The sequence below is a fragment of the Amblyomma americanum genome, chromosome 2 (assembly GCF_052857255.1).
Source record: "Amblyomma americanum isolate KBUSLIRL-KWMA chromosome 2, ASM5285725v1, whole genome shotgun sequence".
Taxonomy (NCBI): domain Eukaryota; kingdom Metazoa; phylum Arthropoda; class Arachnida; order Ixodida; family Ixodidae; genus Amblyomma; species Amblyomma americanum.
In genome coordinates this window covers 98,104,356-98,242,350 of record NC_135498.1, presented here as the reverse complement: position 1 = coordinate 98,242,350, position 137,995 = coordinate 98,104,356, and the positions used below count along the sequence as shown (strand labels likewise).

The 137,995-nt window shown below is 45.8% G+C and overlaps 3 protein-coding genes across 5 annotated transcripts; all 3 read left to right on the top strand.

Annotated features, from left to right (window-relative positions):
- Positions 1-1,502: 1,502 nt before the first annotated feature.
- LOC144121656 (monocarboxylate transporter 9-like) lies at positions 1,503-24,162 on the top strand. Its single transcript, XM_077654984.1, has 5 exons — positions 1,503-1,630; positions 8,124-8,404; positions 13,943-14,086; positions 14,641-15,726; positions 24,011-24,162. Exons 2-5 carry the CDS (start codon positions 8,191-8,193, stop codon positions 24,145-24,147), a joined length of 1,581 nt encoding a protein of 526 aa, XP_077511110.1. The 5' UTR covers positions 1,503-1,630; positions 8,124-8,190; the 3' UTR covers positions 24,148-24,162.
- Positions 24,163-30,759: 6,597 nt separating this feature from the next.
- On the top strand, positions 30,760-48,057 carry LOC144118852 (monocarboxylate transporter 9-like). Its single transcript, XM_077651642.1, has 5 exons — positions 30,760-30,906; positions 35,755-36,022; positions 40,013-40,156; positions 40,736-41,824; positions 47,900-48,057. Exons 2-5 carry the CDS (start codon positions 35,758-35,760, stop codon positions 48,055-48,057), a joined length of 1,656 nt encoding a protein of 551 aa, XP_077507768.1. The 5' UTR covers positions 30,760-30,906; positions 35,755-35,757.
- Positions 48,058-58,117: 10,060 nt separating this feature from the next.
- Positions 58,118-129,195, top strand: LOC144121657 (monocarboxylate transporter 10-like). 3 transcript variants are annotated; one of them, XM_077654986.1, is made up of 5 exons: positions 58,118-58,228; positions 84,121-84,388; positions 87,562-87,705; positions 110,146-111,249; positions 128,984-129,195. In XM_077654986.1, exons 2-5 carry the CDS (start codon positions 84,199-84,201, stop codon positions 128,998-129,000), a joined length of 1,455 nt encoding a protein of 484 aa, XP_077511112.1. In that variant the 5' UTR covers positions 58,118-58,228; positions 84,121-84,198; the 3' UTR covers positions 129,001-129,195. The 3 variants fall into 3 exon arrangements, with proteins under 3 accessions (XP_077511112.1, XP_077511113.1, XP_077511111.1); XM_077654987.1 differs by lacking the exon at positions 128,984-129,195 and adding an exon at positions 114,197-114,360 and having other exon boundaries at positions 111,124-111,249; XM_077654985.1 differs by lacking the exon at positions 128,984-129,195 and adding an exon at positions 114,197-114,360.
- The last annotated feature ends 8,800 nt before the right edge of the window (positions 129,196-137,995 follow it).

Below are 137,995 nucleotides of genomic sequence, written 5' to 3'. Positions count from 1 at the left end.
CCTGGTACTCTGGACCATTCTTGCCCAACAAGCATGACTTTTACAACCTAAAGAATGAAGTCTAACGAATATCTTGCGACAGCCCACTGAAACTGTTCGGAAATCTATAGGATACGTCCTTAGGAAAGGAACTGCTTTTTTGTCGTGGCAAATGGCGCACGATAACTCTGACGAGTCTGCTTTACGGGTGCTGCAGAACACTTGCAGGCATTTATGCAGGATAATGTGTTTATTGCCATAATTATTGTCGTAACCATATTTTATTTTTCCTTTAAAAACCGCAATGGGGCACCATCACACTGGGTAGCGAGAAAAAAACGTGCATTAAAGGAGAAAACCACCCGATATTTAACTAACATTATCTCAAGTGCACAGCAGTCTTAGAGTAAGCATGTTCAGTGAAATGTCTTACTTAAATCTCTCTTTAAACTAGACGGTAATTTCATAAATTGGTAATTGAATAATTCTCCAATAGCGAGCTCATGGTGCTGGAGCCAGAGTGATATGAATGAACGATCTGTTATCCCGATGGCAGAAAGGTGCTTAACGCATACCATTCGTCAGATCGAAAAGACATTTGAGCTCTGCTGCGAGAGCCTTACTCAACTTGTCATGTTTCTACGTGAAGCGTGTCTCTTGACAGGGAATCCACGGAATGGAGATTAAAAGTCGCTGAAAAGAGCTAAAATCAGTGTTTCCGAAGATAGCGTTTAACTGTGATTACAGCAGATCTGAGCGCACGGCCAGCTGTAGCGCCTACACATCTCTTGTAAACAACAAATCGCTTTCTTCTCAGGGAAGTACGCTGCTACAACGGTCTGTGAAAAAAAAAAACAATGTTGACTCTACTGTCCAGTTTGAGATTATTGCTTTAAAAATTTTATGATGAGATGCGAAACTACTCAAAAAGAAAAATAGAGATCATCACAAGATTTCCTTAGCGTGTTTATTGTATAGCGGTGCTTGAGTTTTGAGTACACGTTTATGTTCTTAATTGGTGACAAAGTTTCCAGCTCGCCAGTACTTTCAAACGCTAGTACCTAACTGTGGTCCTAGTGTGAGCACAGTATTTTTCATTTTGGGACCAGTGCTATAAAATTAATTTAGGTAACCTGATTCCATACCAAGCTAGTACCCGAGAAACACACGCTCGGAATACTTGTGCAAGGAGCAATATGTACTCATGCAGTGGTGGTTGCCCCACCTGATAGGAACAAGTACGGGCACAGCGTTTTGCTAGTGGTTTTGCGTTTCTTCAGGCTCTCAGCGGAAATAGCCCTTGTTTATGAAGGTCGTATCTCTCTCTCGAGCGCATATGTGCCTAAACGCAGCTGTTCGTTGAGGCTGACTTATGCGGCCCTGCTGCGAATTGTGGCGACAGACGGGGCGGTCTAGTTGCTCACATACTCGAGAGAATAAGAGTGCATACATTCGATTCCCTATTTTGCTTATAAATTTGCTCATTTTTATCGGCGGCAGGTGCTGGCTCTAGATGGAAAAAGCAATGTTAGTTGAAAATGTTTCCGTATGCAGTGCAATGAAATCTAGCAGAGAGTAGGTGGCGACAGACTGGTACTGGTTAGCCACTCCTGGTCATCTCGGCCTAGGGCATATCGTCCGCCTATAGCAGGTAGTATTTTTGAGTTTCTTCACTTATTGGTTTGCATTTTTAGAGTCTCACGTCCCCAAGCAAGTACGGCTCTGAGGAACGCCGTAGTGAAGGGCTCCGGATAATTGAAACAACCTGGGGGTCTTGCACATTGCAGTGCATAGATTTCTAGCATTTCGCCTCCATCGAAATGCAACCGCCGCGGCCGGAATCGAACCCGTATCTTTCGGGCCAGCAGCCAAGCTCTGTAACAGCTGAGCCAGCGGAGTGGCTTTTTCTTCAATTATGGCATCCTAATTTCATGTATTCAAAACGTCCTAAATTCATAGTATAATGTTCTATGAGGTTGAGATCCAATGTGATCATACGTGATTGTGGCCTGCATTCGAAAAGTAGGAAAAGGTGATGCAGTGTTTGATGGGAAACATAAAGCAGCCTAAAGGGACAAAGGGAGCAACGCACACTAGATAATTGACCAGAGCAGAAAAAATGCCAACATGACTATTGTGGTGAGGTCAAGATGTATTTAGCATGTTCAGTGCGGCGATCTCGTTAAGAAATGACGACGGCATCTTACGATAGCTATTTGTTTATTAATCAGACGCGCGGGAAAACCCTCTACCGCCTTTTCTTGCAAACTCACCTCACAGCCGTGCTAAAGCGTAGTTGGATTTCGTACGTATCGCATATCTTGTATATACGCATAAGTGAATATTAGTTACTGGTAGACAATAGACAAGGAACTTTAAGTACAAGCATAAAGAGAAGCCAAGGAACATTACAATAGCGCTTCCACGAAATCGCCTACCATGCATATTAAGCAACTCGCCTAAGTTTCCGCCCTTATATACGTCACTGTTGGTCATGCGTAATCTGTGCAGACACACACAAGAAGCGGACAGCAATTGAAACCTACAAACCGAAACGAATTTACTTGATGAAACATTGTCTTCACGAGGAGACCGTTCCGTAAATGCATCAATACATTACATTGATGATTGGAATTCAAATTTACTACCAATGCATGAAGCGTGCAATACTACACAAAGTTTGGCTACAGCGGCCACTCATATTTTCGTTTGAAATGAACTTGCATTACAGCGCTAACATTGCAGCAACAACATTACTGGCTGTCTACTGTTAAGGCATTCACCAGAGCTAGTAGCGACCAGAGTTGCTGGCGAACGGGGACACGGTACCTCTACGAGTATATGTCACAAATAATAAATAAGTGTCTAATTTTTCTCTGTAAATATTTAAAACATGCAAAATATAGGTAATAATCTTATGGTAGATTCGCTCTAAACCGACGATCTGGACCATACTAAATACCAATTCTAGAGTTTTAAGAACAAATTGGTTGCCTCAATTGATTTCAGAATGCTCTGCAATATTTAAACACATAAGAATGAAAATTGGTAGCGAATTAACGCACTGTGCTTGACGTGTACTTGATATCCTTGACGGGTTCCGCACGAAGGTGGTACACCGTACAGCACCCTGAGTTGACAGTTTGAAAAATGCACTTTTCATAGTTCTTACCACATAAGAAATGAAAACTCTCATCACTGTTGAGACGCTGGTACAGAGCAATGAGATTATAGGGTGCATAAAAAACTACTTAGATGACGGCTCATCCTGCAGACTTCTAGATCCATTGTGGCAGCTTATCAATGTGTGATATAACTGCTGTTTTTGATCCGCGGGGATCAATCCGCCTTGCTTGCTTCGCATTCGTATTGCGCCAATCCGAAGAGGGTCTCTGCAGCAGCTAAGAATATAAAACAGGGGTAGCCTGTGGAAAGTCTAAGCACCTACTTCAGCACACTTGGAAGGATTTAATGCAGACAGGACCTTTATAACACAACCGCTTCACCTTTTGGACGTGTTACACATGTTTGCTACGGATAATACGTGCTGGAAGAATGCACCACACAAAAGGAAGTTTCCCCCTCTATTCGTCAGCATAATCCTAGCTTGTGAACCGTGGTACTGCAGTGGCAGCGCTCTGGAATTTGCTTGACAAGCCCGGTCCGGACGCATGAAATCCTTCCAAGTATGCAGTTGCGGGTACAGAGGCTTTCCGAAGGAGGTTATCCCATATTGTCTCAAGCACAGAAAGAGGCCCGCTCGTGAGATAGGCGCATTGTAAAGCAAGCACGATGCAGTGAGCTCCGCCCATCAGAAATTACATTTGTATCACATTCGACAAGCGGTCCCATTGAATCAAGAGAAACGTAGGATATCAGGGCATTGGAGTAGGTATTTTTGCACGGAAGAAGTTCAGGGCTTTGTGCCAGCGGCTGAACATCAAAGAGATTCTTTCCCTTCCAAATGGCAAGAACCATGAAAAGCGCCTGGAAGCTCTCAGCGTAAGATGATGTTCCGTGTGCCACTTTCATCTGGGGAATCCAATGTCAGGCAAATAAGGGGCTTTTTAGTAGAAAAGGCTGCGCGAACACGCCTGTTCTCTAAAACTGGGCAGGGACAGCAGTGCAGGCGTGCACTGGAACGCCGCCCCTTCGGAAAGCTGCTCGCGTGTCCTTCATAACACCCCCACTCTGAAGGAACACAAAAGAAAACGATGAAGGAAACATCTTCGAAGCGCTTGTTAGTCATCATTGAGGCTGAGATTGCGCACAAAAGTTGTCGCTAAGCCTTCTCGATAAAGAAACACAATATATGTCTGCATGAGTTCTCTAGAGCGCACTGTTTTCATTGCAATTTACTATGAAAACAATGCTAAAGTAGACATCTCTCCCCCCCCCCCCCCCCCACCACCCCGATAAATCTCCGATATGTTCAGGCAAAGCCTCCAGCAACAAACTGAGCATGCCCTCTCTCAGTTAGCTTACTGTATACTCATTTAAGTTACTGCATAAAATCTTGGGGCAGCACATACCCCACACTTCTTTAACCCATATTCCGATTACAAAATAGACCGCTAAGATTAATAACATATCCGATATACGCATATCTCAGCAATCCTCTTATTCAGACAGCCTATATTTCGACTTTAAACTATATTTATACGTTAAAAACAGGAGACACAAGACATAAAATACAGCATCCAATTAACCGTTTCATCATAGTATATTTATAACTCCTAAAAGAGACACTAGAGCTGCAAGTACAAACCATTTCAACTTACCAGTATGCCGAAATACTTACAGAAAAAAGCTGAATGAGTTCAACGCTGCACTATTAAGGAGTTGCATTCCTGTTGATGTTAAAATAAAAACCAATTTTTTTACAATCCCTGAAAATGTTCTTGCGGACTTTGTAATTTTGAGGACGGTGGAGTGCATAAATTTGCCTCCGAAATGGTTGTGTAGATTGCAGTCGCGTTAATAGTATGTACAAAGATTGTCCCTTTTAAAAACAAATGTATACACGAACATAATTTTAATGACATTCATGCGGAGAGTATCTTGTGATTTTGTTCTGAATTTATTTATGTGAGAAGTTTTTTCTACACCTGCTGCATTTGCAAGGTATTTTTTGGATGAACCCGACAATAACCTTGGCTATGGGCCCAGTACCACTGTACATATTTTCGTTGTACTTATTCCAGTGTTCAAATAAATAACCAAATAACGTAAAAATACTAGCAACATCCATCAGCCACCTCTCTACCACCCCTCTCCACATATCTAGGGGCTGCTCACCGGCTCCACCACAAACCCAATCCACCCCGTCCTCCTTAGCTCTCTAGTAGTGCCATCAACACCATGCTGGCCAATTATACACTCCAGGCCACCCACTCTCCACAATGTTCACTCACTAAAAGATCACACAGCAGCCGAATGAAACAGCAACCGCGAAATCGAGCTAAAGACGCCGAGGGAAAACCAGCTGCATTCGAGAATCACCAGCCTTCGGCCACCGAACTTCCCCAACATAGAATCTAAGGGTCTGCTCACGCATCCACCGCAACTTTCGACCCACCTAAGTCGTCCTGGATCCTTCAGAAAAAATTCTACAGTGCGTGGGAAGCGTCGGCTTAGAGAAAAAAGCATTCATTACAGTAAAAGTGGCAAATTATTCATCGAGGCTAAATATAACAGTGTTCTTAGGGTTCTCGCATCGGATCCGTGACCGTCTTTTTGCTTTTTACCGAGACATATGTTACCGTTTCGCTTCCTATGTGTTGTCTTTTTCGGCGCTACAACCCTCTTCTGGAAATAGTAGTAGTGAGTAAGGTGAGGGTGGCTGCCACGTCAACCGCTCGGAGGATGGAAGAGTGAAGAAGGAGTGCATGGCGGGAGTGCAGAATGCGTAAGAGGAGGATAGTTGCGACAAGATCCATCCGTAGGGTGCTTACCTTGGAAGGAGGAAGGGGAATGTTAGCGTGGAAGGAGAAGATTGTGGCGATCGAGAGCACTGGGACACGCAAACGCGGAGGGTGGCTGCCGTATAAAGAAGAGGATGTGGGGAGAGCGATGAATGTGCGTGTGGCGGTCGGTTGCCACGGAAACCACTCGAAGAGTGGTTACCGTAGAAGCAGGCGGAAGAGTATGGCAGGAGCGGAGGAATATAGGACGGCCCGTCTGCTGCGGCTGCTGCGAAACGTGATAGGATCAGCGGCGGTAAGCAACGTGCCCAGGACAATGAATAGCAAAGGGTCCTGGTAGAAGATGCAGTGTATGTTACATACTATAAAGATTGCCCTATCAGATTTTATACATACGCATGTCGCTCTCAAATGGTTTGCTCAATTTATTGTAAAATAAAGTGCCTGAATAGATTTCGCTGAATGTCGCCTTACAAAGTGGCAACTATCCTGTGAGCGTTTCACCATTTTCATGTCGCTTCTGGTTTGTCATGATATTTTGTTGTTCATCATGCCTTCGGTAATTTTCTGAATATATACCCTAGTGGAGGAATAAAAGCATGAGCTGATAGTCAGCGCATTGCCGTGTCTAATTGCTTCTTGAGATGTGGTTTGTGCTGTTTTCTTTTCCTAAGGCCGTACAAATTTGCTGAAGTTTGACGTGAACACACACAATTTATTGCAAAATAATTTGAACTATCTCAATAAATCTTGGTAACGAGACTATTCATTCAGACACTACCATAAGGTACAATTAGTGAAAGATATGGCTCGACTTGTCTTCGTATGACGCCGCTTAATCTCGATGCCAGTACTGCCTGTATGCACCGTCTTGGGCAGACATCCGGCTGATGTACTTGTCAACGACGTGATAGATTAACCAACGTGTGCAGAACTGCGATGCAGAAGGAAGTGTGGCTCTCGAGTTACTAATTGAGACCAGTGCACGTATTGGAAATGCCATTTATCATCTGCAAAATTAATGTAGACGATGCTAGGGATTCTCTGGACCAACTGCGCTCCACCACCATGGTTCTTTGGTGCGAATGTCTGTGGCTTTCCATATCCGAAACGAAGGAGCAACGTTCAAAACGGTCGTTCAGTGCACTAGCTTCGAGTGTTTAAATTTTCTCTCGTGGGCTAGAATAGATGCCCTGACTCTTCTAACTACAGCCCTCCTGTAAATACTCAAGCAAGGCCTTTATCACAGGCATGTATAGTACTCGACTCGTGCAAAAGCGGACTGTCAATTCTGTCTAAAAGAGAGGAATAATGAATTTCAGGATTTTTTTTAGCCACTGCGGTAACTATCTGTGTGTTCGCATCCAATATGAAATGAACGGAAATATGCTCGTTTATATTCATAGATAATTTGCGAAACAACTAATCTGCTTGTGATAAAGCATCGCTCGCAGCTCCGGAATTTTACACTTGAGTTTCCAAATGGCCACGAAAAGATACATCGAGGGCAGGCTGTCAGAGGAAATATGTCGGATTTCGCCTTATGGTTTATAGGGGTTTAACGTCCATAAGCGACTCACGTTACGAGGCACGCCGTAGTGAAGGGCTGCGAAAATTTCGACCGCCTGGGGTTCTCTAACGTGCACTCACATTGCGCAGTACACGTGCCTCTAGAGTTTCGCCTCCATTCAAATTCGGCCGTAGCAGCCGGGTTCGAACTCTGTCGGATTTTTTCACTTACCGGACAGACAGAGACATAAAAGGAAAAAACCCTGTAATGTAAAAGTAATTCACCATATTTTGCTTTCCTTGCTGGGAAAGATACTGCCGCAGAGCGGCATCTTTCACAAGCAATAGTTTAAGTCAATAAAAATGTATTATTTTGAACATTCAGTCATATATGCAGTTTGAGTGGCGTGATGGCCAACTTGGCGACTTTTTTCGCACAATGAAAAAAAAATTTTCATATGTCTTGCTACACAGGAACTTTGCAGCATCAAAGGGTGTAACAATAGGTGAAACAATTATTTTTATGACTGCCTTCTAATACAGTGCAGTTGCTTAAAGCAGGCCTTTTTATTGTTTTTTATGACTACCATGGTTAATCGCCCGCTGTAAGACAACTAAAGTTTTAGGCAAGGAATTATTACTTTTGAAATATTTATGAGTTTTTCTCCGCCGTTCTAAACAGCGTCTTTCTCATCTTTTCCTTTCTGACAGCGGCCAATGGAAATAACTAGCAGAACTTGGCATCTCCCCCAACAGCGAGTGCCTTCTTCCATAGCGCATGATCCCAGGAGAACTCGCCATCATGTCTCCAGTTATCGTTCAAGACCGTTGCTGGACCATACCCTTCGTGGCTGCCTGCTCAGCATTTTTCGCCATGCTTACTTCATCAAGCTACGGTCTTCTCTATGTCCTGTTCATGGAGGAGTTCGGCGTGAGCCACGAAGAGGCAGCTTGGCCGCAGTCTGTTTATATCGTTGCTGCGCATTCCGTAGGTGAGGAGGCTTCATTTTTGTGATGAAATATGCCTACAATAGATATCAAAAATTGGCCTACCACAAAATAATTGAGCAGTGCTGCATAGAAACGGTGCACAGATCGTGTTTAACGTAAGTCTGGTAGAAATTTTTCGAAGCAGGCTTTTTGAATTAGAAGTGCATTTTCTTCACTATTGTGTTACCACGGGTGGCGGAGCCCACAAACGATTTTAGTCGAGGGAAAAAGAAAGTTAACTAGCTGACGCCTAATAAATACCTGTCAAACTAAGATTGTTCTTAACTTGGCTTGATGATTTTATTTCTCCTTTACTGAGACCCATACTAGTTGAAATAAAACGAAAATTGGTTCTCGGGGAAAGGAAATTGCGAAGTATCTGGCTCAGGTCCCGGCGGACACCTGAACCGCGCCGTAATAGAAGGGATAAAGGAGAAACTAAGAGAAGAAAGGAAGAAAGGTGCAGTATTGGAGGGCTCGGGAATAATTTCGACCACCTGGCGATCTTTAACGTGCACTGACAACGCACAGTACTGGGGCGCCTTTGCGTTTCGCCATACCAGTTCTAAGATTATCGAAAATGCCATTGGGGTAGAGGCTACAGAGCAATGAATACTAACAGTTTCGACTAGTGGAAGCCCAACTCATGAAGAGAGCACCTTACGCTTCGGTGACCACACTGCTCCCGTTACATGGCAGCGGTGGTGTTACATGCTATTTTCCCTAGCAAGCGCCGACGCGTCATTCATTCACTCCAGCGGTGGCCTAGTAGTTAGAGGTGTGAGGTTAGATCACCAGTGCAGCCGGCTACTTAGCGCAGAGAAAATAGCGCAAGCAATTCACCGGCCTGCTGCTGCTATTCTCCGGTGTGAAACACTTCGGAGATGAGCATTTGACTCCACCTTGTGTACAGCGAAACACATTGTGCCATGTTTCTCTTTCGCCAAAGCTTCCCTGCGTCATAAAAATCTTCATCGTTATCTAGTTCAGTCATCAAATGTCAGCAGGGGAAGAGGGAGTGTCAAGGCCGCCGCCGCGTAATGCACGCTGGTAGGCGTGGATGTGTGCGCTGCTCAGATGCTGTTCTTGTTCTCCAAGAGAAGATGGCCCTCATTTTTTCTTTACAGTTCCAGAGAATATAGGTCCGGAAAATCTAAAAAAATGATTGAATAATAGAAATGGTGTATTACAAATTATGAAGAATAATGAGGGACCTCGTTGCAATGGTAACAAAGTTGTTTCTTAGATTTTAGCTAATGCATTTCGTTAAAACACATCTAAGCCGTTTTCTAGTGGTTACCACTGGTGGCCATAAGGAGTGGAAATATGCCATTTTAATCTAGAAAAGAACTTAAAATATTATTGACGGTATTTGCACAAACACCGAGATGAGACAAAAATAAATGACAGACACTCAGATGGGCTGATGCGAGAAAGCGCTTCTAGGATCTCATATGTTTTCATATCATGTTTGCCCTTTTGATGCTTTCTGTTTTGCCGTCTCTGTTTCCTGAGAGCGGCGCCAGTTATTTTAGTTGTACTTTGGCTGGCTTTTATGGCTCGCTTTCCTGTATCCGCCTCACCGCCTCCGCCGACGAGCATTTTGCCTCTCATCCGAGGCCTGCGTTTGCACTTGGCTCGCTGCAAGTGCTGAACAGTTCATTCGGCGGCGACGCAGCGACAAACGTCAGCATTTCCGCCTATTGGGAATCAGACAACTTATGAAGCAAACGCGGTTGGTTTAGCAAGAAAGGAGAAAACTACACGAGTATAAGCGATGAGTTCTCTCTTTTAGCTTCAATTTGCCCCATAAAAACCCAAAATTGAAGCAAGCGTCCGGATATCAGCCAGGGACACACGCTCAATATGTTCCTGTCATTCTATACAGCCCACCTCTCGTTAAAAGGATATTAGCTCTTGGACAGAAATATTGAACAATTTGGATAAAAGTAGGCCAGCCAAGCAGTCAGGTTAAGACCATTAATTATTTGCTTCACATAGCCTTGACTGCCATATGGGAATCATAGTGTATAATAAAATAGCTTTAGTTAATAGCGCACCGACGACAACCCATACGTACACTTCAAGTTTGCAAGTTATTGAATCGAGCGTTTTCGCAGTATTTCCAGGACATAATTTGCTTTTCATTGGTACACTACAACATTATAAAAAACACAGAGAAAGTGCTCCTGATAACTACGATTCAGGGATGCCCTACAACAAGAACTATTTCCCTCACCTACAAAGCAGTTGGCATACCCACGTAGGGATGTTTGTGCTGAGTGGCTTTTAGGCAGCTCGTAGTTTTGTCAAGCTGTTGAAATGCAGCTTGTTCTTCTGTCCTGCATTACCAAGTAGGACCTGAGGATCAAAAAAGAGTTTTGTGTGGTATACTATATTCTTATCGGGGTAGCCACCCCCGCTTATACCGAAGTAGATTTAGTTCTTTAAATGATTTATAGATTTTTGTTTTTTTGTTCATTTTTCACCACCTAGGCCATCACTTCAATTTCGCGCTTTGTTTTGAAGATGCTGTTAACCGTCAAAAATGATCCCGCGGAAGAAAAATCTTCCCTACAGGTTTGATATGATCCATAGCGCAGCAACAAAACAGGGGACGAACTCAGGCGCTAAACTTCCACTACGGCTTTATTTGGTGCACACAGAATTTATACATGAAGTTAAGAACAACACCTGTCCGATTAGACAAGATACTTTGTAAACAAAGCTTAAAAATCACATGCAACACATTTCACCGGTTGACATACTGCTCCGAGTATAAAAATGCCATATCTTTCTTTGTCAGCGACAATGACGGACTGCTGACGCAGCTTTCAGGTCCAGCTCTTTCGATTGCGGCAGCCTCGATAATTTCGCTTGTTAATCTATCCGCGTTTCTGCCATTCACATCGCATTCTTTAAAACCAGGCATGCATTTATGAGCACGACAGTGCCGTGCCAAATTGCTGGAACCGCCATCCCTAACTTCCCTATGGTGCCCGCTTAACCGCTCATTAAGGCACATGCCTGACTGCCCAATGTACGCCTTGCCGCATGAAAGCGGGATACTGTAGACTATTTCTTCAGTACACTGCACGAAAGGGTTTCTATGCCGAATCGTGCAACTATTCTGAAGCCTGCTGTCGGGACAGGTGGCCTTGCAAATGCGGGACAATTTTTCTGGTGCAGACATATACACCTTCACTCCCACTTTTTGTGCTACCTTCTTGAGGGAGTGTGACAGCTTGTGGATATATGGCACCACCACTATCTTGCTGCCTCCTTCGCCATCAGTTCCAGTCTTCTTGGCCTTTTCCTGCTGATGCAAGCTTGCATCAGCTGTTTGTTTTGTCTTTTTTAAATTCAAGAATGACATCAACATCATGACATAAATATGAATACAAGAAAATTAAATCCATTTGCAAATTGGCGATGCGCAAATTGATGCACCCATCTACTCATTTCTCTTGCTTGGAGAGGATGTAGTTAGAGCTGGTATTTTTCGTAGACTAGAACACGATGCTGGAGCGGCCGATGAGGCTCAGTGATTGTAGTGCTCGGCTGCTTACCTGAAAGGCGGGAGTTCAATTCCGGGTGCGGCGGCCACGTCTCAGTGAAGGAAAAATGCAAGAAGCCAGTGGACTATTGGATGTGAGTGCGCACTAAAGAACATGAATCGTTCGAAACTATCTGAAACCTTCCACATGGCGTCTGTCATAGATTGAGTCGCTTTGGAACGTTAATCTCCATGTACCACAGACCTAGTACTCTGATGGGTCTGCTTTTTGAAACGAACAACTGATAGAAACCGAAATCTAGAAGCGGCACAGTATGGCTACTATATTACGCGAAGCGATACAGAGGCTTCAATTAATTTCCTATCGAGTATCAGTAGGAAAAACTGGCAATAAAACTTACTTATTCTGAAATCACTCCGAAATTGCAAATTTCGTCTTATTCACTACCATTATTTCCCCCTGTAATCTCCGACACAAATTGGACTTGCCACTCCAATTTGTTGCAAGTGATTTGAAGTGTTTTCTTAGTTTTTCAAGATGAACATTTCTTCCTCGTTTTATACTTCTCATACATATCTCAATAATAAAAAAGAGCTCACCAATGGACTTCACGAAAAAAAATTTGAAACTTTGGAAAACCTTCGACTCCATTTGCAGTTTTGGCTAGAACCTATGCGCATCAAAGTTATGAGTAGCAACTTGTTGCATTCATTGAAGCGTATGGTTGTAGAAGTTTTCAAGACTCTGTGAAACGAGTTTTATATTGTAGGCATAACTTCGTGAATCATGCGGAGAGCAGTAAAATACAACGGCAAAGCAGTACGCTGTTCAGCTGGCCGGTTCATCGTCGAAGACAAAGCAGAACTGCCAAGATGCGAAGAGTACAAGTTAGGTTTCTTCATCCACGCCTGACAAGCTAGGGCGCCTGTGCAAACACGTCAGACTTGAAGGAAGAAAGCCGGGCCGCGGGACAAGAACCCCGAAGCCTTTATGCAGGTATTTTGAGGGGAATGTGCCATGCCCACAACAAATATGTTTTACAACGACTGTTCTACAGAAGACGAGTGATCTCTAAAACCCAGCTCCAGAAGCTATCTCTCTTAACATCGACTGTTGTGCATGTAAAATGTGGCTTTAATTTAAAAGTGTACACATTACAATGCAAGGGCCAGGACAGAAGTGAAACCACAGAATCACAACGTGTTGCTTTACTGGGAGTGGGGTACGGGTACTAAAGTTGACCATCATGCTAGCACTTCAAGAAATAATGTTTATGAGCTTTTTAGACTGCATTAATGTGCCGGGTTTTTTACTCTTAATGCCCAATGTTGTATCTTATGTGTAATGTAATAATTGTTTTATTCTTTTCGACTGCGCCTTTTCCTGTCAGCCACCTAGTTACTCCCATCGCGTTTTAGGAGCGCCCTCTTTTAGCCTGTAAGCACTAATCAGATTGGTACCAACCCCGAGCAAAGTCGTCCCTTGTCTGGTATTTTGTTTGTTTACAGCTGTTTCCGTGCAGTTCTCACTGCCCGTTTACTGTCGCCTTCTACGCGGCACTAATCCAGAGGTTCAGAACATAGCGAAATGATGTCTTGCGTGTTCGCACCCAATCTAGCACAAGCGGTTCGTCCCGCGGAACTGCCAACTCGTCGTAGTCTTCTACATAGCAAAAATCGTTCTTTTCGCAGTAATTCGATTGTAGTAATTAGCCTCTGTAGTTCTTTCTCCTCCTTCTTCAAAAGTGGTTCGTCTGCCCAGACATTTAGCTTACCGCAGGCATTTCACTTTAGTAGAATTTTTTAAAACTTCCACACTTTGTACGCAATATGTGTGTGCTTTTTTTCCGCAACCTCGGTATTTCCTTCAAAAACCTCGGTATTTCCTTCAGCCTACCACACAAAGTATCGTGCGTCGTGCGAAATATATCTTTAAGCAATGATAAAACTTTCCTGTCTTCACATAATATGTGTTTCTCTATGGTGCAGTTAAGCATCAATTCCAATTCTCTGCTTCGCGCAGGTCTGCTCGTGACAGTTCTCCAGCAAAAGATGGCCATTTATCACATGGGCCTTCTAGGCGCTCTCCTCGCTTGTGTCAGCCTGGTCGCATCGTCGTTTGCTCCAAATATGGCGTGGATGAGCGTACTTCTCGGCGGCGCATACGGTAAGTATAGATACACAATCCTTATCGCAGGTCTTCATTATATTCAAGCGCTTATTTTTTATTACCATGTCTGACAAGCCTAAAATATCGATGTACCATGATGCCAAGGATCCTGCGATAGAGGAAATTACAGGGTAGGGTATGTCTCATCTGAAGATCACCTAAAATCTGTGCACATTTTTCAGCGGTTAAGTGATCGTTACCCTTGCAATGAGCACTTATCCTTGAAAATTTATTGACTACAATTCGCTGATACTTCCCTTCGTAATGTAAAATACCCCGAAAACATGGGATCTCTTTCAGAGTAACAAAATGCTTTCGCTTGGCTCCACGAAAGACCCTAGTTTTTGAAGAAAACCTTATATTTCTAGGTCGCTGGCTGTTTCTGCCTCCAGACACTGCAGGGGGATAAACCTGCTTTAGTGTTGCATATGAGCATCATCAGATCCTTGCATGCAACGTACCCACTGTGCGGTATACGTGCGAATTGCTACAGAATGCTCTATTTTACTTTGCCGACAAATGTATTCTATTCCATTTCCCTCTTTCTTTAGGTGCAGGAGGAGGAATCGTCATCATGACTCTTTCTCTCTACACCCTGACGTACTTTGAGAAATACTGCGCAACAGCGACTGCTTTCAAGTACACCGGATGGGCTGCATCGGGGATCGTAGGACCAAGTTTATTAGCATATATGTCGGAAAATTATGGCTGCCTTTCTAGCCTCCTTCTTGTCGGCGCTATTTCAGCGCATGCAGTGCCTCTCATGATGTTACTCAAAAATCCGCGTCCAGTGAAGCTTCGTTTTACCAGGAGGAAAAATTTCTCGAATGCGGTGCCAGACCTCTCAACGCCTTCAAATAATCGTAATTGCTCTAATGAAGATTTGCCTTCCCGCAGCCTCTTGCTTAAAGGTCGAGAAGGCCAAAAATATAGTGAAGAATGGAAGGCAGTGCCATCTCAGCTTAGAAAAGGTGAACCTAACTCAGAAACTGCTGAGGTAGAGGATTTGTACAGCCAGCATAGTGAAAGGGCGCAAGGTGATGGCCAAGACGCACCGAAAGGGCATGAACAAAATAAAATTTCTTCTTCTTTTACTAAATCACAGGAATCGGGCAGTGGCAGTGGGCGATCTAAGCACCTGATGGTAAGCACACCTAACTTCCGGAAGCATTTTGCCGCACTCTTTCGCTCCACGAACCTCTATATGCTAGTTGGGTCCTTCGTGGCTATGGAATATTCCAGCTCTATGCTGGAGACCACCGTCGTGGCGTACGGGATAGACAAAAATGCGGGAACTCTAAACCAGTGCAATCTGCTTCAGACTTTCATCGCAGTGGGTCAGCTGGCAGGCCGCCTTGTAGTCCCACTTCTCTCCGACAAAATTCCGTTCAGCAGATGCCCCTTTACAGCTGGAAGCCTGGCTCTTTCAGCCGCTAGCCTCGTGCTAATGTCCTTTACCAACGACTACATAGTTCTTGCGGCGCTCACGACATTCCTGGGAGCGTGCCAAGGATTCTTGCTCTGCATCAAGGCCGTCCTATACGCCGACTACCTTGGCGTGGAAAGCCTGGGCCTCGCTTGCGGCTTGCAGGGCTTGGGCATGGTGCCGGTTCTTTTGAGCGCCCCCGCTGCGATAGGTGAGTTTACTCTGTGAACTGCGCAAGTAGCGATAATTGTGCGCTACTTTGAGCAAAATTTGCTCATTAGAACTGTATTACTATTACTTTGAGGATCCTATTGAGAGAGCATTCGTCCCCGGGCAAAACTGCTTGTCTGAAGGGAATGCTTAGTGTCTTTCAAAAATGCGGAGAATACTAGTGCAGTCATGCTCTTGAACGACTTCATTTATAGAAAGAGGCATCGTAGTACCAGAGTCGAAGATTGGCGGCTCTCAGGACATTTGTAAGATGCAGTGTCTTTGGAATAAAAGTGTAGGCTGTCCTTACCGTTTCTTTCACTATCGGGACACCTAATATCGTCCAGAGGAGGATAGCAATGCTGCCTCTTGAAATTAAGCCGAATATGCACGCAGCTGACGAATTCTGGCGGCCGCATGATCGCCACTACACTGGTATCCCACTTTTTACACATTTCTGGCAGCCTGGTTTCGTACCACATCCTATGCTGCTCGTGTTACGATACAAAAACGAAACCACCGCGCTCTTTCCTTGAACGCATTATCACAATCGAAACCAATGCAAGGACTAGTATAAATGCACTGTTACCGGTTCAATTTTTGTTGTACCTTCGAAAAGGTCAATTCACATTCCTTGCGTACACGAAAGCAAAACATTCTTGCAGGTTACTGAGTGTAGCTTGCCGTATTTGTAATTTTAGGCGTGTTGCCTGACTGGTTTCGGATAACATGCAGTGCTTAACCTGAACACTAGCCGTCCCCAAAATCATAAGCTATCATAATGTGTTTTGGAGAAGTTTTCATAGCGGCACAATATTTAGGTTTTTTTATCAACTCAGGAACTCATTGGTGCAACTCCAGATGTCGAAAAGCTTCACATACGTGTAAGATGGCACAACATAAATGCTTTCGAGGAGCAGTGCATGGCCAGTATTCGAACTGGCTTTAAAGACCAGTGATGTCTGCCTGTACACAATTATTAAAAGAAAGGTATTTCGAAAAAAGCTCTGTAGTATTAGCTGGCGTACCCAATTCCTGAATTCTCAAGGTGTTGCTTCTAGAAATTAGGGCTGCATTTAGTACATGGGTAATTACTGCAAACACTTTACCTAATCACGCCAAAACATAATGCGCAAATTGCCCCGAGGAAGAACATGTATGTGATAAAGAAGCACAAATGTAAAATTGGGCGCCAAAGAAGCTCACGTTGAGGCGGTGCCTGAACATGGTTTTTTACTAGCTATGGCAGTATACATGTTTCTACTGTGAAGACATGCACAAAAGTGAAATCGCAATACCGACGTCTCCAAAGGAGCAGAGGGCTGAAAGTGCAGATGAAACTCCAATATGCTCACTTTCTCAGCCAGCAAAAGAGAATGAACAGCGTTAATAAAAACGTGTGCTCGCAGTTTAGCCTGCATATGCAAGTTAGAAGACTGCGAAACTGCTTACACGAGAAGAGGTGACTGTGTAGCTGTCACACGCAACTACCTTCCAGCATCTCTTTTGTGACATTGTATTGGTCTCTGCTCCAAAAATTTAAAGCCTCAAAGCTTGAAAGAAACGCGGCCTCAAACTCTGCGACTGCGAGGAATGTTCCGTTAGAAGGTCCAGAGAGGAACGTTAACAATCGGAGTGATGAATGCGAAAATTTTAAAGTAATTATCCTGGAGTCCCACATCCGCAATCTCGAAGACAGTGATGTATGGGACCCATACCTAATCCACAGGTTGTAAACGTCCTCGTCGAAAATCTATTGAAAGTACTAGACATAACTCCCGGGCCTTCCTAAAAACTAAAACAATTATTTAGCGAGGCGAACGCCCCAGCGCGCTATAGATTCCTTTCCTTTTGTTATATAGAGAAACGTGAAGCACATTCGAGACTTTTTTTCAGTTGTCGTAACCTGTATATATTTATTCCAATTCCGCAACCGTAAATTTGTTTTTGCCTTTTTACGATTAGTTTTGTTCGTGTAATACCTCTTTCACATTTTCTTCTCTTTTACTATTCTTGTGTTCTCTAATTTTGCTACTTCTCGACATTGTTTCCTCGAAAGTGGAGCTGGACAGGTATGGACGCAAGGGTTCATAAAGCGCCCATTGCAAATTGCCATTCGGAAGGATGACCAAAAAGTGCAAAGAAAAGCTCTTGATGTAGTATGCTACAACTTGCAGCTCTTTCCTTCAACGCCACCACCCACGTATGTCCAAATATGGCCAGCGTCTATTTAAATCAAAATAAAACACACAATCATGTTTCTTTTTCGGTCAATCAGTGGAGTGCATGGACGGTAAGTAACCAATAAAGTCTGAAACATGAGTGAATTTTTCTTCATTAAAAACACTGCAGTGTCAAACCCCTGTCGGGGCAGCCGCAACCCTTCGCTCTCCCCTTTTCTACAGAGCGCGTAACGGAGGCAATTAGCGAGGCCCGCGTGACACCAAAACTAGTTCTCTGAAGCCATTACTCTACTGCGGATTTGTTATACATAGCTTTTATTGGCAGCAGTTCCCAGCAGCTACCAGCATGATTATTTTTTTTTTCTAGTCTCGATTGCCTTTAGCCAATTCCTTACCCGATTTATTTAGAAATGCATGCAAACGCATGGCAGGCATGATAACTAAGAAAATAGCCTGTTTTCTGTCAGAACGTCACTCTCGATGTCGGCTGTAGCCTGGACACTCCTCCACTTTTCGGGTGTCCAGTTTAAAGAATGATGTAGCACCTTTTTTTTAGCTGAAGAATACTGCCGTGTTAGACTCGCTGATAACTCTGATAAAGACTGGCACCCAGTCGAAACATCAATAAACCTAGGTAAATGATCTCGTACTTATCAGCGTGCGTTGGTCTTCTTTTTAAAATATATACTTATACGTGCTGCTTTAGGGAAGCCCACAACAGATATTATAAAAATGGCCTTTCTCAAATATAAAGGTGACTTCATGCGGCATGCTAATATCTGTGTTGGTGAGTACCATAAATAATGAAAATATAGCTAACTATATTCGGAGACAACTCTATTCTGCTGTGAAGATCCGCCTAAATTCAGAATTCAGAACAGAATTACTCTGCGACAAAGTGCTGACATTAGTTTCTTATTACTTAAAGAAGCTAATCAAGATACAAAAATTTTAGCTCATGATGTTTTATTCCTCCAGCTTGTTTGATAGAGTCAAACATTAAGAAGCTGATATTGCTCACTGTTGTAATTCTTGTAATACAGAACGTCCTAGATGTGGCAATAGTTACCAACTGCTCTTTCCTTAAGTTGTATCCTACATTGGTAAGCTTAATAACAAATTTTTAATTTTTAATTCTAAATTTCACAGCTATTGCAGTTATGCGCCTGTTTGCAATTAGAGATTTGAAGCGGAGCGTTATTAAGGAAGCGGCAGGAAGGAAGCGCCTGGTCTCGTCGTACGTCTTGTTCTTGTGCCTTGTCCTTAGTGCGCTATCAGCATGCATGACCCTTCAAAGGAGCCCCTCCAGTCAATGGCGTCGACCGGTTCTCCCCTTCTCCTCATTAGCCGATACATTTGGACCTGCTGGGGTGAAACTGCCAGGGCACGAAGATAAATGGGAAAAAACCACGGCTTATTTGCATAAACCGTGGCGTCCTGAAAATCACTCGACACCTCTTGCTGGAGGGTCTCACTTGGGGGCATCTGACGCTTCGTTCTTGAGTTGTATGCAACCACAGAGAAAAAGTTTCGGTTAAGGTTTAGGAGGTATAATGTCCCAGACTCAGGCTAGGAGAGATTGCATAGTGAAGGGCTCCGGAAATTTCGACCACCTGGGGATCTTAAACGTGCACTGACATCGCACAGTACTAGGGCTTCTAGAAATTCGCCGCCATTAAAATTCGACCGCCGCGACAGTAATTGAATCCGCGTCTTTCGGGTCAGCAGCCAAGCGCCATAAGCACTGAGCCACCGCGGCGGCCGAGAGAAAAAATGTGTTACAGAAACGAAACATATGCGTGCGTGGCGTGCGATGAGTCAGAGTGTAGAAGTATGTCCAGTGCACGCAGGGCACTGCAGAAAAGCCGCAACGCACACACGCACAGAAGAATTCACACAAACGCACCTGTCATTTGAGTAGAGTTTCCGATAGAGCTCATTCTCCGCTTTCGCACTTTCAGGTATGCTGGCTTTTATTGAAAGCAGGACACGTGTCCTAGAGATATTGCGAATTCGTTTCCAAGAATGTGGGTGTGGATGGCCAGTCTAGGTTTCCGCGAAGGAAATGTCAGCGCTGTAAAATTCTGAATTCTCAGAAAGCGGAAAAGGGATACTAGTCCACGAGCCATGAGTAATGTAGGGCTCTATCAATGGGGCCGCCTAAAATTTACCAAAGAGTGGTTTTTGTGAGGGTCTTAACTACAGGCTTGCGAATTTTTGGCCGAAGGGGTGAGGAGGTACGGAGGAAAGAAGAGGCAGAGTGACTAGGCTCTGCGCCTTGCGCTCTTTTATTTGCTGAGTTTATGGTGCGCATAATAAGCATCAGTGCGCAGCGCCTTTCCACAGCCAGTCTCTCCCCAAAGTTGAAATAAAAACGAAAATATATTAATTACCACAGATGTATCAGAGAAACCATATTGTAAAGGGAACAGTGGTAAGTAAGAGTGTGCAAGAAAGCTTGGGCAGAAAACCAGAAAAATTGAATTCAAATAAGGCAAAAAAACTTCAACAAAAAAGGAGGAATCCAAAGTCTTGGAGATGTTCTACTCTAGGCTCAATATAAAACAGCGGAAACAGCCCGTCCACTATGCTACATTCTTAATATGATTATGCATTTGTTCTTGACAAGAGCCAGGTGAGATTCCAAGGGTTCTCATTAGGTTTTGAGGAGGCTGCTTTGAGTTAACAGATGGGCTACAACTTTCGTACTTGTCTGCCGTGGTGTGTGCGAAAGTAGAATACCTGAATGGTTATTTTCAAGTTACTGAATTCGTGGCCAGGAATGTTAACTTGTCTTTAAAGCGGGATATTATGACTAGTTCTAGCGTGTGTGCGACCATTATTGAGCCGTATTTTGAAGCGGCTCTCATTTTGAGCGATATATTGAAGCCGATCCCTTAGCGAAAACTAATTCGTTTGGAATATACTTTGGGATATTTTGTTGTACTTTAAACATATTTTGTATTCATGAATGCGCTAAAAAAATTGCCGGCAAATAAGTTCTTGAAATTTTATGGTTGGTATTCGAAATATATTCTTAAAATATGCCAAAAATACGTCACTGAGAGCATGGTTCGAGCGGGTTCGAAATATGTGAAAAATAATGAATGCTGTTTTAGCATCTTGTCAATGTTTTAAAGGTGCAATTTCGTAAATAGGAAATTAATTCACTCGAAGTATACGTCACTTAAAGAATGTTTCGAGCTCGTTTAAAAAAACGTGAAAAAATATGAATGTGGTTTTAGCATCTGGTCAGTATATTAAAAGTGTACTTTCGTAAATATGAAATTAATGCGTTCGAAGCATACATCACTTAAAGCGTGTTTCGAGCACGTTTCAAAGACGTGAAAAAATATGTATGCGGTTTTAGCATCTTGTCAATGTATTAAAGGTGTACTTTCGTAAATATGAAATTAATTCGTCTCAAGTATATTTCAATTTTAACAAACGAGTAGTCCTATTAAATATATTTGAAGCACACTTTTAGCTGCCGTAGAACAATCTAGTGCTCGAAATCGCGTTTCGGGAAATGGCCTTTGTATGCTGGAAATGTATTGTAAGGATACGTTCACAAATACGACATTAATTCGTCCAAAGTACACTTCAATCGTAATCATTGAGGTGTCTGCGTAAATGTATTTGCAGGACACTTCAAGCTGCCGTTGAAAAGTTATTGCGCGAAATCGCGTTTCGGGAAGTCGCATGTTGGCAATGCATTTAAAGTGTACCTTCATAACTAGGAAATTAATAATGCGTAGTATACTTCAACTCTAACCAATGGGTAGTCCGCGTCAGCATATTTGCAGCACACTTCAAGCTGCCGTGGAACAAACTAGTGCTCGAAATCACGTTTCCGGGAACAGTGAAAACTCTCCGCTTTCATCCATTCATTTATTTTAACTCCTAGCAGAAAGGCAATCACCACTTATTTAAATTAAGTGTGTACAGCGTGATAGTATTATACCAGGAATGGCACCATGTGCACTTCCGGGCTCGAACATGCCAGCGAAATGGACCCCTACTGGCAGGGCCGACCGCCTCCCATAGCCGCCCATGTATTTGTTGGTTCACAGTTCGACTTTTGACCGATCTCTGACGCAAGTTGCGACTAACAGTTAAGTTCTAGATAGACCGCAGTTTCAAACGGGACCACTCGGACGCTTGTGCGACAATTTGCGGCCCACAGTCTTTGTGCAAAAAACGCCTCACCGGGCAAGATATTGTGTCCCCTCACGAAGGGTATATATGAGCCAAGCCAAGTATTAGGCTTGTCGGAGGAGTTCGTGTTTCCTGACGTCACTTTCTGTCGGCATTTGCTGCGCGCGACACCTTTCCCGTTCAGGTCCCGTCACGTGTCCTTGCATTGGCATAGACTTCTTAATGACAACCCGTTTTCTCTTGCATTGTCTCCCGTTGCTCCTAACCAGTTCAGTCATTACTTCTGCTGTTGAAATTTACTGCGCGCAGTAATATCCTGTGAATCCCCCTAGCACACTTTTTGTAAGCCGAATAGAACATCTTTTTAATTTATTGATTGTATATTTTTTGTGTACATTTAATGTAGTGTAATGTAAGTAATGTATATTTCAGTATACTGATAATATATTTAATGTAGATACTCAGCATATTTAAATGAATTGATTGTATTTTAGTGTAGTTTAATGTATAAAAAATATACTAAGCGAACAAAAAATGCATTTTTGATGCTTTTGTAAGAATGCTCAAAATAGTGCTCCAAGCCTACTTAGAAAGCATTCTTAGGGCAGTTTAAGCATAGGGCCAAGAGATGCAGAATTAATACGAAGTTATTATAATGTATTTGAAATGCATTTTCGACACAGCCTGTAAGGAATACATTGAAATTCCAAGAATATATACCACATGTGAGCTCTCAGACTTATTGTTCCCGTTGATATTGATGGAAATATCGGAGGTTATGTGTACGACCATGGTTAATGCGGACATTTCGGCGCGGACATGAAAACGACAGTGTCAGAAAGTTGCTAATTTTTGAAGAAATTAAAATGTTGCGATGATTTACGTTTCGCTGGTACACAAGCCGCAATGGATGCGTAAAGTCAGGTTGGCTGCGTTCACTTTCGGGATAACGTTTTAGGGTTTTGCAGAATGTGGAGACATTAGGAGCATATAGGATCAGGTTGTTACAACTTGGCTCTTGCGGCTAGATATTTCGGTAGCACTGCTGCTCATGAGAATGCCTTCGTGGTTGAGTATGCCCGCTCTCTCTATGGCATCGTATACAATTTGTGCGGGGTGTTTCTGTCGCATTAGCGCTGATTTCAGTACAGCTAAGTTGAAGCTGAAGTGATCCGTTCGTTTAGTTGTAACTCATGTGTGTTGTAGGTGCCGCTTTCCGACAGTTATAAATGCATGTCCGGAACGATCACTATACGGGGTAGATGCATGGAGCATGACCCCATGTGTAGCCGAAAATCTTTGAAGCCATGTATGACATGCATGCAAAGAAAATAAAACGTGTGTAAACTTACAATTCCGCTATCCAACATCAAACGAATTGAAGCTCTTATACCTAGCAACAGCACTGCACAATTGCTGCAAAGCCGGTAAGTTTTTGTCCCCCCAAAAAACAGCGGCCTGGCTAAGAAATGATCGAGAAAGTTGAACATCACAAAAGAGAACTGGCCTAATCATGAAATGTAAACCTCGCTGACTGCGCTCTCTTACACTTAACTTCACTATAGCCTCTCCAATGAGACCTTATAGTTGTACGAACGAGACCCAAAGAAAAAGTTGCTGAACTCCTGTCCAAGGGAGAAAGCATGTAATGGACTAAAATGCGGGATTGCTACTGCGGCGTTGCTAAAAATATTGTACTGATGTCCACATCCACTGCACGGAAATGTCCGTTTTTATGAAAATGGCCAATTGGCAATTTCACAAACCTTAACAGTGAGTCTATATTTGCATTGCGTTTGTCGCTTTTTTTACCTCTGATCTCGATCTCAGCAGATAACAAACCTTCGGACAGTTCAACTTACATTAGCCTGTGTCTATTCAGATTAAACGAGATCAGCTTATCTGCGATAACGTTTTTCCGTGCGTCTGTTGATTTTTTTACAGGTTTCTTCCGGGACCAGAGGGGTTCTTACGACCAGTTCTACTGGATGCTGGGAATCCTCAACCTTTTGGCATCGTCAGTTGTATGCTGTATAGTGGTCACCGACAAGCGACGGAGAAAACTATGGGCCTTAAATTAGGAAAAGAATAAATTGTGCAGACTCTTCTGTGTAATAGCTGTTCATGGCAAACAATTTTAATGGACATTAAGTCACTCGTGAGTGAGCATTGTGCATTGGATTCTGGTTCCTTCCTAAAAAGCATATTGCTTCTGGTAACACCTGCTTACCACCGCATAACAGTGCAGATTCCGTCCGAAAAATGTATATTGCTTTTGTGAACACGTACTTACCGCCGATCAACCGTGCAACTCAGAATGCGTGCTGCCGTCATGGTGTCCACATAACGAAAGTGCCTGTTGCCACCTCCAGATAACCGAAGGGTGTCCATGTTTCACCGACAACAATTACGTTTCAAGAAATTGGATCAGCTTTTTCGCTTCCATAAGTTTATTTTACCAGAACAAATTTCACCTTGAAAGAATTATTGTGTTTAGCCCACCCAAAGTCTTCGTACACATTTGATTCAGCTCGTACATTCGCTCAACCCACACAGCAAGCCCACGTTAGTAAGGAAGACTTTACGCTGCGCTGGCTCTGCGATGACCGGAAAAGAACCGATGGCAACTTTCTTTTTGAAATTTCTAATTACATTTGCAATACACTTCTGAACTTTAGGGCGCAGAACACGCTTGTTTATGCACAAAAAGGGAGCAATGCATTGCAATAGTAAATAACCGGTGTAGTTTTGTCAGATCACGTCAGAAACCGGAAGAGAAAAGAGTTGTTTATTGCGGTGTTCGATAAGAATGGACAAGCAAGCTTCGTTATTCAATAACGCCGTTTCCGTTTCCGCCTTTACAAGTTCTCATAGTCTGCCGCATAACAAAAAAGCGCTGCCAGTTATTTTCCTATGATGATGGAGAAGAAGACTTTCTGGCGTTCCCTAAAGCACTGTGAGTCGGCACTGTTCACTCGGAGGAAACGCCTCTACCAAGTCATTGACGCAAGCAGTTAGGGTGTCATGCTGTTCTCGGCCGCAGGCGAATATCAAGTTCAAAAATGATGAATTCCTTCAAGTCATGAGCTTGCCGGGTAAAATAAGACGGAGCCGAAGGGAAGGCTTCTGGCCGCTCTTGTTAACCCACGAATTTCCAACCCTTGAAAATCATCACGTAAAGTTATGAATTTCTAGGCCTTCATTGTCAATGCCTTCTTGATATAAAAATGTACAGAACTTAGAGCTTCATTTAAAAAAATTGAATAAATGGCAGCTGATTGCACCTAATTTCTGCGCTATCTGGGCGTCTAACGTCCGCAAAATTATTTGCTACCACGCAGGCGCATGCAGGAATAAAGGGCAAAATTCGAAACTGCGTATCATGCGCGAATGCAGCATTACGACAACAAATTTTAGGTTGTTGCGTGTTAGCGCTATGTTTTGCTCGAATTTATCTTGTCGTGGGCCTCCTGCGTCTTTGGCTTTGCGTTGATAAATATGTTGGAGAAACGCGCTACTTGAAGTGCGCTAGCAGTTAAAGCAGATATGTTGGCTAGAATTGAAAATATTCAGGTTTTTCTGCTCTATATCATACATGCAATTTTGGGCGTTAATGTGCTAATGATATTAATTTGGTATTTTACTTCCTCCGTTATTCCAATCTTATATTCTAAAGAAGCTTTCTTCAGAATTTTCAGTTCTTCCAGCAGAAGGGAGTTCATCAACCTTGCTTGTTGGTGCATGGGTGATATGGGGACTATAGCGCAGCAGAAGACGAAACACGAAGATGAACGTCACGATGGCTAACTTCCAGCAAATTTTATTCTTTTGAAGCAGCACATTCACATCCTTGAATGAGCTATCCGAAGAGGATCAGTATTTTGACGATCTGAGCTTCTACCACGCAAGAATACGGAGAGTCTGTGAGCAATATGTGTCATGATATGTATAACTTCTTGCTTTCAATTATTTCTCCTGCTATCAAATCTTCGCTTCTTCCTATCAGAGCGCATTTTCAACGAACGGATTGCAATTCTCTGACTCTCATGTAAGATCATGAAATGTGATCGACTTAATGACCATCCGTACCCGTTTCCAAAGTAATGTTCCAATAATCACTCGTTCTAAAATCCTCAATCGGACCTGTTTACTGGTTCTTCCAAGAAAAGGGTGTATGGTAAACGACACCATCATCGCGAATGGCATGAGAATCCTGATGTTTAACTGTGCAAAAGCGCTTCGTTGCTGCGGGGTTTCTGGTTTTCTAGTTTGCTTGCTCAACGTGAGAAGTTTTTTTCTCGGCAGAGAACACCACGCTTGCATTTGTCTGTTACCCAATTATTTTCAAATTGTGGGTAATTTTGTGCAGGTATGGTGGTACAAAAAGTGCTTTCTTTCACGGAACAAAGTGTGTGGATTATACTGTATTTTTTTCAGCTTCTTGAGAAGCTTTTTGTCTAAAGGTACCCGAACATTAGTGGGGGCCCTCAGCATTTTTCAGCCTCTTCGACTGCCGTTGAAATAAACTTCCGCTAATACTGTGCATGAATGTTCTTCAGATATAATTTTCAGATCGCATTTTAATAATAATAATAATAATAATAATAATAATAATAATAATAATAATAATAATAATAATAATAATATTAATAATAATAATAATAATAATAATAATAATAATAATAATAATAATAATAATAATAATAATAATAATAATAATAATAATAATAATAATAATAATTGTTTTTTTTGGAAAGGAAATGGCGCAGTATATGTCTCGTATATCGTTGGACACCTCAACCGCGCCGTATGGGAAGGGATAAAGGAGGGAGTGAAATAAGAAAGGAAGAAAGTGGTGCCGTAGTGGAGGGCTCCGGAATAATTGCGGCCACGTGGAGATGTTTAACGTCTACTGACATCAAACAGCACACGGGCGCCTAAGCGTATTTCCTCCATAAAAACGCAGCCGCCGCGGTCGGGTTCGAACCCGGGAACTCCGGATCAGTAGTCGAGCGCCCTAACCACTGACCGCCGCGGCTGGTTGCGATCGTATTTTACGAATTGCTTTCTCTACTAGTTTCTAGTATGCGTAGTGCAGCCCACAATTATTTATTCGCGGTTGTCGACTCAGCAGTTGCCGTTAGTGTGAAAGGTGAAATCGAGGTATAATAAGCCGGTGAAGTGATATAGGGGCAGTTCACATGTAAACACAGGCATAATAAAACAATATTTCTTGTCGGTTAAATTGCTTACGGCCTTTGACTCTATAAAGAGCACGAGTCGTTGCTAAAAAGGAATAAGAATCATCCGCAAATAAACAACTTTTGACTGCGTCCGAAAACTCTCGGTGAGTGGCAACAGCCTTGTCAAGCTTATAGCTAGAAGCATTTTGCTTAGAATTGGAAGCAATCACGACACGATGCTGATCCCTTTTTTTTCTTAATGCAGGGTTTTCCATTCCAGCGTAGCTATGTTGATTGCGAATAAGAAGAAGCTCTAGGAATCTCCTGGTTGATGCACTCGCCGAGTTTTGGAAAGCAACACACTTGATCTCATGTTCGCGCTGCACAGTATTTTGTCATTCGACAGAAAATTACGGCGCGGGTAGGCGCGGTTCGCGCCGCGCCGACTTCATCAATGTGCGCCATATTTTACGACATAGACCTTTCACGTATAATCCGAGGTTGAAGACAAACTTGTTCTCATCCTGGGATTACAGAACAGCATTCACAGAAACGTCGTAGTTGAAAGATTTCCATCTTGGTCTGGAGGAGGATACTCGGAAAAGGCGAATTTTCCTTTGTTTCTCTGCAATCCCGGTAGCTTTGTGTTGGAACGCTACGGCCGCACTTAATTGCGTTCAATTGAGTCATCACTCCTTCATTTATAATCGAGTTAAAGCGGCAAGAAATGTGTGCGAATGATTTTAAACCACTCATTCTGATGTAGAATTTTCGGCGGCCTTCGGAATTCACTCAGAAGGTATATTCCTGTAAACAAGTGATAAAAATAGGATGCAGCATACACGATGGGGATATAATTTTCACTCACTGCAACCAGGCCAGATTAGCGTCCCACTCGACAGCCTTGGCTGAATTTGTACACGCAGACTTGACATACTCTAAAAAAGTATACTTTTTATGCGATCGCTCGCGCTGGTCGCCGTTGTTTCATGAGCATTACGCTCGTGAATATCAATACGTAAACGAAGCGCCGGGCCTACTTCTCTCTTTGCTGCAATGTATTCCAATCGACGGTGAGATTACCTGATATGCACGAATTTTTTCCTATTCCTCTCCGGTTACCATACAGAAGCGCTTTCGCATGTGCATACAAGTTCAATGAATGCCTTATTTTCAGTTCTTTCAATGTAAAGGAACAAAACTCTTAGCTAAAAAGGATGCCAATACTCTAAACCACTAAACTCCTCTAAGCAATGAAAATTTCTATTGCGAGCCTCGAATTGAAGAAAGTTAGCTATTCGCGGATGATTTGCACAACAGGTACAAAGTCTTAGCTATGACTTTAGAGGAAGCCGGTACGCTATTGACCGATTTAAAGAGCGATTATTGATCGCAAGAAAACGTCCAATGAAAAAATATCCATTGGGCGCCCTACACGCGAAATATCATCTTTTGTTTACGCCGGTATTTACACTGGGATGTTTACAGCTTCAGTGCAGCCAAATGCTAAAAAGGTTTTACAAAGTTATATACCACAAAGCAAGTCCTAACGCCAACGCTTTTTATCACTGCTATTGTGCGTTAAAATACAGCAGCCTGCCTTCGGGACGAATGGGTAGCGCTCTGTTCATTTCGCCGAGATTTTTTATTTTTTTCTATCTCTGAACACACATAGGCGCAGTGCACGTGTAAGCAAACAACTGTAAGCGCATAGCGAGCGTTTTGTGAACTTTAAAAAACTAAACCAGATATTTTCGCAAATGTTTTTGCGCTGCCTGTTATTCTAATCCGGAGTGTGTAGGTAGCAGTGGTGCTCGAGCTCGCCCTTGTGGGCTTGTGAAACCATTCGCAGTTGTCGACTGACGCATAGAAATGCGCCTGTAATGAGGCACGAGCCTACAGCTGCTGCGCAGTTGCTGCCATCTTGCTCTGTAAAAGTATAGTGCCTACACTAGCAAGCCTATCATATTATGAGATATTTTGCCACCCCATTAAGGGAAGCGCAGGCCAGTTTCTCGTTTTTGTGGATACTGGAATAGCCTTCAAGCGCAAAGACTGCGGAGCGCAGCATTCTCAACGAAGCCTGCACAGTGGGTGGTGGTTAGTTTTTGTTTTCATGCCATGTCGACAATACATAGCACTGCGCGATTAGGAAAAAAGCAGAGTCGCCCGTGGTGTCTTTCTTGTTCCTGTGGCACAAACTTGCCCTAATCGCGCAGTCATTTTTTTGTCCAAGTGAACGAACTATCACGCATGAACGTTGAGTTAATGTCCTGTCAGCCAGAGGCAAGTCCATCACGCAAGTCAGGTATCGTGCCTTGAATTGCCGATATGTGATCAAACTTAAAACTTTAATTTTTATTGGTTACTTTTTACCTTAGCTCCGTCCTTTCTTTTCTTCGCATATCTACTCCTGCTAGACTCGTGGGTTAGTGTGTGCGAAGTGGGGGACTTTTTTACTGCTTTTTTTGCATCGCTGCTGAAGAGTAATGCTCTTAAGCTAGCCTTTGCCTAAATGCCGTCTTGCGAGGGCGTATGTTTTCACTGGTCACTACCCGGCCGTCGGATTTTGTCGCTTAGTGCAAATTATTAGGGTTGCAATAAGCCTTGAATAAGTGACACTACTGTTTTTTTTAAGCCTGAGGACCTGAGAGTCAGGGATATTACTGATGCGGAACTTCATTTGAAGCAAGCGAAATCTTGCGCCAGATGACCATCGGTCAGTCTGAAAAACAAAGTTTGAATTCAGCCTTTTCAAATATGAAGGCTATGTGCACGAAAGGGAAGCCGTTTCGAGTGTGCGTGTATTGACTGAGTTTTGAATGCATATCCCTTGCTAGAACAGCGGTCGTGTGTCGTCCAGATTTTTTGGTTTCTCCAGCTGGTGTCATTCGGTGTGTTATTTCATCTTGGACCAAAAAAAAAGCAAAACATGTGTGTTTTTGTGTGTGTGTTATCACCGACGAGGGCATTTTTACTGAAACAGGCCTGCATAAGCCTTTTGTTGGCTTGTGTGATCGTACCTCCTTGCTCCTGATACGCATCGTGATTAAAATGCTTTGCTTAAATAGTGATCCCTAAGCAAGAGGACAAGAAAAAGGACTTTCAATAAATAGAAGTGAAGAACAAAATAGGAGAGCATGTGCCGTCGAGTTGTATATTTGCTTTCTTCGCTTTTGCTATTACTTTAGATGTATTATACATTGCAAATTGGAGTCGGCACGAGGTGAGAGAAACAAGCCACAGAAATATTTTTGTTCAGTTAGCTGACACTCGGAGGCCCTAAAATAGCTGGCTGTCGATCTCGAGAGCAGAAGTGAGCGCGAAATGCACTGCACAGAAGGCGTATTGCATTCAAGGACATCTTTTAGACTGTGTTAACAACAATCGAGTCTTAAGAGAGCGCCATCAGGCGATGTTTTAATCTTGACAACGCGCTGGGTTCCCTGGGGCGCTTTTGGCGTGTGGCGACCCGCTCGATCTGAGCCATCTACTTTCCTATAGGAACAGGTGGCGCCCACACATGCCACACAGTCTACTGGACCATCTGCCTCGCACAGCTCTTCCACGGTGCCATTTTCCCCTTTCCTTCTTCCATTCCCTGCTCCCTCCCTCCCTTCTCAGTGTAGTGGCGCTGCCCAGTGAGAAGTCTGAAGTGTACGTATTATCCTTTTCATTTTTCATAATCAATTTTTTCTGGTTCAAAGCGCTGTGTAGAAAAATTTGGATGACTGTGTAACCAGGAAGCAGCACGAGAGACTAGCATTTAATTACGCAGCGCGAATGCCTGTGGTGATGGCGGAGTGGTCTAACCGATCCGACAGCCAAGATGCTTTGCTTTTGCAGGCGGTGGTTTTAGTCCCGGTTGGGGCTGATGATTACTTTTTGTTGGATGTCGTTCGCCAGAAAATTGTCGGATGCTTTCTGACAAGTTTCGCTTTATATTCGGATTTCGATTTGTTCACCAGCTCAGGTTGATATTCGGGCCGAGGGTCGCATCAACTTCCGGACGTTTTTCGCTTCAATTTCTCGAGAATGCGGGTTAAATGCATTTCAGGTTAATACTTAGGCGGCGGAAATACGGCGAACGTTACAGCAGTAGGAAACAACGGAACAAACGCTGCGTGTCTCCAGACCATTTCTATACAGTTATGCTGCGTTGTTCTACCACATGGTAGCGCCAGTTCCCGTACGCTATCCGCTGCGTTCCCGCCGCACGACCCGTAACGATAAACAGAAATGACGAGAGGCACGGCACTGAGACCAACACACGTGGTATTAAACCTTCTTTTTCCTCTTCAGTTAACGGCTGGCGTGCTTCAAGCAGTGTCGTTATGAGATTCATTTCTGGAAGATGTGTATCATCGGGGGCCTGTGGTATGGAAAAACGAAGGCGCCAAATATTCGTTGATAATGAGAAGTCGCTTTTCGTACTGAGGACAGCACATATTGGCGGAGATTTTACGAAGATCGAGGCGTCTATAGCGACAAAAATAATACAAATGACTAGATTTTTCACAGTGGTAGCAGCGGAGAAGTTTATCAGGTGGACGCCACCGGCTGCACTTTCTCGGACTGGAAGGCTGAGCCTTGTGACTCGAGTTTGGCGTCAGGACGGTGTGAAGAACAATCGCATCATGTGCCTTGAACTGTTTTTGTAGAGTACGTAGTGGCAGCTCTGATATCCCCTCTGCCTGATCTAGCTCTGCCGGAAGACGTCACTCACGCACGTACCTTGGGGCTCCGCTTCTGACGTAAAAATCTTTGAGTTCCTTCAGAACAATACCTTGGATGGCGTCTACTAGTGAGTGTGCGTGGTCGTATTGGAAAGGGGGCGTTGTTAGAGTTGGCAACCTTCCGCAGCATTTCATTACTGTGCAAGCAAAGCACAAGGCTTGTGTCCACTGAAAACCAGCGGGTAGCCGGCGGCACCGGGTATCGAACCCAGGACCACATGCACACGAGGCAGATGCTATGACCACTAAGCCACGCTAGGGACATTAGCGTGGGCTGCTCTTTGGGGCCTGCCGCAGAATTTGTGGTTTGCCCTCCACCTCCACCAGATATCAGGGGAGTGTTCCAACGATCGGAGGAACAAGGAATACAACGCGCTTGAAAAGCTGACTGGTGCTCACAAACGGTAAAATAAATCGTCGGCGCCATTGCAACCCACGCTGAATTAGTTGGCAAAAACAACCCCAATGCCGCGTGTCTCCACGCTATATATATCTCATAAAACTCCGCGTTACCGCGCGACACGGCAGGTGCTTTGCGCTCGGTGTACAATACATATGAAAAAATTTTGAAATCATATTATTGTTCATAAAAATCTTTATGCACGCATGCATAAACATAATAAAGTAGAGTATAAGCAAAAACAATTGAGGCTTGAGTTAGTGTGCAGGGCAGTTATTGGTACACGTTAAACACATCACCATAATTAAAAAAATATAGAAATCAAATTCCAAGGCCAAACAAAAATTGTAAGTAAAGTATAGTATGTAATCGATGCTACAGAATATATCGAGCAGGTAAGACCTCAACGCATATATCGTCTGTACAGAAAATAGAGGTTCAGACATTAATTAATGATAGTAGGAGCATAAAAATGGCTATGAAAATGGCCATAGCAGGTATACAACCTCGGTAGAGAAAATGATTTGATATGGGTTTTTGAAAGCACTGCTGCATGTGAAACAAAAAGTTGGTGGACCGGAAGAAGGACATTCCAACAGTTTGAGAAACTAAGTTCAAATGTACGCGTCTGAACTACAGAGAATCGACTAGTATATGGAGTAATAAGGGTGGTAGAGGCTTGATCTACTTGAAAACTGAGTTATCAGAACGCCTAGTCAGGAAACAGAGGTAGCAGACCGTAATTCTACATCTTCGTTTGCTGTGCGCAAAGGCATGCAAACAACTTTCCGTGCTGAACAAGATGCAGAAAAGGCGTTTTGTACATGCAGTTAGGTGATTAGAATGTTTTTTATATAAACAATTGAAGTGGCTATTTCGAGCCATACCCTGATGAAATATCACACCATATATTTACCCTTGGCTAAAAAAAGAATGGACAAAATTAGTAATAGTGGCAACCAGATGCCCGAAGAAGAAACGGTGGAAAAATGTCAAGTTATGCATACAGTCTTTAGTGCGCTAGCACTTATAGAGGCCATTCCCGGCATTTGGCGTTTGTGTGACTCTCTCTTTGTCTGTTTGACTGAAGACATTTTTGTGGCAGGCTGCTTAACTCGGGAAGAGCCAACTGATTCGCAACCCAAGTCCCACCTGTGGAAGCACGTGCCAAAGAAGGGAAGCTGCGCATCTCTTGAACGCTGCACCATTGCGGCAGCTGGGATAGAAGACTCCCAGGGATCAATGAATAGAGAGAGTGACCAATTCCGCATACATGGACATTAACATATGATCGCTACTGCCATCGTGAGCACTGGAGCTGAACTCCGGAACCGAAATAAACACCGAACGGCTAGCCCATCTAATTCACATTCGGCCTAGCTACGTAAATCGACTATCATTCTTATTTAGTTTTTGATAGCGTGCTGCAAACAGATTAGTCTAGTTTTTTTTGCTGACTGATAAAGATTAAGTTCTTGCAGTACCTGGTCCATCAAAGATGCAGCATCAGCTTGTAACGACTCCATGGCACTATTTCAAGAGGAATGAGTGGAGGGAAGAACTTTATTGTCTGCAAAGTAAAGGACCTCTGAAAGTGGCTGTCAATAAAGTTGCGTTGAGCCTAGCATGTTAAAGGATGCCGCTTCGCTTATCTCCTCCAGCAACAATTCTTTTAGATGCATTTTGTGGAAGCTGAGTAATCTGTAGTGAGATTTTGAATTTACCCGTATTTACGTCCTTCCCTCTCCTCTAGTCCCTTTTTCACGCTCAAATGTTGCCGCTCCTCCGCCGGCCCCACCCACTCGGTCCCTCCGCCAGCTGCAGACGGGCGCGAGAAATCCGTTGGGGGCAGATCTCCCTTACCCGCCTGAGTGGCCGCAGCCATGGTGATGTGTGACGTCTGAAGGAGTTGGCGCGGCAAAACATTGAGGGCCCTCCGGTGCTGATGTCACTGGCATATGGGAAAAATTTATGTGGAAAAAATTATGCGGGAAAAGTTTTATCGGTAAAGATAGTGGTTGCTGCCTCGGCGCTTTGCTTCCAATAATGTACATTTGTTGTCGCTACTTGCGCTCAGCTTCTCTGAAAAAAATTTGAGAACGGAAAAAAGAGCTCCTCTATCTTGCGTTGTCACTAGCGTAATATTGCACTTCTCCTTGCGCATGACTCGAAGGCAGCGTTGTAATCGGTGGCGCGTTTCTTTGGACGATGCTGGATATTCGACATAGAATGCGTTGAGCCGGTAACCTTTTTCGCATGTTGGGGGCTCAGAACCATCTCTTTCCAAAATTAGTGTGTGCGTCCACACAAGGAATCTTCCAGTTCAGGAATAAATACGATAGTAACGTAAACGGGACGCTAGCCTGAGTTGAAGATGTGACGTATGGAGTACGGGTTCACAAAAGCTCCTCGTGTTTCATTATTTTACTGTGCTTTCATTATATATTTAGAACATTATGAATGAGTAAAGCTTGACGTCTAGAATACGAGTTCACAAAAGCCACTCGTATTTAATTATTTCTGCATGTTTTCATTATTTAGGACATTTTGACCAAGTAAAGCTTAAAAGTGGATTCCTAAATTTTATTTTAAACCGTTGCCAATGATTCCGATAGGGCGTGAATTTTTTTTCACGGATCGCGCCGGCTTATAATACGCTGCGAAGGGAAAAACGAAAGCACTCTCACAACGCGTAGCATGCTTCAAAATTTGTAACTTGTCTTTAAGCGCACCAGAGGAAGAGCAGGTAGTGTTGAAAAGTGCTATGAAATAACGCTCGAAAAAATTCAAGAATCTTGCCAGACTGTTGTAGGAAAAACGTGCTCCAAATGTTAATTTCAAAAAACTATAAAGTAAATACTTTTGTTGCGGCTGCGAATAGCATTGAAAGTGATATTTAGGCTCGATTACATGACACTTCATAAAGAACACGTCCCACTCTCGGTAAAAGAACAAGGTATCGCCTGTCTTTTTGAGTGTTGTTGTCACAATTTGAATTCCTTCCTGTGAAATGAAGTACGACATGGCACCGAGTGGCGCAAGCTATATTTACGAGCTAATGAAAACATTTTACGGAGCATTCTGTTGCCATTCAATGGGAGCTGAGGGATTGTTTCTTCATGTACTGCTAGACTGTAATCCAAATAAATCTGGGGAATTTTGTGAAGGTTTGAACTTCGCTTCAAGAGTAAACGCGCTCCTAGGATAAAGCTGCGTGACAAAAGCTAGTTTTTCTTCACTCTAAGAGGGCGCCTATAGGGGTGAATGCCGGACTTCGAAAATGTTTACTAGCTTCTTTATTTGATTGTAGTGTACCAAGTATGTGGCTGCCATCTGTTGCGTTTTAGTGGCCCCAATTTTTTATGGCAGGCGATGGAATCGTGCGACCTGAAGGCGTCTCGGCTGGCCCTCAGAGCTCCCTCCAGTGATACTACTTCACAAACAAGCATGCCACCGGCTGTGGTGCAAGACGTTTGCTGGGCGATCCCAGTCGTGGCTGCATGCTCAGCGTTTTTCGCCATGCTCACCGCTTCCAGCAGTGGTGTCCTCTATGTCCTGTACATGAACGAGTTTGGTATCAGCCACGAACAGGCGGCTTGGCCACAGTCCGTGCTTACGGCTGCTCTGAATTGTGTGGGTGAGTTGTGATGTTCTCATAGGATGGGTCCTGTGCTGCTGGAGAAAATTTTTGATTAGCAGGACGGAACTTCAGGGGAATGTGGTAGTAGCTAGAGTTTTAGTTTACTGAACAATGCCTCTTTTGCGGAAGAATGTGCACCTCCCTCTATATTGCTATTTAACGATGTGAGGGTACCTAAATAACAGTTGCTGCATAATTACATGTGAGAGCCATATTTTTTTCACTTTACTAACTAGTTTCTCTGTTGGCACATATTAAAACTTGTTTTCAATTTGAGAACAAGAAATTTTAAGGGGACGCTCGCTGTATCGTTTGAATCGTTTGGCAGCCAAACGTTCCTTATATCTGAGGTAAATACATTAAAGGATGTTTTATCTAAAGTAAAAAAATTATTTTCGTGTTTAAGAAACACGAAATTTGTTATATTCGAGGTGGCATGCTAAGGTTCGTTATAAATGTTTGGCTGCATGGAGGACTGAGTGTTATAAATAGGCAACGGACTATATCGACTGAGACAACAGTAAACAGTGTTTTAGATGATGCTATACAACTTGATAAAGGGCTATAGTTTACTACTGAACTACCAGATGATGGCCTGCTTGAGTTCTTAGTTTTACATTAAAAGTTTTTAGTTGGGGACATTGGGTGGGCTTATTCCCCTCGTGCGCTATAGGGTCTGTTGCCATAAAATTCTGTCCACTCAAAGGTTGTGAGAAGAGGCACCGCAACCCTCTGCTTGGAGTCTTCGCTCTGGAATTCGTCGGTGCATGAGCTGCAAGCTAGCTTAAGTAATCAATTGAACAGACTTGCTAAAGCCGGCTTCCCGGAGTTGCTCTGGTTACCTGCGGTGGAAACGCTTCTGAAGATGGCGAAGGCCAAAGTAAGCACGAATGAACCGGCTGGAAATGAGAGCCCTGTAGTGGTACCTTATATCTGAAAAGTCACTCACGGCCTGAGCAAAGTGGCAGACCGGTTTAATGTACCGGTGGTTTTCTCTGCCCTTCGCAAGCTTTTCTAACTAAGCTGTAGCATAACTTCGCGAAAGCCAAAAGAGACATCGGCAGCGCTTCGTAAATTGCGCCACTAAAGACGTCTTTGAAATTCCGCTCTCCTGCGGAAAATCCTATATTGGAAAGGCGTGACGTTGGGTGAATGAGATACTTAGAGAACATGCAAAAAATATTGAAAATAATGAGAGTAGGAGACTTCACGAACACTAAGACCTTCATCAGTTGTACACCACGGTTCCGCGATGTGAGGATTTTGGCTAGAGGCAGAGAGAAAACGGAAAAATGAAAATTGTTTTTTTCGGGGAAGGAAATGGCGCAGTGCCTGTCTCACATATCGGCGGACACCTGAACCGCGCCGTAAGGAAAGGGATAAAGGAGGGAGTGAAAGAAGAAAGGAAGAGAGCGGCGCCGTAGTGAAGGGCTCCGGAATAACCTGGGGTTCTTTAACGTGCACTAAAATCGCAATGTACTCCGACGTCTTAGCGTTTCGCCTCTATCGAAATGCAGCCGCCGTGGTCGGGTTCGAACCCGGGAACTCTGGATCAATCAATCAAATCAAATCTTTATTTACATCATCCAGATGTTAGGGGCGCAGACAAAAAGCTCTCACTGGAGCTTGATTGCGCGCCTGCGCCCCCGTACAAGGTTACAAGGTTTGTTTGATTACATATATTGGCAGCAGCTAACATAACAATTGCGTTTGAGGAAAAATAAGCGAGACACAACTGACTCGGAAAAATAAAAAAAGAGATAAAAACAGACAAAAGCAGGAAAAGAAATAAGATGCAAAAATACTGGTTTGTTAGACTAACAGAAAGCATTTAGCAATAATGGTAAGAGGTAGCTGAGCATTTGACGTCCATAGTTAGTTCGTATTTGGGGAATGAACCATTTATCGCGATTTCTTATGGCATAAGTGTGTTCTCTAGGTGTTAGTTGAGACAAAGTTTCAAGAAAATTACGATAGGTATTACTTCTCCTATATCGTTTTATTAAGTTGACATTATATAGCTCGTGTATTGGAGTTATGTGGAAGGCATTAAAAAGGGGTTTTGTCGTAACGTCGCGGTGGATGCTTGCAATGCTTCTTATGGCTCGTTTTTGGATTACATTTAACCTGTTTAAGTTTGAGAGTGTAGTAGTTCCCCATACCATGAAACCGTGGTTTAAAACGGAAGCAAACATGGAATTATAAAGAATTAGTTTCACTTTTTGTGGCAAAAAATAGCGTAGTTTACTTAACACACCAGTTATTTTTCACAGCTTTTCCGCTGTTTTATCGACATGTGTTGACCACGATAAGTGCTTCTCAAAATATACTCCAAGGCTTTTTACGACGGAGACAACTTCTAAAGGCACAGACCCAATCCGAAGTGAAATGTCGCTATCGCACACTATTTTATTTCTTGGCCTAAAAAGCACGACTTTTGTTTTATTTATGTTTATAGATAGTGAGTTGACGATCGACCAATGATTTAAAAGATGTAAACACGTGTTTGCTTGTTCAGTCAGATTTTGTATATTGCTAGAGTTGAAAAATAAACTGGTATCATCAGCATATATTATAAATGTTGGGCGTGGGTCAATGAGAACGATGTCATTAATGTAGATGATAAAAAGTAGAGGCCCCAATATGCTTCCTTGCGGGACACCTGCTAAAACTGATTTCGGGTCGGATAATTTATTGTTAATTACTACTTGTTGTACTCGCGCAGATAAATAAGAGTTCAATATGTTATGAAAAACGCCACGGAAGCCATAGAACTCAAGTTTAGCAAGCATTGTCTGATGACTAATAGAATCAAATGCCTTTGAGTAATCTACAAATACACCGAGAGCCGAGCGCCCTAACCACTGGAAACCGCGGCGGGTGACAGCAAACGGCTTTTGCATCAAAAAAAGCGGGTTCGACCTGTCTCAGTGACACTTAAATTTTTCGTTCTGAGGCCGAGCGGAAACGTTTTTCACGGCCAGTCTGAAAGATTGGTGCTGGTTTTCTTGTTGCCTTGCACGCGTGCGCATCAGCAGGGATGGTTATATACGTCTACTGCGTTCACCTGTTTAAACTGTTGTAGTAAGTGCATAAATATTTCTAGTTTCACAGGAAGGATAAACAATTACCCTAAATTATATAACGTAAACGCAAGGGCTGCTTCCGCCAGTTTTTTTCATGGTTACTGCCGCTTTCTCATTAATTTTCATGCGCTATGCCACGTGTAGACATTAAGTTTTGGATAATGCGACGTGAACGAGGGGCTGATAGTTTGGGCTTTTACTTTCTTAATAAAGGCTGTTATATTCTGCCATTCGCTTAACATTCACTCGTATATTCAGCATAGTATCGTTCATGAAAATCAAGTAACCAATGTGACCCCAGTACAGATTCCTGTGATTTGCCAGACTGAACTGATGCACCACTTTGAGTTATGGCGCCTCCAAATGTACTCTATTGCTGATCAGACAGGTATGGCGCTATGTGACCAATCAATGTCCAGTTCTTTAAAATGACTAACTATTATGTAAGCAACTTGTGGGATACAAGGTCGGAAGCTTTTTCTAAACTATATTATATGATGTGAATCTGTCCTAGTTCATCTAACGCCGCGGTGATATCATGAATACTTTCTAGTGAGTGCATATTCGTGGATAATTGTATGCAGAAGCCGGGTTGTCTGTATTCACTTATGCTGTGTTTCTAAGAAAAAGAGATGAACTCTAATAACCTTAACTTTAAAGATGTCTCTCTGGAGGAAAAGCAACTCAACGCAGAAGGAAAAAGAGAAGAAGGTCAATACTGCAAAATCTGAAGCAAAGTAGAGAAAGCTAGATAATGCAGGCATGAAAGCAGCACAGCGTTAATGAATTCCTATTTTTTAATAGCATTCACAATTGTAAGGAGTCCTTACATGCTTAGGAGTGAATACTGGTTTTCACGAGGGTGGCGCTGTGAAGCCAAGAAGTCACTTTCTTTGCGCAGGCTTACTGGTGGCATTTCTTCAGCCTAAGATGTCCGTCTACCACATGGGTCTTCTAGGAGCTCTTCTCGCTTGTGTCGGCTTAGTCGCGTCGTCCTTTGCTCCAGACATCACGTGGATGGCAGTACTTTTAGGTGGCGTATACGGTAAGCGGCAGAGCAAATATATGGAAATAGATATCTCAAATATTATATCAAAGAGGCTTAAAAGCTACGAACACTGCCTCAGTTATTTTGTCTTTTAGCAAAAGTTACCATTCACTGTGTCATATAACACAACATCAAATGAGCGGCTGAAAGTCTGGAATAAATAAGCGCAGGATAAATGATGTGTCCGTCGTGCCCGTCGTTTTGGGAACATTTTACGTCTCTGAATTGCGTATTTATTTTTTCTGTGAAGTACCGAAGAGTGAATACCTCTCATAGCTTATGGAGCAGCCAGAGCGTTTTCATATAACGCATTTTTTATCTGAATCATTCTTTTGAAGCAGACATACATTTGTAAGCTATGCTTATCGTGAAGGGCAGATAAAAACACTTTAGCCGGTCGATCCATATGCACGCACTGTTCACACCACAAAGTTTCTAATAAAATACGCTCTTGATAGAAATGCCTAAGAAATATTGGATGATATATCCCGCAGAGCAAGTTCCCACTGAAGAGTAAATGAACCTGTAATATTCTTTTTCAGTAAACTCATGCAGGTTCATTTTTACTGTTCACAGGTGCAGGATCAGGGATGATTGTGATTTCCTTCACCATGTATACTCTGGTCTACTTTGACACATACTGCGCAACAGCAACCGCCTTCAAGTATGCCGGGTGGGCTGCTTCAGGCGTCGTCGGGCCGAACTTACATGCCTACGTGGCCGAACGCTACGGTTTCAAGCGTTCCCTGCTTCTGGTCGGTGCTGTAACGGCGCATGCTGTACCTCTCGCAATGTTACTTAACACACCGCGCCCAGTGAAACTTTGGTTTTCTTGGAGCAGGAAGTCCCCTACAGCAGTGGCAGACGATACAACGTTTTCAAAGGAAAGTAACTGCTTGAGTACCAGTCCGTCTTCTCCGTGTCCGTTGCGTAATCAGGCCACAGACGCAAAATGCGGCACGGATCGAAAACCAATGCCACACGCAGCGACATGCGGTAATCATAAAACCGTACCTCTTGAGTCGGATGAGTTCTGCAGAGTAAATACTTCGGGCTTAGAAGCTCATGAACAAAATGCGTCTGATACCCACGGGACAGAAATACCGCGTTCCTCTGACGGATACCCACAAGCGCCGTGCAGTGGCGATCATCGCTTACGGAAGCATCTCATGGTTAAGGCACCCAACTTCTTGAAGCATTGCTTTACTCTGCTTCGTTCCGCAAACTTCTATGCACTTTTCGTGAGCTTCTTAGCAATGGAATACGCAGTCACCATGCATGAGACGACAATTGTTGCATACGGGATCGACAAAAAGGCGGGCACAGTGAAGGAATGCAACCAGTTACAGACTTTCACCGCTATGGGCCAGCTGGTGGGTCGCCTGGTGGTGCCATTCATCTCCGACAAGATTCCTTTCAGCAGATGCCCCTTGACAGCCATAAGCCTCACTCTTTTAGCGGCCGGCCTTGTTGTCATTTCTTTTGCCAATCAGTTTGTCGTTCTCGCGGCACTCACTACAACGGTGGGTGTTTGTGAAGGATTCTTGCTCTGCATCAGGGGAGTGCTGTACGGCGACTACGTCGGCGTAGCAAGCTTTGGCCTCGCCTCAGGTTTGCAGGGACTGTGCGAGGTCCCAGCGTTCATGGGCATCCCTGCGGTTATCGGTAAGAGGCATCTCTATGAACTGCAGAACACGTTCACTTAAGAGGTTCTATGCCTTCATCAGCGAAATATACACAGATTGTATTAAGATTGTGGCGCTGACAATCGTTTTGCCTGAGTACCCACCTATCTAAAATAATTTTGGGCGAAAGCAATGCATGGTAGGTTTGTAAATTGCTAGTGTAGTTAGTAAACAATCATTCTTCCTGGATATGATTCCCAATTTGATTTACCCCCTGATTTTCGTGAAGATGGTAAGGAGTAAGCCGGTTGAGAAACGCCAGATATTATGACAATAATATTGGTAACTGCTATTATAATCTTAATATGGTAGTGTCATTTGGGGGCGAAGCATCTGTCCCTCATCCCATACTAAGAGCCCTTCGCAGATGTGTTGCATGCGTGCTCATCCTGCTTGTGCTCCTTCCACCCTTTCTAACGTGGCAGGTGCGCACCAACATCTGTCAAAAATAATTAGTTTTTGTGGAAAGGAAATTGCGCAGTATCTGTCTCATATATCGGCGGACACCCGAACCGCGCCGTGAGGGAGGGGATAAAGGAGGGAGCGAAAGAAGAAAGGAAGAAAGAGATGCCGTAGTGGAGGGCTCCGGAATAATTTCGACCACCTGGCGATCTTTAACGTGCACTGACATCGCACAGTACACGGGCGCCTTAGCGTTTTTCCTCCATAAAAACGCCGTCGCCACAGTCGGGTTCGAACCCGGCGGCGTTTATATGGAGGAAACGCCGCCGAGTTCGAACTCGATTGTGGCGGCGGTCTCGAACAGACGCAGTGGATGAAACCGAGTGCACCGCACTCACATTAGAGTTACACTGCGTGATATAGTATAAGAAACGCATTTAGAATAGACTATGCAGGCTTCCCAGCGATGGCGTAGAGGCAGAGTATCAACTTTGCGTGAGATAGGATAAGGGTTCGAATACCAGCGCTACAATGTTCTTCGGCAGATGAAAAAAAATCTCGGCGAGTCGATGGAAATGCATAACCAGACTAGATGTGCGGCTTGATCTCAGTGATCGAAACGGACAATGCCCTCCCTCCTCAGGACAGGATCCCTGGTGTAGTAGTGGGAACATTTCATTTCAGTTTCAATTTATTTGCGCCTATATTTCTGTGTACAGAAAGCAAAAGGGTGAGGGAAAACAGGTACTGTGTACCTGACTGGGTCCCTAAACCCTTAGATTGTTCGGAAACAGTGCAACTTTTCTGAACAAAAAACACAAACCTCGAACCTGAAGAATTCAAATGCAGCAACTAAAAATACAGCACTAAAAGAATATTGCATACAGAATTAATAAAGAAGCCTTACAACAAACACATAATACTTCAAAGAAAACAGTACTAGAACTAATCAACAAAGCAGACATAATTCACCATGTAAAACAACACAACAGGTATTTCACGAAAAGGGATCACGTATTAAAGAAATTACAAAGGCAGCAGTTTAACGTAGGCAGAAAGGTACCTTTTTGCTCTAACCATGTTTTAACAGGCAGTGTCTCGGTGTGCGGCTTCTTGTAAATGTCTTTGTACAGGGCGAGATGACCATTTTACTTACTCTATTGAGTACGTTCCGTCGTGTGTCACTGCCGCTCCCTCGCGCTTTAGATTGCATGACGTCATCTTCATCAAATTCCAACCGCGTGCAATGGATCAAGAACATACTGTTATCGCAGTGTGCGCTTAAGGTGCGTTAAGCAGTCCGAAAATAAAATTTTATTGCGTGCTACCACTAAAGTCCCCAATTACTGATTTCGCCGATCTTCGCCTGAAGCCTCCCCCTGGAACCCTAGCCGCTAACCGAAAGTGAAATAAAACGCGATGTGCTAACGCACATACTTATCATTTGGCCAAGTGAGCTACCTCGTCTGTAATTTTTTTTTGTTCTGGCTACTGCAAGCTTCCTTAGCGACGATTAATTGGGCTTTCAGTCCAAAGGGAAATGAGTGGTACAACGAGTAAGAATGAGTACGAGAAGGGCTGACACGTGTAACATTAATACAGCACACAGAAATTATTAAATTTAACTACAGTAAAATCAATGAACAAAAGAGCAAAAGTTTCATACATTGAAAAAACGTGCACATCAAGGCCTAACACGTACATCACGTACGAAAATGTGATAAAAACAATTTAACTTCAGAATGGGATTTAGATAATAGATTAAAGGATGCTTCGTCAAGCCGATTTAGTAAAGAAGAGAGGGTGTAGTATAAAGATTGCTTAAAATAGCTTGCCATTGGGCAGCGCACGTTCCATGTTTCACCGTATCGAGTATGACGAATGGACTCATTCTTTTTCAGCTTGACAAGTTGCACAAGGCAGTTATTATTAGATTTCACAAAAGACTTGTAGCACTGGAATAATCTATGATCATACCTTTCAAAAATAGGAGCAATGTCATAGCGCGAAAATAAGTATGAGAATAACGGTACGGAACATTGGCTATATATTGTAAGGCTCTTTTCTGGAGGAAGTGCAGATTTGTGAAACATGTGACACCGGTTGTGCACCAAACAAGGATAAAGTACTGCAGTAAAAAGACACTATTGAATTATGCAGCACTATTTTAAGTTTTTCCGGTAGAATACAATTTAATCTAGATATGACACCAACAGCTGATGCTGCTTTAGAACAAAGATACTCTGTGTTTATTCCATCTTAAGTGCATTGAGAAGGTAAAACCAAAGATTTTTGCCGAGTCAAGTATTTCCAAGATGTATTTGTCCAGGCATATATTCGGTAGCTGAGAAATGCTTTTTCTCTTAGGGAAATGTAATACTATCTTTATTTTATTTGCATTTATGTTCAGGGATTTAGCGTTAACCCAAGCCTTGCGTTATTATCGGCCAAAGCTTTGTTAGCGTCATATTCAATGTCAGTTTCGGAACTACCGGTGATGAAGACACACGTATCATCCACTTATAATAAAAAATATACGTTGGTGGTGTAGAATACAATGTCATTTATAATATATGGGGAAAAAAAGCAGCCGTAGTTTGCATCCTTGCGGGAGCTCAGAGCTAAGAGTTAGTATAGATGATTTAGATTGATTTAGTTGTGTGTACTGCGTCCAATGCTGCAGGTACGATTCAAGAAGAGCATACGCTATTCCGCCAAAACCGTATTTATGAAGTTTGCAAAGGAGAATATTGTGATTTACGGAATCAAATGTCTTGGAAAAGTCAATACATATACCCATTGCCAGAGTTTTGTTAGCAAAAGACTGAATGGTTATTTTTTTTCCGATAAGAGAGCTGTTTATGTAGACCGATGTCGTCTGAATCCGTGCTGAAAGCCATGTTATAATTTATGTTGATGTAGATAGGATGTCATCCTGAGATGTGTTAACTTCTGTATGCCTTTTGAGAATGCAGGTAGGATTGTAATTGGTCGGAAGTTCTGTAAGACATTTCTTTCACCATTTATGAATACTGGTATCACTCGGGCTTCCTTCATTGTTTTTTTGGAGACCACCACTAGAGAGTATTAGATTCTAGATATGTGCTAGAACAGGGCAAATTAGGTCGAGCACATCCTTCACAGGGACGATTTGTAATCGTTGGTGTCTTTGGATTTCCCGTTTTTAATGTCATTGATGCATGAGAAAACTTCTGCCCAGTCTGTTGGGGCAAGAAAAATTTAACTAGGAGTGCTGTTACAGAACATATATGCTTCCATGTATGAACTCATGTTGCTTGTGAGCACGGTGCTGTCGCAATTCTCGCGGGTTCGATCCCGGCCGCGGCGGTCGAATTTCGATGGAGGCGAAATTCTGGAGGCCCGTGTGCTGTGCGATGTCAGTGCACGTTAAAGATCCCCAGGTGATCGAAACTTCCGGAGCCCTTCACTACGGCGTCTCTCATAGCCTGAGTTGCTTTGGAACGTTAAACCCGTATAAACTAAACTAAACTGTCGCAATTCTGCTGAACAAAATGTCTGCTGAATGCATCCGCTAATGCTCAACCGGTGAGGTGTTCGCCAGCATGCTCTGTAACATCAGGAAATGATCCGTTCACATTAGGGTGCAAAAGCAAGTTTAGCTTCCTCCAGATTACATCTGACCTGCGCATATTTTCATTGCAAAAAAGTTTAGGTAGTACATATCTTCGATTTTTTTTACCATTGACGTAAGTTTTTTGCGCTATGATTTGAATTCGGTAAATACTGCTGAATCCTTCGTTTTTATGAACTGGGCGTATAGGGCATTTTTGTGGGGAATTATTTTAAGCATCTTATAAGTCAACCACGATTTGCGTGCCTTGCGTGGCTTCTTTACTAATTTGAAAGGAAAATTTAAGTGATATATGCGAATTAAAACTTCAATAAAATTGTTGTAGGCTACATCTGCGTGGCTAGACTGATAAACCATAGCCCATGTTTGTAGACTGAACCACCGCACAACGTTTCAAGATCTGGTGGTGTTATTATTTGAATATAATTTTTATGGCGAAGAAAGCGAAGAATGTTCGCTTAAGAAAGACGGTAGACGCTGACATATGTTGCCTTCAAAGCAAATTTTTCTTGTGGAATGGTGTTCAATAAACATTGCATTGGTTCTGACCTTTCATCCTCAATTTTCCAAATTTATTCCCTGCGCAGTAGTTATCGTTATATTTTTTGATCAATCAAGTGTCCTATAACTGACTTCACTTGTACATGTTGATGGTACCCACACTTGTCAGCGAACCGCCAACGGTACAACGCAGCAACTTGGTTGGCCACCTATCGGAATAGAGAATGTTTCTAAGAATGGGTAAATGCACACTTAATACCTCCGATTATGGTTTCTTTTAAACACACATATATGGCAGCTCAGCGGGATGGGTTTCCCATGCAATAAAAGAATAATAAAGCACATTCTGGTTGCCCATGGGGCGCAGTGCATTAAAGCACTGCTTTCGAAAGAAAAAGATAGCGGTTCAAATTATATTTTTACTTGGACACCTTTAATGGTATCTTTCTTTTCAATATTTACATCCCACAATCTATTTGTGAATATGGTTGGTAGATGTGTTGCGTTTTAAGTCGAATTCTGAGATGCGAGCGAAAATCGTTGTTTAAAGAACCTAATTCAAACCAATTTTGCTCATATTTTTTCTTATTTCAGCAAGCCGTTGCCGGACATAGGAAATAATTTACTATTTTGTCCTCCCGGTGTGTGTTATATTGAAGACATGCAGGTTGTACTGTTAGTGACTTTGGAGCAAACGTGGCCGTTTAAAAATCTTTCAGACCAGACAGGATACAAGACCAGGAGTTTGTTCGCAGTATTGTTAACGGAATGGAAAAAGAGGTGCTCAGTGCATATCATGATAGAAGCTTGCCATAAAAAACAATAAATGGGGAAGAAATGTCTATTTAATTTGTCATTTAACATATCAACGCATTCTCAACACAACGTTCCAAGCGCCTGGAGACAGTGGCAGATATTGTCAAAGAAGCACGAAGTACTAAAGATTTTATGCAACCATGTTTTAATAATTCTTTCATGAACGGCTTCCACAAATTATGATCTCAGGAGTTTGCTAGTGGTCATACCTACGCAGTCCCTTTTTACTTTACTCAGAATTTTCGCCATTGAGAGTAAGCCTTAAACTCAGACTGGGGGGTACTGGCTACTGGGGACATACTCTTATGAAATGGAGGGCACATGTCACATAAATGCGTGCAAGATTCGAATCGCAGGAACTAGAAGTGTCAAGGTGCCTTGGTAAAATGTTGTGAGTGAAAAAAAAAGCGCACGCAGTGATTTTAGGTGCTTGAATGTTACATTACGTCGGTAACTGGTCGTATGCTTTCTATATTTTTCTTGTAACGGAAGGTCTAATTCATAAAGGCTTATTCCATATTCCAGAACAGTGATACATACCAGTTTAGCCGAGTACCGCCTTCTTAACGCATTTATATGTGAATCCAAGCTTGGGCAGACAGTAGATTTGGTCCTATTTTATTTCGTGATGGTTACTGCTAAACGCAATTTCACATCGATACGCATGCGCAGTGAAAGTTCTTTTTCCATCGGCGTCAGTTTGCCAATACTTTCTTTTTACAGGTTTCTTCAGGGACAGATTGGGCACATACGATCAGTTTTACTGGATGTTGGGAGCGTTGAATCTTGTCGCCGCGTCCACAATGTGTTGTATCGCCGTCACCGACTGGAACAGACGAAAAGAGTGGGCCGTCACCAAAGAAAAGAAGAACAATCTGTAACCAAGCACATATAGAATTTTGAAAGATATTAAACAATTTTCGTGAAGATTAAGTCATTGTGTTCACGTTATGCTAGCCCTATTTTACGTGCGTTAAAGGCGGTATATTCGTTTGAGTGGTACTCTGACACCGTCTCGTTGAAGCGACATGTAGCTGGATTGCCTGTTTTCCATGGTTTTCGATTAACGCAAACACATTTCGTCTTCTGCAGGCGAACCATGGTTGCTCATGGTTCATCTAGTGATGTCTTATAAGAGTATTTGTTGCTATGCAGATGCGGAATAATATGAGAAATTCGCCTCTTCTGTAGGGTGTCAAACTGAAAACAGAGCAGCACCCGAAACCAGAAGGAACCCCTTTGTACCGGTTCCGGATCTAGTTCAGTCTCACCTTTAGTACCACATAGCACACTTTTTTTTTTAGAAAAATTTGCAGTTTTGCCATGAAGATTTAGCCACCAAGAGCAACTCTAGAGTGTGCGAAAATTGCACGTTGTACGTGATATAACAAAGGATAGTCTAGATAGGCGTCGAGGAAACAAAGTTCTATTAATTACTTCGTCTGAGCAGGTGGGCTCTTAGCTTGAAAAGAATGCTCGTGCGCAATAAGACAAAGGACAAAACACTTAAGATATTTACAGAACGCAACTTCCAACTGTTTATTTTCTTGTAAAACAGCTACATTTATATAATCCAGGTTTATAACAGACGGCCAGAAAACATCAGGTGCATGCACGAAACAGCAATCATCCACCGAGGGGAACCACAGCTTGGTATTACCGATCTACAGCTGATATCCCCCGAAGCAAATTCAAAACGTGTTTGAAAACAACTCAATGGAAGTCATGATTTTGAGTACATTCATATCTTCCAAGTAGGTCTTGATCCGGTTATCTATTGCAACAAGATGACCGAGAGCACAGGTACACAAATGCCATGTTTCTGCAAAGAGAATTTTAGTTTGAAGACTATCGCTTTAGATTTCAAATAGAATTTAAGGAGAGCGATAAAGTTGTCTGTGCTCAGCCCGGCGTAATCCTGGAAGTCAACTTCGTCTATGCTTATGTGCCGATGAATAAAGACGCCTGAGCATGGACGAAGTTGACTTGAAGCTTTCCCTGCAGGACTCTCATCACCTAAGACGCTTCCAAACGCTTACTTTCCTCAATCTCCGCCACCTACACCGCATTCGTCTAACATTATACGCAGATACAAGTCCTAGGTGGGGCGAAATTCCCTAATTCACACGCATTACACGGACATGCTCAGTTAAACTGAACTACTTAAAGCCGCACAACGTGGCGCTGGAGCAGTAGGAGGTGATGCTTGCAAGCGGCACCCTGGAAGACCAGGAGGCGCTAGTCGCCGTCGCCAAAGCGTCGCCGGAAACCACTGGAGTGTTGGACCGAGGACCCCACCCATAATGCGCTCCAGTCTCTTTTCTGCAAGTAAATGCGTATTCTCTCTCTGCCGTCTTTTTTGGCAATCTTTTCAAGGTTAGCTTCGTGCTGCCATTAATAACTGGAGCTAGATTTACCCGCAAGATACGAACGTACTGAAAATCACGACATCCACTGATCTCTCTTCTAACACGTTTTGAATTTGCTTCGCGGGATATGAGATGTAGATTGTTTATACCAAGCTGTGCTTTCTCTAGGTGGATGATTGAAGTTTAGATGCAGGCGGTTGGCTGTTTGCCAACCGTCTGTAACGAATCTGGATGGTCATTCAAGAAAAGCCGCTTTTCAAATAAAAAATCAACAGTTGGAAGTTGACCTCTGTACATATCGTTTGTGTTTGCTCCTTAGTTTCAATGTGCAAACACATACTTTTCAAATAAACTTCGCGTTTTTATACTGCGCATAATCAATTCGATACGATTTTACGCCCGCAAGATAGGAAACCTTCAGTTTAATAGAGACTCCAGCCTTGAACTATTCGCATAAATGTTTTCGCACTCTTAGAACAGTCATATGCCAAAAAGCATTGAGGAAGAATAGCTTTTTTTCTGTGTGCCATGGAGCAGACCACGAGAAAAAGAGGCGCAAGGACCCCGCCACGTTATGCAACATTATTTCATAGGCAATCAATTACTTTTACCACGCAGCACCAGCAAAGTAAAACATTAATGAATATGACCTGTTCTTTTCTTTTTTCGAGCAACTAGGGGGCCAGCACTTCTTTTGGTCCCGCTCTTGTTATGTTACGTCGATTCACAGTATTCTTCCGCCATGTTTTAAAGAATGCGAAGCAAATGGCCAAATTTAGTTACCGGCACATAAACGACGGCTCATTCTATATATATATATATATATATATATATATATATATATATATATATATATATATATATATATATATATATATATATATATATATATATATATATATATATATATATATGTTGATGCGCGTCCTATTGTTTTTTTCAGGTAGCACTCATCCTCTCGATGTACAAGCTGGCAGTTGTACTCTGGGCTCCACAATCAAGATACTCTAAGTAGCCAAGTAGCATCTTTACTTCCAAACACCTTGGCCCGAAAATTTGCTGTTGTTTTTTTGTTACTTTATGAAAAGTGTCAAGACCGACTGCCATACGATATTCGAGCAGAGAAAATTTTTACTGGGTGTTACGGGGAAGAGTAAATAATTTTCAAAAATAGGATTTTTAGGGTAAAAATATGGCTTTAGTGATATAGCAGTGCCAGGCTTGGCGGGCACAATCGGTGCATTATTTTAACTAAAAAGGCAGTTAACTAATTTTCAGAAATCAGCTTTTTAACTTTTCGAGTTAGGCGCCTGGTTGCAATTAGGGATTTGTATCTAGTCGTCAGTAAGCGTGATATGCTTTTTGAACCTTGAAAACGTGATTAACCTAGCCGCTCCGCCTCGACAAAATCTGACTGCACCGTGAGAGAATACGTGCGCTTTCGAAAGCCTGCACGCAAAGGAACCCATCCTGTGCATGTAAGTAGTCGCCATAGGCAAATTTTGTTAAACCACAGCGGCAATTCTAAAAACTGGCATGGCGGCTACTAAGACTAACGGCCTTCTGATGAAAGTCTTTCCATTGCCGAAACGTCAAATACAATGTTTCAAACGTTGGTCTCTGTGTAGCCACTATATATATAGGTGGTGGAAAAGAATCCCCCTTTTTCTCTTTTTTTCTTTTTTTTCCTTTTTTCATTTTTTTAATGTCCTATTTTCTATTCTTTCGTGTTGCCACCACCCTTCTCTGAATGCGTATTACCAAGCCTTGTACAATGGCTCTTCTTTCCTTTTTTTCTCTTTTTCGTCTTTTTTTCTTTAATAGAGGCCTTGTTTGCATTCCTCTTTACTCCCCCTCCTTCCCCCCCCCCCCCCCCTACCAGTTTCTCTGGAAGGTAGCTTCCTCCTTGTACAGGGGTGGAGCCCTTCACGCCTGTCACCAAAATCCTGAGAGGAGCGACACCTCGAGGGCCTCTCCAAGGCAGCCCTGAGGTGGTGGGAAAGAATCCCCGTTTTTTTATATTTTTATTATCTTAATCTTATTGTTCTTTTGTTAATAAAAAAAATCAGCCTCTCCGGAACATCTGCACTGATTCTCTCTCTCCCTTTGTTAAAAAAATGTCTCTTCCCTCCCCCCAAGTGTTCTGAACTCGTGCTTTGCTGTAAACTTGTAAACTTTGTATCTCGCGCATTCTCTATAAAAACTGCGTGTTTCAAACGCTGTACTACACTCGAAAAAGGCTGGTCCTCCAGCCGAAACGTCGTGAATTAAACCCTGTTATGTTTCTTCAATTTTTGGTGATTTTGTATTATATTGACCAAATCAGCTGGCAGAAATCACTTTTGGTATATATATATATATATATATATATATATATATATATATATATATATATATATATATATATATATATATATATATATATATATATATATATATATATATATATATATCGTGAGACAAACAACAAGAGACGCTGATGGCGTTAATAACATGAAAAATAAAGCAGCTGAATATAGCGGCAAGCAATGATTCAAAACGGACGAAAGAAATTGGACGACCTGTTCCGCCAAGTAAAGCACCCCATGTGCTAAGGCGCATTAGGTCGCAAAAGCAGGCATGGCGACTATGCGCGTTTTTCATCTTGAAAAAAAGCGAGCGGGCATGTCGAGCAGCCAAAAGGCCTGGGCTAGAGGCGCTACGGTTTATTTTTTTGCAATACATTTTATGGTTAAATTGTAACTTGACGAAGAGGTATTCAACAATATTTTCATAAACAGAGAGTAAAAAGCACTGGTTATAATTGTGGTACTGATTCGCTGAAGTCTGTTTCCATGACTCTCTTAGCGTATACGTTTTCACAGATCTTGTTACGAAGATTCTTTCATATCTGCATACACAACGTGGCAAGTTTCTCTAGGATAATATCTCCACGAACCTGCACTGTTAGCACCCATCTCATGTGACTGACACGGCGGCGATCACCTTTCCCAGAGGTGTGGCAGTACACTAAATGAACGTTAAAAGCGCGTTTCTTGCTCCCATTCAGTTAACCCTGAAGAAGGTGCAGAGTTGGCACCGAGGCGTTGGTTCTCTAGTTACCTTTTGGCGCGAGTGTAACGGTATTTTCTCTATAACTGTCTTATTTTACACTGTTTCATCTTAGTGCTACACACAATTACCGACTGCACTCAAAGTTCACTAAATGGCGGTAAGTAATACGACGGTACCAAGAGAAATTCTCATACTCGCGCAATGAGGTTCTTGAAAATGACAAATGTTGGCATGTCGCGATACCTATTCGTTTTTTTTTCTAATATTTTCGTTCTTGAGAAAGCCGCTTTGCGTATGTGCAGTCGATTTGCGTTGATTGGGTGAGTGTTTAGTAATTAAAGTGAAAAGAAGGTTGAAATCGCTGCATTCTTTTCATAATTTGTAGCTGCGAACAAATAAACTTTCCTGAAATATTTTTGCCAATATGGCATCACAATTCTTAAAAATATCGGAAGCCCGGTTGAATGAAAACGCAGATAATTTTTTGTAATAAAAACTCCAGAATTTCACATTTCACCACATCCTAAGGGGCAGAATGAGACAGTGGAGGGCACAATTTATGACGCCCCTCAAAAATTCAGGTACTCCTCATTATTCTAATGACTTCACAAGAAATTGTGTACACAGTAACCAATACTTTCTTTGCGAGCCGTGCAAAATGACAAAACCTGCGTCCTGACAGAAGCCTGCACTAGTTTGTTTCATTACCCGCTAGAGACAGTTTACAGTTAGGCTTGTCGTGCCTCAAAATTAAAGATCATCCTGAATTTCTTGCCTTCGTCGTAGCTTCTTACTGTGTCATTGTCACAACTGTTGCTCTTTCGTTCAGTGCTATTGAATTCGCAAGACATTTTATTCGATTCCCAGCACGTGGAGACGAGGTTTTGAATATGACAGTAGGTCAGGCCGAACAGAGCCTTTGTTCAAGTATGATTTTCAAGCAGTTGTTCTTGCCCGCCCGAAAGAGTTACGCCTCCCAGTTTGAGATGACCTTTGTGCAGCTTCTGCCTCTCGCATCCTCTCATTTTCTGCACTGTTCTGCGGTGGGTGTCCTTGGGAACACCAAACTGTCTGACGGCACTGCCACTGCTTGCTGCTGTGGAGAGCTTTCTTTGTGTCGGCTGTGCATTAGTTGGGAACCAGTGTTCTTCTATTCTATTATCAGGGCCAATTATTTCAAGAACTGTGAACTGCAACTGATGTGACATCACAGTTCTTAGCCGCTGATATCACAGTTATTTGTTTGGAAGTCAAACTCTCATGCTGTAAATTGTAATACTGAGATGAAGTGATCATTGCTAAGAATGACACATTAGGACTAACATAGATAACAATAAAGGAAATGTACAGCTTTGGAGCGAGCAATGAAACTAGCAAAAAAACAGGATGTCCGCTTTCGCACCGCGTACAGCAGGCTGCAAAACAGATTCCTTTTAAAGAACGCGAGGTGGAAAATTCCATACGTTTGTCACGATAAGCGCAGCTAAACAAACACTAATGTTTATGCTGGACGCCAGGCCAGATGACCTGCAGAGTATAAAAATTGTTGGCTTCATAAATTCACATATTTGGCCATTTTTGCTTTTCACGAAGCGTAAATTGGTGTTGTTTTACACTCTGCTTGGAAAACACCTGTCTTGTCAGTTTGAATTTAATTACAGTGGGCACACGGCGGGTAGCTAAAATAATTGTCCATGTAATCTTATCACTCATTTTAAATTTAGTGGTTTATGTACGAAATGTTAGGTTTGGCCCGAAAAAACATCTGTCCATGTGGCGTCTAACACGCAGTTCTCCTCTTACAGCGTCTTATTTCTGTATTGCTTTAGTGTGAGTTATATGGCTTTTTAATAAAGCGAACAAACTCCTAATTTTAGAAACTCGGTTTTACAGCGCTAAGTGTTAGACGCCCACCCCTGGCTTTTTCGCCGTCGGCGCAACCGGTGGGTGCGTTAATGCCGCAGTCACTGACATAAACGCACCAAACGTAACCTCAATGATCTAAATGTCACGTGAACTTATATCGCAGTCAACCAGGCTCGCATAAGCCTACGGGCGGCTCTGTAGGGAACAGGCGCCTGCCAGTGCAGGCGTGCATCACTTGACCACTACGACAGTGCGCTAGGAATATATCCCCAAACTAAACGTCTAAACAGCTATCGCTGAACATCGCGTTACGAAGTCATAATCGTCTTCTGAAATTTTTATCTGAAAAGGTCAGTACCCTGACTGGCATACAAGGCTAACTGCCTGCTTATAAGGAGTTGCTCTCAGTGATGTGACAAAAAATGAACAAAGTACGGAAGCTAGGAGTGTTCGAGGAGGCAATACCAGCCAATTAACGCAGGTGTTTGTTTTAAGCATTGATGGGCTACACACGCCTCTGCAGACAAAGAAACCACACCTCGTGATCGTCTATTAGCGAAGCGTTGTTTATTGACTATCATTAGTTTAAGCAGAGTCCCGTGTTTGTGTAAATTTGGTGACTGCATGTAAAGACATTGATGCGAAACCATGTATGACGAAAATGTTCCATTTTCTGACTACCACGACGGTTAAGTGAACGCTTCAAAGGTTTTATTGACACTCGAAGCACGTAATTCCCCTCCCTGAAGCCCAAGCCATTGCAAGAACCCAAGAATAATACAACGAAAGTTTCTTAAGCAAATTTCCACTTGCGTTGTTAATTGTGTGACAGCTGTACCATTTACCTTCCGTATTATTTTTTTTTAGTGCAATAGCGCATTTCCAAGGAAGCTCCAAATACAACCATATGGCGGATATTATTGCAACTCGACTCCTCGCGCTGAAAAAAAGCTCCAGGTGCGCTCCAAAATTCTTTTTCCTACACTGAAAAATAATGACATGAAACCAGTTATCAAACCGTATAAAAGTATATTTCGCGAAATGCAGAGAAACTTGTGTGTTTCAACAAACACTGAAACTGCACTTCGATTTTAAAAATAACCCCACAAAAAAATTAAACGCCTAATTATCAGGCATAACCTTGGTATGTCCTTTCCCAAGCAAGTTGTTTTGAAAGGCTTTCTTACTGAAGATAGGACGCAGGAGGCGACAACGCTTGGAAATGAAGAAAAATAGTACTGTAATATGACATACACAAAAATATACAATACAAACAAATATTTCTCACTTTATTTGAAATGGTGGCTCTAGCCAAAAATTCGAATAATTTGTTTCCCTGGAATAAATTCAAGTGGGTCCAGTCGAAACATCTGACACACAAAACCATTTTTTTCGTTTTTCATACCGGTGTCACACAGAAAATAGTATAAAAGATAAAGAGCGTTGATTATAAAGCCATCTGCTTTCAATTAAAAAAAAGAACTCGTTCACATAGTACGAGCATCTTCTACAGGCTTCTAACCGGAAGGATATATGACTTTGGACCGAGTGCGGAACAGAGAGCGAAATTCGTAGACCCGAACTTGAACCGAAGTTGAAAAAATTCTGGCTCGACGTCATATTCATAACCAGACCGGGGCTCGCCAAGCCATCAGCTTCATAGCTCTCTACTACATGACTCGGCGGACACCCAGAATCTAGAGCAGCCGTTTTGTGTCGTTTATAGGGAACTGTTGTGACTTTCTGAAGTATTTTATATAGAGCATTCTGTTCTTTTTTCTTACCCTGTAGGGACTAATACGGCACCAAAGTTCTTCAGGACGTAATATTGAGTTTACCACAAGCACAAAGCAGCCATATCAGATACGCTGACATAAACCATGTGCGACCAAAATTGTACCTTAGAGATTTTAGCAATTCTCAGCAACTAACAATTCTTTCAGCACAAAACTGATATCCCGTATTTCATCAGATTCAATTGAAGTGAAAAGGCGGCATTAACTCACAATTTATGCAGAGATAAGCAGATATCAAAGAACTTGGATACGTAAAAAGTTGTCGAAATAACGTTATTCATGTCTGTTTTATTCCATTTGCTTAGTCTACTCTATGAGGTAGACTGCACTTTACCTTTATATCTGGTGGCATTTGCCTTACGCGGAAAATTAGTGGCTTGAAAGTTCTCATGCCACCTCTATCACCCGCATTTAGAGTTTAAGCATTAAAGCAACCCAGGCCCGAGGCCCCTGTCTGTTTTTTTTTGTGAGGCACCTGGCTCTACTGACGCGGGATATGTCTGCCCTTGTGGTAACTTTTGAAGTCTCTCACTCTAACTTTGATGATTTTAAGTTGACCGGGTGAAGAAGCTTGGATGAACTGACTGCAATTCACTTCGTTTTTCCTGGGAAAAAGATACGTGTTGGAGAGATTCGAGGGCTAAAAGCTACAAGGAATAAATTGACTGCGCCCAAGAGCCTCTAATGACAGTACGCGATGGAGCGTAAATGAAACGGATGAAGGCCAATTGCACAAGAATATTTAAAACGAACATAGAAAAATTCGCACAAGATTTAAAGTGCACGCTTAACAAATATATGTGTTCGAATTTACACAAACAACAGGAAGGAGAAATTTACTATTTTACAAAATACCATGTGAAATCAGAAAGCCAAAGAAAAAAAGAAAAACAAAACACTCATCAGCAAATTCAATGCGCGTTCACTATGCGAAAGATTATGTGGCGCGCAACAGCAAATAACATCCGAGTTAATATCTAAACACATATAAATGCTGAGAGTTTCTAGGCAAGCTTCTCACTGTATTTTCACCTGCAGATCTACGTTTCGCTACTATTGGGCAAAGTAGGAGAGCCTCTAGAACTTAGCAGTTTAGAATCTAGACGCTCTGTTCTCAAGGGAAAACGCCGTTCGGTCGCTGACTGCACCGTTCACAATATCTACATAGCACTGACATGGTGTGCGTCTGTTTTTATCGCTACGTATTTGCATTGTTGATGTTACAAGAGTTACATTCCAGCAGTACTTACTGCTCTCATGGAACTACAACATTATTGTAGTCGGATGCAACTCAAGACTGAAGCGGCGAATGCTCCTCAAGTAGGTCTTGCAACCAATGATGAGGACAGATTTCCATAGTGCGATGGTTAATCCGATTAACCAGATGTTAATTCTCCTTAATCTGCCGCCTCCTGCAATTGCAGGCTGACAAGAGTATCGGTCAATGGGGAGATTAGGAGAATCGTTGAAGAGGTAGAATCGTTCAACGCCATTGCCTGGAGGGAGTCTTCTGAGGGGCATTTGCGGCTTAGTTCTTGAGTTGCATCCTGGTACAGTGCGGGTACAGTATCCTGTGTATTCGACGGGCACGGTGGAGCGTTGTTCTCTTCGTTGTCCTATTTTTTTCCTGCTTTTACAGACATAAATTTGGGTGGTGCACATGTACTGCACGTGGTTTGAACCCAATCAATGGCGAGGACCTTAGGAGGCAGAAAGCCATGGAGCATAACATTTTCTTGTCTGTTTTGCGACGCCTGACATTTTCGATAGCAGCAGTGACTGTTAAGCAAGGCCAGAGCGAGCTCTGGAACGCATATGTTAGCCAACGCAGCTGCGTGCCGACACAGTGTGATTCGTCTCAACGGCGAAAGGGGGTCAGAGCCGGAGTGTATATTAACTGACTCGGTCGCAAGAGGTCGCGTGCATACACTGTCACTCCTATCAAGCTGTTAAATTTCTCCTTCTTGGTGAGTAAAGCTGGCAACTACTAGCAACTGTGCGCGTACGTGCAAAAGAGCGAGGTGTGTCGAGTGAAAAGGCTTCAGCGTGCAGTCCAGAGCATGTGATCATTGCAGTGCATGAGTGAGCAATCGAACGCACATTTTTCACTTGCACCAGACAGCATATATCAATAGCATTATTTATTTTATTTCCACGCTAATGTGTTAGAAGTGACCTGAAAATCTGCGGTAGCACGCTACGAGGTTGGGGCTCAGTGGAATGCAGAGAATTACGTCGAAAAATGGAAAAAAACAAAAAATATGAAGCAGCTGTTGTCCTCCGCATAGACAGGATAAATTGGACAACCAAACTCTGAAGGGAGCACACTAAACAACCTGCACGAGTTGCTTTCTCTGCTCCGCCAAAAATAAAACGATGGCATGCGCTCGTTACCTGACTACTTTGCTATTTACACACGTTGTCTACGCCATCAGCCACTATTGGCTGGAGACAATATTCGCAACAGTGCAAAACCATAGCGGTTCTTATATATTGTTGTATAGAATTTGTCGAATGTCAGTGATTATTGGTCGCATGCATAACGACGATTAATATCTCGGTGTGGGATAGTTGGAGAATAATCTTGGAAAGCGGCAACGCGAAGCAACAATTACGATAGAGAGACACGAGGACACAGGACAAGCGCTGAACTACCAACTGAATTGTTATTGAAAACTGGCCACATTGTATACTATTCACTACATCACGTGCCCAGTGACATGAGCAACCGTTAACATGCAACCAGTGCCGAAGCAACACGCAGCTTTAGTACTGAGGGCCAGATACCGGCAACCATCTGAAGTGCGTTGCCACCAAACGCGGAAGGCAGGACCGAAGCACATAAGTACAAAACGCGTCTTCACGTCATAGCAAAAAGTAGCGTCAACACGTCTTTGCCGCATGCGCACAAAAATTTCCCATTGTGTGGCACAACACATATTGTGTTCAAACTGCGCGCAATTGTTTATTTATCTCGAATTCTTTATGCAGAAGCCCCTGTTATTCTTTAACGCCTAAGCAGGCTTCGATAGATTGTGAAAAGAGCTCTAGAACAACCGACGCAAGTTTTTTTTATAGAACCGTTCCTCCGTCGTGATCCTTTCTTCCGCGATGGCCGCGAAATACAAAAAAAAAACAGCATTGTGCTTTTAGTTCCCCGTATCCTATTCTATTCTATCCTATCCTATTCTATGCTATCCTATCCTATCCTATGCTATTCTATTCTATGCTATCCTATCCTATCCTATCATTTCCTATCCTATATTATCCTATCTTATCCTATCCTATCATCATACACAGTGTTTTGAACGAATGAAGTGTGCTCGCTATCCCTGTCCAAGTGAGAGGGGTTGATGTCAGTATCAGCCTGAAATTGCGTCACCTCTTTTTGTCCAAAACATAGAAATTCCGCACTTCCGTCTCCGAGGAGTGACGAGCAGGCCGTTAGAAACCGGATGAGATGAGGCTTTTTTTCGGTCATCACACAGGCCAAAGAAAAAAAGCAAAGAAAAGAAACAAAGTCACGTATGTCAAGGCAGCGTTCTTGTATTACTGCGTTCGCCGTGAAGTCCTCGTTCGGTAAAGAAGCCACACCACAAAACGATCATAGCGGATCACAGCAGGTCGGGGCACCTTCCAGGCACACTCGAGAGCTTCTGAACTACAGTAGCCGGGTTAAAACCCAGCGGCGGCGGTCGGGTTTCTATGGAGGCGAAACGAAAAAGGCGCCAGTGTGGTGTGCGATGGCAGTTCACGTTAAAGATTTTGAGGTGGTCGCAGTTATTTTCAGAGTCTAACACTAAGGCACGCATTTTTCTCTTGCCTATTTAACTCCCACATTTTTACCTTCCCTCATGGCGCGGTTGAGGTGTCCACAGTTTATTGACACAGTTCTTGCGGCATTACCTTTCCACAAAAGCTATTAGCCATTACCCGCACTCAGGGGCCGAAAGGTTCTACGCCGAGCGCCATCCTTTGGATGCCTAGAGGTGATCCCACCGGAACGTGCTAGAGAGAGCCTCCACCGACACATTAACGCACCAGGCTCCACCCACCAGCGAGCTGCACAGCAGCAAAACGAGATAGCGACAGCAAAATCAAATTCAAATACACATCGAGAAGGCGATCAATGCAAAGTGGAAATCTGAAAATTAGGCTGCTAACGCAGATTGTTCGCAACCCGTACGATCGCTACTGCATTTTTTTCTACCATTGTTAAGGCAGTCGCACCGAGGGGCAGTCGCTGCCTATGTCACGGTAAATGTCCATGCTTCATTTCTTAGGAACTCGATTGGGGCGTAACAATACCGCAGCGCAAGAACCAGCTGCGTGCTTTTTTGTTATCGCACGAGATTTTTAAAAATTTTTGTAATATAGAGACAGCGAAGGAGGCACGCTGCCACATCAGCATACACCGGCTGATTGTGAACACACACTGCTGCCTAAAGTAGCGCGTTTTAGGTTACAAAAACCCAATTTCCACATAAATATTGCCAATATTAATCAATTAGTAGGAATCTGAAAAATACTCGTTTTGTGCAACTGGAAGGTAAAGAAGGCCTTATTAGTTTTACGTGCCTTTGGAGCAACACTTCTTTTGAGCCGCCGTTCAAGGCACGAGAATGAACACACGAAAATAACCACTGCTCATAGATTGCAATAAAAAGGGAAAACAAATTTTGTGTAACGGTGATTACACGAAAAAACATACAAATAAAAAATGAAAGTTGGCTCCTGGGGAACAGAAATGGCGCAGTATCTGTCTCACATATCGGCGGACGCCTGAACCACGCCGTAAAGAAAGGAATAGAGGGGGGATTGAAAGAAGAAAGGAAGAAAGAGGTGCTGTAGTGGAGGGCTCCGGAATAGTTTCGACCACTGAGGGATCTTTAACGTGGACCGAGGTCACAAAGCACACGGGCGCCTTTAGACAGGACATTATTCTATACAACCACAAGAAAACACGAAAATTTACCGCCCTTGAAATTCAAATCTACACTCCCAACAAGCATAACCATATATAAAAGAAAGGCCGCCTCCGTCTAGCAGACGAAGTAACGAGCGTTAGCTGTTTGGTTAACTACAATTCATATGAATGAGGTTAACAGGAGGTACATCCATGTCCTTCTTCAAACACACTGTCGTAGAGAACTTTTCTGCGAAACTAGCGCATCTAAGAGGAGTTCCCGAGGGAGACACCACATTACCGATGAATTGATGGAACATAAGAGCGTCCCCTTAGAAACAGCGTGGATGCCACCATGCTCGGCTACGCGTGTACGCAACGATCGACGCCTAGCGCCATCTGTCAGAGAAATTATGATGCACGTCTACCCGTTGTCGATTATACCCCCTCAAGATAGTCCCAAACTGAATTTCCTTCGTTTGGAGACCCGCCGCGCAGGCTCAGTGGCTAGGGCGCTCGGCTACTGATCCGGATTTCCCGGGCTAGAACCCGACCGCTGCGGCTGCGCTTCTATGGAGGCGAAACGCAAAGGCGCCTGTATGCTTTGCGATGTCAGTGCACGTTGAAGACCCACAGGTGGTCGAAATTATTCCGGAGCCCTCCGCTACAGCACCCCTTTCTTGCTTTCTTCTTTCACTCTCTCTTTTATCCTTTCCTCTAAGGCGCGGTTCAGGTGTCCACCGATATGTGCGACAGATACTGCGCCATTTCCTTTCCCCCTCTCCCCAAAAAATTTTCTTTTTCATTTTCTTCGTTTGAGGATCAAGGTGGGCCTAGAATTGGGCTTGCGGTGCGACATGGTAACGCTTCAATTAGTAATTGCAAGTATACAATGTTTACCTGTTATACAATTTTGTTTTTTTTTCCTATACCACAACCCATAGGGTCTTATTTGCCTACCAAATTCGGTACACAACGGTCCCCGTGTGGTGCCCGCTGTTGTCAGAGTATGTATAGCAGAACGAATGAATGCTTACCTAGCGGACTCGCAACGGGAGTTTTACTACCCGTTATAGAATATTTGTTGGGTAGAAAGGGATGGGACGGCACAACCAATTTTAATGGCCGCTATCTTGGATTCGAGAAGCCGAAACGGTATGTCCTCATTTCGTGCGCTGACGTCATAGTGGGGGGGTGTAGGGAAAGAACGAGCAGGAGGCTACAACCAATTCTTATGGCGGCCATCTTAGATTCAAGAAACCGGAACTATGCCGCCATTTTGTCCCCTGGCATCATACATAGCATCATACGCACTTGCGGAGCACGCCGCATCGGCAGGTCATGATATCTACTGGGAAATGGCTTCTATCATCGCCAAAGAAAAGAACTGGCTTTCACGCCACTATATCGAGTCCTTGGTGATTCAAACCACCGAAAAAAGACTTAATCGTAACATCGACAATCTCCCGCCAACCTATGCAAGATGGCTGGGACGATTATTGAAACCTATTTAAGCGTCGCGGTTATACATTAAAAATTTAGTGAACAAGGCTTTCGTACGGAAGCCGAATCGACTGTTTTGACAAAAATCTTTGGTCGGCGTCTGCCTTTTTTCTGTTGAAATGAGTTACTACCCGACCAGACAAGATTTAGTCAGACCTTAGATTTCATCATACATAGCTCCACCTCTATTCACCATATTGGACCGTGACGTATATCGTTAGCACGAGGCAGGTGGTTGTTTCTACAATGCTATTGTAGATGGCGCTACAAGTATCAGTGTGAGATGTGCTGATTTTTAGTTGCTGCCACAGATAGCACTGTGATCTCAGGGTGGCAGCAGACCCCACGGAATTTAAAAATGTGATGAGTACTTATGCCACAGATGGTGCTGTGATCTCAAGGTAGTAGCACAGTCCACAAAATCTCGAGACGTGGAGGAAGGTATCCAATAGCGCCCTCCCTTCTAGAGGCAAGGTATGCTCCCGAACTGCCATAGAAGATCTTGTGAGGACTCGGTCCTCTTCGTCCTCTTTAGCGTTTCTTTCCCTGTAATGTCCTTTCTAGTTACCTTAACTAACAAGTGAGGACGCCGGCGTCAAAGCGCCACGAATGGCGCGATTGTTGCGCGTGGGAGACAGCGTTCTTCAGCTTGGGAGTACAATGCGCTTTGACGTTCCGTCGCGGCGCTCCGCTCTCCACCAGCGGGAAGAGAACACCTTGGGGCTCTCCGGCCTCAGAGCTTCTCGCCAGCCCTTGCACGGACGAACGCTCGATAATGAGTCGTACGACCTCCATTCCTTAGCACATTTTGTTGCTACTTGGAATAATTGCAGCAATGAATGCCTTGTTTTGTAAGCAAGAATGTCGTTCTTTTGTTGCCGTGGTGGTCGTACGCTCGGCAGCACTCGCGATCACGGGTTGGAGTCCGCGGTCTAGAGCTGTATCAGCTGCGGTTAAGCGGAGAGAACGTATTTTTCCCCTGTAGGAGCCCTACATCTGGCAGACCGGCATCGCGCCTGCGTTTAGAACTTGGATGACTGTCTGTAAGGCTCGATGAGCTCCGATGAGCTCTTTTTCTCCCGACTTTGACAGTGCTAGGCCCAGCGTGAGTTTTGATCGCGGCGACCTGCGGCAGGCTTCTTTGATTGAATGTGGGGTGGATTTCGGTGCAGCATTATCGCTGCAACCCATTCAACTTCGTTTTTCTCCGCAGTATCTTCAGCACGTGCACCACTTCGTCCGCAATGAGGGAGTGCGAGGCTTAGAGCCCGTGGAGTTGGTAAGCCCGAAGCTAAATAGTACGGAAGGTGCGTGGGTGGTCCAAGTTTTTTGTACATATTTTTTTGTTGTCTCGGTTTCGACTCTTCGCGCCGCGTCGAAGATGTGGGAGCCGGGTGGCCTGGGCCACGCCACCGCTGCGAGCTCGCTGGTATCGTAGCTGGGTACCGGGCGGTCCGATACGGTCCTATACTCTGGGCGCAGACCGCTGAGAAGCTGCTCCGTGCTTTGAGCGGGTAGGATCACCCCACAGAGCTGACGTCTCCTAGCGGCTGCGCACAATTATGTCTTTTCGGGTCTTTGCTTCGTTGACGGTCGTGTTCAGAGCGGTAGTTAGAGCTAATGCTTTTCGCAGTTGCCTGCAATACGTCACAAGAGACGACTAGAGGAACATCTTGTTGTTGATAGCGGGGGTGGGGAGTGATGCTCAACTGTTTTGTGCCCTTGCGCGAACTGAGTAGTCTCGTTCAACACAAGAAATGCCGTTCTTAAATGGAACATTGCGTTTGCAGAGCCGCCCGAAACAATTTTGCTTGCGAGTTAAGCAATACACCACTAGGCCCTAGCTTAAGCCGTTTCCCCTCCTTTAGGAGGAACAGCGGTAGGATGTGAATGGTCGACAAGTGTTGGACTTGCTCGGGAAGCCGGGTGGTGCAGGCACGGTGCACAAACTATCAGCCGGTATTGGTCTGAGCGCGTTGGATTCCTACCGGCTCGACTCCGATTGCACCTTGCTGAACGTATTCTCCACGAGAAGGATACACGTGGTCCATTCAAGGTGGTAATAGAATACACGGAGAAAAGCAATATCACGCTTTTTACTGCGCGTGCATCACTGGGCATGCAAGCGGCCCTGAGATTTACTTAAGTTGCGTCGTTTCGTTACCTGGCACGGTGAAACTCAACAGAAATTACTTTATACGTTCGCATTAACGCTCCGCAATCCAAGCACTACTAAGTGGCTCGCAGAGACGCTCTTGTCCGCCTGCATGCAGCTGCTACGAGCAGTAAGGATGGAGGACAGCGTTCAGCGCCTCCCTGGAACTTGCGTCTAAGGCACAAATAACTCTAGCCAAAGCGCAATGCGTACTTTTTCTGCTTAATATGAACCTAACGCTCCTTCAATATTTCGACAGGCACAGGCGTTCTCTTCGGAAAAACCCGAAGGAGGGGGGGGGGGGGGGTAGATACTGAAAAAAAAAGAAAAAAAATGGATTTGAAGGTAAACTAACAGGGAAAAAAGGCAGCCTTGCCGCTGCCGGCCAGCTTTCACAGTGAGCCCGGAGTAGAGCCAGAAGACTACTACCTGGAGTGGAACTGTGGTGATCAACCCCTAAGCCCTTGGCTCCATGGTCTTGCACAACAGTCGTTTGCCCCGTCTTAATGTCCTGGCGTTGATTGCCTTACACAACGGCACTGGCGGATATGCGCTCAAACTTATTCTGTCATCTTCATTATCATCAAACCTGACCTTGTCCATTTCAGGGGAAATGCCTCTCTCCTTTGCCAGCTGCGGCAACCATGTCCCCGCAAACTCCTTAATCTAGTCCGCTCATTTTACTTTCTGTTGCCACCTGATGCGCTTGCCGCCTCTTGAAATTCACTCCGTTGCCCTTAAGGACCAGCGGTTATCTTGCCTTCGCATTGCATGATCTGCCCAAGCCCATTTCTTAAACGGCATCTAGCCGGTTCCACTTGGTACACTCCTTGGTGAACACGATCACTTCTTGGCCCTAGGGCCGTTTAGGAAGGAATGGGTTGTGAGGATATATATATGAATCCCCTGCCTGATAGTAAGGGTCATGTATAGCTATCACACCATAAACAGCGTGTGCCGCTCGGGAGGATTTCGCCGGTAGGGCACGCTCGCTACCCCTGCTTCCTTTCGCGCTCCAGAAGCGATGCCACCACGCAGGCTTTCCCTCTTTCTCCTTTTAGAACGAAGAGTTCTCTGCACAGCCCTGGAAGAGCCTCTTCCTTCGGAGGCACTATGAATTTTTATCATCTTTTGAAAGCGTTCTATTTCAGGTACGTGATTTGGCACACGTAAATTTTATCGAGCATGGATGCTGAAGCAATTTCAGGCCTAATTGGAAGCGGGAAGACTATGTCGTGCGCACACTTTGGGGCGGTCGGTGGCGCGTCGCGATCGTTGTTCTACGATCACGATCCATTTTAGCACATAAGCGAAGAGTCGTGCTTACTTTTTTTTGCAAGGTTATATAGTTCCAGTTGTAATAGCAACTAACGGCGCCTTAAGTGTGATTCACGACATGAGGTGTATTCACACTTTCCTACTATCTGCGAGATTAAGAGCACCTTGTACCCTCTGTTCGCTTTTTAATTGAAGCACGAATCTTTTTTTTGTGAAATATTTCATATTGCCAGTTACCTTCTTTGGAATCATTTCTCTTTTCTAGAAGTGTTGTACGTATACAAAGTGACATTTAAATATTGTTGCTTTTTATGCGACCATATTCATCCATATATCTAACAATGCAGGCCAGTTTCCATACGAAACTCAGTGCGCAATACAGTGGCTTCAAAGAGAGTGGGTTGCTTAGTTACAGATTTAATAAGCATATGTTTAACTACAACGGAACACGTGTTACTGCAATCATATTAGCATATGCGCTCACGTACGCGCATATGTCAATATTTATTACAGCAAGCTTGTGGTGTTATTCGTACTTAAATCGTTTATCTAGAGGACGCTTCGCAAAGCTAATGGCAAAGTTTTATAGCACCCATGACAACTTAGTGCGAACGCTTCTTTACGACCTGACGCGTTTTGCACAGAACTATGAGAATAGCAAACTCGCGGCGTTTTTTTTTGAGAGTGCTGCGCCTTGAAGTGATTCTTTCAGGTGGATTATCAGCGTTCACTTCAAAAACGAGATGATTATCTATGCGTTTTATCGAATGCAGTAAGATTTATAAAAACACTGCGCCGGTTAGCGGATTGTGCGTATTTTTTAAGCAGAATGATTTCGCTACAATCCCATTTTTTTTTCACAATTAAAGCCCATTGTGTGTCTAGAAAACAGACCTAGATTACACGATCTTCCGGGCGTGTACATGACTTGTACTGGCTTTTCGATGTTGGTATTTCAAGAAATTAGGACACTTTAAATTTCAGTAAAATATGACACTCGTATTTTCACTGGCGAACTAAAAAAATATGCTTATTGATGCCTGATAACCAACATAGGCGAGAAGATTTTTGCTGTCGCCGGCAACTGAAACTGACGACCTCAAGTATATAAGGTTACGCTCAAAGAAGTTACGTAGCCCTGCAGCAGATTTGAGCTTTTCTAATTGCAAAAAGTCTGCTTTCATTGAGAACAGATCTTTAATAGGGTACAAAAAGCTTAAAAATGAAATCTATATGTTAACATTGCAGCCCGTCTTATCAAATAGGCCGCTCGCGTTTGCGCACATCATTGAGCTCGAAGTTCCAATGCAATTTTGTACGCAGAGAATCCGTCATTCGCTTCTGGACATATAACATAACCAAAATCAGTCACAGCATCAGTTTTCTAAAAAAAAAGTTCGCGGAGTGATGCCCTCTGTCCTTGGACCACAGTGAGTGGAAATGAGAATCTACACAGTGGCGCTTAAACTTGATAAGACCTTGAGGACGCCGCTTTGCTGTTTAATTTGATTGGCGTCACTGACACACATAGGCGCGGTGCACTTCCGCTAAAAAGTGTAAAAACTCATACATTGGTCAGGGCTGTGTGCGCTGTGCAGCTCGGGTACCTGAGAGCAAGATCAAAACACGTCCTTGCGCGCTTGGGAACCTATACACAATTCAGCACTGGCGCGTAGAGATATACGCTTAAGCTGCGTCATGAGCCGACAGTTGTTGCGGAGCAGCAGCCATCTTGTCCTCTAGAGGCCTCGCGCGAACATTTCCCTGTCATCTTAAGATTCTCTTTAATACCTCGCACAGAAAACTGCATGTGAAGGGTGTAGTTTAGGAGGATGCTGCAGTATGCATCAAGCGTGAGGATTTTAAATCGCAGCACTCTGTAAGAAGCCCGTGTAGTTGGTGCTTAGTAGCGCACACTTAGCCTGGAATACAGGCCATGCCGGCCAGGAACAAGAACATCACGCCAATCAGGTAGCACTTTGCAATGTTTGTCTGCAATGCAATCTTTTGCTACTTTTTTTATAGTTCGTTTTTATTCTTGCTTCGTTCTTGCTCGTTACAAAGTGTAGCCAATTTTTGCCCATAAAAACTTTTTTTATCGCTCACCTCTTCTTATTGACATCCACTACTGGAATCGGCTCCCCGGTAACCCGGCACCTATTGCTGACCACGCCACATTTCTTGATACCTTGAAGTGTTTGCTGAGGCATCACCCATAACGAATCTTTTACCTCTTGTGTGAATACTGTGAACCTTTGCCTGTTTTGTATTTGTTCTGTGCATTATAAACCTTTGTTGTACCCCAACCATAAGTAAGTTTTTGGAAAACATGTCCAGCTTTCTCGGAGAAAAATATGAAAATTGGATAATTGTAAGACACTCTTATCAAAATATTGATGAAAATGATCCATTATTATGATATCTAGCAAAACTTTTCTTTTATAGTGTTTCCATCGATCATACTGAAAAGTTAGACTGCCACAAAAAGCCAAAAGGAACGCTTTTAATGATAGCAAAAATATGAATAGAAAAATAATACAAGACTGCCATCAGGATTTCTGCGGATATATTGATTGTTATTGTGAAATTGTGCATCATATGAAAAAATTGTGTTCATAAACGGTTTCCCTCTCAACAATGTTTTTGCCCAGAATTGCTGAGTATGTTCCAACTTCGCGCCAATTGTTCTTAAAAGTATTAGAAAACTTGAGGGCATATTCGATTAGTTTCGAGTAATTTTGAACATACACTTGAAATGGGTTTTTTGGGCACAAGGCACAGAGCACAGCACGGCACAAAGGTGGTGGTGGCAGTGTTTTTTTTTATTAAAATAATAGTAAAAAGGAATGAAGAGATTTTTGCTAGCCCCAGCATCTGCCATCGATACTGAAGCACCTGAGCTGGGGCAGCGGTTAATAAAGGACAGCAGGCAGAATGGAGAAGTGAAATGAAAGAGGTGAGGGGACAGCAAGAGAGGATAGGGGAGAAGTAATATGTACAAACTATTTACACAGTAAGAAATGTGTCCAGGTTGTGCGCGTGATTAGTTGATGTTCGAGGAATTAAAACGCGCACAGCACTGTGTTGGCTACAACTGGAGTGGGGCGTCCAGTTTTTAATCGTTAAAAATAGAACTCGCACGGCACAAAGCGCAGAACGGCGTTCAAAGACAGTCAGCGGTTCCAGCAGCACCAACCCGAAGCATGCGCTCTCCGCGAGCAGTCTCGCTGCCGCGCGGGCACTTCTTCGTGGTTACAATAGCCTCTGGCGAAGGAGCAGCCATCCTGGCGACTCAAGGCGTGGTGCACATCACGGGTTCATGGTAAGGCTTCAGGTGGCTAATGTGAACGGTTTCACGAACATGGCGCCGGTGGTCAGAGGAGGGTATCAACGGTTCCACAATGTAGTTCAGGGGGGAACTCTGAGAGACAACACGGCAAGGGCCGTGATATTTGGCGAGGAACTTGGACGACAACCCAGGGGGGCCAGAAGGGACCCAGGGCAGAACAAGGGAGCCGGCAGGTAGGCGAGTAAATGGTTGACCCCATTCTTTATGAATGATGCAGCAGTTCATCAAGGTTCGAACCTTCTAACCACGTTGGCCGTAGGAGTGCCACCGTTCGAAACTGGGGCTTGGCCCGCGAGGGGCGCCGCGGGGTTTACGGAGCTTCTCCCAAGCGAACACCCCTAAAGAAAGCTGAGAGCCAGGCCGGGGGACGCTTGTGCCCATTTTTACCGGTGGGTGTCCAGCGGTGGGTTTCGAACCGACTACGTCCCGCAGCCGTGACGGGCGCCCAACCAACTAGGTCACAAGAAAGACTGCGTTTTTCTCTCGATGTGGATCGTGGCACGTGAGGGATCGGGCTTGTAGGCGGCATTCTTCGGCATACTGAGCGATTTCAGAAGCAGGCGAGCAGTCAGAGGCATCAGGATGGTAGGGGAGAATAGCCTCAAGCAGGCAGGTAGGTTCGCGTCCGTAAAGGAGGAAGAATGGCTAAAACCCAGTAGTAGACTTGATGGCGGTATTATAGACGTATGTAACAAATGGGAGTACGAGGTCCCAGTTAGAGTGGTCGGGAGTGACAAACATCGTGAGCATGTCACCGAGCATGCGATTAAATCTTTCTGTCCGCCCATTCGTCTGAGGATAGTGCGCCGTGCTTGTTCTGTGAACTATGCGGCATTCTTGTAGGAGCGTCTGGACAACATCTCATATGAACACGCGGCCGCGGTCGCTAAGAAGCTCGCGGGGAGCACCATGGCGAGGAACGAGGTGACGAATAATGAAGAAAGCTACTTCTCTGGCTCTAACATGGTCAGTTGAGCGAGTTGGTACATTATTTTAAATCTTTCGAAAGCGCTGCTACGTGGGACACCAAGAGAAAGAAGACGAAGGACAAGCGCTACTATCAACTGAAGTTTATTGGAAAAAACACACAAGGTTAAGTAGCTCACACAAGCAGCATGCGCTGCTGGCTGCCTTGTGTGAGCTACTTAACTTTATGGGTTTTTTCCAATAAACTTCAGTTCATAGTAGCGCTCGTCCTTCGTCTTCTTTCTCTTGGTGTCGTCCGTAGCAGCGCTTTAGAAAGTTTAAAAAAAATTCTCTGGCTGTAGCCGCCGAAACAATGGACGTCTCGGCATAGCGCGTAAGATGGTCGACAGCGACGACAATCCAGCGGTGACCAGAAGTAGAAGGCGGCAGAGGCCCATAAAAGTCGATGCCCACACCATCAAACGGACGGGCAGGGCAAGGTTAAAGCTGCAATGGGCCGGAGGGGCGCTGCGGTGGTGACTTGCGGCGTTGGCAGTTGAGGAATGAGCGCACGTACTTTCGTAGAAATGTGTACGTGCCGTGCCAGTAGCACCGGTGCCGAAGTCGAATGCCGAAGTCGATGCCGAAGTCGAATGCCAGTAGTAACGGTGCCGAAGACCAGCATGAGCGTTCTCGGGTTCGGCATGAATGCGCAGACTTCAGCGCGTAAGTGGCGAGGTATGAGAAGTAGCAATCTTCGACCACCTGGCATATAATTCCGGCGATAAAGAAGACCGTCTTGCAGATTGAAGTGGCGGGCTTGACGACGAGGCGAGCGGGAGGACGTTGGCGTAGTGCGGCCGGAAAGGAGGTGCACGAGAGAGGTTATTCAGGTGTCTTTACGCTGCTCCAGAAGCATGTTTGGAGGGCGTAATGAAGAGAACACGGGGTCAATGCTAGAGAGAGTCGCATCGTCGGCAAGTAGCAGTGACCGGGAGAGGACTTCGGCGTCAGAGTGCTCTCGTACGGAACCGTAGATGACTCGAATGTCGTACTACAGTAGTCGCAGTGCCCAACGACCAAGTCGGCCGGTTGGATCCTTCAACGTCGACAGTCAGCATAAAGCTTGGTGTTCGGTGACTACATCGAACGGGCGGCCATAGAGGTATGGGCGAAATTTGGTTATTTCCCTGAATATGGCCAAACATTCTTTTTCGGAGACGGAGTAATTGATCTCGGCTTTAGACAGCGTGCGGCTGGCATAGGCGAGAACATATTTCATGAAATCCAGGCTTCCGTCAGCACCAAAGCCGATGCCACTAGCATCCTTGAGGATCTTGGTTGAAGCGTTCGGGTCGTAATGGCGAAGTATGGGCGGTGAAATAAGGAGCCGGCCAGTTTTGCGAAAGCATAATCAGATTTGGAGCACCATGACGACAAGGAATTCTGGGCTTTAAGTGGCGTCAAAGGTGAAATGATGGCGGCGAAATTCCGGATGAAGCGCCGAAAATATGAGCATAGGCCGATGAAGCTCCGCCGTTCTTTGGGCGTGGACGCCTTCGGAAACTCGGCGACCACACCAAGCTTTGTGGGATCCGGAAAGATGCCGTATTTAGATACGACGTGCCGAGGATGGTCAGTTTCGAGCTCCGAAATGGCATTTTTGAAATTTAATTGCAGCCGTGCGGTGGTGAGGCAAGTGAGCACTGGGCGCAGACGAGTGAGATGTGTCGAGAAGTCGGCCGAAACTACGACGACGTCGTCAATGTAACAGAAACACGTCTTCCAGCGTAGGCCACGCAGGACATTATCCATCACTCTTTCGAGTGTAGCAGGGGCACTGCAAACCCAAAATGGCAATATGTTAAACTAATATATCCCCTCAGGTGTGACTAATGCTGTTTTTTCGCGGTCATCGGCGGCCACGGGTATTTGCCAGTATCCAGGTCTAAGTTCGAGTGAGGAAAAAATTCTGCTCCTTGTAGGCAATCGGGGACGAGATCTATGCGTGGCAGAGGATAGATGTCTTTCCTGGTTACAGTGTTCAGCCGTCGATAAACCACGAAAAATCGGACAGAGCCGTCTTTCTTTCGAACGAGCACGACCGCGAAAAACCATGGGCTCTTCGAGGGCTGTATATTCCCGCGCTCTAATATGTCGTCCACTTGCTCGGTGATGACGCGACGCTCCGGAGCTGACACGTGATATGGTCGCGGGCACAGAGGTAGATGGGTGCCAGTATCGATGGTATGTGGGACAGCTGAAATACTACCGAGTGGAGTTTGACACGCATAAAAAGAACGATATTTCCACAAAAGGGCGAACAGCTGGTCACGGCACGACGGATGAAGGTCTCGATCGATAGCACAGTACAGGAAATCGTAGGGTGGGCGGTGTGACAAAGGGGTCGGTGTGAGAGCATCGAGCGACAGTGTAGGAGCGGCTTCGATGTCATCGACGACTTGTAAGAGTTCAGCCGGCGCTACATATCGAATGCATTCACTACTAAGCAGAGTCAGAGGAGAGGGTAAATGATTGCTGATCAGCATGGTTGTTGTTCCAGAGGTCACTGTAAGGACAGCGAAGGGAAACGGTAGGTTGCTGCGGCGAGCGAACAATTCTGAGAGAGTAAAGAGTGCAGGTGTATCGGGGAGTCGGCTTGAGAGAAACACGACAGGAAGACTACAACGGAGGAGGAAGCTGGAAGTTCGACATCATGGGAAAGAATTTTGTACGGAAATTCAGGTGTTTCGGCTGTGGACTCGTCCGGTAGGACAGAGAGGGCGACTTCAACACGGGCGCAGTCGACGACAGCAGTGTTCCGACAGATAGTCCCACTTAAGAATGACGTCATGCGAGCAGGAGGGCAGTACCACGAAGTTGTGTAGATGATGCCTTGAATAACAACTGGTGCAGTGTAAGCGGAGAGCGGCTGAATTTGCCAGGCGTAGCAGTACGCAGTAAAAGTCCAGAAAATGTCGTCAGAACTTTTCTGTTGCGGCTGCAAAATATCGCGTCCATAACTGATACAGCTGCTCCGGTGTCAATCAGGACACCTGTCGCAACACCATCTACGGCCACATCAACGACGTTGGCGGGGGACATCAGAGGCCTTGTAAAGGTCGCCTAAAGCGCAGCTTTTGCCTCGGGAACTGCGCTCACTGGTTTTCCGCTTCGTGGGGGCTGGCGCGGCGGCGCATCGGGGAGATGGGACGGCGCCGCGGAGAAGAGGAGCGGCGCGGCGTTGCAGACTGGCTGTCAGTTGTGAACGAAGATGGTGGCGGACTAGGCTGCATGCGGTAGGGCTGCGTGTAGGACTCGTATGCAGATGGCGTCATGATGTCAATAGGCGGATAGGGCTGATTGCGGCAGTAGCGAACGACATGCCCGGCAATGCCACAGCCCAAACAAATGGGCCTGTTATCGCGAGTGCGCCATTTACGACCGTAGGTAAGGGGCGCCGGCGCTATGTGCGGCAACGATGGTGGTGGGGGAGCCTGATACGACCGAACAGGTCTCAGTGCCAAAGGCGGCGGAGCTGCAGTTGCGTCGGAGAAATTGTCCAAGGAGTCAGGAGCCGGATCGGGAGCCGGGCGGGACAGGACGGTGGCGTAGGTAAGAGGGGCAGCACTGCCTGCTGAGGGCCGGGGGCACGGCGTCCGCGATCTGCAGGGTATCCGCTACATGTGCCTGGACAGTCTGCTGAAAAGCCGGAGGAAGTTCTGGTGTCAGAGATGGAGCCCCATGCACGAGCCCGAGTTGACATATAGTATGGTGGAGCTGCCATAAAAAAAATGTAAACCAATAAGCTCCTGCCTGCACCACTGACGTATAACAGGCTTGACCCAATCGTAAAATAAATGAAAAGGCCCGAAGGCAATCCATCGTTTTGCCACCCGTAGGTGGAAAAATAAAAGAAAGGGGGGAAATGCTACAAGCGACCCATCGCCGAGGGAACGGGCCCGGGGAGACTCCCCTGATCTCCCCTAGGACGTAGCGGAGGGGGTGGGATGTAGGGTATGGGAAATTGGAATTGGGAAAGGGTTATGGGAATCGGGATGGGAATGGGGACAGCGAGATTTTGCTCTGATCCTTCGTTTGACATCGACTCCATTTCTGGCCCGCCTGGCCAGGACAGGTAGGGCATTGAGCTTTTCCAATGGTGCGGCTCCCCCACGGGATGCACGACCACCCACTGGCTCCGACCGTCGGAGACAGGAAAGAAAGAGAAAAAAAAATCCTAACTTGGGGTCCGCAGCCACCTGCTCCTCCACGATTTGGGCGCTGTGAGCGCGCGAAGCGGGTGGACATACAGCGCATCGTCTCCACCAACTTTTGGCTGGAGCCACGGTTCCTCGGCCGGAACCCCGCAAACACAGCCGCGTCTGTGTTCGCGAAGTCGACAGCTACCTGTGCACACCACTCACACACAGGTGGGGCAACATTTACGCATTTTAGGGCCGATCCTCACTTGCGTTTCGTGGCGACGGCGCTAGGCCTAACGCCAACGCCGACGCTCGGCCGTGAGTGAGTCGCCCACCCGTGTCAAGATGGCTGCCCAAAAAGTACAACGCGGCTACGACCCGGACGCCATGGCCTGGTCCGAGGTTCCTTCAGCTCCAACGCCTGAGAGTCCGGATTCTGCGCCCATCGAGAACCCCAGGCTCTTCTAACTAGTGGAACGCCGCTCCCGCAAGCGGGACGCCGCCTCCAAGAAAGCGGACGCCACGTCGGCAGGCCGCTCAACACGGCACAGCGCTGCTGCGCGCGCTGCAGCGCTTCACGGAGGGGCTCAATCTAAGACCGGACCCTCTTGGAAACCAAAGCCACTGCCGCGTCTTCATCCAGAAGACATCGTCATCATCCTGAAGCCCCGGGTGACCGTCGCTCTCAGGGATGTCTACCAACATGGCGAGCTCGGAGCAGCGTTCGCGGACTACCTGGGCGCCAAGGCCGCAGCATCCCTTAGCCTGCTCCCCACATGGGAGCAAAACCTGATCGTCGCAGGCACCAGAGAGCCGCACGTCGCGGACAAGCTTCTGCGGGATTTTCAACTAACATCACCGAAGGGCCAGCTCTCCATGTACGGCCAGTTGAAACTCACTGGAGACGTGTGCCGCGGCGTCATCACCGTGGCCAAGCACGAGACCAGTGAGTCCCTCCAAAACAAGATCCAGTGGCGTGCTGGAGAGCTTGCCGATATCCGCAAGCTTGGCAAATCCGACGTCGCGTCGCTCACCTTCGTGGGAAAAGTGGTGCCGCGATATGTGCATTACAACTCTGAGGTGACCCTTGTGCGTCCGTACAAGAGAACCATTCCGGCCTGCGTGCGGTGCGGCACTGTGGGCCACCGAGCAGACACCTGCCCCTGCCCTGATGAAAAGTGCGGCCTGTGTGGCCAAACGGCGCCGACCGTCGACGCAGTCAAGGCGCAGCATGAATGCAGTCTGTCCTGTGCAGTCTGTGGGCAAGCCCACGCTACCAACTCCCGCGACTGCACGGGAAAATTCCGGCAGCTCAAGGTGCATGGCCCCAAGGCTAAGCGCCCAGAGGTGCCAAAAAACCAGCGACCTGGCAAGCAGACAAGTCATTCAAAACCAGGTGCCGGTGGCGGAACGCCGCGTGGTGCTCACGGCACCGACCACAAGACATCGTCACCTTCTTCACCGTCGGTGAAACCAGCGCCCGGGAAGAAGACGGCGCCTCCACCGTCCAGCGGCAGAAACACTGGCCACTTCCCGGCCCTCAAGACAATTGGCGCTGCCGACGCCCGGGCATCAGCGCCTCAACACCACAAACAGGTGAGCAGCTGGGCTGAGATCGCCTCCTCTTCCTCCCATCCCTCACCCTCCCCCGTAACCGTCTCCGCACTCGACGCGGAATACAAAAAACAGATAGACGTGCTCCGGGCACAGAATGAGCTTTTGCTCAACAAAATTCAAAATTTAGAATCAAAATTGGCGTCCGCCGCACCGAGCCCGCAGAACTCGGACGCAATGGAGAGCGACGCGGAGATCTCGCCTGCCCTCGTGACAGCCATCTCCGCGATGGAGGAGCGCTTAACCTCTGAATTGCGATATATGATCGAGACCGCCATGGACCAGATCTTGACAAAGGTCAAATCTGCCGTCCCCGCGGTGGTCTCAAAACACATCTCGGACAACCCCCGCCTCCTCCGTCGGACGGGACCCATTAGGGACGTATCCCGCCCTTCAAAATTCACCCGTCTGATTATTGATTCGGACAATGAGGACAACTGCCCCGCTCCTTCCGTTATCACCCCCTTGATGGCGCAAGTAGCTGGCTCTGAGGCAGCCAATCCCTCCTCCTCCCCCCCAATAATTTTAAATCATGGCGAGACACCTTAATCAAAGGAATTCCGCCATCTCCAATTCGGCCATGTCAACTTCAATAACACAGTGGAACTGTAGAGGCTTTAAGGACCGCACTAAGCGGGCCAATTTCCGCCTCTACCTTGAAAATTTCGAGTCCTTACCAGCCGTTGTTGCCCTCCAAGAGCCAGGCCTGGGCGCCACAATTTAAAATTACACGACGTTCCAACAGGATCCCGCGTCTTGTCTTCTTGTCCACAAAGACTACACAGCAAATCTAGTGGATCTCGACCTCCCACTAGAGTACTCTTATGTAATGGTGACCCTCCTACCAGTCCGCCGCAGGGACCCACCGTTGCATATACTCAACGTGTACTGCTCTCCCAAACTAAAGCGAGTGACTTTTGCTGACCTCTTTAGCCGCGCGCTAAGAGTAGCGGGCCGCGATCCCCTGCTTATTGTGGGCGACTTTAACGCTCCCAGTCAGCAATGGTGGTATCGCAAGGAGGAGTCACGCGGGCGTAAGCTGGCGGAGCTTGCGTCCACGTTGGGCCTCACCCTCCACACGGACCCTGTCCACCCAACCCGGCTAGGAAATTCCGTGACAAGGGATACGTGTCCGGACTTAACCTTCACTCGCAACATACAACACGCAGACTGGCTCAACACCGAGGAGACCCTCGGTAGCGACCACTGCATCATTAACACTACACTACGCACACGCCCCCTCAAGCGTCCCAGAACACAAGCCCATATCCCAGATTGGACGAAATTCAGGCAAAATTTTAACTCACTTGATAATACACCCATTTCCGCGCAAGGCTACACAGCATGGTCCCAACAGCTGCTGGCACACCTTTCCTCGCATGAAACACACATCCAGCTCTCAGAGGCGGTCACGGACATGGGTAACCACCTTCTACACCTCTGGGAAGCCCGTCGCAGCCTCGTCCGCCGTTGGCGACGCCAGAAACACAACAGAAAGCTTAAAGCTCGAATTGCCGAGCTTACCCAGAAAGCGGCAGAGTACGCGGCCCAACTCGCCGACTCCAACTGGGCAGATAGATGCAACACGGCCGCGCGACAAATGTCCAGCCGAAACACTTGGCGTCTCTTTCGAGCCCTACTCGACCCAACTCAAACACGAACCGAAACACAAAAACATTTGCAGCTTTGCAGCGAGCCATGCACCATTTTCCTGGCAACACGACTCAACTGGCACAGAAACTTCGGGACCAGTATCAGTGTACAGCCCAAGACCCCCGTGGATCTGCGTACTCTTATGCAGGCAGAGAGAACACGGAGCTGGATCAACCTTTCCAGCTCCATGATCTGCGGGCGGCTCTCGCCAAAATGAAACGGGGCACTGCGCCAGGACGGGATAAAGTCACCGTCAAGCTTTTGACGAACCTGCCCGACTTGGCATACCAGTCCCTCCTGGAATACGTCAATGCGATTTGGCGCGGGGACACCCCCCTGCCAATCGAATGGAAAACGGCTTTGGTGACTTTTATTCCTAAAGCTGGCAAACCAATTGACACAGATAACCTCCGCCCCATCTCTCTCACCTCATGTGTGGGCAAACTAATGGAGACGATGGTGCGGGATCGGTTATCTACATATCTTGAACACAAACAAGTCTTTGCGAGCACCATTTTCGGATTCCGCCCACACAGATCCGCACAGGATGTCCTCCTGCAACTCATTCGGGAAGTCCTTGACCCCCTCGAATGCCCCCATAATGACCGGGTAGTACTCGCCCTGGATCTTAAAGGGGCATTTGACAATGTAACACATGAGATCACCGACTGTGGCCTCAACACATTCCAATACATAAGCCAATTTTTAATGGATCGTCAATCCTACATTCGAATTCAAGATAGAGACCATGGTCCTTACCTACTCGGCACGCGGGGAACCCCTCAAGGCGCGGTACTTTCCCCGCTGCTCTTTAATCTGGCCATGATGCACCTGCCGGCTCAGCTGAGTGGTGTCGCCGGCGTGCAGCACGCCCTGTACGCCGATGACATCACTCTGTGGGCCACACAGGGCAGCACAGGAGACACTGAAACCAGCCTGCAAACAGCGGCGACGATAGTAGACCGCTACGCCCACCGCTGCGGTCTTCAATGTTCCCCTCAAAAATCGGAATTTGTGCACCTCCGCCCCTCACAGAAGTGCACAACTAAAATATCTCTCTCTCTTGAGAGCGGTCCCATACGCGAAAGTGATGAGATACGGGTACTCGGACTCTACATCCACAAACACAGGCGGCCAGACACTACATTGGCCAAACTCCGTAAGGTGGGGGACCAGGTGGGCCGCATGGTCCGCCGGGTTTCCAACAAACGCTGAGGGTTACGAAGTAAGGATGCCTTGCGGCTGTCAAACGCCTTCGTAACTAGTCGAATTCTCTATTCGACTCCTTATCTCCACCTACGGAATCAAGAGGAGGACGCCCTTGAGGTCATCCTTCGCAAAATTGTTAAACGTGCCCTTGACCTCCCCATCACTACTTCAAACAGCCGGCTTATGGCTCTTGGGGTGGTGAACACTTTCCGGGAGCTCCGGGAGGCGCACCTTACAAACCAGTACACGCGCCTGTCGCTAACGGAGTCGGGTCGCCGCCTTCTTGCTCGACTCCACATCCAACACACCCCTCCATTGGAAGACAGGTTTCGCATCCCGGAACTGTGGAGACGTGCCCTCCACGTGCGGCCTCTTCCAGCAAACATGTCACACGAAGACCATAATGGTCGGCGCCTGGCACGAGCGGAAGCGCTAGCCCGATATTATGGCAACAAAACAGGTGTCTACTACGTGGACGCCTCCGGCCCTCACCACGGGAGATGGTACACGGCCGCGGTAGTTCACAACAGCAGCACAGTTAACGGTCTAACTTTCAGAGCCCGCAGTGTAACACAAGCAGAAGGGGTCGCGATTGCTCTCGCGGCCTCACATTCCAATTCAAAATACATAATCACCGACTCGCGAGGGGCCTGTCGGAACGTCGAACAAGGCTGCACTCCCTTCCTAGCCTATCGAATATACCAAAATTGCATACGGGATACGGACCCCGCACACCGTTACCTCATATGGGCCCCTGCTCATCAGGGGTTGGCAGGAAACGAGGCAGCAGACGCAGCCGCCAGCGCGCTCTCTCACCGGGCTGTTTTCTCCTCCCCATCCGATCAGGAACCCGATTTTAATCCGGTCTATACATTCAAAGATATTACAACATATTATCAAAATTGTCATCGCCTTTACCCTAGTCCATGTAAAGGCCTGAAGAAGGCGGATGAGCGGCTCCTTCTCCGCCTTCTCACCAATACATTGCTGTGCCCGGCAGCGCTAAAACATTTTGACCCCTCCTTTAGTGGCAGCTGCCCACACTGTAGTGCAGTGTCCTCTGACACCTATCACATGGTTTGGGCCTGCCCCTCCAACCCGCTATTCCCCCCATCCCCAACCCAACCCGGGAGGACTTGGAGGCGACCCTGCTCGGCTGCCACGACTTACAGGCCCAACAAGCCTTAGTCGGGCGCGCCCGGGCGGCGGCAACCGCCACTGGGGTCCCATACTAGGGACCTCCACCTAGTGCTTGTACGGATCGGTCCCTTACGGGCTGATCCAAACATACCTCCTATTCATCCGTAATAAATGTTTTCACCACCACTACCACCTCCACGATTTTAAGGGTTGGATCGGACCGGCCGGTTACTAGCCGTCGACTGTGTTTCGCGGTTTTTCAGACTCCGGAAGTGTGTGTGGTGTGGTCCGGCCAACAGAGGCCCAGGTCGTCAGCCTATCGGCGCTTGGCCCTCGGCACCATAACCCGGTAACCCTGGGGGACCCACCTGTGCTACCTTCCAACCACCATGCACTTATTTCCTCCCCTTGCTTGCTCCACGCCTACTGAGGAGGGAGTATTCAAGGCCGGGCGCCCGGGCCACGAACCAAGAATCGGGCAAAGGGTGAGATAAGCCGGGCCTACTCCACCGGTACTCCACACATCGACGGTTTTCGCACTGGTCCTACTGCACACCCTCTACCTCAGCGTCCCCAGTGGTCCCCAAGACCGGGTCAGCCTCGGCGTCCGCAATATGCCACCCATCATAAGCGATCCGCAATGAGGCTGCTTCCCAGAGGACATCGATTCCGAGGAGCTCGGGCTGTCGGAACCCCCGCGCGGACCTGGCCTCTATGTAGCCAGAAACCGTGCGTCGGCACGCTACCGCGCGGACCTGACCTCTTCGTAGCCAGAAACCGAGCATTAGTAGCCGTGCACATTCCCGTGAGCGGAGGTTTTTGACTTCTGACATTCCTTCCTACCGGATTTCGTGGGTCCAACCTGGTCTGCCTCCAGGCCTGCCTCCGCACAGACAACGGACCTCACGATTCGGCTGGCCCTCACAGCCGTGGGAGTCGCTGCAGCTCCCAAGAGGATGGGCCCCGGACAACCCATCCCCACCGCTGGCGTTGCACCGGAACAAAGCCTAGTAGCCGAAACTACACCGGCCCGTATCCGGCGGCAGGGGGGGCCACGGGCAGGCCGCACAGTCGGATTTCCCTTCCAGCCCGAGTTGACAGGCGACTTCTTCACGGATGAACCGTTTTACCTCCTGCATGAACTGGGGCTCTCCTGCGACCACGACATCAGCGGACAGTACCTCGGCCGGTCGTAAGGGGGGACGAGCGGGGACGCGTTGCTTGCGGAGCTCCTCGTTGCTCTGGCACAAGCTGATGACGAAGGCAACGGTGTCTGGCTGCCTGGCAAGAAGCATTTGAAAGGCGTCCTCGTCGATGCCTTTCATAATGTGCCCGATGTTAGCGGCTTCAGACATTTGAGAGTTTACGCGCTTGCACAGGTGCACCAAGTCTTCCACGTAGCTGATGAACGTCTCAACCGGCTGTTGCTCCCGCTCAGGGAAGCGCTGTTAGCGCGGAGCTTGCGGAAACCAGGACGGCCAAATACCTCGGTGAAATTCGTCTTGAAAGCCGACCAGGTGGTGATGTCCTCTTCATGGTTGCAGAACCAGAAGTTGGCGACATCAGCGAGGTAGAAGACGACTTTATTTAGCTTTTTTTTATTTTATTCAAGGCAATATTACATCATTGTGTTTGGGGACGTGGCTAAAGGCAGGAAACTTCCTGACGAGGTCATGCCACCCTGTGGCAAGCAACGGTTGACACTCATGTAAAGAAAAAGAAAAGAAAGGAACACTCTTTGGAAACAGATGAGAAACAATATAAACATGTTTTGCAGAGCACTCCCGAAGAAAAAGAAAACATAAACCCGCTTTTGTTCACACACCGAAAGTCTCCACAGGCGTAAAATAGGAACAAGATTAATTACACAGTTCTATCAGCAACGCATGGTTTAAAAAAAATCCAGCATACACAACACATAAACATATTGTGTCATTGTGTCATGCCAGCGGTTGTGCGTGCTTACCTTCTCGTAGGACGCCTGCCAGTCGTCGGCGTCATTGTCGCCGGTGCCGCTGAAGACAGCTTGGTCCCGCTACCGTGGCATGCCCGCGCAGATAACAGGTGCTGGCGGCTGCGGTGGCGGCTGTGCCATGTCTCTCGACATTTGTGTTGTAACGGTGCCGTTTCTCAGGTCCAGGACGGGATCAGAGTCAACCTCCACCACTTGAAATGGGTTTTTCGAGCACAAAGCACAAAGCGCAGAACGGCGTTCACAGACAATAATCGGTTCCAGCAGCACCAACCGGAAGCACGCGCTCGCCGAAAGCTGTCTCGCTACAGCGCGGGCTCTTCTTAGTCGTTACAATACAGTGTTTTATTCGTTAGAGTAATCGAATATACTAAATTATTAGATTCGGTGTTGAACTTTTAAGAATATTCGCACACCCCTACGGTTGCTTTACCTTCATCGATTGTACTTTTACCTCCGGATCATAGTCATGGACCCAGCTTTCATTCTGTTGATCAGTTTGCTCAAAAAGTACTGGTTTCCATGACTCGTCGCCAAAGAGTCCTGGAGCATTCATCTAGATTCTGCTGCATCTGAAAAGCTGTGAGCAGCCGAAGAACCCAGTGAGCTGATACCTCACGCATATGAAGATGGTCTTGGATGATTCTGTGCAGAAACGCCACACTAATATTGACTGTTTGGTCTAGGCCTCGAATGACTATGCGATGATTTTCTAAAAGAGTGGCCTCAACATGCTTGATGATGTGTTCACTGACAGTGCAGCGGAGTCGCCCTGTTATTTGAGCAGTTTCCACGGAACTCGGTCTATATTTTAACTAATGATTTCAATTCTTAACTACATGATATGATTCAGAATCTTCCCCATAAACCTCTTTAATTTCAGTGAACTTCTGCCTTCAATTAAAGAAACTTTCTGCATTCCACTTGGTCCATTACTTCACCTTGCCCTATTTCAGCACTGGTAAAAAGAAGGGACCTCCATTAGCTCATGTTTACAAAATGGCATGTTACCTATCGAGACGTGTATCATTGCACCTGGAGAGTTCCAGCATCGCAAGAGTAGGGTGCGAATGCACTTCTGTGACGCTCCGTCTGCCCTGCGCGGTGCGCATGCTCTTCTGCAGCGCGGTTCTTCCGCGCGCGCCCACCTACCTTAGTATCTGTCGCTTACACACCCCTCTTGTGCGTTCTCCAAGTGTAGTGTACTACTGCGATTGTCTGCGGCGTGAACATTGCGTTAGCCACCAAAATAAGCATCTTCCTAAGCTCATATCAGTGTCCGAAGACGACATCTTGCGAGCACTCGCTAATTTTTTTAGTGTAGAAGCGGACAAGCAGACGGTCCGGAAGACACTGCGAAGGAATGTCGACGAATTATGCTATTCTGCGCATCACCCACAGCTCTATGTTCAAATCACACGAACCAAATCAAATTTATATGAGTGCATGAAAGATTTGGAAATATATTATAGTGCTTGCACTTCAGGAAGAAAGTGTATGAAACATTGACGGTCAATGCCTTAAAAACAAAAGCAAAGCACTTTCGATAAAAGCTGCAGCGGAGCGCCTGTTACTTAGCCTGTTTCTGCTTCATTTCGTTTTCCTTACTGTCAAATAGAGAGATGCTCAAAGTACTTAGTCGCGCAAGCTGCTTTTAATGAACAACTAAAATCCTTCATTCATTGGAAGCAGCGTGACAGTTCCGGCTTTGTGTTGCAGGAGTGAAAGTTGCCTTAAGTCCAATTTCTTCCAAAGTTGAATTTCGTATAAACCATCCGAAGGCTAAAATCATATTGTAATGTGAATTAAGCTAGCTTTCTTCATATGTAACATCTACTTTTAGCAGTCGGCGTGACGCTTCTAGCGTTCTTTAAAGTTAACTTTATTTCCTGTCAATTTTAGCCCGATATGTGTATGCCATTTTTTTTCGTTGCATTCCACTGATCTCTTTGTGCTCCTTTGGTGGCAGGTGACGGAAACATGTAAAGTGACGGCGGCTCTGCTGGCATCCAGATCTCTCCACCGTGGGGCTAATTCCCAAAGAAGTATGTCACCGGTAATTGTGCAAGACGCTTGCTGGACCATCCCGGTCGTGGCGGCGTGCGCAGCATTTTTCACCATGCTCACCTCTTCGAGCAGTGGCCTTCTCTACGTCCTATTCATGGACGAATTCGACATCAGCCACGAGGAAGCTGCTTGGCCAGTGTCCGTGCAAGCTGCTGTCGGAAATTCTATGGGTGAGATGTTACCTTTAGCATGAGTATTTGTTCGAAGGGAAAACTTTTCACGAGCACAATAGGCGGAAAAAAAGTGGCGTTTTTTGCAAATATTAGAATGAGTAACTCGATAATAGATTATCTTTCTGCGTTGCTTATAAAAATGAAGGCAACAAGAGAAGAAGCGGTCGTGGCGCACACTGTATTTCAATTGTGGTTTGCTTTGAGAATGCCACCTAAATTGGCAGAAACCGAAGCGGAATACATGGTAACCTATATAGAGGTAGAGAATGCAGTTGAAAACGCAGAGTACGAGTATGTTACCTGCGAAGAAACAGGCAGCCAGTGCTCAACTCGTCGCCGCTTAGGCTGGAAGGACCGATAGTTATTGACGCGATCAAGAAGAGGCGCACTGGTGCACTTGATGCGTTTGTCACTTCATGTAAAATGTGCTTTCACCCATTAGAGCCGGTGTTGACTAGTTTTCCGCCTCATTCTGAATTTTCAGTGAGAAAAGGTGGTTTAGCTCTGGTTAAACCTGGAGTGTCGCGATAGCTACAGCTGCCTGAGTGGAACTTGCTCAGTTGAATTGCAAAGCCAGTATTTCGCCGCTCTATTTCGATGGGCATTCCTTCTTCAACTTCGTCCCACTTGACACGACGCATGTGCACAGCTGTTGCAGCTCGGTTTGGCCGGCGCGCCGAGCGGCCAGCTGCCGCAGCTGCTCCGCACCACGTGGCTGGTCACGTGACCAACCACGGGGTCAACCACGAGACCACGTTGCGGTGGAGGCGCCGCCAACGTCACGTGCCGCAGCCACGCTGAAGGCTCGAAATGCTACCTTAATGTAGCTATCGCTACAAAATGATGAATGCAGGTGTTCGCTTCAAAATGAGTTCTTTTCTTTGGTGCAAGAATAATACATAACCACAATTTTACCACCACCGAGCTTTTCATAAAAAAAAGATACGTCGGGTGCTTTGGCCTCGATAACATACTCAGTGAAAGCAAGGGGACATTCAAACCTTTGTATGTCGGCGTTTTCTTCATAACCAGCCGCGCTTCAAGACTACGTTCCTCGTAGACAACTATTGTTTCTCAAGCCAATGTAATGAGAGCACAGAACAACCTACATCAACAACGGGAGCAAGAATCGCAAGTGAGCTGTCCCAAACAGCGATTCGAAGGAGGACTTCCTTAAGGAAACCTGAAAACTAGCAATGCAAGAAATATAATTCGGCACCAAAAAGGACTTCGGTACGCTGGCTTTCACGACTGCTTGCCGGTTGTGGACCCCAAGCGAGTCGAAGATAGAAGCGATATATGGTGTGAGCGGCTGCCGCGTGTGCAGACTCGTTTCTTGTGCCGCGTCGAAATAGTATTAGTGCCGCATCCTTCTGATTGTGGCACAGCATTTTTTGTCCTTATTCACAGATCAGGCGATTGCTTTTGCTTTGCTGTTAGTTGGTAAGTTAGCGATGCGTTCCTATAGGCATCTGGCCGCATGATGAGCTCCAGCGATTAAATTTGTTGCTTCTAATAGCGCGTTGTTTTGTTTCTCATAAATAAACCAATATATTGGTACAGCGTGGGGGTGCGTCACTCGCGAGCGAGAGCATGGCTCTCGCACCCCGTATTCTAGAAGTCTTCATGCTACAACTTCACTCGTATTCACAAGGCCAAGACCTGCCTCCCTATGGAAAGTTCGACGCGCGCGAAGTAACAAGCCTCACGCCTTAGTTGGGTGGCCTTTCTCCTGAGGAGACTGGACTACTGCTCCTCCGCTGGCGCAAAACCCCTTCGCCTCCTCTCAGCTGCACTTCATTGTGTGTTTGGCTGACGGAAAAGGCGCAGAAATTGATGGAGCATGTAATCTATGTTAGAACATGGGCAAAAGGGCGCGGACTAGGCAGAGCGAACGCCCTCTGCTAAACGTGCACTTAGCCTGTGTCATCAGGCAATAGTGACATATATGTAGGCTCTGCGCTACCCCTCAAAATGCGGGAGCGGAGAAGGAGTTCTGGTAGTCGTTAACATCATCCACCAATGACGATGATCGAGGATCTATATTAAGGCGAAGCCTTTCTTATCTCATCAATGGCGTGGGCGGAAGTTGTAGACAGAGGCTGTGCGCAAAAGTGAGCGCACGAACTGTCAATGACAAGTTGTATGCTAATTAAATTGAGAAGGGAAGAAAAATGTGGTCTAGGTGAGAACAGAACCCGGGCCGCCGGCGTGCAAAACGAGACACTGCCACTCCGCCATGTTACTTCGACGTTTGAAGAATAATAAAGGCGCGTCTAATAAATGCACAGTTCCTAAAAACGTATCTTGAATATATATACGGCACCAGTATGTTAATTATGGATGTCGCAATCAAACGAGTACGAAATTTCCTTCGTTTCTGGTAAATTGCTTCCATGCTTGGCGTGCAGTCGTAGCACCATCATGAGACACCTACTGTAAACCACCCCCTCCATTAACGCGCTCGCCCAGCAGATGACGGAGGCGGCGGATCGCACAAGGCATTTCCGCACATAAGGAGACTTAAGTGAGCCCCATTTTCTCTTTACGTCATTTCCGCCGCGCGTACATGTGCGCTGAATCACGCAGAAAAAGTTACCCTTGACTATTTGTTAAGGAACTCACTTGCGAATAATGTAAAAGCGTGGCAATTCTATTCGAATGCTGTAGTAATTAAATTCCGATTATAGTTCAACTCTATTCTAATTCAGTTTTTGTCTTTCTATTCCAATTGTATTCCACTTCTATTCTATTCTTTTGTAGTTCATGCAGTGTCCAGTACTAAAACTGACTATTACTGGTTCGTATTCCTATTTTTCCGTGTTTACTGACGTCGCAAAGCTCCTCTCAATCCAAAGCATTGAAACACTGCCACTTTTTGGGCGTCGGCGGGTATGGGAGTTGATGGATCGTCTAAGACTTTCGGAGTAAAAGAAAATCAGTTGCTTTCGGACGGAGCGCGAGGCGGCTGTTGTTTGTTTTCTCTTATCACAGTTCTAATTAACTTTTTTGGTTTTCGAAAGAGAATCGCGAGTGCGAAATCTGCACGCAGGGTTCAATTATTTCAGCGTGCTAGATTTTTGTATGTTCATTTATATACTCTACCGTGAGGCTTTCCTTTCACAAGAGTTTGCGCTGTGTACTCTAGCATACCATTTGTATTTACGCAGGATTGGTCCTGGCAGTTCTTCAGCAGAAAATGCCAGTCTACCATATGGCTCTCCTGGGAGCTCTCGTGGCTTTCGTCGGCTTAGTCGCATCGTCGTTTGCTCCTGATATAACATGGATGAGCGCATTTCTCGGTGGCGTATACGGTAAGCTACACTGCAATTTTATTGTCACATATATTTTCTATGCTGTATGTTAAAAGCTTGAAAGCTCAAAGTGATGATTACTCTCCATTTGTAATATAGCAACAATAATAATTGAGTTGCCTCACTTATGTGAAGGAAGCGGGCGAGCCCCGGGAAGGGAGAGGAGCGAAGGTATTAATGCGCTTGTGGGGACCACCGTTTCATTGGCATTATTTTTTGGTTTAATGTGATTTTTGCGTGTGCATATGAAAGTTTAAGCATCACTGAACTATTATGGACGAAACAAGAAAGGATTGAATTTAGTCCCGAAGTACTTGAACTTTCACAGCAATGAAAGAGCATTATTTTCATGCACAGTTGTTTTTATTTGCGAAAAAGAATGAGCAGTGCGATCCACATTTACACTCTGAATCAAATTAACCGGTGTGCAACACCTTGTTACCGATACGAGTTGGCTTTATTAAAGGCGGATTAAAATGAAGAACGAAGCGCTGTCAAAGAAAGACCAGCAGCCAGCGTCGTCGCGAAGTGGGTATGAAGGCGCGTTGGTCGCAGAAAAATACCAACTGAAAAATGCGTTCGTACGCACTCGCTGAGCGCACAGTATCATATCAAAATCGCCGCCTCCTATGGCCGTGTCCGCCCGTCGGCGAAGCCAGGTAGTTTGTGTTGGTTGTCCAAAGTTAATGCCGTTGATTAATATCCTAATGTAGAATTCGATGAAAAGCCTTGTTTTTGTATTGTGTGGACGGGTTTTTGTGCGCGTGGAGGCGATTGCTCTGATGTTTCGTCTAGTGAGAATGCACGCGTGCGTTCAATCTGAACGATGCGTTGGATTATACTGAACAAAAATATTTTCTAGCCCCCAGAAGACAGAATAAATTGAGTTCTGTTATATGTATTGTGGATAAGAAGAAATACGCACATCTATGTAGTGGCATTAAAAGCTAACATTTCACAAAGTATGCAACTTTCCACATAAAATATAAAACACGCCATTGAAACAATTGCGAACTGAGTAAATTTTCTACTACACGTTACGGGTGCCCCTAACCTTCTTGGCGCTGTCTGAAAAGCTATGATCACACATATTACGAAGCAAACCTGACCTGTGGATGTGAAACATGCTATGTTGCAGTGCAACCATAGGAGCTGTCGGCCCTATCTGTTTCTGCCATATTTAGGAGCAGCTCTTGAAGTCCATATTCAAAAGTCAAGGCCGCCATTATAAACGGATGAACCTATATTTGGCATTCTAGGTCAAGAACGCGAACTTTTCAAATAATTTGCTCTTCTTCACTGCTCGTTCAGATAGCACTATTTGCACAGGTAGCCGCTAGAATATATTCTACTAAGCTAAATACACAGCATTTATCGCCCAAAACTTAATAATGCAGATTTTTCGGTCCTCACTGCATTCCAGGGGCCGTATTCTATGAGCTGTTCATTTCAAAATAGTCGTTACTCGTCCCCCTAGTTCTCTGTCATTGGGCACTCAGATATACCCGCAGGTTTCAAACGTCTGTGGAAAGCGAACTGGCCATATGGCAGCCAATGGCCGCCAGTGGGCAGGCCCAGTCTCCTGCTGTTGACAGAGCGCTGCGATGCACAGCCCCACTGGCTGCGTATAGCAATCACTTCCAGCCAGTGGCGGTGTTCGGTCGCGAATCACCAAATGGCCGGGTCGCTTCTTATAGGCGCTTGAAATCCGCCGGTAGATCTGAGTGACCAGTGGCAGATGACAAGACAGACACGAAATGACCATTTTAAAATGAACAGTGTACGAAATACGGCCACAGAAGATACTGGTGGCACGGCCAGCTGCTCAAAAACACGCAGTGTAAGCAGACTGCAGCATTTGAGATAAAGGGCATCATTGAGCGGGAGATTGAACGCTAAGCCAGCGTTCCAGTGCATGGCGGTATTGTTCACAGCTTGGCCAGAAGAAGACTTGTGAACACTCAGTGAGTGTAAAATTTGGAGCGTTAGGGCGGCTACGCATCAGTGAGCATGATCAAAGTGTGGCAGATATTTTGCACCCGCAATCGCGTGCAAACAATCTGGCATGAAAAACTGCTTTGGGATCGCTCGATTGGAGTTATAATTTCATTCTAGAAAATCAATAAAGACTATATCACACCTCTACGCTAAAAATGATGGTGCTAAAAAAGTACATAGTGTTGCAGAGTGGCAGTTAAACAAGTACTCATTCCGGCAAGCTGAATACAGAAAGATTGCGGGGTAGCCACGTACAACCAATTTTCAGGAAGCTGACACAGTATAAAAGTGGTACTTTACAATGCAAAGAAGTTATTAGTTGGTTCACAAGAATCATGAAGCTAACAGCGTGGCCCAGAATACACGGCGAAGAAGGAACGAAAAGTGATACACATCGTAACCGATAGCAGCAAAATTGTGAAAAAAATTTGAAAAGTGCGTTTTTGATAGTGTTTGGTAGTTTGCATTTTCTTTTCTTCTGCAATATTTTAAGAGCCTTAGCTCTTACTCTTCACGTTTCCAGTTTTCGTGGGGTTTGTTAGCACCCTGAGATCACAGCTCCATCTTTGGCAGCAACTAGAAAACATCATATCTCCCATGGAGACTTGTAGCGCTATCTACAATAGCACCTGCCACGTTCCAATGATGACGTCTTGGTGCAATATGGTGGACAGGGGTGGAACTATGTGAGAATAACGTCAGGGGACGAAATGGCGGCATAGTTTTGGTTCCTCGAATTCAAAATGGCTGCCTATAAAACTGGTTGTGACCTAGCATCCCTTTCCCCTCTCACCCGCAACAAAACATCCTACAACGGGACGAAAACTGTCCAGTTACGGGACAGCTATGTGAATACATTCGTCTGTCTGTCTGTCGCTGCCAGGAAGAAAGGAAAGTGCACAAGCCTGCTCACTGGCTCAAGCCGAGCCACAATCGCTACCACGTGCAGATAGAAGGAGAGTTGAAAGATGGGATTGAAAGAGAGGATAGTAAAGACGCGCTATGTACTCCGACAACTATGGGCACCCATCCGGTGACAGTTGTGTACCGAATTTGGTAGGCAAACAAAACCCTATGGGCGGTGGTATGGAAATAAAACGACAATTAGACAATAGCTAAACATTGTATACTTGCAATTACTAATTGAAGCGTTACCATATCGCACCGCAAGCTGAATTCTAGGCCCAGCTTGAGCCCGCAAACGAAGTAAGTTCCGTTTGGGACGTATCTTGAGGGGTTGTAACTGGACAACGGGCGCGTTCTTCTTCGCTTTCTTCGTCTAGTAAACCAAACATCTAACGCTCTTTACTTCAACGTCTTTCAGACGGTGGCGGCATTTTTTTGCAGCAGTTGTATATTTCTCCACAATTTGGGCGAAGAAAAATTTCTGTTGTGAGTGCTCTGTATCGCTCCTTGTTCGTTCATTCTTCAGTTTGGGCCTCGTAATATTCTGCACGCTACATCACGTACTCTGCATTTGTAGTGCCCATAAATGTTAATTCTGTTTGTTCGGTCAGTCTTCTTAAATGTCCTTATAGACTTAGTTTTACCATGCTCAAGATTCGCAAACATAGCTACGATACATAATTTGAATATTTCTATGAGACAGTAGAGATCATTATCGTTGTTTACTTTAGATACGTCCAGTGAATACATCGCTAGAGAACGCATTAACACTGTTACGTTCTCAGCCAGCATGGAACCGTTGGCATTAATCAGCTCGTGAATGAAACGTGTGAAATGTGGACGTTAAAGAGTACATGCTCCATTTTTGTGGTTTATCATCCTAAAGAACTGTGGCTACGACAGGTAGTGCAGTGGAAAACAATTTAACTTCAGCCACCTTGTGTGTTTCCTATGCACCAATGTCTCATAATACCGGAATTACCTTTGATGCCATGCCACTGAAGAATGTTTTCAATGAAAGGGATAAGATCTGCAACCCACTCTCGGCGGTCTATTATCCTCGCCCCTGTGTAAGCTGTGAGCGACTGACTCACTACTAGCGCCACCTACCATTCACAGCAGCCCCTAAGGTCAAGCAGCCAAGCCTTGTGCAGCGTGTGCCATGCAGCGAGCGTGTGACCATGGCGTGTGATTAATAATAATAATAATTGGTTTTGGGGGGAAAGGAAATGGCGCAGTATCTGTCTCATATATCGTTGGACACCTGAACCGCGCCGTAAGGTAAGGGTAAAGGAGGGAGTGAAAGAAGAAAGGAAGAGAGAGGTGCCGTAGTGGAGGGCTCCGGAATAATTTCGACCACCTGGGGATCTTTAACGTGCACGGACATCGCACAGCACACGGGCGCTTTAGCGTTTTTCCTCCATAAAAACGCAGCCGCCGCGGTCGGGTTCGAACCCGGGAACTCCGGATCAGTAGTCGAGCGCCCTAACAACTGAGGCACCGCGGCGGGTCCATGGCGTGTGAGCAGAGTGAGCAGAGTGAGCGAACATGTGTTCGTTGAGCGCGCACCGTACTTAGCGAGTAGTGCGGCGCATTGCCTCGTTAAAAAAGTTGTCATCATTACGTGAGCCTTGTCCAGCCTCCGCCTAACCTCGCCCACGCCCTCACAACTGGCGCAGTCGACGTCGAACCGGACCGGAAACCTCGCCACTCACCCGCCTGATCAAGTAATCCGCATGCTTCATCGCCTTGGTTTTTTTGTGCTGTTCTGCCGACAGCCATGTCGTCGCCTATCCGGCCGATGAAGCCTTTCGGCCGCTTGGCCTGGGCAATTTCGTTGCTTCGCCTCAGCCATTTCGCACGCTTCGCCTGAGCCATTTTGCCCTTTTCGCTGCTTGTGCTCGTCGTGCTCCCGCCCGATGAAGTAGCCGCCACTCCGCCTGAACTGTTATCCCGCTCACCTTCGCGCTCTTAAGTCTTTTGTGCTGCTCCGACTACCGCCATGCCACTCGTGAGCTGGAATGAGGCTATGCCGGGTTTACTTCAGATTACCTCCGCGAAGAGCTGGGCCGCCGAATCCTCGATTTTGCCGGACCGACGGAAGACGTAATAAACTGCCTACTCGCTTACATCGCCAAAAATTGCAAATGCCGCCTCCTGTGGCTTCACCGGACTCCGCAGTGTCCACCCAGCGCTCCGACACGCCGTCTTGATGCAGCTCACACCTCAGAGTTGCTCACGTGTTTACTTGAGCAGCTTCTCCACGTGTCACAACGCGCTGCATTCCCAGTTCGTCATTTCAATACCAGACCTGTCCGCATCGTTTCCAACGTACAACAGTGATGGCAAAAGTTCAGCGTCCCATTGTATTGAAGAATTGGAGCGAACTCGAAATCTGTTTATGGGATTTGTCACCGCTTTTCGCCGTCGCCTTGGGAAAACTGCGTGCTGCCGCGGCGGATTGGAACGAAATCATTGGCCGCCAGCGCCCAACATGAGAGAGTTTTCGGCAAGCTTTCTTCGAACAGTTTAGCGACAAGACTACGTTTCTGCAGTGGCAACAGGCAGTTACTTGTCGAGTAAAAAAGCATAGAGAGAGCCTTGTCAACTACTCTCTGGAGAAATTTAAGCTAATTTCTGGATGACTGTCGCCCTCATCGACCCTCAGAGCATAGAATACGCTCCTCAAGGCGTGCATTGCCAACCCAAACTTAGCTACTACCATTGCAACGCAACGCCCAGCAACAGTCGCAGCGTACATGGCAATTGTCATGCAACTTTTCCAGACAATAAAACATTTATCCCTTCTACTGGCGTCTACACAATCTTCAGGTGCCAAGCTACCAATGCCCAGGCTTCAAGCGCCGCGACGCACCACAGAGCGAACAAACTCCCAGGCTTGGTCAGGCAGAACCGACAGGCCGCAGCGCATTTCAGCCCTCCCAGACCACTGGGATCCTCGGTACTAGTCTATTTCCACTAAGTACGGCACCTCTGCCTGCCGTCCTGGCCAGAACTTGTCAGATGTTGTATGCTTTCAGTGTCGTTAAAAGGGACACTTCGCATCCAAGTGTCCTTCTGTATCAGCTGCTCCAAAGTCCACTATGCATCGTTCCCGAGCTCTCCACAGCAGCCTTCAGGAGAACCTCGATAGACCACTGGTCCAGTGTGCCCTCGTTAGTGCCACTATTGCTCGGATTGGCCCAGTGTATGCATTTTATAACAGTGGATCTAAGGTAACGCTAATTTCACGCCAACTGGTGAGTTCCTAGCCGCTCCTACCTTGGACAATATCTCCCTTAGTTGTTGTTGGAGGAACGTCTGTAGCCACAGCTGCTGTCATTAGCTTGCAGGTTTTTGTCGGACCTATGACTAGTTTGGTTGAAGCAGCTGCCCTTGATAATAATGCCGTACCACTTGACTTGGGTGAAGACTAGTTTTCCTCTTGCCAAGCACAGTTGGTGTTTCAACCACCCACGCCTACTGAGATCCGCAATACCTCAATAGGCACAAGTGTGCTGTGCCACGAATGAGTGATACCTAGGATGTCGAGTGTGAGTATGTTCCAAGGATCGTCTTTTCACTACTGTGCACCAGGACACCACAGCTTAGCAGGCCTCCAACGGTTGCCACTCCCTGGGCCAGATCAGCTTTTTTGGGTACCATTGTCTTGCAAAGATGATGTTTCCGACATTTTCAGCCACCCTTCTGATCCCAAGCAAGCTCCTTCCCCAGCAATTGAGGTTTGCATTAATTCATCCTTGCCTGCCGCACAGATCGGGAGCCACTTGCCAGTGCCTCAGCAGCAGGAAATTGCAAGCTTTCTATCAAAATATGCTGAAGTGTTCGCTTATGGAGAGGATTGCTTGGGTCTCTATGAAGGCGTGAAACACGCAAATGACCTTGTTCCCTATCCTGTTTCATACAGTCGATCCCCCTAAGTTTTTTCTGCTGCAGACCTTCGGTTCCTTGAGGACCAGAAAAGCACACCCCTTGGCAATGGGATCATAATTCTAGCGTTAGGACCTTGAGCATTCCCCGCAGAGGTTGTGAGTAGAGGTACTAAGAAGAGCCTTTTTGTTAACTATGTGCCCATGAACAAGATGGCTGTGAGTACTGTTGTGTCCATGAACAAGATAGCTGTGAGTATTGTTCAGCCACTTCCGGATGCATATAAAATTATGGATGATGTTGCTGGTTCGTTGCACTTCGCCGGCCTCGATCTCAAGTTTGCTTGCTGACAAGTTCGCGTTCGTGAAAAAGACCAAGCAAAAACTGCTCTTATCATCCACCATGGCACTTCCATGTGGAGCCTGGAAAAGTGAGAAAACGACAGAATCCGGCAATTTAACCTTGCGACCTGAAGGAGTGTTAATTTCGCCTAATAACAGACCAAAGAGTCTTGGTTACAACTGGAACTTTGTCCACAAACTTTCGAGAAGGATTTATTTTCTTCTCTACAAATAATTACCCAAAACAAATGTTGGTGCGTGTGTGGAGCGCCATCTTTTCGGGCTAATCTGAGGTATTTATGTTAATTCCTGCTATAGCTACTATATGGCACTACATATAGAAAAATACGTTGTCACTAATAGTCTGCGCATTCTACTGTGAGTGAATAGGGAGAGATGGACGACCACCTCTAACAGCGTGTAAACATAAAATTCTGTGTTAAGCTTGGCAAGACAGCCAAGCTAAGGCAGCCAAGCAGCCGTGAGCTCCTTCGTGACGCTTACGGCAACGAAACATTATCGCGGGCGCGAGGTTTCAAGTGGCACAAGAGGTTCGTTTCGGGAAGAACGTCGGGGGAAGACGACACAAAGCAGGGGTGCCCTTCAACGTCACTGATTGAAAGCAACGTGGCTCGGATTAAGGAAGTCGTACAGGAAGACCGCACCATTACAGTCCGCATGCTATCAGATGCTCTCGACATTAGTAAGCCAACATGCCACCAAATTTTGCGTGAGAACATGGGGAAACGAAAGCTAAATGCAAGACTTGTGCAGCACTCCCTCACAGAGAACCAGATGGACACGCGGGCATCACTAAGCGCTGATTTGCTCTTCGAGGCAGGGAAGGATGCTGCATTTGTCGACAGCATCACTGCTGAAGGCGAAACATGGTGTTTTCAATACGATCCTCAAACAAAGCGGCACAGTGCCGAATGGCGGTCCACACGCTCTCCGGCGTCGAGAAACGTGCGGTGACAGAAGACCAAACCAAAGTCGGTGCTGATAGATTTTTTCGATGCCAGAGGTGTCATGCACTATGAGTTTGTCCCACAAGGGCAGACGGTGATTCCGGAGTTTTATATCCGCGTGCACCAACACACACGTTATCCACTGCGACGCCGTCGCCCTGACTTATGGGCGTCTGGACAATGGAGCTTTCTCTACGATGACGCAAGGCCACACACTGCTCTCAGAGTGACAAAATTTCTCGCCATGGACAGCATTACTGTACTTGCCTATCCGCCATACTCGCCTGACCTCTCACTAGGCGATTTTCTCCTGTTTACTTGTGCGAAGAGAGCCATAAAAGGTCGCTGGATAGGGAGCGTGGAGGCCATTCAAGGCGCCTCGACAGAGTAGCTGTCAGCCTTGGTTTTTCAAATGTTTGCAAGACCTCAAGAAGCGGTTGAAGCTGTATATAGACTGCAAGGGTGACTATTTCGAAGAGCTGCTGCAGAAATGACTTCAATGTTAAACGCATTATTTAATGAACTCAGTCTCAGAACTTAACGGACAAAAGTTGTATGATGGGCAGGATGTGAGCGCCAGACTCACTGCTAGTGCCACCTACCATTCGCAGCAGCCCCTAAGGCCAAACAGCCAAGCCTAGTGCAGTGCGTGTGACGCAGCGTGCGCGTGGCTCAGCGAGCATGTGCTCGTTGAGAGCGCACTGTGCTTAGCGTGTAGTGAGGCGCAACGCCTCGTAAATAAAGTTATCATTACGTGAGCCTTGCCTAAGCTCCACCTAGCCTCGCCCTTGCCCTCACAACTGGTGCGGTCAGCGAATAAACTCGTAGGATGAATTAACCCTTCAGGCTCTGTGTCCACATATGTGGACGCTACCTGATCCTACATGTATTTTGTATACAACGCTCATTTGCAGCTTTGAAAACCGCGCGGTTACCATTTTACTCTAGCTGTGAAGTCCGTGGCGCCATCTCTTGCAGCGACAGCGAAAGTGCTTGTAAAAAAAAGAAAGATGGGCATCACGGCGTTTTTTGGCCGGACAAGTGAATAGCTTTTATCGCTGCACGGCCGTAATAAGGAAGATGTTCACTACCTTTTTAAGGGGTGGTCTGCATTCAGGCCGCCAAATTGATATGGTGAATCCCCTGAACGAGAAAGGTCTCCCTCATATGGGTTCCTGCTCATGAGGGAATTACGGGTAATGAGGATGATCAGAGCCTCGCTCGAGAATTATACATCCGAGCAGCTCTGGAAATGCGCATGGCACTAACACGCACAAGCGGCGCCGGTCGTGCATTCCACGTCCTTGCTCGATCGAAATGGTGAACCGGCACGCAGGGGCGAAATTTTCAGTGGGCGTCGAGTCTTGGATTCATTTATTTGCCCTCTGAAAAAGAAATAGATGGACTCAGATTTTTTTCACTCGCGTCGAACTGTCACCCTGCTCGGCGGTTCCCGTTCTCCAGCGCATAGTCAACTGCACGAAACTTCAGTTTTGAATTGTTGCTTCGCCTCGTAGGCGGCGCTATGCTTAGTATGACGAATGCACGACGCGCGCGAATACATACGCATGCTGTTGCAAATGGGTCGCAAGCCCCAAGGGTAGCGTTGGCCTGGCCGCCTGGGGCACAGCTGCAAACATCCGAAGGTCCTGGCAAAGGATGAGTCGACTGCCAACAGAACAACTTGTTTATTCTAGCATCGCAAAAGAGCAGCCGGTCAGGTCGACCGAAGTGGAGAACCGGGCGACCACGTTACTCGACGGAAGAAATCGAATCCTCTCTTTTGGCGTCCGGGGCAGCTGCCTTTATACCCTCGGAGTCGAGGGCAAGAAGGAACGGCTCGGGATGAGGTGCACGAGACGGCGACGCACGGACACGTTGAGACGTGACGTGACGCGTCCGCCGGGCCGGCGCCGGTCAGACCTCCTCGCACCCAGTTGGGGAGCTCCTCTCCCCGGATGCCGCGCTTTGACAAGCGTAGGCACCAACATGCACACACACACACGCACACACGAAGACACGTGGCATTGAAACCTGCCTGGACGCGCTTGGCGGGAGGCGTTGCGGCAGCGCTGAACGGGCCAAAATGACCGCCACTTTGAACGAAGCCCCGGCGTCCGTTGCATCCGCGCCGGCTATACCGCGCGTCGTAGGCGAAACGTAACAGACCGCCCCGCTGGGAGAAGGAGATCCCGATGATCAGGGGACTGCATCCGCTGTCCGGAGGGATGTCGCTCGATGATGCTCGTAATAGAAATCGGTCGTCCCTCGGCGTTGCCTGAGCGCAGCGCACAGAGAAGGCCTCGTTCTCAGGTTCAGGTTCACACAGGACACTGCAAAGTGACTTCGGGAGAGATGCCATTTTTGTTCTCGTTCCCAGCAAGCGTTAGAACTACGCCGAAACGCAACCGCTCAGTCAGCAAGCACGACACAACCCTCACTAAGCTCTGCCAGGCTCTTTCCCCTTTTATACTACTGCCTGGTTCCTTACAGTAGTCAAGCAGCACTCAAAACGCGTCCACAAATGGGAAAATTGCACTAGAAAGCACGTCATCACTTTGAAACACTAAACAAAAGCAATATGTTAAAAATCCTGCCTCAGGAAGAAAACATCAGTAACAAACAACTTTGAGGCGGATTCCTACGTTAGGGGCCTCGACTTAAGCCATCGGCGTTACCGTTGAGACTCCCCTTTTTGTAACGCACCTCAAAGGAATATTGTTGCAAAGCGAGGCTCCAGCGCAGGAGGCAGCCATTTTTGGGAGAGATGGTCTGCAGCCATTCGAGAGGGCAGTGATCCGTCTCAATGATAAACCTCGAGCCGGCTAGGTAGCATGACAATTTCTGAACGGCCCACACGAGACACGCACACTCTTTCTCGGTGGCGCTGTACGCCTGCTCACGACAGTTCAGCTTACGACTAGCATACAGGACGGGGTGTTCCACTTCTCCATTTTCCCGTTGGCACAGTACAACGCCCATGCCTCGCTCACTAGCATCGCACTGAACAACGAACCCTTTTGTGTAGTCTGGCGATCGTAGCACAGGCTGGCTTGTTAGAGCGCTCTTTAGGGCGCTAAAAGCTCTTTCCTTTGTCTCGCTCCAGACGACTGTTTGGGGCTCTGTTTTTCTTAGAGCATCCGTCAGGGGAGCCGCGATATCGGAGTACCTGGGGATGTACCTCTGATAGTAGCCGGCGACACCTAAGAACGACCGAATATCGGTCTTCGTGCGCGGTTGCGGGAAGTCTCGCACAGCGGCCACCTTTATTTCAGAGGGGCGGCGACGACCCTGTCCAATCACGTGACCGAGGTAGACAACCTCGGCCTGTGCTAATTGGCACTTGGGAGCCTTGACTGTCAAGCCCGCTTCGCGCAGGCGGGTTAGCACTGCCCGCAAGTGTGCCATATGCTCAGACCAGGATGCGGAGAATATCGCTACGTCGTCTTAATACGGTAAAGCGAATTCTTCCTGTCCTCGCAACACTTTGTCCATGAGGCTTGAAAAGCAGTATGGCGCGTTCTTCAAACCAAAACTCAAAACTTTAGGACGGAATGCTCCCATTGGTGAAATGAACGCCGCATACCTACTAGCCTCTTCTGTAATTGGAACCGGCCAATAACCCCTGACAAGATCTAGGGTGGAAATAAACTGAGCGCTACTAACTTTCTCAAGGCGCTCCTCGATGTTAGGGATTGGATAAATTTGATCCTTAGTGATGGAATTAAGCCTGCGGTAGTCGACGCAAGGACGAGGTTCCTTGCCCGATACCTCAACTGAAATCAAAGGGGAGGTATAATCACTCTCATCCGCCTCAATAACACCGAGCTGTAGCATTTTCTTTACCTCAGCCTCCATAATATCGTGCTGGCGGGGTGACACCCGATACGCCTTGGATCGTACTGGCTCTGGGGAGGTATGTTCTATTTCATGAGTACGAACAGAAGTCCTACCAGGCCTCTCAGAGAACTGACCTTGAAACTCTTGTAAGAGTTGGTGTAGTTCGGTTTTCTGCTCAGGCGACAGCGGTGCTTTACTGAGTAAGTCACTAATGACCTGATCGGTGTCTTCCCTGTTCGTCACTGAGCCTAGTCCCGGAAGCTCTTCGGGAACGTTTACCATCATACACACCACTGCTTCCTGTTGTCTATAGGGTTTGAGCAGATTACAGTGGTAAACTTGCTGTGCTTTCCGTTTTCCTGGCAGACTCACCACGTAGTTAACGTCCGACAGTTTTTGAACAATCCGTGCTGGGCCCTCCCACTGCGCGTCGAGTTTGTTTTTTAGCGATGTGCGCAATATCATTACCTCATCGCCCACCTCAAAACGACGGGCCCTGGCTGTCCGATCATAATAAACCTTGGCCCTCTGCTGGGCCTTTGCCATTGCTTCACCTGACAACTCCTGTGCCCTTCTTAAGCGCTCGAGGAGCCTGAGCACGTACTCGACCACGACTGGGTCGTCGCCCCTGCCTTCCCACGATTCTCGAAGCATGCGAAGCGGAGACCGCAGCGAGCGACGGTACACCAGCTCAGCTGGCGAAAACCCCGTAGCCGCATGCGGCGCGGCCCTTAATGCAAACATCACCCCAGGCAGACACAGCTCCCAATCACTTTGTTGTTCAAAACACAATGCTCTCAACACGGGCTTCATGACGGAGTGGAGCTTCTCAACGGAATTCGACTGTGGGTGGTGCACTGAGCTGTGTAACAGCTTTACCCCACACCTTTCGAGAAAGGCTGTCGTCAAAGCGCTAGTAAACACTGTGCCCTGATCTGACTGGATTTCCGCAGGAAAACCAACTCGCGCAAATATGGACAGTAGTGCATTGCTATCTCAACTGAGCTGTGTTCTTTAAGCGGGACTGCTTCAGGGAACTTTGTCGCTGGGCAGATCACAGTCAAAATGTGTTTGTACCCCTTGGCTGTTGCCGGCATAGGTCCAACTGTATCCATAACGAGCCGTCTAAAAGGCTCCGTAATGATAGGTACCAACTTCAACGGCGCCCTCGATTTTTCCCCTGGTTTGCCAACTCGCTGTCAGGTGCCACATGTCCTCAAAAAGTGTTCTGCGTCACGAAAACACTCTGGCCAATAGTACTCTTGCAAGAGACGTTTCTTAGTCTTCTTAACTCCTAGGTGTCCGGACCACGAACCCCCATGCGACAAGCGCAACAGATCCTGACGATAGCACTGAGGCGCGATCAGCTGATCGAACTCCACTCCCCTGCGGTCTAGATACTTCCGGTACAGGACCCCACCTCTTTCCACAAAACGAGCATTTTTCTTGGCGATACCTTCCTTGACATTGCAGCGCATGTTTTCTTGGCTGCCATCCTTTTTTTTTGCTCGGCTATCAATGCCGACCGGCTGACTTTTAGCAACCTATTAAGTCCATCTGACGTAGGCGCGATGAGCAAATCTGCAGATAGCTCTTCTAACTTTCCCGTGTCGGACATTTCCTCTCCAGTACCTGGTGCCTTCAACGCTACAGGCTCAATTTTATTCAGTTCGGACGTGCTCTGAATATCAGCTTGCTGCGCCTCCGACCCTTTCTCATTGTTCGACAACGTCGGCTTCGCAACTACCGCCTTTGCAACGAGCTCCCGAACTCTCGATCTGGTTAAGGCCTGAACGCTAGCCTCACCAAACAAAAGCCCCTTCTCGCGCCGGAGGTGATCGGACCTGTTCGAAAATAGGTACGGGTACTGGGGGGGGGGGGGGGGGGCAGCATAAATGACACTGCGGCCTCCGTCTCAATTGCTCCGAAAGGTCCAAGGTCCTTCAATAAGCACTTTTGCTACGGGCAGACACACGCTATGAGCTTCCACGGCTTGCTTGATCCATGCGCACTCGCCCGTGAACATATCGGGTTCTACGTAAGAGGGGTGAACTACATCCATTGTAGCTGCGGAATCACGAAGCACTCGGCACTCTTTCCCGTTCACGAGGAAGTCTCGCATGTAAGGCTCGAGAAGCTTCATGTTCTCGTCAGTGCGGCATAATGACAAAAACACGACTTTTGTTTTTGTTTCTGGACACTGCGCCGAAAAGTGACCCGGCTTCTGGCACGTATAACACACGCGCGCTTGCCTCGTCTCGAACCGCTTTCTGCGTTCGGCTTCGGCTGCCGCCGTCTCCTTACGTTCGGTCGGACTGCTTTCACTCGCATCCGCACTACGTGTGTCCCCCCTTGCTCTCATGGGTGTGAACTTCGGCCTTTCAGACTTGGAGCCAAATTCACCCTTTTGACCGTCCCTAGCTCCGCGAGCCCGACGCGTCACAAACTCCTCGGCTAGCTCGGCGGCTTTAGCCACTGTACTAACGTCTGGCCTATCCAAGACCCAGTACCGCACGTTCTCAGGTAACCGACTATAAATCTGTTCCAGCCCGAAACAGTGCAGAATTTTCTCGTGGTCACCAAACGCTTTCTCTTCATTGAGCCACTCCTGCATGTTTGACATAAGCCTGTAGGCAAACTCTGTATATGACTAACTTCTGCCTTTTTCATTTTCCCGAAACTTCCGACGGAACGCCTCCGCTGACAGCCTGTACTTTTTTAGCAGATTCGATTTCACTTGGTCGAAATCCTCTGCCTCCTCTCTCTTAAAGCGAGCGACTACGTCGGCCGCCTCGCCGGGTAACAAAGTGAGCAAGCGCTGTGGCCACGTTTCCCGAGAGAACCCCTGCTTCTCGCACGTTCGCTCAAAGTTAACCAGGAACAAACCAATGTCCTCTCCAAGCTTAAACGGCCGCATCAGGTCAGTCATTTTGAACGATATTCGTTCTCCTGCACCGTGTGCCTCACTTCCATTACGAGCGCGTTCCATCTCTACCTCGAGGCGCTTCATTTACAAAGCGTGTTGACGGTCGCGCTCTTCTTTCTCTTTATCTTTTTGTTCTTTACGTTCGCGATCGTCTTTCTATTTTTGCTCTTTACGTTCGCGCTCCTGTCTTTTTGCCCTCTCCTCAATGGTCTCAAGGCATTCCGACAGCTCGTCATCCTCAGCCTCCAACTCAAGAATAGCCCTTAGCAGTTCTGGTTTTCTGAGTTTGTCTGAGACATCCAGACCCAACTTTCTTGCAATTCTGCTTTCTCTACTGCCTACTATTGTCTTGCCGCAAGCTAACCCGGCAGCAACGACCACCACAATTACCAGCTCTGTTTCTGACACTAACAAAAGCCTGGCAAAACTCAGAAGAAGAACGTCCCGCACTCACCAAACCTCGTAGCCAAGAATTCAGCGCAGTCGTTCCGCTGCACGCAACCACTCATCAAACAGGGGTCCTTGCACTGCTCCCGGATGGTCGTTGTGCCGCTCAGCATACAGTCAACCGCATATCTTCGCTGCTGGCCTCCGTTGTCGCGATCTCACCGCTGGCAACCAGTTGTTGCAAATGGGTCGCAAGCCCCAAGGGTAGCGTTGGCCTGGCGGCCTGGGGCCCAGCTGGAAACATCCGAATGTCCTGGCAAAGGATGAGTCGACTGCCAACAGAACAACTTGTTTATTCTAGCATCGCAAAAGAGCAGCCGGTCAGGTCGACCGAAGTGGAGAACCGGGCGACCACGTTACTCGACGGAAGAAATCGAATCCTCTCTTTTGGCGTCCGGGGCAGCTGCCTTTATACCCTCGGAGTCGAGGGCAAGAAGGAACGGCTCGGGATGAGGTGCACGAGACGGCGACGCACGGACACGTTGAGACGTGACGTGACGCGTCCGCCGGGCCGGCGCCGGTCAGACCTCCTCGCCTCCCAGTTGGGGAGCTCCTCTCCCCGGCTGCCGCGCTTTGACAAGCGTGGGCACCAACATGCACACACACGCACGCACGCACACACGAAGACAAGTGGGATTGAAACCTGCCTGGACGCGCTTGGCGGGAGGCGTTGCGGCAGCGCTGAACGGGCCAAAATGACCGCCACTTTGAACGAAGCCCCGGCGTCCGTTGCATCCGCGCCGGCTATACCGCGCGTCGTAGGCGAAACGTAACAATGCCACGCTGAAATCAAAATGTTCGAAAATGTGACGACCGGATGCGGCGGCGGAGCGCCCTTCGTTCCGCCACTTTAGCAGCCGCCGTACTCAGTCCGATGGTTGCAAGATTAATTCATTCTAGCCGCAGGATAACATTTTAAAGCTTTGGCATTGTGCGATTCGCCTCCCGCTTTAGTAAACAACGGCCGCGGTTTACGACATTCGCTGCTCAACTCATGTTGTACTGCAAGCAAGGCCTATGGGTCGCCGGGGCTCATACCTGCTCATCCTGCAAGGCCTGTTGACTCTCCCGAAGTACCTTACCTACTACGGTGCGATCGTCAAACCACAGCCCTTCCGACCTCGTCGTATTTTTTGCTATCAGTGCCACAAAGAAGGACATATGCAAAATGCATGCCCTAATCCAGCAGCTGTGGCCGACATGAATGAACCAACAGCTCATTGTGCCCTGTGCAAATCGCCAGTCCATGACATTCGCTCCCCCGCTTGTCCAAAGAAGAAGCAAGCGAAGAAGTTTCACAAGTCGCCTGCAAAAATGGATGTTCCTACAAGTAATCGCTTTGCAGCTCTCGCATGTGACGACAACGACTTCCCTGAACTTCCTTTATCTGAGCCTGCTGCTCACTATACGTCTCCTCGCCAGCGTACATATGCACAAGCGGCTCACCTTCCCGGATCAAATGGTACGCCCAAACGTCCAGTGCATCCATCACATGTGGATACCACAGATGAAGACACAGCTTTAGACAATGCAATCGCGGAGGCTCGCCGCCGACTAGACGAACTCACCCAGCGCCGGGAACAGCGTCGTTCTCAATCCTCTCGAAGAATTTTCATAACTCGGGAGCAATCATCAGAGGAATCACCTAGGGTAAGCACTGGCCCACAATCAGGTGCCGACCACCTGTTAGCCGCGACTACCCCGACAGTGGACAAGATATTAGCGCTGATGAAGCAGGTGACATCCCTCATCGTGGAAGCTCTTCGGCCTCGTCATGGATAGCGCATCATCATCGGTGGTGGTGGAGGGAACTGTCGAGGTTTCGCTAATAAGGCCTCTGAAGTGAACATCCGCCTTCGCGACGGAAAGCTGAGGGCATGGGCCGTTCCTACTGCAAGAGCATAATGCACTCCCATGCCTTTCAGGTTTCTGCGCATACCATTCACCATCTATCCCTGATCGCCGTTGCACCGCCTCCTCCCTCAGCCCAGGTAAATCTGCAATTTATATTCACAGTTCAGTTCCGCATACACCGCTCGACCTTTCACGGTGGTGCAACACACGTCAAGAGGTTGTCGCCCTTCTCGTAAAACCTGCACGCACACCCCTTATTCTAGTTTCTTTTTATAGTCGTCCTGGCTCCGCATCTCCCAATCTGGGATGGGTTCGTTTTCTACGTTCTACCAACTCGGGTATCCCTATTCTAGTTGGTGGTGACTTCAACGGCGCACACACTGCGTGGGGTTACCCATCGGATTCCTCAAGGGGTTGACACATCCAAGGGAGCTTTTCAAATCATTCCTTTCAACTTTTAAACCACCCGAATACTTCTACCCGCCCACGAGGTGGCCCGTATTCACCTGATTTGACTTGGTGGTTAGGCCCCGGTAAGCCTCGCTGGGCTGTTGATTCTGATACTTGGGGTAGCGATCACAGCCATATTTTTATCTCCCTCACGCCTACGCGTCTACGGAAAATACGCCGCACTGTACGAATAACATAATGGGATTCTGAACGCGCAGACAATCATTTATCTACATTCAACCCCTCTTCAGCATTGTCTACTCTATCTGCTGTTCTCGCTACTCACACTATTACCACTTCTGTAAATGAAGACGACCCAAACCCGGACATACATCTCTTGAATCTGTGGGCTCTTCGTCGCCAGGCGGATCTTTACGCTACTCGTCACCCCGATGACCCTTCGGCTCTTTCTACTCTTCACCGCGCTACCGCACGGGCGCGGCGCTATGCAAGGCGGCTAGGCAGGCAACGCTGGGCTGCATGGTGTGCCCACCTGTCCTCTATGCAGGATAATGGACATCTTTGGAGAGTGTTTCACGCCATGGAGCGCCCTTCTCAGGTTGCAGATTACACAGAGAGCATTCGCCTCGCGCTAAATGTGGATGAGGACACATTTGCACAACAAGCGGCCCGTAAATTTTTTCCAAACCATGACTGCACCGCTACGTCTCCACCTGACTTATCGGTAACAGAGCCCCCTGATGGGATTACTTCTGACCTCACCATGGCAGAGCTGCTGGCCTCATTGACCGTTTAAAAACTACTACTACTCCCGGGCACGACGGCATACCGAACTCCTTATTCCGTAACTTGGAAGGGAGGGCTTTGGAAACCCTACTTGATACTTTTAACGAAGTGTGGCTTTCTGGCGTCATGCCGGGAGACTGGAAGCATTCTATTGTGGTTCCAATCCCCAAGTCAGGTCAGCCTCCAGTATCTCTCTCGGCCCTTCGTCCAATTTCCCTTACCCCTACCATCTGCAAGCTTTATGAAAACATTCTAGCCGCACGCTTATCATGGTGGCTGGAATCCCATGATTGTTACCCAGATTCCCAAATTGGTTTCCGCCCACAAATTGGAACGGAGGACGGCTTTGCTACTTTGGCTGCTGACGTGCTTGATCACTCTCCACAGAGTCACCTTGTACGAACCGTAATCGCTACAGACATAACAAAGGCATATGATAACATCCTTCACTCTGCCATTCTTGCCTCCCTTCAAACTCTTGGTCTCCTTCACCGGTTCCTCCTCTCCATTCACGCCTTTTTAGCAAATCGAACCTTCAGCGTGCGTGTCCACGGAAAGCCCTTTGGTAATTTCACTTCCAATAGAGGAGTGCCGCAGGGCTCCGTTCTCGCCCCCACATTATTTAATGTGGCTTTAATTCCTCTTGTTCGAGCCCTAGAGACCATCCCTTCTATCCGCGTGCTTGCATTTGCCGATGATATCACCTTGTGGTGCTGTCATCCAGATGCGTCTATTCATCAGTCGGTCCTTCAACACGCGCTGGATGTATTGACATCTCGCCTCCCACCTTTGGGTCTAACACTCTCTCCTACTAAATCATGTTTCATTCGAATTGGAAATAAAGCCGCCTTAAGGAAAGCTCCCCCTTTAAATTTTACGGTACATAATTTTCTGATTCCTCAGGTAGAAACTGTTCGTATTCTTGGTCTTCTCCTCCATACATCTGGGACTGGCACCCCGTGGCTGACAGCCACCCGTAAATCGGCTCACGCTACTCTAGGTCTAATTCGTCGCGTAGCTATACGCTCTGGTGGCGCACGTGCTCATACGGCCCGCCAGCTTGTGCGCTCTATCCTTCAGCCACGGATAGTATATCAGGCTCAATTTCAACGTCTCACCCGCAGACAGTGGGACTCCCTTGAAGCTATCAATCGTGAGGCTATGCGCGTCATAACATATCTGCCTCGTTTAACACCCATACCTGTGCTACAGGAGTTCGCCCAACTTAATACACTCAGTGAAATCGTCGACCAACGGGTGGCAAATAGAGCTCGAAAACAGTCTCTCAAACTTCATCGTTTAAAGACACTTCCACCGTGGTCCTATTGCCAGCTCACTGACAATCGCCCCACTGTTTCCCCGTCGGTATCAGCAGCGTATCTGCCTGAAGGGTGCATATTATACACGGATGCATCTCATTCTGCAGAGAGGGGAGTTACTGCTGTGTATAGTCCATCTCATCCGCATCTCAACTCTCGCGCGACGTATACTGCGGATACGTGCACTCCCCTGGCATTGGAACTTCAAGCCATTTACAATGCCATTGCTTCCCTTCCGCTTGTTCCAACATTCAATACAGTTCACATTTACACCGACTCCCGCGCCGCCCTTAAACAGCTGAAGGCTGTTCGACGAACGTTCCAGATTTCACAATCTATTCATGTGCTCTGCGCTAAGTATCCATGCCCTGTGCGCATACACTGGATTCGCGGCCATGCCCAGGATCCACATAACATTCAAGGGGAAGCTATGACTCATCTTCATACATTAGACGATCCGCCACCTTCCCCTCTTCCCCCAGATCCGTTCCTGTCCCACGTTTCCGATTCCGAAGTTCTGCGCCAGCGAACACGCGCTCTAATTCCTCCGTGTTCGCACCCTCTCCCCCGTAGTCTTACTCGGCAGGAGGAGGTATCCGTGCGCAGGATTCGGGCAGGGGCGGCTCTGACACCATTTGTCCGTCATCGGTTGCGTGCCAAAGATCTGCCACTACCTGACAGGTGCCCTCACTGTGGCGCTGCACCGGACATATGTGATGTGCGGCACTTGTTGTGGACGTGCCCAGCGACGGCTGCTATCAGAAAACGGCTCCTCAGGGAGGTGGGCCTGCGGTGGAACCGCGAAAGTGACTTCGTGAAGTGGAAAATGGACTACCATTTCATTAACAACCTCTGCGACTACCTCAGCGCAACGGTTCTTCACTCCTTCTTTTAACTTTCAATCCCGTGCGTTCCTTCCCCCCTTTCCTTTTTCAACTTATGCCTCATGGCACACTTCTCGAATAAAACAAAAAAAATGACATTTGCGTATGCTAGATGGCCTTGAAGAGCGCACAGCGGCCACTGCGCAGGAATCGTTGTGTCACCGAGTCCCCATGGAAGCGGATCACCCTATGCTGAAACTATCTAAAAACTGAATTTTTCTCATTAAGAAAAAAAACCGCCGCGGTGACTCAGTGGTTAGGGCGCTCGACTACTGACCCGGAGTTCCCGGGTTCGAACCCGACCGCGGCGGCTGCGTTTTTATGGAGGAAAAACGCTAAGGCGCCCGTGGGCTGTGCGATGTCAGTGAACGTTAAAGATCCCCAGGTGGTCGAAATTACTCCGGAGCCCTCCACTACGGCACCTCCTTCCTTTCTTCTTTCACTTCCTCCTTTATCCCTTCTCTTACGGCGCGGTTCAGGTGTCCAACGATATATGAGACAGATACTGCGCCATTTCCTTTCCCCCAAAACCAATTATTATTATTATTATTATTCATTTCAAAATCAATTTTTTTCAAGCATAGTTAATAGGAGCGGCAAAAGATGGCGCGCAGGGCTCTTTATGTAGCCGTATGTAGAAACAACTAAAAAAAACGTGACTCAAACAGCAGAAGATACGGTATATATCTGCGCAAACGCCCACTTTTCCGCGCCCAATATCACTTTTGCTTGCTCCAAAAGCAACTACGAAGTAACTTTTGGTCAGTCAAATCACTGTGGTTGCTTTGAATGCTTAAAAACTGAGGTTCTAAGGAAACCCTGTGCCCTGAAGCTCTACTGGGAGTGTGGACATTCCCTTTGCCAAAAGTAAGATAGCAGAAAGGTTTGTATTTAAGCCGTGTTGTGGAGCGCTTAGCGCCAAAAATTTCTGAATGATGAGAATCTCCTCCCCTTACAGCGATGTAGAGCCCAAGGGCTGCCCAAAGTGTCCTGCTAGGCAGCTGAGAAGAAAAACAGGTTGACAGGTTACTTGTGGCAAACACGGTAGCTCGGGCGAGATTATGCACGAATAACAAGCCATGAAGGTTCAAAATTAGCTTGGCGTTCTCGGAGATATTTGTGCTGGTCATAGCTATCACTCTGTCCTACAATTGTTTATTCGCATAGTGTTAGCAACATTATTGCTTTATTTATATTCACTGGCTACGTTTTCGTGGTTCAAGACAAGCGTGTCTAATAACTTTTGGCCACCGCATTGTTGCTGTGTTACCCTTGGTTTTATAAGACTTAAACGAGACTGCATTACCAAAGCGGGCTGCTTGGAGTCTCTCAGCCTCATAGGCTTCTCTGCCCACTGTAAGATGCCAGTAAAACGACGCAATAAATGCGCCACAGTTACCATCTTAACAACAGCCTCGGGCTGTTCGGTTTAAGGTGGACCGCCACATCTTAGATTCAGCTGCACTGGCTTTGCTTTTGCTTTGTTAACACGCCACTATTGTTCTAAAGTAAATCTATCCTTTTCGTGTAGAACTTCAGCGAGCACACAATGTGGTGAGCAATGATTTTTGTTATTGCTGGAAGTAACAGGGTCATTGAAACTATTTGCGAGAGCAGACGCACTTAAAGCCAGCAAGCTCCAAGTGCCACTGGTAGGTGAAATGCGGTTGGCCGTGACGTCACCGTATTGGTTCAACCCCATTGGCTTTAGGGCCTCTTTCAAGAAGAATGCGCCTCTTCTTTTTTGTATTATATCCGATTATATTTGCTGTTTTGGTTTAAACGTGCTGCGAGAAGCAGAACACGTGAAAGGGTGTAATAATAATTTTGCCACCAAACTTATTTAAACTGTACTTCTGTTTTTTACAGCTGCAGGAGCAGGGATGCTAATAACCTCCTTCACCCTATTCACCCTGGTCTATTTTGATAAGTACCGCGCAACAGCGACCGCCTGCAAATACGTGGGGTGGGCTGTGTCAGGCGTCGTCGGGCCGAACTTGCTATCCTACGCGGCCGAAAATTACGGTTGCCGGCCTTCCCTGCTTCTTGTCGGCGCTATAACGGCCCATGCCATCCCTCTCGTAATGTTAGTACAGAGTCCGCGACCATTAAGAGTTTGGTGTTCTTCAAGAAAAAAGTCCTCTACAGCAAAGGCAGCGGTTGCATCGGGTGGAAAGCAGGGTAACTACTCAAATACTGCTCTGTCATCTCGGTGCCCGTTACGTTCTGAGGCCGCAGGCTCTAAATATGGTTCGCAAAGGCAAGCAGCGCTGTCGATAGCAACAGGCAGCCGAAAGCCCAAAAGTGTTGAAGTCGCAAGTAATGAGGTGAGGGAGTTCAGGAAACAAAGTATCGCAGGTGTGGTAGCTGAAGCTCATGAACGAAATGCGTTCAATCTGGACGACAAAGCAGCATCATGTTTCGTAGATAAAAATCCACAGTCGTGCAGGAGTGAGAGTAGTAGAAGTAAGTACCTTATGATTAATGCACCTAACTTTTTGCAACACTGCGCCTCGCTCTTTCGCTCTGGAAAGTTCTACATGCTTGTGGCTACCTTCATGGCAATGGAGTACACTATCGTCATGCATGAAACGACTATCGTTGCATACGGGATTGACAAGAAGGCGGGGACGCTAAAGCAGTGCAACCAGTTGCAGACGTTCACAGCAGTGGGTCAGCTGGTGGGCCGCCTGGTGGTGCCATTTCTCTCCGACCAGATTCCGTTCAGCAGATGCCCCCTGACAGCCTCGAGCCTCGCTCTTTCAGCGACTTGCTTCATTCTCGTGTCCTTTACCAAACACTACGTCATGCTGTTGGTACTAACAACCGTGGCGGGCGTCTGCGAAGGATTCTTGCTCTGCATCAGGGGCGTGCTGTACGGCGACTACCTGGGCGTAGTGAGCATGGGCCTCGCCTCCGGCTTGCAGGGATTGTGCATGGTACCAGCCTTTATGGGAGCCCCCGCCTCGATCGGTAAGACACGGCTTCATGAACTACACGACACGTCGTCTCCTGAGAGCGTCTTCTGTTGAGCAAATCGTACATTTTATGACTCACCAAAATTGAAGCGGTATCAATAATACTGGCTAATTATCCACCCAAATCCAAACAAATGTTTTGGATTAAAAGGATCGCTGTCATGCTTAAATGTTATTTACTAGCATACAGACTGCTCAGGAGTTTCAATCACAATTGGCACTTCTAGAAGTTTAATATTCAGAACCTTGATTTGGAATAAATTTCTAAGAATGCAACGTTTTTTAAACGGTGGAGACATGGTCTACAAAGCTAGTAAACTTTGTTTATGGTATCCACACGACCGTCATGTTCAAAATGATGTCGAGCCCGGGGGCAAACTGATTTATTGGGTTACACTTTTGTCCTTTATTACACCAACACAATCTCATCATGTGTCAACCGACACAAATAGTCGCACTTCGACACAGTTGTTTAGCAGGAAACCACAACAGCATAGGCTGGTCGTATTTATTAGGACTCCATGAGCGACCTAGAGCTCTTCTTGGTTACACCTTGGGGTTCTAGCAGAAGAGGAAACGTGTCCTTGAACTCGTTGATTGTTAATTGCAATGCCTCATGATGCAACAGGTTTACAAAAACGATTCTTATTTCTAGTAATGTGTTCTTGTGTTGCCTTAAAAAGTTTTCATCGTCATTTATTTCATCATGTCTTGGATTCATTGGTAATCCGACGAAGTATTTTTCTCGATCTTTTCTTAGAAGAATAATCCGAAACTGCAGTATGCAGGATGAAATAGGGTAATGCAAAATCGAATGTCGAAGTTACAGTAAATTTCAGCGGTGCCTTAATATTAGGTCACGCGTCTGGAGGCATAACGGATGTCTTTTCCGAAATGTATGTGAAACCTTGAACGCTGTGGAAGGCAAAACGAAAGTGACAGAAGTTGGAAAAAAAAAGCGGAAAGCAACGCGAGCAACCTGTTTAGAGCACCTTAACCAGGTACGCTTTAGACTGCGGCCTTAATATTACGGGGGAGAATTATATTTAAGGTGTGGCGCTGTCCTAGAGACGTGAAAATAAGACGAAATGAAGGCTACACTTTAGAAAAAAAAAAGAAAATGCTTTCTTCGCTTCTTTAGTAGTCGTGGTCGTAGAGAAGGCTACCAAGCGCAGAACCACGTTTCCACTGCCTCAACACTGGCTTTTCTCCTCATGCAAAGGTTTGCTTGCAAGATGCACTAAAGATAAGGAGTAAATTCACTTCGTGGGATTAATTATTATTAATGAAATCTTCTTGACTGACTACTCTCCGAAGAGGAAACTTAACTGAAAAAGTAGCAACCTAAACCCCATTTTTCTGACCCAATTACTCGCTCAACACAACGGCAATCGAACTACGCCACTTTGAGAACTTAACGGCTAATGATAGAGGCGTACTTGGAGAGCTGAAAGATAGTCAGAAATAGAAAGATTAAGAGATTGAGTTTGGACAGAAAAGCCTCTGCTGCGCTTCGATCACCGAGGAGGCGCGCATGCTTGAATAGGCCCTGGAGCCCCGTCCGGTGGTAAATATCAACCTCGGAGAAACAGAATTCAAGTTAGAAAGTGTGCAACTGAGCATGAACTGCTGTTGTTGGCGCAACTCTAAGCATTCAAGCGGTAGCGTTAGGCGACTTTTCAGTGGCACCGCCTATAGCCGTTTGTTTCATGTACAAAGCAGTCGAGAGATGCTACAGCAGGGCGGTTAATGTTTTGGTATTAATTCCTTGTTATGAGTTTTCGTCTCTAAGAAAGCGATAAAAACCTTGCTTCTGTTCTGAAGCACAGACAGGGCTTCACTTCACGGAGAAAAGAACATCGCACTGTTGAAAAACGCACACAGTTCTTAAAATGACTTTAAAGAATTCCTCATGCGTACAGCTGAGCCCATACGTGCATGTTCATGCGCTCGCCAAGTATATCATTATGTCCCATAAGAACAAGCGAGGCAAGAGCAATGACATGCTTGAAGCGCATAAATAATCGGCTTTCAGTTGACAAATGTAGATTTCTCAAAATTTTTAACCTTCCGCCAAAGGAACGAACCCATCAAACTACTCAAGCGACGACCTAAACTGTTCCACGCTGGTATCTCAGTATACGCGAATTTGCTAACATGTTGCAGTTGTATCCGACATAAACGGCATAGTGCTGAGCTGCGGCTGCACGTGATAGCTCGGGCCGCTGCAGTTTTTAATTGTCGACGTCGGCAACCTGTGATTAAAATTCCGTGTTTATTGTTACAGATGCCTGTTTCAATAGTTTCGATGTGGCTGCCAACCACAATGATAGCTCCAAAATAAATGAATTGATTATACCTGCATTATGTTTATTCTGCATTTTAAGAAACCACCTTTTTGTGTGGGTCGAGGAATCGGCTGAAATTGACCAAGCGTCCGTATGACTCATCGTTGGTTAAAATCAGTTATGGTACTTACTTCCAAGATGAAACGGGGCAGTTCAGGGTTCTGCGGGAAGTTGTGTGGTGGTATCATTCTATGGGATTGAATCTATTAACACACTGGAAGCAAGGTGCAAAGAAGCCTGTGACCGCCAGTCGCCTCCGCTTGAGGTGCACATAGCGGGTGATGGAGCGAAATGTTATGCGCCCTGCTTGCTGGCCTTACAAATTCCCTTGGTTCTCTTACTCATGAGGGCCCCTTCTGGGAACGAGAGGTATACTACAACTCGAGAAATGTAATATTTGAACATAGCGTTGATTTATATCTGTCGATGGTCCGGTAACAAAACTGTGTAGGAGATAATACTGACCGCTGATGGTACTAAAAATCCTACTTCCTCACCTTTTTGACGCGAACTGCTTGATTATCAATATGCAAAGACGAGTGCCTAATTTAAAGCTTTTTTTTTTCTTGCGGGCTGTATATTATCGTTTTATAGGTTTCTTCCGGGACAAGATGGGTTCTTATGACCAGTTCTACTGGTTGCTAGGAGCCGTGAATATCCTGGCCTCCTGCCTCATATCTGTCATTGCTGTCATCGACAAGCTACGCCGAAAGGAGTGGGCTGTAAATTGAGAAAAAAAATAAAATGCAAACATTTGGTGCTGCACAAACTTAATACAGAAACCTGCTTGAGTGTGCTCTTGGCACCTGCTTTGGGATTATAATTCGCATATCGAGCTCTATTTTAAAAGCAACAGAATAAATAAAAATAATATACAAACATGTGGTACTGCACCGACTAACACAAACCTACCTGAGCGTGCTCTCGACACGCATGTTGACATTAAGAATTCTCATATCGAGCTTTATTTTAAATGGGGCACATTGGTGCCTCTAAAACTGTGGCTTCAGTTCAGAAAAATGGACTCTATTTACTGCACTGAGGAGATGCCTCGTTTTGGCAAAATTCGACTAATTTTTTCCACTGCAGGGAAGCAAAGACGGTTAGCTTTTCACCATGTGGCCCCTGCTAATAACAAATAAACTAGCGTCCTCAATTTTCTTTACTTAACGCAGGAAATGGGCTCGGATTTAATAATGGAGCTTCACGACGAACCCCGAATCTATTTGAGGAAATCAGGCACTTACACAAAAACACATTATTTATCAGATCCACAAGCATGCAACGGCCAATTGTCGAACAAGAACAACCTGGCAGAGATGTATCTTGACACATGCGGCCCGCAATACCGATGGAATGCACGTTCTCCGAAGCTACACCGAGATGTATCACCGTGTGAAGGGGCGGGCTTCTTGCGTCAGATATTTGCGCCACCTTATTGATTGATATGTCGAACACTGCCGCTTAGACTCTTATGGGGTTCCTTAGACATACCCAGCAATTCTGGACAAAAGCATTTTTGAGCGCGAAGCCATTTGCGTCCGCAGCTTTTCCATATAATGAAAGATGTCAGATTTCAATATAACAATAAATATATAAATATAAATTGAGACCACCCAACGGGAGTGATGAGTTCTTTGTTTCTGTTAATGATTTTCCTATCGCCAAAAGCATTTACCATTGTTTTTCAATCGGCGTGTTAATTGTTCGATGCGACTGATGGAAACACTTTAAAAGGAAGATTTTGCTATATATCAGAATGGGCTATTACCTTCAGAACTGCCGTAAAAGCATCTTACAATTTTCAAAATGTTTGTCGAAAATTGCTAGATATGTGTGACTAGAATGAATAAAAGGCAATGCTCAGTCATCTATGGGGAGCTTTGAGTTTCACTTCTGCCATGGAAAACATTTGTTGTTAAATTTTCTCATTCTCGGTCGTCGTCTTTGAGTTGCCAACCAACTCCCAATGTCTCATTCCCAAAGGCCAGGTGTCTCGCCTGCTCCATGCTAGCCCTTCGGTAGATTCCGGCAGGTGGCGCAACGTACCAACAAGTCCGCAGCTGTGGAATGTCTGCAACAATATAGGTTAGTGTGGATGAACTCTGCTTCAATCGCTGCTGGGGTATAAAGCGAGTGCTTGGCTTTGTGTCGCTAAGCATTTGCAAAGTTTTTTCGTGAGGGCACTACAAAGGTGTTGTGTAGCTATCGTTGACGCGAGAGATGAAAGTACGCCAAGGCACAGGTCTTTTTGCATTGAGTAAGCGGTACTTGCAGCATCCATGATTCAGAAGGCATTAAAAACTCACTTCGGCAGAACAGTCGGCAGAATGTTTGAGTTCAGCTGTCCAATACTTGAGGCCGACGACGGTGAGCTCTCGGAATATCTGCAGTTGATCAATGAGATAACAAAAAGAAATTGGAAAATTTACCGTTGAAAAGCAAACTGCCGAACGCGAGGCTGAAAATGCAAACCTCGAGGTAGCATATAAGAGGTCAAACGCGATGCATACACAAAAGAGGGAGATTAAGCGTAAGGACGTGGATATTGATGAAACGCCATGGCCATACGCTGCTGCCAGCTAAAAATGGATGCGATGTCAGCGTATCGCATGGAGGAAGAGAAAACATGTTCAGAACAAAAGGCTTCATGTAACGCTGTCGCAGTGGAGATGACATCGGTCTGTACTTAATGTACTTCGGGGACACTTGCGAGAAGGCACGTTTCACCAAGGACACGTGGCCGCTATACTTACTGACCATATTGCAATGAAAAGATGCTGATGTTATTGGCTGCTTAGTTGAAGCGGACGAAGCGAATAAACACTTGCCTGGCAGAAATGTGTAGGCAGACAAGCTAACTTATTTGCTCAGGCACCCTATGTACATCTTGAAAATAAGCGCTGCACCTTGAGAAAGCGCCCGAACGTAGTTCTGTGAATTCACTTGGTGCCTCCACTTTTGCGCCAGGGTGAGCGTGAGGTACACGAAAGCTTTCAAGCAAACGTTTCCTATCGCCGAGAAAGCTGAAGAGAATTTTCAAAGAGAATTTGCTTATAAACCCCTGAGTAATAGGATTATTCGACCGTTCTCGTGGTGAACAGCATTATAAAAGCAAATACACGTCATAGTTATCCAGCCTTATTGCTGCCTTCGAGTAACGCTAGACACACTAATAACAGTAATATACCTATAACGCGCAATATATGTGGACGTAGAACAATATAATTTATCAGCGCAACAATGTGGAATCTCATTTCACTCAGCATCAAACAACTATCACACATTCCACATGCTCTGATGACTAGCCATCGCTCATGATCCAGTTTCTTCCATCAACGTAAACTTTGTGTATATTTTTCTTGCAATCATAAAGAAAAAAAACTATTTCACTACATTGCAAAAGCCTCTCCTATATCTACTGAATTAACCCTGTCCTGTGCCAGATGCGGCTGCCTTATCCCTGTGAATTTTTCAATCACAACCGCCCACGTAACTTTTTGCCGCCCTCTTCTACGCTTGCATTCTCTTGATACTCTTGGTATCCAGTCCGGTACCCTTAGCGGCCGTCGGTTCTGCTAACAGCGCACAAAATTTTTTCTTCGTTTCATATTGGCATGCACAAGTACACATTTGTGCACTAGTGGAAAGATAGGTTCATGTGGCTGATTACACATAAGGTAGAAAAACATGTAAGAGCCGGTAAAAGAATAAGTCGAATATTCTTTAAGACCATTAGGTATACTATCAGCTAACGCATACCGAATTCAATAAATTGTAGATTATCATCCATTAAACCTTGAAAATGGCCACTGGCACCTCCGTTTACATCGCAACCAGCAGCACTGCTACAATTGGGCTTCGGCAGTGCAGTCGACGAGCTTCTTAAACCCATAAAATAAACCATCTTGAAAGACTCAAAGGTACCCCCACAGGAAGACAAGTCTTGAAGAAACTCGGGATTATGGCCTCCAGTCATGGACCTAGTGCATTTGTAGGCATCCCCCGGAATTAAAAGTCAGCTTCACTGTTTACCCAGTACCGAAAAACATCCATCCCGAATTCCACTTGGGAAGACGCTGGGCAAGTGCAAAAACCCTGAATCGTATCAATTTTTAAGTGTTTTAAATATGGCAGCGTGTTAGACTGATGTGAGGACACTATTATTTTACGGCAGCCAAAGGAGTAAAGCAGGCATTTATGTACGTAGCATTATGCAAGTGTCAAGGTTTCTATGAGTTTTCGGAAAGAAAATGCGTGTATCGAAAAGAAGTTTTTAAAATCTTTATTAGTTTATCATTTTCACGAAATTCCGGATGAAGCCGTAATATTGTACATAAATTATGAGTAACCTATCAAACTTTGAAAGCACAAGTTCTAGGTAATGGTGCATACTGTTATAGCAGTCCATCCCCAAAGGGTTTAGATACAAAATTATGTATAAGGATTTGAAATTGTCGAAGTTTCCAATTTCCGAAAGAAATCTGATGCCGTTTTCTGCTGCATGTGGCGACTTGCTGAGATATCCGGACATTTTACTTGCCAGCGCTCTTTTCAGGATGCTGATTTTCGGCGGCCTCACAATGCTTGATGAATTTTCAGCGAACAGTACTGCCCGAGATAGGCCACTGCTCATCTATCTTCTTTTACCCTCTTCATTATTGTTCCATTAATGTTCTCATATTCGAGATGACAGCAAAAAGCGCTTCCGTACACAATCCTCTCTCCCGAATGCTTTCATGTGCTTCCTATTATCACTTGAACTCCGAATTTTTTGTCCTCTCACTCTGCTGATTCAAACCGTGGCTTACTTCCGCGACTGCACGCTGTTTGTTTCCCAGCTACAAGCGCACAGACGTTCGGGCTCACGGCTTCGTCACCTACTTTCTCTTCGTTCGTTATGTCAGTGCATGTTCTATGCACTTGTCGTGCACATGTGTGTCCAGCACCAAGCTGTCGATCAGTGTGCGTTTCTGCACTGACGTTTCGGTCATTTTTGTTTTGGATGTTGGTGACAGCAACTTTTCTTGCCACCTCAGCCGGCGTTTCTTTTAAATTTTTCTTTCCAGCTTTTTCCAAGTGTATCCGCCTCTCTAGATTATCCATACCTTCACACGTCTGTCGTTTTCTCCTCCTACCGTGTCCAGCCCCGCACTCAATAGGTTTGCATGAAATCTGCGCCTTTCAACTCCTTGGACCGAGTCACCATACAATATTTCTCCCTGTGCTTTCCACACATTTAACCATGCTCAGCCCATGTTTGTCGGTCTCACCTCATTCGTGGTTTCCGTGAGCACGTAATGCTAATCTTTCAACATCCAATATTTTCTTGTCCCAACTAAACCTCTCGCTTTAGGCTCAAAATTTTGTTCCCAAATGAAATCTCGGACATAACTATTCCTTTAGAAATACATATTAGTTCTCCACACCTGCTGCACTGCCATAATAATCTATGGTTCAATATCGCGAAATATTGCTACGAAGAAGGTGACGAAGTTGCGGGATGTGGCTCCAGGCGAGCCCGCGCACTAGGCTTGCAGCCGTTAAATCATATTTCATCTGTCATCGATCATGTCCTGTTCCTTGGCTTGCCATCACGTAACATTTGGTGTGAGGTGCGGGGTAACATCGTCAACCTCGCCCCTGGAGCATCGCCGCGTTCTGCTCGCCTTGGTCGTCGGCCGTGGGCACCTGGACTCCGCCGCCTGCCTCAACCCCAGCTCAGCTTGGCCAGAACCGACCAGCCGGTTTCTTCCCGCCACGCCCCCAGTCCCGCCCACAAGACGCGACGACCAGGACCAGACGCTCTGTGACCTAACGACGGCCAGGAAAAAACGCGCTATGTCCGAACGACGACAAATACCAAGACAGCACCCCCGCCCAAGCTGTCCGCGCGGAGTCCATAAACCTTTGGCGTCGACTCTGGGCGACCGCCCGCTGGACATGAAGCTGCGGGGGCAACTGTTGATAACTTCAACTCATTCATTACGGTGGCAGGCCTTTCATCACCTTCTGTCCTTTCAGACTATCCTCACCGTCATCTCAACCGTCAAACTCAAGTAATAGATTGGGGCAATCTCTCGATGCCCCGTGGTAATCCTACGAAGGAGACGACGAAGATGCGGGCTCTGGCGCGGGGCGCAGCGCTCGCGCTAGGCCCTGCACCGTATGTCCTGTTTCTTGGCTGGCCATCACGTAACAGTACCGTCGTACTTCAGCCGCAGGAGTCTTGATGCTTTTCAATGTATAGCTCCCTTGCTATAAGCATACCCAAGTATATATCTATACTGTCACTCTCTTTGTATAATGGCCTCGCATTGTGGGCAAATGATCTATGGTATCTTTGAATATCATTAGCCATCACTTGTTCGCCCTAAGCATCGCATACAGCGTGTTCTTTTTCGCCACAGATATTAATCAGGCGGCCAATATTAGCTATCAGCTATGAGTAGAATATCGCAAGCATACAATAAATACGGAACCCGTTGCTCCTCGTGCATTCCACGTCTTGTACGAGAGAGACATCGTGTCTTAATTTCTTGGAGGCTTCTTTCAATATTCAGTACGTAATTAATGAACAAAAAGGTAGTAACAGAAAACACTGCTCACCTTTACAGTTGCCACAATCGTTATTCTTTCCCATGCATTTCGAACTTTGTTATCTCGGTAAATATGGCCGCGAAGATTTTACGTTCGTTTCTTCATCCTTAAATCTTCGGGCAGGCGGCTTTATCACTTTGATGGTTATGGAAACAGCAACTAGGCTTATTTCGAATAATCGCCACCACACGTAAGGTCTTCTACAGCATTCGAGATCATCGTATTTGCTTTTGTGCCTTATCTGAAAGGTTTTTTTTTTTGTCAGCTTCAAATACAGCGCTGCTTAAAGCAGCGGGCATTCCGTCCTTCGACGATATGCTGAGCACGCTCCTTGGTATTACCGCCGCTGATTTGTTCTTTTGTTTCTGGGCGCAAATAAGCCCAGTAAAGAGTTTTGAAGCGAAATGAATATATGGCTCATCAGCAACGAAACCTGTCGTTGGTGTTGACCAGCAGCAGTATAACAAAAATACTAGATGACGGCACCGGGGCACCAAACAAAAACTATGTTCCCGAGATACTGGGAACTGAGCCGAAACCCTTCAGACTGGGAGTCTAGTAACAACTATAGGCCTCAAAATCACGTACATGCATGGCGAACAAACAAGAAGCTCGTATATTCGTTGCCTTACTATTGTATGCTAATGAGCCGGTTTGTCATTTTTTATATAAGAAATGAAAACGAAAAAAAATTAAAATGTTTTCTTCTAAGCGCCTACCATTTTTCAAACTGTCTGAACTCATCCAGTATTCTATTACTCATTATCTATGTCTGAATTTATAGTTTAGTGCTTGCATTGCCAGCTTAAGTTGGTGTCATCCCATCTTCCTGATACATTCGCGGTCGCCATGTGTGCCAAATATGCTTATTGAAATGACTGTTTCTGCTGCTTTAACTACATTTCCTTGCTACTTGAGCCAAGTTCATTAATTAGCAAGATTGGTCTTAGTCTATCCCAGCTGTCTTGGATATACGAGTATTGCTGCAAAGCTTTGTAATGCTTATTTCTTCATGTTCAGTGTCGCCAGCACGCAGACTTCTCGCTTCATCTGTGATGCAAGATGCGGCTAGATTTATCTCAAATGATCGCAGACAGGAGGAACCAATTCTACTTTGTTCGAGACTGTTGTGGCCACATTGCTCGCCGTACCTTAAACTTCGTTGCGAGGTTTAAATTGAGTACGGCCGAGAGCTGGAGGCATCCTGATCGACGAGCGCAGAACACGCTTGTTGTCTATCGCCGCGGACGAGCCATTCAGTTCTCTTTGGACGCGAATCAGCCCAATAAACATTTTCTTGTGGAAGCCCTCTTCACTGCCTTCCTGGCTGCCTGACTGCCGTCACAACGAGGTGAAAATATTATGGCGGAAGCATTTCTTGGCTCATGAGTGGCATGGACGGAAGTTGTAGACACAGGCTGCCTGCATAACTTTCCGCACTTTGATGATGCGTAAAATAATCAAACAGGAATATTGCATAAGCAAACCATCTATAGTGAAAATTTCCTCTGATGCGTTAAAATTTCAGCGAAACTTGGATTCTATTCAGTGCTGGTGCTGAAAATGGCAAATGTCCTTGAACGCTACAAAAAGCCAATTTATCTCTTTCACTCGAAAGTGATCACCATTACAAACAAGTTACCCATTACACAATGTTCCTCTGCAAAAAGTAGTTGAATATAAGTATCTCGGCGTTTATATTACATCTAACCTAACATGGACGAGGTAAGTTGTGGATAGCACATCCAAGGTCTGCAGAATGCCCAATTGCTTAAAACGAAATTTCAATAAAGCACTGTCGGATCTCTAACAACTCTTAAATTTCACTTACGCCCAATTATTTAATAAGCCTGCCCTGTCTGGGACACGCAGTTTGCTTACTCATGTGACATGCGTGGAGCGCGTAATGCTGCGAGATTTGTGTCCAATAATTACAGATCTCGACTAATGTCACGTCTCTTAAAAACCACCTTGGTTGGGAATCATCAGTTAACCATAGGAAACATTTGAGGTTGCAAATCATGCGTTACATCTATTTTGGAAAGCTGAGCATTCACAAAGACCAGTACCTGCCTCAACCTCACTTTTTTTCTAGATGACTTGATCATCGGTGGAAGATCGGAAAGATTAAATGTGGGACAGATATTTAGAAAACCTCGTTTTTTCCGTGGACGATCAATGAGTGGAACAGGCTGCCAGCCGGCGTCACTGAGTGCTGCACGGAAGATCAGTTCCCCGCATTATTATCTCATGGTGACGTGGCGTGCAGTTCTCTTGCGCGTGTCTCATTTCATTAGTGTCATTGTATATATGGAGCGCGGTTGCCCTTCAGTGCATTCTTTTCCTCATCCATTATTAGTTGTGTCATTGTATTTTTGTTATCTTCTGGTAGTTTCAGCCAGACGATTAGAAGTTATTGCGTCCCCCCCCGCCCCCGTTAATATTAAAACTAACCTTCTTAGGCATCAATTTTTTTCTTTAGTCTGAATAATAGTTAAAGCATGCATTAAGCATTCCGACTTTTTATACGCGCATTATTATCCAGAAACTAAGGTATGCATGATATTTTCCATACGGAGCCCAAAGCTCATCACAGTGACTTCACAAATGAGTAAGCTAGCCTAGTGACCGATTTAAAAACTATATTTTTGTCCCAAAAAACAGAAGGTACTGAAATCAAATGTGCATCTCCGGGCATGCATGTGCCAATCAGAATAATTAGTACAACATACTTGCGCTGTTATGCGTATTTGAAATTTTTAGCTACTGAGTTCTTAGAAAATCTAATAAACAAATCATATGACACCCAGAGCGACCCAATGAGAGCCTTTCCTTAACGCTTTCAGGCGTTTTGTACGCAGTTGTGTCCGCAGCAAACTTGCGGCTTTTTCGCAGCAACGCTGCACTTTGGAGTGATTTCTTCATTCAGATAAATTTAGCATCCTTCACGCCGGAAATAAGAGCAACTCCGCAAATACGCAGCAAATTCGCCATTTTAGATAACAATTTTCTCCACAAGTTTTTTTCACAATTTATAGAGTATTGTGCGTCTTCAAAACAGTTTTACATTCTATGATTGTGGTGGTGTATACGTGACTAGCACTGAAATTTCGATGTCGCTTTTTTTATTCAAAGACGACACTATGCAAGGAACTTTGCAAAGCCCTGTAAAAAACAAACCACGGCTATTTTCGACTTGCAATGAAAAAAAAAAACACAATGTTTATCGATGCCCGAGTATGCAATTATTGCGCGAAAATATTTTCTGTGGTTGAGAACTGAAATAACGCCAGCAAGTATTAAGGTGACGCTGAAAACACATTAAAATTGCCATGCAGTTTTACATTAGAGCCTTAAAACCACAAATTGTTGCTTTCACTCAACATAAGCTTTTATATACTAGAAAGGGGCAGGAAACGAAATCCAGATGTTGATATACGAGCCTCATTAGTCAATTTAGCAGCTTGCGTCTGCACTGTTGATCTAGCTGGAATTTTTAACAGAATTTTCTCAGAGGCAGTTTGCTGCTGGAAAAATATAAAAAAACGAAAACAACCATAACTCGAAGTCTCGCGAAGAAAAAAATATTCGTGGCATCGTTTATTGGGTTGGTTTAATACTATGAGCGGATATCAAACTCTCTTTGTGGCGCTTACACGAACGTGGTAAGGTCTTGCTGGGCCCACCGTCCTCTTTATTTTCAGTGTCGTCACTGACACACATAGGACCGGTGCAATAGTGCGCGAAACAGTAAAAACGCATACATTGGTGAGGGCTCCCTGAGCTATACCGGAAAAAAAAAAAAGATACCATTCTGCAGCGGATTTTGCGCGACTTATTTCTCTAAGCGGTAGCTCGTGTACCTGTTGGTAAGGCCAAAACTCGTCCTTGAGCGCTTGTGCGCTCATACACTGTTGATCGCTGACTCTCAGATATGCGTACCAGCTGTGGCATGATCCGACAGTTGCTGCGGGGGAGCAGCCATATTCGAACTCTAGAGGCCGCGCCAAAACATTGGCATGCTTATCATGTTGGCAGTGTCTTTTTTACTCGTACACGGAAGTGCACGCCTATATTGTCGTTTAGGGGGATGCCGGAGTTCATACCATGCGCCAGGACTTCCGCTCGCAGCACTCTGCAGGAAGTTCGCGGAGTGGGTGCTTATATAGGTGAATGCTAAGCATCGAATGCACGTCATGTCCTGCTGGGACAAAAACATCACGCCAGTAAGGCAGTACCTTCCAATGCTTGTGTGCAGTGCGATATGATGCTGGTTTTCTGATAGTTCATTTATATCCTTATTTCTTTCGGTCACTGCGCGCTGTTTTGTTCGGCATGTGCCTTGCGTGTAAATTGCTTGCTAAAGATTTTGCCTTTGTTTAGAAAGGTTCACCTTGATTAATCTAGCAGTTGTCTAAGCATGCGGTTTAGGGGGGCGTCATTTCGCCATTAACCAACCCATTGAATTTAGAGGCGCATTGCAGACAATGATGGTTTGAGCTTTGATCAGGTGCACTAGAGTTTTGTTTAGGTATGAAGGGCTGACAGGAAGAATAGTGACCTTGCCCTGGGGACCGCTAACCTATATGATATATAGCCGTAACCCATTTCACCAAGTCCGGACAGTTTGCTTTTAATGAGAATGCACCTAGATTGAATACTGCAGGGAGAAAACGATGACAAATAGAAACGAAAAGAGAGTTTTAGTGGAGCTCGATATCTTTTGTTTTTCTTTTTTTATTCTGTTATGAATTTAGAGACCTTGGAAAACTGCTATGCATCGCCTGAAATTGCTGCCCAAATCACTTCACCACACATTTGTTCTCCTAGTTAGTTGACGCTGGTGGTCCGGATATGTGGTCACTACCTGCCCAATGTAGATGTATTGCCTTACAGCGTCCAAATGTTCGCTTCCTACCGTGAACAAATGTTTCCTTTTGAGACAGTTGAACATTATTTTAACCTTATGCATATAAATTTTTAGGTCCTTTCGAATTCTATTGCATTGCCTGCCTAGGACCACCTTCATGCTTTGCTATTCGGTTATTCAGTTAGATAGCAAGGGAATGTAATTCGCAAATCGGAGATTGCTAAGGTACGCTCTATTAGCGTTTATACTTAACTTTTTTTAGTACAGTTCTCTGAATATTTCCAGTAATTACGCACTGAGCAGTCCTGGAGAGATTATGTCTTCCTCTCTGACACGCTTTTTAGCTAGTATTTTTCTACTTCCCCTTAAAGTGCTATCATTGCTGTGCAGCTGCGGACACGACAAAACAGCACGCGACAAAACAGCATGCGTCAAAACAGCGCACAAAAAACAGCGCAGTGACGAAAGAGCACAAGGGAAAACGGCACAGCAACAAAACAGCAAAAGAAAAAACAGCATAGCGACAAAAAAGCATAGGAAAAAAACAGCACGCGTGAAAACAGCATGCCGGACAAAACGGCACGGCGACAAAATAGCACAGCTACAAAACAGAACGACGACTGATGAGCCAGAGAATAACAGCACGACGACAAACAGCATAGCGGAGTACGGTGAATAATTATAATAATTGGTTTTTCGTGAAAGGAAATGGCGCAGTATCTGTCTCGTATATCGTTGGACACCTGAACCGCGCCGTGAGGGAAGGGATAAAGGAGGAGGTGAAAGAAGAAACGAAGAAAGTGGTGCCGTAGTGGAGGGCTCCGGAATAATTTCGACCACCTGGGGATCTTTAACGTGCACTGACATCGCACAGCACACGGGCGCCTTGGCGTGTTTCCTCCATAAAAACGCAGCGCTGCTGGAGGGGTGAACTATCACAGCCATAACCGCAAACGGCAAATCACAACACCTGCGGCTGCGACATTTAGAGTTAGCAAATGCTCGTTTCTCGAGTTCATTAAGAAACAGGTCTGGCTCATTAATTTAGGAACAGCGTTGCTTGAACAATGTATATGGCAGAACTTGTGGTTATGTATAGTACTTGCTTGCTTGAAATTCCCTGCATTCATTCTACAACTCTACTTCAGGCTACTCCCAACTGTGTTTGTTAGGGTAGGTTAAGTTAGGTGAGGTGCTTCTTGTGGTTCCTGAATAAAAGGGTCAAATCTGTCGAAAATTGATGTTTTAAAAAGTTGGCTTCTAAGCGAAAAACGTAGCTTTGATCAAAATTCGCGACAATTGATGTTTCGAGATAATTTTCTTTGAAGCAAAAAAAAAACAGTTTCAATATAAAATTGCATTCAACAAATGCACGCTGGCGCATTAATTTTGAGGTCAGTTGGTTGGCCCGTTTGGAAAAGTACAATAACTCCCGGTCAGCCTCAGACAACCACTGTGCAGCGTCCTGGTTAAACACCTAACAACCTGAAAATATCGACTCGGGCAATTCTACCATCACTAAAAGTATGCATTACATAGTGGATATATTCAGGGTATGAAGGTCCAGTAGCTGGCTTCAAACAATATTGCTGAGCATTCAATTGCCGACAGCGAAAGTTTTGAAGAATAAGAATTTTTGTACATCTAGAGCCCTAGATCGGGCGTATTTGTCCCAATTCAGCATCATGATTGTCAACCCGTAGAATCGATGCTTCCAGAACAACTTCTTCAGCGTTATTCATTCCATTACCCGCCAGAAAAGTACATATTTGAGATAACGAACATTACCCTACCCTGTTCCTTACTTAGTATGGGAAACTAGCAATCGCCAAATTCAAAGGTCGCTGCCGTATGTGTTCTGATTTGCCGTTCGTTTATGGCTACGATTGTTCACCCCCCCCCCCCCACCCCCTCAGTAGCGCTGCACCGCATTCAGATGTGCCGTTTTGTCGTTGTGCTGTTTTTTCCTTGCGCTCCTCTTTCGTCTTGCTCTGTTTTCGATGTGCTGTTCTGTCGCTGTGCCGTTTTGTCCAGCGTGCTCTTTTGACGCTTGCTCTTTTTTCCCTGTGCTGTTTTGTCACTGCGCTGTTTTTTGTGTGCTGCTTCGACGCATAGTGTTTTGTTGTCTGCTGTTCTCTCATGGCGCCTGTGCAGCTGCTATAAATTTTCATCAGTATCTTCATATACGCCTCTGGTATAAGCTGGTTGCTTAAAGCATGCATGATTGTTCAGGTTTCGACAAAGTAAAATGATTTCTTGTAATCGGTAATAACTGTATATAGTGTTCGGTTCTATGTGAGTCTTTTTATATCACCTGGTTGATGGTGTTAAAACGGAAAATAGACGAAAAGCCTTTACCAAAGCCAGCTTTGTCTTTGGTTGAACATAAGGTTGCTCTACTTGTATCAAAGATTGTCCACATAAATACCCTGCGGTCAACGGAACGTAAGCTGATTGATCTTTTGCTATTCATGACTTTGGCGTTTCTGTCCTCATAAATTAAGACATTATTAGGGTTCTTCCCACATTCCTACGTTCGAGGTCTTAAGAAATTGCGTAAAGAGGGTGCAAGTTTTCCAGCATTACCGCTCTTTTCCCTCTCTGTCAAGAAGTCTGCAGTTATCTTGTCCTCACCCTACGCTTTCTCCTTTTTCATTCCCGGTAAGTCCCTCTTTAGCCTACATCATTGCCGACATGACGTCCGTTTTTTCCCATCACTATTTTGTCGTTAGCGTCAAGATAATTTAGGATACTGTAGGTATCTGTGTAGAGTTGCTCGGTTACGTCAACTATGTTATCCGTATCGGTAAGTACATTGCGGTCCTTGTCTCTTAGTGTGTGTACGTGATGTTTACCTATGTATGGCTTCATCTTCATGGTTCATATAGTATGTAGTTTTTTTTAGACCTGGCTCCGTTTTCTCAATATTACGCTTCCTTATCTCAATTACGTTAGGTATATTGATTAGCTGCGGTTAGAAATTCCCGTGATTTCGCGTTTTTAATCAGATATTACTTCTCCTGAGAAAGCTTAGAAGTATCCTATCTGAAAATACTATCCGCTACATCAATTTAGCGCTCCGTAGCAACGTTTAAAATCTTGAGAAACAGCGCAGAGGACGGGACACAAGAAAGGCGACAGGACGATCAACAACTTCCTAAACTCATAAAATGTTCGAAGATGTCTTCTTGCAACACATCGCTACGTTGATGCGTGTAGAAGGAGGAGGAGGAAGAAGAGGAGAGACTTTAGTGGAACAGGAGAAGTCTGCCTGGCTGTCGGCCTGGCATGCTACTCCAGGACGTGTAGAAGGGGACAAGCCGACAGTGCGGTAGACACTGCGAATTAATGTAAACTGATTTTATTAGTCTGCGCTTCCCGACAAGCGCTTCTTCCAATCAGGCAAGCCAAATCACATTTATTTGGGTCCATTAGTGATACATTTGAAATTTACATCAGGAATAGCAGCCTTAAGAAGGAAAGAAAACGCACCTTGAATAAATGGTGCAGAACGGCTGTTGTCTTCGAGTCTATTTTTTGACGTCTTGTTTTTCTCAACTCATAATTCGAGACGCGCTGGAAACATTGTTTCATGCATGGTACATTTACGAATAATTAACAAGCTTCGTTCATTGGTAGCGGCCTGATTGTCTGGGCAACCTGTTTCTTAAGTGATAGATAGTTACCTTAAGTCGATTTCACAGATATTTTAACTGAGCATAAAAGATGCACAGGATAACAGAGTACCTTCATGCGAATTAGCCTTGCTTTTCTTTTCATTTGTGCCACGCACCTTGTGGGGTAGCTATGACGGTGTTACAGCTTCTAATCATTAAATACATTTTTGTTGAATAGTTTGTCCAGTATGTGTATATTATTCGTCTCGTTGTTCCTTTCATGTTTTGTCACAGGACACGGAAACATGTAGCGTGACGGCGTCCCGGCTGGCACCCAGGTCTCTTCTCCATGGTACCAAATCCCAAACAAGTATGTCGCCGCTTGTCGTGCAAGACGTATGCTGGACCATCCCGGTCGTGGAGGCATGCGTAGTAATTTTCGCCATACTCACCTCCTCGAGCAGTGGCCTTCTCTGCGTCCTATTCATGGGGGAACTTGATATCAGCCACGATATCAGCCTGCTTGGCCACTGTCCGTGCAAACGGCTGTCGGAAGTTCCATGAGTGAGATTTCAAGTTTTGTTTAGGAATCAGTCCGGAGTGAAAACTTTTAATAGGAACAAGAGAAGAAAGAAAAGTGACGTGTAGTCCCCAATACATTAATTATTAACGAGCTGAAATTTTTTGTGCCATCTAGAAAAACAAAGACAACACGACAAAACAAGCGGACGGGGAACGGACCGCACTTCAATTGCCGCTATTTTTTCAAAATAATTAAACAGTCTCAAAAATTGACCACGAATACTTGGTTCCAATGATTACAGGAACTGAATGCTCTCAAAAGGTAGAGAAGGTCACCTGTAAGGAAACGGGCAACCAGCTCTGTGTAACTTTGGGATCGATGCCCCTTCGGCAGGAAGCAACCATAATTTATTGATGAGGCCAAGGAAGGGGCCACTGATAAAATTTATACATTTGTTGCTTCATGTTAAACGTGCTTTCACTCCTGAGTGTTCACTGATTTCACGCCCAATTGCGAATTTCTGAGAGAAAGAGAGAAAAGCGGCAAGGGTTGACTTCCCGATGATTCGTTTTCTTTGGTGCAAGAACAATCTATAACCACACTTTCAACCCCTTTCCCCGCTTTAAAAAACAAATAGGCAGCATGCTTTGGCTACGATAACACATTTCAGGGCAAGCGCAGGAAAGCGTGCATTTTGGTCATTACCTTCCGCGCTTAATACTACGCTTCTCATAGACGGCTTATCGTTTCTCAAGCCAATCTAACGAGAGCACAGATGCAACCTATTTCAGGTGTGGGAGCAAACATTGTAAGTGAGCTGCCGCAAAGCGGGCGAATAGAAGTACTTGCTTTAGGAAAGCTAAAATCTAGCAGCACAAGAAATGATCCTGCACCCGAAAGAGTAAAAGGGAATGAAATTGACTCTGATTGAAACCTGGATAAAAGCTAGGTCCGAGGCCGAAGCATCAAGAAAAGTACAGTATAAATAGAGTTTGCGAGACTATGACGTCTTTTACTGCTTCAAAAAGTATCTGGCGAAGTTTACATTTTGTTAAAAGAAGTATTTTATTTCACACGACGTTTAGATCGGACAACCGGTCTATATCAAGAGATCGAAACGTCGAGTCAATTAAAAATGTTTCCTTTAATGAAGCTTGTACTTCGCTACACACTTATTTTTTAAGAAGTCAAGGACGTCATAATCTTGCATATATAGACCCAAACCTAGCAACCTGTCCACAATTTAAGGAGCTCAGGTCAATTATAGGAGGCTGCACGGAAGAGCAACATGAATCGCAACGCAATCCAGGCCCCGCCGTTTGCATCCCCTGCCATAGAAGGGCAGTGGCACATCACTGGAACGCTCCACCACTGCTCTAGGAGTTGCAGGAAGACTCCCATGTTGTCTATGAATGTAAAGAATGACCATTTCCACATATATGAACACTAACCCATTATTACTAACCGAACTGCCATCCGTGAACACTGGATTTGAAGACGGGAACCGGAGTGAATACCGAACTGCTAGTGCACCCAAATCGAAATTCGGCCTAACTACGCAAATCTAGCATCATTTTTTTTAGTATTCACGCGAGCGCACAACGTTTGCTGTTGGTTGGCAGCTCAGTGGTAAGTTCCTAAACTTACTTTGCACACGGCTATGTTTTGATGTATCTATTACCTCTTTTGTTTGCCCGGAATAGACCAGTATTTGCCTACAGTGTAGGGGTGCGTGACCCATCAAGCGGGACCGTGTCTCGCGCACTTCGTACACCGCGAAGGATGGCTTTTTAAAGCTACAAGTGCAGGTTTTCGCATAGCCGAGAATTCCATCCTTGTGGAACTTTGAACTTGCATGAAGCTACAAACCTCACGCGTATCTTCGGCGGCGCAGTGACCTGTCTCCTGAGGAAACTGGGCAAGTGCTACTCAGCTGCCACGAACCCGCTTCACCTTGGGAGGGGATCTGTTCGCGTCAGAGGCCATTCCTGGTGCGTCTGCTTGGCGGTGAAGGCGCAGCAAGCGATGGAACAGAGAAAATATAATTTGCGCGAACTGCCCACCGGGCTCATTTATTTCGTTGTCCTCGAAGATGATATGTTCTTTTAAATACTTAGCCTGGAGGTCAGGCTTTCACACCGGCTGCGCTCTGCCCTCAAGTACGCGTTCTTTTTACGCAGGCTTGCTCCTAGCAGTTCTTCAGCAAAAAATGTCCGTTTACCACATGGTTCTACTGGGCGCTCTTGTAGGTTCTGCGGGCTTTCTTGCATCATCGTTCGCTCCAGATATAATAAGGTTGAGCGGTCTCCTCGGTGGTGTACACGGTAAGCTAGACCGCAACTTTATTGTTAAAATATGGTTTCAATCTTCTATGTTAGAAGCTTGAAAGTTTGAAGTGGTGATCTCTACCAATTTTCATCATAGCTATATTGATAATTAAATGGTTTCTATTTCACTTATATGAAGGAAGCGGCTGAACATTCTAAAAGAAACGGAGCGGAGTTGTTGATGGCTTATTGGGCCCGCCATTTATTTGGTTTCTTAGTAGGTGAAGGTTGTTTTTTTTTGCGGAAACCAATGTTTACTAACCTCTGTTATTTTATGAAGGCAATCAAAGGTGCTTCAAATAAGCCATTTATTACATTAACTTTGACGCCAAGAAATGAGAACTTTTCTCATGGAGAGCTGATTCTATGCGAGACCAAAACACGCAGGTCGATCAACAATTAGGTTTGCATAACAAAATTGCTTTGCGATACCTTGTTACATATAGACGTGGGCATTACTACAGTCGGATGCAACTCAAGAAAGAAGACCTTTCAAAGGAGCCCGTCCAGTCAGTGGCATCGCTTTGTCGGAATGATACGCGGCGTTAGCAAAAAAAAAAAAAGCAGTAGACCTAAGCGCACCGGCGTAGGGCATTAATCAAGGATAGCTGATTCACATTAGCGGCCATGAGGCCTGGAGTAGCAGGACCGTTTCGGTGTTCCACTGTTGACGGCCGGGTTAGGCATCGCACACGTGTTTTAGCATCTCTACGCGACGTCTATACTCGCCCGCCCGTCGGTGAAACGCACCAGACTGTACTCGCATTCTCACGTTAGTGCCGTTTACTTATATACAATGCGATATTCGCACTGTTAAACACTGACTCAAAATGATCGGTGCATCTTAGCGGTTGTTATCGTCCTTTGCTGACTTTTTTTCGGCGTGAACTTCTAAGTAGGTGCGCACAAACTTAAACCCGTTCGGCGGCAGCTATCTAACTCGCATTTCTTCTAATGCGGCACTGCTCTGTCTTGTCTGTAGATTGGCGCTGTGCAGTAGAAGGCATTCCAACTTTTGGTTCACCAGTGATCCAATACGGCATGCGCTGCATAGCGGTCGTGTTCTTGTGCAAATTTTGTTAGTGTGTGTGTGTGTGTACGTACGTTCTCCTCTTCTGTGTGTTTCACGTCTCCGTTTTTACCATTGTAAGCCGCATGTTAAGCGCTCACAACAACTTTAAAAGCCAATGGTAGGCACAGCCGCACGAGTTTGTCTCGCCTTTCACAAGTTTACAGATTTATGGCCTCCTTGGGTGCTGCACTGCATGCCTTAAAAGGAAATTCTGTACCCTAAATACTTGACGGGGAGTGTATATACATGGGGAGAAAATGTGCACGGGCAGCAAGCAATGCGCATTGACATTTAGCATTGCGATATCGGAGACACATGTCCAGCATTCTGCTACAAAATTTTCAATATTGGAATATTTTAATGTAATGTTATGGGAATATTAAAGGTAATTGTCCGTCCTTCCTGTTCTGAGCAAAATCTTTATTTCAGTTTTTCCATCGAACGAACGAGTAGTTAAGATTGCCATAGAAAACCAATAGGAAAAGTTTTAGACGATAACAAAAACATTACCAGCAAAAGAATACAGGCCAGCCGAATGAAGATCAGCGGATATATTGAATGTTATAGTGAAATCATAAAATATATATAACGATTGCGGTCATAAAGTCTTTCCCGTTGAAAATTGCTTCTGTCCAGAATTTCTTCGGAGGGTTTTTGCTGGACTTTCCTTTCACTGTGCGCTACCAATATTTACTGACACACTGCTATCACCACAAATGTAATCTCTGTTGGTGTAATGGATGCGTTTTGGTCGGCCAAGCGAGCGTGAATAATAGATTTTGGCCGAAGGATTGTTGCTACATTACTATTACTTTTATAGAACTTGAATGACCAACGTCGGCAAAAGCATGTCAAACGTATGACGAACTGAAAAGCATGAAATCATTATTCTGATGCGCAGCAGTAGTATCGTGAAGTGATCTTTGTAACACAAGGCTGACAAGCAGCCTCAAAGCTTGCATGTGCGGATTGTGTTTTAGGTCTCTTCTGAACACCAATCAAGCGTCTTAGAACTGTAATGCAGGAAGCGGACTTTACACAGAATTGTCGACGCGCCCTTCCAAATTGGGCTGGAGAACTAAACACAGCGCGTAAAAAACTTGGCGCTAAAACTGCAGGAGTGCCCCTCGGGATAGAAGCTGGGATGTATGCGGGCACATTTTGTGAAGTAACATGGTTGAGAGCGAGCGCACGAATTTTCCATAATTTTCAACGCATGTAATTTGAAGTACCTTTCGGTAAAAATGCGCCGTTGTTATCAAACAAACCACCTTGCCCCGTCATTAGCGTCGGCACACAGGAAGTATGCGGAAATATCTTCTCCCGTATTCTCCCGTAATACGAATTGTGACGAGCTTGCGGGTATGCAAGGGGAAGCATTTTAATTTGTGGTAATTTTAAAATTTCAAAATGTACATCAGTACTACATGGCATCTTTATCTGAGCGCACAACTTGATTTTTGCTTCAAGCAAATACGATTGAATATCAATGTTTTTACCTAGCCTCGGGCATCTGCCATAAAATGCTGCATTGTGGTAACAGGGGCCGCAGTGGTTGCCAGAGAGGTGCAGTGATGACACCGAGTTCAACGAAGCTCTAGATCTACAAAGACACACTTTTAAACGCCGCACGAGTGACCAGCCTTCCTTATGAATGCTTGAATCAGGGCGCTTGGCGCAGCCCGTGCCCGAAGCTGGCACGCAAGGTTGGAGATTTAGGGAGACGGCACCTCCAAAGATCGCTGCTCAGAGACTTGTCTTGCTTGGCTTTTCTGTACGCTGTCAGATGTCAATAAACGCACGCTATAAATGCGCCAAAGTTCACAACTTTGCAAGCAATAAAATGAACTTTTTTTTTCTACGTCATTGACTCTGGCTGTTTGCTTTAGGCTGAATCGCCACAACAATTTAGGCTGAACAGCCGCAACACTGCGTTGCATTTTATTTTTTAACATGTTAATGTTGCTCTGAAATAAATCGGTCCTTCTCATATTGAACTCCAGCTAGCCCATACTATGGTGACCAAGAATTTTGATTCGGAATGGAAACAACACCATCTTTAGAAACTATTTGCGAGAGTAGACGCACTGGATGCCGGCGTGCTCCAAGTGCCACTGGTAGGTGCAATGCGCTTGAACATGACGTCAAAGCTATGGTTTGACCCCATTGGCTTTACGGCCTCTCTTTAAAAAAATTCTGTCTTTACTGAGCTTTATCCGACTATAACTGATATTTTGGTTTAAACGTGCTGCACGAAGGAGAATAAAGGAATATGACTAATATTTATTTTGCTACTCAATTTATTCAAACTGTATTTTTGCTTTTGACAGGTGCAGGAACAGGAGTGCTAATAACCTCCTTCACCTTATTTACCCCAGTCTATTTTGATAAGTACTGAGCAACAGCGACCGCCTGCAAGTACGTGGGATGGGCTGCGTCAGGCGTCGTCGAGCCGAACTTGCTAGCCTACGCGGCAGAAAATTACGGTTGTCGGCCTTCCCTGCTTCTTGTCGGCGCTATAAGGGCGCATGCCATACCTCTGATAATGTTAGTACAGAGCCCACGACAACTAAGAGTTTGATTTCCTTCGAGAAAAAAGTCCTATAGAGCAGTGGTAGCGGTTGCATCGGGTGCAAAGCAGGGTAACTACTCAAATACTGCTCTGTGACCTCGGTGTCCGTTGTGCAATGAGGCCGCACGTTCTAAATATGGCGCGCAAAAGCAAGCAGTGCAGTCGATAGCAACAGGTAGCCGAAAGCCCAAAAGTGCTGAAGTCGTACTACTGAGGGGAGGGAGTTCAGGAAACAAAATATCGCAGGTGTGGTAGCTAAAGCTAATGAACGAAATGTGTTCAAACCTGACGACTAAGAAGCACCATGTTCCCCAGATAAATATCCACCATCGTACAGGAGTGGCAGCAGTACAAGTACCTGATGATTAATGCATGTAACTTTTGCAACACTGCGCCTCGCTTTCTCGCTCTGGAAAGTTCTACATTCTTGTGGCTACCTTCATGGCAATGGAGTACTCAGTCGCCATGCATGACACGACTATCGTTGCATACGGGATTGACAAGAAGTCGGGGACGCTAAAGCAGTGCAACCAGTTGCAGACGTTTACAGCATTTGGTCAGCTGGTGGGTCGCCTGCAGCTGCCATTTCTCTCTGAGCAGATCCCGTTCAGCAGATGCGCTTTGACAGCCGCGAGCCTCACTCTTTCAGCGGCTGGCCTCATTCTCATGCTCTTTACCCAAGACTACACCATGCTTGTGGCACTCACAACCGTGGTGGGTGTTTGCGAAGGATTCTTGCTCTGCATCAGGGGCGTGCTGTACGGCGACTACCTCGGCGTAGTGAGCATGGGCTTCGCATCTCAAACGCTCTCAAAAGAGCATTTACCTCGATAAATGTTTGTTTCCTGAGTTGTTTAAGGTGAAAAAAAGTTTATTGCGCCCTTATTCAATCATTACTTTTACGAGGTCCCAGGGGTGCACACTGACCTCTATTAAATTGGAATAGAAATGCTTCTTTTAAAACTCCTTTCACCTGCCGCTTTTCTAACAATACTCAATACCGGAAACACTATACAGGCGCCTCCAAAAATTCTGTCACCTCAAAGGATTTCTTCGATTTGGGGAACTTTCTGATATATTCCTCACTATTTTTAAAAGCTGCTAGAGACTTTTCTCCATTGTGTGGAAATGTAAACTCAAACACTTCTTTGAGAATTCGTGGAGATTCAGACTCCGAACGATGAAGTAGGCAGGTAAAGGACAGAAGTTTTTTTTTCATTCCGGCACTTCAAATTCTGATTTAATAGACAGTTCTAGTCTCAATAGTGTTCAGACTTCTTCAGACTACTTGAACAGTAGTGACATTGCAGTGCGTGTGTAGTCATTGTCATTAAACTAAGATATGTTTGTGGTTCGCACTGAAAGTGTCTTTTTCGCGTTTCTTTTTGCGTGGAGAATGCTTTACGATTTCGCAGCCACCGTGGCTAAAGCAGCGCATGCGTTATCGCAGGCAACGAGACTTCATGCATTAAGTTTTTGCAGGAAGAGGATTTGATTTTTTTCCTTGTTCTTCTCGTCCGCTGATACCAGTACCGATGCATGGCAACGTGTATACCGCACGTAATCAAAACACAGATTTTTGAAAGAAAACACATTGTAGCTGCACAACAAGCAAAATGTGTGTTTGGAAGTGATCATTTATGGCCCAACCTCCGACAGCTTTATCTCCATAAAATGAATTCCACGAACATCCAATCGTTAACCGCCGCGGTGGTTCAGTGGCTAGGGCGCTCGGCTACTGATGCGGAGTACCCGCGTTTGAACCGGACCAAGGGGGCCGCGTTTCGATGGACTCGAAACGCAAATGCACCCGTGTGCAGTGCGATGTCAGTGCACGTTAAAGATTCCCAGGTAGTCCAAATTTATCCATAGCCCTCTACTGCGGCACCTCTTTATTCCTTTCTTCTCTAAGTCCCTCCTTTATCCCTTCCCTTACAGTGCGGTTCAGGTGTCCACCCAGATGTGAGACAGATACTGCGCCATTTCTTTTCCCCAGCAACCAATTTTAATTTTTCTTCATTCGACCATAGTTTGTTGCATGTTTTCCATGGCGTAACCCGAAATATGCAGCATTTTTAGATCGACTAAAGTACGTACTTGCGCGAAGAATGCAGGGCACAACGTAGAAACAGATACAAAATGTCAAGAGCGCAACTTCATACTGGTTTATTGCTTAAAACGCGGCCCCATTTATACCAGTGAGGGCGATTGCGAAGATTAAAACGTGCCGACATATAATAAAAATTGTGAATTGAGCGTGTTCAGGATGTTTGAGTGGGGTGCCGTTTTCATGTAGATTCGAACAAACTAGCAGAAAAAGTAGTCGCTTTTGTAGGCATGATTCGCCGTGTTGCCTCGCTGGAGATGACATCTCGTTACTGACCACAAACTGGCAGGAATGCGACCCTGTGTCAAAACTCGTATTCCCATCGAGAGGAAATCCAAGTCCTTTAGATCCTTTGCGATGCCAGTGCACGTCTCAGAACGGAGAAAAGCTGAGATTAATCCCGAGCGTCCACGGTAGTGCAAGCCACACCTTATATCCTGACAGGTCCAGCTTCAACCACGAACCGTGTACGAAAAATATAGGACCAACATTTACGGAACCGGCGTATTTATTTAGTACTTCACACAGTCAATAACCTGTGCCAGAAACAAAAGTTCTCAAATTGCCATTATTATCAGCATCCTAACTTCACCTACTGCAGGAAAGAGGCCTTTCCCAGATATCTCTAAACACCCGGACTCCTTATACCACCTAACTTGTTAATCGCCTCCGGCAACGTGACCTTCTGCCGTCCCTTGCTTTGTT

Coding starts and splice junctions, on each gene's coding strand:
- LOC144121656 (XM_077654984.1), top strand. CDS start 8,191: ATGATCCCAGGAGAACTCGCCATCATGTCTCCAGTTATCGTTCAAGAC. Junction 14,087..14,640: donor ACTTCTCGGCGGCGCATACG/GTAAGTATAGAT, acceptor CTCTTTCTTTAG/GTGCAGGAGGAGGAATCGTC. Junction 15,727..24,010: donor GAGCGCCCCCGCTGCGATAG/GTGAGTTTACTC, acceptor ATTTTTTTACAG/GTTTCTTCCGGGACCAGAGG.
- LOC144118852 (XM_077651642.1), top strand. CDS start 35,758: ATGGAATCGTGCGACCTGAAGGCGTCTCGGCTGGCCCTCAGAGCTCCC. Junction 36,023..40,012: donor GGCTGCTCTGAATTGTGTGG/GTGAGTTGTGAT, acceptor TTCTTTGCGCAG/GCTTACTGGTGGCATTTCTT. Junction 40,157..40,735: donor ACTTTTAGGTGGCGTATACG/GTAAGCGGCAGA, acceptor TACTGTTCACAG/GTGCAGGATCAGGGATGATT.
- LOC144121657 (XM_077654985.1), top strand. CDS start 84,199: ATGTCACCGGTAATTGTGCAAGACGCTTGCTGGACCATCCCGGTCGTG. Junction 84,389..87,561: donor TGCTGTCGGAAATTCTATGG/GTGAGATGTTAC, acceptor GTATTTACGCAG/GATTGGTCCTGGCAGTTCTT. Junction 111,250..114,196: donor GGGAGCCCCCGCCTCGATCG/GTAAGACACGGC, acceptor ATCGTTTTATAG/GTTTCTTCCGGGACAAGATG.